The sequence below is a fragment of the Melanaphis sacchari genome, unplaced genomic scaffold, assembly GCF_002803265.2.
Source record: "Melanaphis sacchari strain LSU unplaced genomic scaffold, SCAv2.0 Contig65_pilon_pilon, whole genome shotgun sequence".
Classification (NCBI taxonomy): domain Eukaryota; kingdom Metazoa; phylum Arthropoda; class Insecta; order Hemiptera; family Aphididae; genus Melanaphis; species Melanaphis sacchari.
In genome coordinates, this window is record NW_020271469.1 from 270,954 (window position 1) to 392,849 (window position 121,896).

The 121,896-nt window shown below is 25.3% G+C and overlaps 11 protein-coding genes, 1 non-coding gene and 1 pseudogene across 24 annotated transcripts in view; 7 read left to right on the forward strand and 6 right to left on the reverse strand.

Moving 5' to 3' along the window:
* LOC112600636 (vesicular acetylcholine transporter) overlaps positions 1 to 7,691 on the forward strand; it is a 57,386-nt gene extending 49,695 nt beyond the window's left edge. The window contains exons 4-11 of the mRNA XM_025347920.1: positions 2,066 to 2,241; positions 2,346 to 2,526; positions 2,590 to 3,003; positions 3,072 to 3,295; positions 3,977 to 4,099; positions 4,352 to 4,535; positions 5,978 to 6,172; positions 7,263 to 7,691. Coding sequence (XP_025203705.1) covers positions 2,090 to 2,241; positions 2,346 to 2,526; positions 2,590 to 3,003; positions 3,072 to 3,295; positions 3,977 to 4,099; positions 4,352 to 4,535; positions 5,978 to 6,172; positions 7,263 to 7,469 — 1,680 coding nt within the window. The 5' untranslated portion in view covers positions 2,066 to 2,089 and the 3' untranslated portion in view covers positions 7,470 to 7,691. The remainder of the gene's footprint in view (positions 1 to 2,065; positions 2,242 to 2,345; positions 2,527 to 2,589; positions 3,004 to 3,071; positions 3,296 to 3,976; positions 4,100 to 4,351; positions 4,536 to 5,977; positions 6,173 to 7,262) is intronic.
* A 5,303-nt stretch (positions 7,692 to 12,994) lies between these two features.
* LOC112600557 lies at positions 12,995 to 16,690 on the reverse strand. The gene is made up of 2 exons (XM_025347816.1): positions 16,490 to 16,690; positions 12,995 to 13,816 (listed from the first exon to the last, which is right to left on the reverse strand). The coding sequence occupies exons 1-2, from the start codon at positions 16,490 to 16,492 to the stop codon at positions 13,427 to 13,429; spliced, it is 393 nt and encodes a 130-aa protein (XP_025203601.1). The 5' UTR covers positions 16,493 to 16,690; the 3' UTR covers positions 12,995 to 13,426.
* A 3,934-nt stretch (positions 16,691 to 20,624) lies between these two features.
* On the forward strand, positions 20,625 to 20,734 carry LOC112600668. Its single transcript, XR_003115013.1, has one exon. It is a non-coding gene; the product is annotated as a small nucleolar RNA U3 (small nucleolar RNA).
* A 3,001-nt stretch (positions 20,735 to 23,735) lies between these two features.
* On the reverse strand, positions 23,736 to 29,375 carry LOC112600606 (probable pyruvate dehydrogenase E1 component subunit alpha, mitochondrial). The gene is made up of 6 exons (XM_025347876.1): positions 29,079 to 29,375; positions 26,586 to 26,651; positions 26,332 to 26,505; positions 25,949 to 26,167; positions 25,318 to 25,815; positions 23,736 to 24,111 (listed from the first exon to the last, which is right to left on the reverse strand). Exons 1-6 carry the CDS (start codon positions 29,115 to 29,117, stop codon positions 23,923 to 23,925), a joined length of 1,185 nt encoding a protein of 394 aa, XP_025203661.1. The 5' UTR covers positions 29,118 to 29,375; the 3' UTR covers positions 23,736 to 23,922.
* Positions 29,376 to 29,565: 190 nt separating this feature from the next.
* LOC112600661 (leucine-rich repeat serine/threonine-protein kinase 1) lies at positions 29,566 to 44,206 on the forward strand. Of its 3 annotated transcripts, XM_025347951.1 has the most exons (31): positions 29,566 to 29,583; positions 29,689 to 29,870; positions 29,955 to 30,114; positions 30,184 to 30,224; positions 30,387 to 30,552; positions 33,900 to 34,059; positions 34,117 to 34,261; positions 34,320 to 34,456; positions 34,517 to 34,658; positions 34,733 to 35,032; positions 35,087 to 35,443; positions 35,510 to 35,800; positions 35,866 to 36,140; positions 36,197 to 36,403; positions 36,480 to 36,679; positions 36,764 to 36,948; positions 37,008 to 37,161; positions 37,221 to 37,498; positions 37,552 to 37,842; positions 37,896 to 38,145; positions 39,341 to 39,565; positions 39,648 to 41,032; positions 41,093 to 41,299; positions 41,360 to 41,753; positions 41,869 to 42,101; positions 42,170 to 42,359; positions 42,528 to 42,723; positions 42,783 to 43,025; positions 43,091 to 43,269; positions 43,346 to 43,479; positions 43,540 to 43,824. In XM_025347951.1, the coding sequence occupies exons 2-31, from the start codon at positions 29,829 to 29,831 to the stop codon at positions 43,822 to 43,824; spliced, it is 7,452 nt and encodes a 2,483-aa protein (XP_025203736.1). In that variant the 5' UTR covers positions 29,566 to 29,583; positions 29,689 to 29,828. The 3 variants fall into 3 exon arrangements, with proteins under 3 accessions (XP_025203736.1, XP_025203737.1, XP_025203738.1); XM_025347952.1 differs by lacking the exon at positions 29,566 to 29,583 and having other exon boundaries at positions 29,590 to 29,870; positions 43,540 to 44,206; XM_025347953.1 differs by lacking the exons at positions 29,566 to 29,583; positions 29,689 to 29,870; positions 29,955 to 30,114; positions 30,184 to 30,224; positions 30,387 to 30,552 and adding an exon at positions 33,554 to 33,651 and having other exon boundaries at positions 43,540 to 44,206.
* A 2,953-nt stretch (positions 44,207 to 47,159) lies between these two features.
* On the forward strand, positions 47,160 to 52,629 carry LOC112600639 (death-associated protein kinase 1-like). 2 transcript variants are annotated; one of them, XM_025347924.1, is made up of 17 exons: positions 47,160 to 47,474; positions 47,578 to 47,778; positions 47,852 to 48,052; positions 48,112 to 48,266; positions 48,354 to 48,474; positions 48,547 to 48,733; positions 48,796 to 48,917; positions 48,998 to 49,208; positions 49,271 to 49,500; positions 49,650 to 49,799; positions 50,101 to 50,289; positions 50,354 to 50,572; positions 51,171 to 51,344; positions 51,408 to 51,620; positions 51,723 to 51,935; positions 52,016 to 52,250; positions 52,313 to 52,629. In XM_025347924.1, exons 1-17 carry the CDS (start codon positions 47,379 to 47,381, stop codon positions 52,441 to 52,443), a joined length of 3,048 nt encoding a protein of 1,015 aa, XP_025203709.1. In that variant the 5' UTR covers positions 47,160 to 47,378; the 3' UTR covers positions 52,444 to 52,629. The 2 variants fall into 2 exon arrangements, with proteins under 2 accessions (XP_025203709.1, XP_025203710.1); XM_025347925.1 differs by lacking the exon at positions 49,650 to 49,799 and having other exon boundaries at positions 52,313 to 52,628.
* A 56-nt stretch (positions 52,630 to 52,685) lies between these two features.
* Positions 52,686 to 56,029, reverse strand: LOC112600642 (gamma-glutamylaminecyclotransferase B-like). Of its 4 annotated transcripts, XM_025347931.1 has the most exons (4): positions 55,934 to 56,022; positions 53,243 to 53,431; positions 52,931 to 53,163; positions 52,686 to 52,850 (listed from the first exon to the last, which is right to left on the reverse strand). In XM_025347931.1, exons 2-4 carry the CDS (start codon positions 53,423 to 53,425, stop codon positions 52,826 to 52,828), a joined length of 441 nt encoding a protein of 146 aa, XP_025203716.1. In that variant the 5' UTR covers positions 53,426 to 53,431; positions 55,934 to 56,022; the 3' UTR covers positions 52,686 to 52,825. The 4 variants fall into 4 exon arrangements, with proteins under 4 accessions (XP_025203716.1, XP_025203715.1, XP_025203713.1 ...); XM_025347930.1 differs by having other exon boundaries at positions 52,686 to 53,163; positions 55,941 to 56,029; XM_025347928.1 differs by having other exon boundaries at positions 52,686 to 53,163.
* Positions 54,261 to 56,033, reverse strand: LOC112600640 (splicing factor 3A subunit 3). Of its 2 annotated transcripts, none has more exons than XM_025347927.1 (2): positions 55,941 to 56,033; positions 54,261 to 55,839 (listed from the first exon to the last, which is right to left on the reverse strand). In XM_025347927.1, exon 2 carries the CDS (start codon positions 55,830 to 55,832, stop codon positions 54,330 to 54,332), a length of 1,503 nt encoding a protein of 500 aa, XP_025203712.1. In that variant the 5' UTR covers positions 55,833 to 55,839; positions 55,941 to 56,033; the 3' UTR covers positions 54,261 to 54,329. The 2 variants fall into 2 exon arrangements, with proteins under 2 accessions (XP_025203712.1, XP_025203711.1); XM_025347926.1 differs by having other exon boundaries at positions 55,934 to 56,026.
* A 7,611-nt stretch (positions 56,034 to 63,644) lies between these two features.
* On the forward strand, positions 63,645 to 71,871 carry LOC112600564 (ER degradation-enhancing alpha-mannosidase-like protein 3). Its single transcript, XM_025347827.1, has 14 exons — positions 63,645 to 64,048; positions 64,324 to 64,477; positions 64,557 to 64,685; positions 64,768 to 64,971; positions 65,052 to 65,282; positions 65,350 to 65,537; positions 65,686 to 65,851; positions 65,921 to 66,079; positions 66,134 to 66,232; positions 66,298 to 66,489; positions 66,560 to 66,679; positions 67,304 to 67,523; positions 67,585 to 67,697; positions 71,555 to 71,871. Exons 1-14 carry the CDS (start codon positions 63,645 to 63,647, stop codon positions 71,750 to 71,752), a joined length of 2,577 nt encoding a protein of 858 aa, XP_025203612.1. The 3' UTR covers positions 71,753 to 71,871.
* A 4,988-nt stretch (positions 71,872 to 76,859) lies between these two features.
* LOC112600526 (high affinity copper uptake protein 1) lies at positions 76,860 to 93,363 on the reverse strand. Of its 4 annotated transcripts, XM_025347775.1 has the most exons (7): positions 93,136 to 93,363; positions 91,571 to 91,671; positions 81,868 to 82,017; positions 81,664 to 81,797; positions 81,513 to 81,602; positions 79,771 to 79,803; positions 77,083 to 77,284 (listed from the first exon to the last, which is right to left on the reverse strand). In XM_025347775.1, the coding sequence occupies exons 3-7, from the start codon at positions 82,006 to 82,008 to the stop codon at positions 77,083 to 77,085; spliced, it is 600 nt and encodes a 199-aa protein (XP_025203560.1). In that variant the 5' UTR covers positions 82,009 to 82,017; positions 91,571 to 91,671; positions 93,136 to 93,363. The 4 variants fall into 4 exon arrangements, with proteins under 4 accessions (XP_025203561.1, XP_025203560.1, XP_025203562.1 ...); XM_025347776.1 differs by lacking the exon at positions 91,571 to 91,671 and having other exon boundaries at positions 76,860 to 77,284; positions 93,136 to 93,362; XM_025347777.1 differs by lacking the exons at positions 91,571 to 91,671; positions 93,136 to 93,363 and adding an exon at positions 82,182 to 82,205.
* Positions 93,364 to 93,939: 576 nt separating this feature from the next.
* On the forward strand, positions 93,940 to 95,106 carry LOC112600644 (annotated as a pseudogene).
* Positions 95,107 to 95,592: 486 nt separating this feature from the next.
* Positions 95,593 to 106,604, forward strand: LOC112600558 (PAX-interacting protein 1-like). 3 transcript variants are annotated; one of them, XM_025347818.1, is made up of 15 exons: positions 95,593 to 95,891; positions 98,337 to 98,456; positions 98,546 to 98,674; positions 99,244 to 99,435; positions 99,531 to 99,656; positions 99,746 to 99,851; positions 100,207 to 100,285; positions 102,284 to 102,480; positions 102,556 to 102,665; positions 102,864 to 103,013; positions 103,605 to 103,783; positions 104,311 to 104,552; positions 104,625 to 104,793; positions 105,908 to 106,210; positions 106,271 to 106,604. In XM_025347818.1, exons 2-15 carry the CDS (start codon positions 98,341 to 98,343, stop codon positions 106,360 to 106,362), a joined length of 2,190 nt encoding a protein of 729 aa, XP_025203603.1. In that variant the 5' UTR covers positions 95,593 to 95,891; positions 98,337 to 98,340; the 3' UTR covers positions 106,363 to 106,604. The 3 variants fall into 3 exon arrangements, with proteins under 3 accessions (XP_025203603.1, XP_025203602.1, XP_025203604.1); XM_025347817.1 differs by lacking the exon at positions 95,593 to 95,891 and adding an exon at positions 96,309 to 96,349; XM_025347819.1 differs by lacking the exon at positions 95,593 to 95,891 and adding an exon at positions 97,077 to 97,244.
* An 896-nt stretch (positions 106,605 to 107,500) lies between these two features.
* Positions 107,501 to 121,589, reverse strand: LOC112600573 (protein FAM135A). Its single transcript, XM_025347837.1, has 18 exons — positions 121,351 to 121,589; positions 120,404 to 120,546; positions 118,591 to 118,673; positions 114,816 to 114,970; positions 114,526 to 114,749; positions 114,411 to 114,440; positions 114,247 to 114,343; positions 113,861 to 114,100; positions 113,079 to 113,231; positions 110,832 to 111,084; positions 110,614 to 110,763; positions 109,708 to 110,412; positions 109,245 to 109,635; positions 109,017 to 109,184; positions 108,714 to 108,915; positions 108,396 to 108,651; positions 108,018 to 108,245; positions 107,501 to 107,936 (listed from the first exon to the last, which is right to left on the reverse strand). Exons 2-18 carry the CDS (start codon positions 120,478 to 120,480, stop codon positions 107,731 to 107,733), a joined length of 3,618 nt encoding a protein of 1,205 aa, XP_025203622.1. The 5' UTR covers positions 120,481 to 120,546; positions 121,351 to 121,589; the 3' UTR covers positions 107,501 to 107,730.
* Positions 121,590 to 121,896: the final 307 nt, after the last annotated feature.

Consider the following 121,896-nt stretch of genomic DNA (forward strand, 5'->3'; position numbering starts at 1 on the left):
AATGAACAACCTCGCAAAATTGTACGGCGGCATCGTCGGGGTTTGGTTTTGAATAATTCACGCGGCGTTTGTACGACGACTGGTCGTGAATAAAGATTACCGAGGTTTATCACACAATTTATTATACAAGTATTACCGGAACGATCATAACTGCGTTGTTTTCTTTAAATTATTACTATTATTATTATTTATATTTTAAAGTTAGATAATATTATGTGTATGAAGAACGGATGTGCTGTACCGCCCATGCTAAAGGCACGCAGTCTCGATGCGACTGCCAATGACCGAATAGCGTCAGCCCCGCCGCCGGGTGGGTACCGTACGAATTACACCCCCTTTGCTCATGTCTATATAGCTCCTATGTATTATAACAGCCCCCAGGGCTTCCAAAGAATTATAGCTGCTAAATTACCTTTCTTCTTTTTATCTCGTTAAAATAAATTGTCCTTTTATTAATTTCTATATAACATACGTACTAAGTATACATAACAATATAACGATTACCTACATGAAAACTATTATTATATAATATATAAATATAAATAATTAAGCATACATTATAACTTAATCAAACTTCAGAATTGACGAGATTAATGCAAATTAAAAAATATATTCTCAATATGATGATGATGATGATGATTAAAGTAAACATTAAAAGAAAAACAAAATTTAATTCACTTTGATATGGTTTAATTAGTTTTAACTTTTAAATATTTTTTTTAAACGGTTCAAATACAAAAATTTCAATTATCTACAGATTTTCCACAAAATATCTTAATAGTCTAAAACATTAAGTTGGTAATTTATTTGGCTCTGTTTACTTAGATCCATAACAATTAGTTTACTAATGTAAGCTATATGCTCAACAAGATTCACACATTACATATATTTTAGTTACTTACAACTATTAATATACAATTATTGATTACATTAACCTCAATAAACATATTGAAAAATTGAAAAACATTTTTAAAAATATAGATATTAATAATTAATATCAAAATTTAATAAATGGTTCATAATATACATTATACGTCAAATATTATAAAAATATTTTAATTTCGATGATATATTATACGACAAAAAACGTCGAAGAAAGAGTAAAAATAGTTTAGGATTGTGTTATTTTGTAATATTTTTTGTATACTAGTGTATTAATTATATGAATATCAGATATCCTTTGTGTGTATAGTGTGTGGACAATTATCACCGTGGAAATGTATAATTTATAGTAATATGTTGTCCCATTATTTTTCATATAAATCTCAATAATTATTACCATAACTATTATGATAAATATTCATTTAGCTGTATTTTAAATACCAACTAAAGAATATAATATAATAGTACAATTACTATTGATTTAGTAATATTGAAACATTTTGATATAACTGTTTTATTACTAAATAAATAATAATTATTTATTTATAAACTGTAAATTAATTTAGGTATTGTTATGCGATTAAAAACAAAAATGTTTTGATGATAATTCCATTCCCTGTTATTTGAAACTGTATTCAATCATAATCGACATTGTATTAATTAAATGTTCAATACTTATAATAATATTCACTTAAGTACCAGTTTTAATAAACCATTATAAACTAATATAATTTTGAAAGATGGATTGCACAACAATGATGTACTTAAAAAGCATATCCAAAACGCCGTGTGGTCATAATAATTGTATATTGAAATACATTTTTACTTTATTATTATAGTCCAACTTATTATAAACATAAATAAAACATTTTGTTTTTTTTTTTTGAGTTCATATAGCTTGATTAAATAAGAAATTTGGATGAATTTCCCAACTTTAATGCACATTAAAAAACTCTTTAAAATATATTATCTATATAATAATATATCCAATGGTAAAAACTGACGAGTTTACATGCAACCAACAAGATCTATTTTCATCTTATCAAATAGTTTTACATTTTATTGATTTACTAATTTTATTTTAATAAAATAATTTGTATTCATTTTATTTTAGACTGATAAAAAAATTTGAGATCATTTTTCTATAGTAATTAAAAATTAACCAAGTAAAAGTTACTTTAAGGTTTATGATTGGTGGCTACACGACATGTATCTTTGCAACCAATTATCATTGCCAGTAAATTCTAATCCGGGAATGGTATTTCCACCTCTGCCAAATCTTTCTGCAGAAACACGGATGGCCAAATTTTCAGCTAGATTTGTAGTTGAAATGATGAATTTCAAACGTATATTGGACAAGTAAATTTTTTTTTTCATAATACCTAATATAATTTTGAATAGAGTAATTAAATACTTAATTTATTATACATTTATTAATAAAACATTATGCGTTTTTTATGTAGGCGAGAACTTCCCGTAGAAAAAGCTGCATCTAGAGAAAAGGGGCAACCGTTATGCATGGCACAATATTATAGACTAATGAAATCATATAGAGAACCAGGATTAGTTAAGGATCGACTAGTAGACTTTGAATCAGATTTGACATTATCAAGACCTCACATTATAGTTGCATGCAAATCACAAGTATGTTACCTAAAATAAAACATAGTATTTATTTACTAAGCTAATACTTTTTATTGTCTTAAGTTTTATGTATTACGATTGACTTCGGGCGAAGATGCTACTCCCATAACTGAAGAAGAAATTGTCACAAAACTACTAAACATTATAATGGACGCTAAAAAAACCACTGGCGCTACAAGTACATATCCTGTGGGCATTTTAACATCTCAAAAGAGAGATGACTGGGCACATAGCAGGGAGTTATTGATGAAAAGTGCTTCTAATCGCAATAATTTAGCATTAATCGAGCGTTGCCTATTTCTCATCAATTTTGATTTGGAACCACTAGGCCTGGAATTTAATTCCACCTGCAAAGTAGGTTCAAAAGGTTATAGACTATCAAATGACAGAGATGAAACAAACATGATGCATCAAATGATCCACGGTGGAGGTAGTGAGTACTGTTCTGGTAACCGCTGGTTTGACAAAACTATACAAGTAAGCAATGCATAATAATTTATCAAATTAAAAAATATCTATTTTTGTTAAAATCTTTATGTATACAGTTGATAATTGGGAGAGATGGTGCAAATGGTTTATGTTACGAACATTCGCCATCTGAAGGAATTGCAGTTATTGAATTAATGGAAAAATTGATTAAAAGTACCAAAGATTTGAACGAACAAACAATAGATATAATGACATCAGCAGAAAAACCAGAAAAACTTATATGGAGTGTTAATAATGAACTCATAAAACACATAGCTGATGCTTCTACTGTCTTGGATAAGTAAGATACTATTTTATTAATACATGTATACTTCAACAATAATACTAAATCGTAGAACTAAAAATAGTACTGTATACATTCAGTGTATAGTATATACTACATATACTCATTTTTTATAAATATATAGGAGTAAAAAATTATATAAAAATGTTCAAGGACTAAACAAAAAAGTATTTTGTAAAAAAAATGTATTGTAAAATTAATTTTAGATATGTTTCTGGTTTCTCACATCGATTACTCAAAGTTGCAAATGTACCAGTGCAGTTATAAGCCCGTGACAAGTATTTTTTTTGTTTTCTGGGAATAAATCATTAATTATTAAACAAATCAGTATTTTCAGTAGGATTCAGAAACGATTATATCAAAATATCTTTGAACTATGAGAATTAAATTATTATATTAAATAAAGAAAATGGTACATATTTAAAAAATATACTCAAAATGTTAAATTTATTGTAAAACATTATTTCAAACAACATTCTAACAAAGCTTATATTAAGTGTTTATTTTATGAATTTACTATATTAATAATAATAATATCTACCTTTAATAATAATAATATAATATTTTATAATAAACTTTGTTGTACATATTATAAATAATATTAAAAAAATAACTAAATTATTAAATTAATACTAAAACTGTAATAAAATTTTTAATATTTGTATACTAAATATTTAGGTTAGTCAAAGATTTGAACTTTCATGTATTCCGGTTCACTCAATACGGAAAAGAATTCATAAAATCTTGTAAGATCAGTCCAGATGTTTACATACAACTTGCAATGCAATTAGCTTATCATAAGTAAGCATTTAACGGATTTTCAACCAATTACATAAAAGAATATTGTATATTATGTGCACAGTATAATTAATCACCATTGTCTTAAGTAATATTACCAACTATTTTTTTATAAATGATAAAATTGCTAAACTATTTTTTTCTCAAAATTATAATGAACATGCCATATATTTATTACATAAATTACAAAACTGTAAAACAAATTACTGTAAGCTTTATAAATCATCCTCCTTGCGATCGATTCTATTTTTACAGGCTCCACGGCAAACTGGTGGCTACATATGAGAGCGCCTCCACTAGACGATTCCGATTGGGTAGAGTGGATTGTATACGGGCGGCGACTGTGGAAGCACTGGAATGGGCCAAAGCAATGAATCAGTCTGCCGTCACTGAAACTGGCATATTAGGCACAAAGAAGATATACTATACAGTGACTGATGTAATAATAATCTACTGAAACGCTGCAGTGTCGGATGTCATCTATATAAGTATGTGTGACGATGAGAAGTAGTCTATGAGGAAGAGGTGGGGAGATAGAGAAGAACTTTCATCTGGTGACATCGGCAAACATTAAACTTCACAATATAAGTACAACCGTAATGATAAAACTTATAACATATTAATGAAAGTTTATACGAATTGAGTACCCTATACGTATAACCCACTATCGTGTGCAATAAATTTAAAACTCAAACTTTCTTTGTACTGCAAGCAAACAAATGTAGATATTTATTATTTTAAGACGCGTAAATATAAATTTATATAAGTCAAGGGCAATCGAACTTTTTTTTGGCCATAATCTGCTAAAAATATACTTTACTTTTGAGGATCGACTTCTATAAAAAAGTTTTTTTTTTTATTGAGTATCTATAATTATTAAGAAACATACTTACATACAGTCTATACTAACATACATAAATTATATAAACTAATTACTTAAATCTAATTAACATATTATTTTGTTGATTTGGGCATTTTTGAAGTATGACATGGCATTTCGTTGACCAATTGATCGTAATCTGACGAATAGTTGTGAATAGTTGCTAATCTAACCTATGACCTAACCTATAATATACTGCATAGTATATAAAAACTAAATTAAGTATAATATGTATGCGATAAAAAATAAAATTTTATCGAATATAACTAAAATATTAGATCTTTTGAACAATAATGTACTCAATACTAATCTATAAAAAAATAGCTCCAAGAAATTTTTTTTGCCTATGATAATAGGTACACTTATATAACTTATGTCAAGTCTACAAGCAAAATATCAAGAACTAGAGAGGTTTAACTTTCTATGGGTTTATAAAACCTAGATTTCAAGTTTAGCTTTTCTTCTTTTTTCTCGTCAATCCTTGCCTTTTTTAATACTATTTCAATAATAGGCATATATTGACCAACTTTCTACAGACACTTTTCAGCCATCAATCAACAATTGTACCCAGATAAAAAATTACCATATAGCATACGCATTATCACATTTTTGATTAATCTAAAGCTAAATTGAATACAATAGTATTCTACCAAGTTGTATTTATTGATGAATTGTATTCATACAGATTTAACATAAATAATAATTTAAAATATTATAAATTTTATTCCCAACATTCGATTAAAATAGTTTATGAGTAAAAATATCAAAAAAACTTTTAGTTTAATTTTATGAGAAAGAGTAAATGATTTAAGTAATAATTTTTAGGATTACCGTCATACATATCATGTACTGAGTTATATAACCGACACTGCAGATATTTTAAAAAATACACTTATTTTAAAACTAAATTCTGAATCCCATACAATTAAAAAAAAAAGGGATTTAGAATAATAAATTATTATAAAATTAATAATTGTTTTATTTTACGTGACATATTATAGAACGAAAAACTTCAACTTTTTGAAACTGCTGTAAAAAAACAAACTGACATCATGATAGACAATATTCTCGGTATGGGTATAGACGCTCACTTATTGGGATTAAGACAAGCAGCAAGAGAAAATGGTATTTCATGTGCAGTATTTGAAGACGATACATTTAGAATGGCCAATCATTTTGCGTTATCAACAAGTCAAGTAAATTACATTCCTTTTTTTTAGACCTATTTATTGATTATTATAGTACTTATAACTTTTTACGATTAATTATTGTACATATTATACTTAACGTATAAGCGTGTCGTACAAACGAAAGTTAGGTATAATAATTTATAATTATTAATTAAACACTCATTAAACCGAAAACATTTGTGATATAAATTGGAACTATGGTATAGACACATAATGAACTTATAACTTTTTTTTGTCACCAAAACTAATTCCTTCCATACACTTCTGTCATAGGATGAGTTCCAACCACTTTAGTTTGAGTGGTTAGGACAGTATTAAGTTCTTGAAAAGTTTTTACAATTATAATTGTATAATTGAAATAACATTAGAATGAACTTGAAATCAATTTTCAAACCTATTATATAGGATTAAAATCTTAAATTTTATAAATATTATCAATATAAGTGATTTATAATATATTCAGCTAGAAAATTTTTTAAACTTTTTAAAATAATTTCTCGTCTTTTGAAATAAATAATAGTTCATAAAAAAAAATATTTTATAAATAATTATTACAAAAAACATAATCCAAACTGATTTCATTAAAATTGGATATGATGTACATTTCAATATATTTTAGTATTTCATTAATAGTTTAACATTGCACTTAGAGAACTAAACAAATATAAAATTGAAATACATACCTAATATACTATCTAAATTACCAAATTACATAAAACAGTACAATTATTATTGCATGAGTATAAATCCCAAATTAATTTATCGTTTTACTTCAAAATCCATTTTTGTTTTTTGTATATATAACCATATCCAATCAACATCATAGAATATTTAGTTTTTATCATCTACTTTACTTGTTAATTATCTACTTAGATTAGGTGCGCTTCGCGCCTACGCTACTATAACAAATATCAAATATTTTTCAATAGGTTATTTAACACAATAGTTATTAAATACTTCATAAAAAAATATTTTAAATTTATAAGTTATTTATTGTCTTTTTTTTATGTAGGCGCATATCTTATTTATTTGTTTGAATTTTACGTAGATATCTGCTATAATCTAATGCATTGTTGTGTATTTTTATTTATTATAGCTATTAACTTCCACGGACAGTTTCATGGGCTATGGGCCAGTTGTACCCGACGGCTATGGCGTTTCCTATAATCCCCAAAGCAATGCTTTAGTATTTTGTGTATCTTCGTTCAAATCATCTAAAACCACAAACAACAATGCTTTTACGGTTGCCCTCGAACAAAGTTTGATGACAATGCAGAAAATGATATACATGAAAAGAACTTAAGACAACATTATTCATAATGTTTGTGTACCTTTTTGCGATTAATATCACATCATATCATTCATATCTATAGTACCATAAACATATCTTTTGAGTGATAAAATAAGTTTAATATTATATTTGTACAATCGTACATAACACTTTGAAATTTTTAGTTACCAAACACTTAACTGTTTGTCGAATGCATTACATTGCATTTTTGTTATTATAAAATATTTATTAATAACCTACCACGTCAAAATCTAATTTAAAGTTTAAGCATTTGTTTTCGTTTTATTTATTTAGATATTTATAATGTTATCGTTTTTTTTTTTTTTTTATTTTTTTTAACTTATTAGTAATTACTCTAAGAGTTATAATTATTTGTTACACTACTTATACTGAATTGTTGTTTCAAATAATTTCAAGCGTGATTAAATTATTAAAATATAAAATTCAAGAAATGAATTCGTATATTTAAAGAAAAAAACAAGTTAATAAATTATTTTTTAAATAAATGTATAGTAGTCTGACATTATTTTGTTTTGATATTAAATTCAAAATTATATTATTGTTAACAACTAGGTGTTAAATATTATTATTTACGTTAAATATTTTAAATTATATTCATTAAAATATAGTTAAGACACTAACCAGTCATATCATTGCTATTTATCTTATTTAATTTGTTAATTTTTATATAAAAATATATATTATATAATTACTATTTAGTACCATTAGCTAAAATAGTTAAGCCTTAAGCAAATCTATTCCTAAAAATAGCAAAATGTAATATTTTTAAGAATATTCACACTATATTGATCAACCGTTGCACTTAAAATATTTATTTTGAGTAAGTACTCATAGTTACCTACACTTAAAATTAATCTTAATATACATATCAATTAATTTTTATGTTACGATTGAGACTAATGGTTTTAACCAAACCTACAAAAATAAAAATATCAATTCAATTTAAGCATGATTATCATTATAATATCATTCTTATTTTATACAGTTATTTCATAATTATGTTAACTTAATACATATCAATTGTTTGAAATTTACATATCATGAACTACATTTTATCACAATGAGTTAAATCCTTAAATTAATTTAGGGATAATCCTTAATTAATTTAAGTTGGCATATTTATAAATTGTTTAAAATTTGCATTTCATCTACTATTAATTATATCAGAATAAATTCATTCCTAAATGTAACTTAAAATAATGTTAACTCGATACATATCAATTTTTTGAAATTTACATATCATTAGAATATTATATCATAATTTATACTATTTTAAATAGTTATTGTAAAACGTTATTATTGTTATTATGTAGATCAGTATATTTATTATTCACTATTATGTTAAAATGTTATTAAATTTTTATCAAATTACAGTTTTAAGAATGTTTTATTATAATATAATAATAAGTTTAATATTATTTTGTACATTTACGCTTAAAAAGGTAAATTGTACTAAACAATAAATTATTTATAGAACATTTTTTCACTCTCTTCGTTGTTATATTACCTAGGTATATATTGTTTTTTTTTTTTTTAATATTTACAATATATCTACGTTAGGCACTCTTTACTAGTTAAGTAGGTAGCTATAAATCTGTAGTATAATAATATTATTATATTAAAATAGTGTTATACAGTTTATATATTATTGTGTATCAGTCAGTGGCGTATTTACGGAAGGATAAGGAGATACATTTCCCCCTTAACTCTCTTTTTTAGTTTATATTTATTTAAATAAAGTTATATTTTTTTCAATATCACTTAATTAGTAGGTATTAAAATACTGGAACATTGAGCACCGACAATTTTAGTATTTTAGTCATATCGCAACCCTTAAAGAAGTCCTAAATACGCCACTAGTATCTGCAGTCTGCACTCTATAGTTAAATATTAATTTGTTGAATGTATTCAAATTTTTAAACTACCATTTTAAACTTTACTTATGTAATATTTCTTATAGATATCAATGTTATCATTCGAATATTTCTTTGTTATTTAAACTCTTTGTACACAAAAAAATACGATGTTTATTGTGTATGTTCCTTTCAACAGGACCGGACTGGATTTAAATGACATAATTATACTAGTGCTCCGAGCAGATCGGTCGACAGTTGATATATTAACTATCGGTTTATAATATACATATCAAGAATTATAAGGTTTTCACTCGTTTAACGATTATACTACAAAAATCCCCCAAAATGTCATATCTATGAATAAGTAGCGATTTAAAAGCATAGTGTCTGCCTATATAGTTCTATACATAATAAAATAGACTTAATAAAAAGATGTTTTTTCAACATAGTCATGTATATAGTATATACCTCATACCTATAATCGATAATAATATTATTCAACATAACATATAGTGTACGCGAACATTATATAGGAAGGGTATGTAGACAAATTGGACTCTCTTCGTAATAAAAAAATCACAGTTTTTTGTTATTCATTAAAGTACACAATTTGTTTATAACTTAAAAAAAAAATATTTTTCAGCTAAAGATTTGAAGTTTTTCCGATATTGAGTTTGTTTAATATCTTTCTCCTAGTCCATTTTTTTATAACCATCTATTTATAACTTAAAAATTTCCATTCTCTACGACGTATACACTTAGTACTTAGTACTACATTTATTTAACCAGTAAGTATAAATAATAAGTGTAGTTACCCTATACAGATAGAAAAAAAACTAAAATTAATATAAAACAATAAAATGTAAAACAAATCCGTAGAAAATTTGAATTTATTAACATAAATTCTTTTAAATATTCTTCAAAAAAATAAATTTGAGCTATAGGTATCTAAATCAATGGCATACCCCCACTTTTAAACACAAACTATGTTCACCAGATATTGTTGTTATTCTGTTGTAACTTAAACGCAATCTCTTCAGGCTATTTAATAAATTATACACAATACTATTAATACTTAATTAACACAATATACACAATTAGATATGGCAATATTGAATATACTTGGATGTTTTGATACATTTTTCAATTATATAATACCTCGAACTATATACCTAATTGATGTCCAGTCCGATCCCGTGTATGCTTAGATAAAAATGTATTAATACGCTTTAGAATAATATTGTAACCATACAAAAATAAATTATTATAACTAATTAGATAACAATAAAATAATCAGTCATAAATATTTGGAGTTTTTTTTTATTACTTTACAGGTATTCTACATATCTGAATCAAAACAAACACATACTCGTAAGTCGTAGTATTGTAGTAGTACTATAAATTAGGCAAATTAAGCTTATCCAAATATTCTATTTTTATTCTGGAAGCATCCCTAGTAGTAATTTTTATTGAAATCGGATAAACTGTACACAACTTATTGTTATAATAATACTATACATAACAACTATGGAATATAATTTAATTTTAATTAAAAAAAATACAAATTCATGAATCTTTAATTAACTAAAATCATCTTGATATAAATCAATGAGTAATTAAACATTGTTCAAAACCGCATTTAACGGTTAATTATTGCAATTATTTGTTTGCGAAATAATGACCGGAATATGGTAGGAGCTGATTTTATTCCTATCAAATAGGCTGAGTTCAATAATTTCAAGGGACACTATTTTTTTTTTCATCGTTGAGGTACATCTTTTTTATATTTTCCTGATTTGAGTCCAGAATTTGTACAAAACATAAATATTGAAACAATATTACATGCTTGAAAAATAATCATTGTCTTATTGGTGATAAATACTTACAATGCACATAAGCACCCTAAAATTTAGTATTGTTACTGGTGACCATTGATTACAAGGAAAAATAAAACTTGAGTCAAAAATTTAAAAGTAAATAAATACATAAACATATATAATGTAATGCAATCTAGACTTAAACATATAGGTGAAGACTTAATATAATTAAAGGAAAGTTGTTACTATTTAATTTTTATTGGATTAAGTGAGCCGTAGACATTAAAAGAACAAACAAGCTTAATAGTTTATGTTTAATTTAGTGAATATTAAAACACACACTAACTATTTTAATTAAATTATACAGTTAAAATTGTTACAAAATTGGATATTTAACCTAAAAATAATAATTTTAGTTATTTGGTTGTAATTTCAAAATATATTATTAGTATGGATTTAAAATTATTCACAGCTATAATTTAACATATTATTATTATGTATCCATACGTAGTATTCTATATTTACTATACACTGTGAAATTTTCAAAATATTTAGATTAATCTAAAGCTATTACTAAACTATCCAGATTAGTAAAATATAAAAATAATATGTTTATACTCAGAATAGTGGAAAGATTTCAATAACTTTTAAGACATAATTCAGAATCTCCATTACAGTTCACTCGTGATCTCAAATTTGGTCTATCTTATCTAAAATCAATAAAACTAAAATTACATAGAAAAATATTGATGAATAATACTTAAACGCTGTACGGTATATGAAAAAAAAAATAATGATTCTAAGAAATCTTCAATTCCTGCATAAGTATTTTAAGAATGCAAAACAATTTAATAATTGATAAAAAAATTTCAACATACCGCTTTGATCCTTTTATCGAATATAAAACTTTTGAAAACAAGTATGACCTCATCATTAATTTTACTTTAGATCAATTTTTTTGTTATTGTTTTATTTATTTATTTTAAATTTACACAACTTGTGTCTCAAATTTCTGATATTTTTAATTCTTAAAACCAAATTAGGGGGAAAAAATGAAGTTAATTTTAATAAATAAACTTTATTGGAAGTTCATTATGAAATAAAATTGAAAGAAAACACTAATTAGGTGATATAATTCTAACATAGCTTGTCATTTAAATTAAATGTAAATGCTGAACAAAGAATTAAAATAACGTTTAAATGTATTATAAAATGTAAATGGTGGCTTGGTATGGCGCGTTGGCTGCTGCATTCCGCGACTGGAAGTAAGTAACGGCCACAGCTACTAGTTCCCGGATGGGTGACCACCCGAGCTCATAGTGGTTAAAAATCTTGCCACACATACACGTGTTTGCTATCAACCGTAACAACCATAAAAATCGTAAAAACCAACCTACTTGTACCAACCTTACCTCTACCCACAGTTCATAACCCCTACAACAGCTAATAGCCCTTGTCGCCGGGCTTAAGTTCAATAAAAAAAAAAAAAAAAAAAATGTACCTAAATGTAAAATATTTAAAATATTTTTCACGTTAATTCTTATAGTTAAACGAAACTTGTTTATCTAAGCCCTCATTAGTCGTTTGTATTGCTAAAGCACAAAAATACAATACAAAATAAAATAAAATAATTTATTACTTGATATAAAAATTAAATAATAAATATATTAAGTACAAAATTAAAATAAATTATTAAATAATAGGTATTAAAAATACTTTTACATTGATGTTGTTACAATATTTTTTGAATTTAGTTATACTTGCTTATTGTCAAATAAATAACTAATCTAAATTACAGTTTTTATCTAATATTAATAGTTTTATTTTTTTTTTTCGAATGATAAACACTCATTAGCTTGAAATTGGTGAACAAAAGTGTAATTCAATTTAATTCCATAATATATTTAAAACTGTAAACAACAAATCAACTAAAAATATATATACCTTATTCCATTAGTAACATATTTAGTTAGTCAAAAATGATCTATACGACTATATGAAATATAGAAGGTTACATTGAAAAGCAAACATCTAGCGATTTATTACAAGTATAAATATTTTAAATTGAATCAATAAAACGTAGACATATTTATATGGATAAGTTTGAACCTCTTGGGACAATATTATTATATTTTGCTACTACCTGAATCAATTTCTATTATTCAGAGACGTTAAGATTTGTGATTATAATACAATATATGTTATAATATAGCGCTTTCAGGAGTCAGGACACGTCTCTTGATGGAAAATTTCAATCGCACTGCTGCTGTTGTTATTAAATGTTAGTTTGACGTCTCGACGGTGCAAAGCTGCTGACTTGCTGTGTTTGTGGTTGTACCGCCGGTTGTACCGCCGGTTGCGGTTGGTATCTGATACTATTCAGCATTGCGGCATTCACATACCAAAACGGTTGCTTGTCTCTAGGATACTCATTTGTTATTCTGTCAACCAGTTCTTTTTCCACGTTATATATCGGCTGCTTTTCCGAACCCAGGAATGGGTCAGGAGTAGAATTTTCGCCGATCCTGTTGCCCAAGTCCCCATTGTTTGGTAGATTTTGGGGTAAGACGCTTGGGTACTGATTACTGCTAGATGCATAAAATGGCTTTTGAGCACATATGCAAGTTAATAGCACTGCAAAAACAATTGAAGACCGTAGTAAACTCTGAAAAAATATAAAAAAATAACGTATAAGGTCTTACTAATAGCACTGGTTGAGATCAGGAGTATTTAAATCAAGATAACATTCATTTAAATAAACTATTTTATTGACTTCTGCGACGATCTTTGCCCAAAGTTGCGCAATATTTTTTTTTAATTTAAATAATTAATAAATATGTCCTGAACTAAACATAGTTTTATTTCTATCTCAAATGTATTAATTTAATATAGTACTATAAGATTTTTACTATTTGTTTTCAAAACAAATAAATTAAGTACTTACTAACATATGTCTATTCAATTATAAATATTATTTATAATTGAATAAACATATATGTATTAAAATATATTAAGCACATTTTAATATTGCGTATTTTAATCTTTCAAACAGATTTTTATCTGTTGATACTTTAGACCTGCAACATGGTGATAAATACTTATAATACAGACTACGGAAAATACTATCATAATAGTGTAATTATTCCAATATTCGCGTGGCACCTATAATTATGATATATTAATTTATTATAATATACACAAATAATAACCGGTTCGGTGACAACTAACATAACCGCCAATTGTTTTTGCGGATGGCAGACTTTTATCGTACATTGCACGTGCAGATCCTATAACCACTATACCTACCAATACAAGTACGTCCCAATATTCGTACCACATTATCCCAGGCTCATCAAAAGGAAATAAACTAAATTAAATCCAAATTTCCATTGTTTTATTTTAATCCCTTATTTCTTTTTACTTTATTATAATTTCTACTTCATATATTTTATTTAAGATAGTAAAAAATGATCATTGAGAATCCATCATCGTGTTTACAATTTCACAATATTTTGTTATAATGAATTACAACTTAAAAATATCAAATTAACAATCTCAACATTTAAAAAAAAAATTTAATTTTTATTCATACAAAACTAAACTAAAAGTTAAGATACAATGTATATTATGTTATGTTTATATAATTATATAGTGCATAATGTTATTATCCCATGCAACTACAACCGACAGTTTTTGATAAATGCGATACAAATCAGAAGATTTTTTTTTTCTTCTGAGATTCAAAAACAGTCGCAAAGGTAGACGTAGACACGTAAAAAATAAATTAAAAGAACTGCTCGAATATCCATTGTATAATTCGCAAGCAATGTGCTGCAAATGTGTTATTATGAGATTATGTAGTATTAATTTTTTTGGATAATATTTTCATTAAATTAAATTTCCTAACCCAATATCAATCCGTCATATTGCGTTTTAGACTTTTAGCACAATATAATAAAGCATAATATGCGTCTGCCCTTCATTGATCTACAGGCGCACAACTGACATCTGCAACCTTTTAGTATCATTTAATTATAACTAGAGCGTAGATTTATATACACATTAAAAACCAACCAAATATGCACTAAAAAATCTTGAATATGCATAAATATAGATACTAAAATGTTAAAATATGCACAAAAAATAACAAATATGCAAAAAAAAATTATTTTTTGAACAGTAGTGAAATAATGTCAATATTCAACTATGACCGTATTCGATATTTTCTTATCTTGATATACGTATTCTATTTCCCCGATTATTGATCTAAGGTCATATTTGGAAAAACCATTTTTACTTATTAATTTATTCTGATATTAATCGAAACTATAAAAATTTAATATTTTTTTCTTATATTATAATAGACTGCAATAGTATATATTATTTAAAAAATGTTAAAAAAACATCAAAATATGCACTAAAGTCTAAAAGATGAAAATATATGCTATTAAAATTGTAAAATAAGTCCTTAAAATAGAAAAATGTCGAAATATGCATAAATATGCACTAAAAAAGTTTTTTAAATCATTATGTTATAAAACAAATTTTGTGCTCACTTAGCATATTATACGATCAATCAGAATAAATATGCAAATGCATACAAATTCGTGCTTTAATTATAACTATCAAAGATCCATTCTGACTTCACTTCTACTATAAACACTATTTGCTTTTTATTTAACTCATCGTCACAATCCTAAACAAAATGAACATAATTTATTGTCACGAATCATGAGACAATTTTATTTTAACTTCCTAGATAAAATACATGTATAATATAGGTATCTAAAATGTATATTAAACATTATAGAACCATAATTATTAGTAGTTTGTACCAATGGATTTGTATTTAAAAATAAACACTAACCACAGTCCATAACTGTATTTATTATTGTTCTATAATAGTTATTAAGTACCTACTTATTTGATGAAAAATCATAAATAACAATTTTAAAACAACATTTAATTATAATAACCTTTGAATCTCTTAGATAAATTATAATAATCTTTAAACTTATCAAAATATTTCCACCTAAGAGTACATGACTATATTATTTACTTATTATACTTATTATTTATGCTATTCGTTTAAAATAGCATAAATATTTATTTTATGTAACATATATACCTATATAGTTATATAGATTCTAACAGATATTATGCCTCTATAGACTGCCTACCAAAGTTGATTTTAATACTAAAAGTTAATAGATTCGTTTATCAAAAATTAAATGAAAAATATATTTCTTTCTTAATTCATTTAAATCCAATATGATAATATTGAACGTAATAAAGGTATATTTTACAATCTATATGTTAGTATAAAAATAATATTTACCATTTTTCAGTAGATTGACTCGGCAAATCCTCTAAATAAGTAATAAATAATTGAGTATTATAAATTCAAAATTGTGATTTTTAAAAATATTGAGCACTTATTTTACACTTTCTAAGTACAACCGTTTACTACGACGTAACGCTAAGCAGTTAACACTAAACGTTGACCACTGTCAGGTTAAGATTTATAAACCGATGTTTAGCAGAGAGAATTTATACGTTATTATTTTCTAGAATGGTAGGTGAGTAGGTTATAGGTAGGAAAATACGTCTCAAATCCCCTCCCACGTTTACAGAGTTACAAATCCAGTACCTATAAATCTACTATATAACATAACAGTTTATAGTGATCTACAGTCAACACAAATACGTGGTTCATATAATTTATAGGTGTTATTATTATTTTTATGGACATGGTAAACGTCATCGGAAAAACACGAATAATAATTCCTCTCCTAAACAATTGTTTAAGAATAATAAAAAAAATACTTACAAGATAACTATATTTTATTTACTTTGATATAAGTTTATTTATTACGTCATGTTTAAATTGGTGTATTTACTATTTTGCTAATATAAATTAATCATCTGAAAATTAGGCGATTATCCACTATAAGAACATGTCAAAGCCAAATTGATTTTTACAAAATTGCTGTTATTGATACTCAAACATTAGAATGTATTGCTAATTGCTATCAATCATTATTTTCTGGAAAAATATTACCATTCATATCAAATATAATTTCATAATTAAATTATTATAAAAGTATCATTACAATAAATGTATTATTAATAATACTTGTGTAACAGTTTTACGGACTACCAACTGAGATCCAGGATAAAATAACTATTTGGCTGTTATTACTTTAATTGAATAATCTATGTCAATAATATAATATATTCACTTAACTAGTAAATACCTATACAAAAAGTTTGAAGTTTAAAAACTTCAAAATACAAAATACAAAATCCTTTTAGACAATAACAAACAGTTATTAAAATGTTTGTTTTTATTAATTGAATTTCTAACTGCATTTTAAACTTTGAAATTTCCTCACAAAAAACTCTTAACGGGCAACAAAAAAGTTCTTATTATAGATAAAATTTTTAAATAGAATTACATAAATTGAATTTTAATTGAATATTGTAGTTCCCAAAAATATTTTGTTTAATAAAACAAATTTCAGTGTATCTCCTAATTTGAAAATTAAGCTCAATATAGTATCAAGTTTAAATTGTCTAGAGCTTTTCACATTTTAACTTTCTTTTTTTGTAATAGTGTTAAGTTTTAAATAAATACGAATATAGTAGCGAGAAAGGTATGTGAGGAGAAAGCCCATTTACAAGTGTTTAAACAGATTACGATTCTATACATAATTTGTACACAATTTCTAACTTCGGTTATGTTAAGGTTGTTAATAGTTGAATTAAAAACATTTGTTTTACAAATTTATTCAAGTTTAATAAACGTATTCAGAGTATATTATTAAATATATATTATGTATGTAGGTATATAATTATTATTTATTAAAATCTTTATATGAATAATGAATGTATGATATTATGAATACATATTAATATAATTTTAGAAATATAGAACTTCATAGTTTGGTTAATTTTATTATGTATACATCTGCAATAAGTTTATTCAATACCTATAGAAATTTGAACACGTAACGTATAACGAAAACTAATCACTGACTTACATGAATTATGAAATATATGTTGTGTAGCGATATTATTATGTAAATCAAGTGGAACAATAAATAATCTATAAGTATAAAATCCAAATACCTCACTTACTGATTACTGTATCTCGAAAACTACTCAACCAATTAACTCAAAATTTAGAATAGAGATTCCTCTAATTATTTCACAGAGCAATAAGAAAGGATAATGTTTTATAAATTAAATGTATAATAATAATAATACCTAATTGTAATAATAGGCGGTAAATGGACCTAAATGGCCCGTAAAAGCCTTGACGAGAAAAATATTGCAATAATGATTAATGACTAAATATAATAATAATGTACCATAAATAAAATGTAAATATAAAGTTTATAAAAAAAATCTTCATTTATTTTCTTAATTAATTTCCCCTCTCCCGTAGAAAAATGTCAGGAGACAACCGTGCAATGATCATGTATCTTGATAAAGGTTCAGTTACCATAATATTATTTAAAATGTAAATATTTATTCGTGACAAGCACCCATGCCTATCTGTAATACAACAATACATAGAACTATATGCAATATGCATACAATGAATAATTCATAATTATACATCTCAGCAGTTATAGTATTTAGTTGAGCGTTGGTTGTTTTTCAAAAAACATATACAGAACAGATATAATATATGAGTACTGTATGCCAAAACAATATAATATATAATATCACAACAACTCGCTAACACCAGGACACTGGTAAAACCTAAACTTAGCCTACTACTAATCTTATATAATATGGGAATTCCGCACTTTTACCAAATGTCCTAGAATTTTTAATTGAAGCTCTAAATTATCATATTATAATTAATAATGAGTTTCTTTCAAAAAACAGATTGGCCGATTAATAAAGCTTATAATATACTATACAAAAATGACGGTTATAATAATAAACATCCAAATGTTACGTATATTAAAAAACTCAATGCTGGGAAGTATTAACTGATTTTCATTGGATCAACTTGATAAAAGATAGAGTTGAATAATATTATATTGTAGGTTTATCTTATTTTTTATTGATAAAAAATGATAATCTTAGTATAAGGAAAGCTATTAACTTCGATTTTATTTATTGTACCTAACTGTTAAGGTATTTAAATACTTTAGTGTAAAATAGTTTATAGTGAGTTATTTTGTATACATCTTTTCAATTACTTTTGTATAAGCAAATGTGTACGACGTAAGTAAGTTATGAAAAGTTTTAAGCTGAAAACATCTGAACATAAATACACGGATACGTAATATAGAATTTCAAAGGATATTGATACATTTACCTTTCCATGTAATTAAAATATTTTAATAGACATATTTTGTATACAATTGTTAATATAAAAATTGATGATAAACGATTTAAATTAGAACTTATTTATTAATATTATGTTTTAAACTGCGCACACTTATACATTTTTGTAGCTACTAATGCTACTATACACACTTATAGTTATAGTAATTTAATACTTACATACAAATTACAATCTTTAATATAATGTTTACTGATTTGAGTATATATCAAGGTCAATTGCTAAATGTCTGTAGTACGTACATTCTCTTAGATCGGATGCAAAACATAAAACCTGGGTAATTCACTGAAAGCCAAAATTATAGTATTGGTTTTACCAATATGCTCATACTTTTACCTTATAAATTATAATTTATAATGTACCAAATACTTATACATAGCAATTCATTTTTATGAAGTAGGTATCTACCTACTTGCCCAGTAAACCATTAAAATATATCTTGAATATATTTTTACGAATCCTGTTGTGTACCTACCGTTTAATAATATAATAATAATTATCTACTTATTTAAATATCATATAGTCTTAATTAAACACGTATATAGCGCTTAATTTAATATTACTACCTAACTATAAAACAAAATAGAAACCGCGGTCATTTACCCGTATTATAATTTATAATATAGGATGTAAATTTATACTCAGACTTAGGTTTAGGTTATAACTATTTATTGATTTAATCAAACTCGAATATTAAAATCAAACCATTAATCTAATATATTATTTAAATTTATAAATAATGAAATCAAAAATAAACTATAAAGATTCTGAATATAATTTGCGGTTGTTAGATAAATAGATAAATAGCATTTTTCAAAACTATTTTCAAATCTATTGAAAATCGTTAAGTGGTACCTACTAATTTCGTCATTAAACTTTTAACTTTAATAATAATCAATAAATATAGTATGTTATTTAAACATAATAATGTATTATAGAAATATAGACACAATATAACTGTTGTTTAATAGATAAAGCCGATAAGAGTAACGCATTCGATACATTTTAATCAACGGGTTTTATTTATCTTTGACTGGCGTATCGCGAATAAGTGATTTTGATTTTTATTATACCTAAGTACCTACAAACAAAGCACTGCCTACAATTTTAAATCATACTTCATAGGATCATTTCTTTAGTATACTTTGTCAGATCTCTCCTCTCTGTGCAGATCGACATCAGCAACAATGATGAAACTAGTCCGTCCATATCAAATGTGAGATCACTGATTAACTGATTATCGCTCCCCGAAAAACTGGAAAAGTCGCTATGATGTATAGGTAAATATTGGCCTGTTGGCGAGTGAACCTCGTCGTCGAGTGAGTAAATCTAGGTTAGATCCATTGATTTTAAACATCATGTAGATACGGCATTCCTAACTTTGCTAAACATACGATTTTTGGCCAACATACAAAGAGAGAAATGGGTCACTGTATGGATTTGTTAAATTTGAATTAAATTATAAATCATTGTACCTACACGAAAACGATTCTAAGCGAAAACTGCTAGTCTATATTTTTAAGAACAATATGTATTATGTATAATTTTTCTGCTATTGAACAAATTGGTTTCCAAACACAAATCATATATTATATTATACTATGTAATAATTATTATATTCACTACTGTTTACAATTATAATCTACGATTTCGTTTACAATTATTATTATACTAGCTGTTACTAACAGAGATATAATTTAAAACCAATACTACCGTAGAGCACATGTAAATAGCATCATTAGCATCATAAGTTTAATATAAATGTTTTAAAATTGAAATTGTGTGTACTGTGTAGTAAGTAATAATATGTAAATACCTACGTAGAATAACAAAAATATTTAAGTTCATTTCAATAATAGGTACGTATTACATAAATAACAATAAAATGACTAAAAACATATTATTTTTCAAAAATCCAAAAAATTGAAATATTTAAGTAAATAAAACAAAAATAAATCGAAATATTTTGAAATTTATACCATATCCATAAATAATAATATAAAATGAATATTTGATGAAAATATCTCGGTAGGTATATCTAAAATATGATTAGGTTATTCGTTTTTGAGTTATAAAAAAAAAAAAGTTGCTGTTGTAAATTTTTTCTCGTGATTACAGATCATCAAGAAAAGTACTTCTACTAGGAAATTTACTCCGAATACTAATAGATTCAATTTTCTACCAGAAACAAACCATAAATTCAAAGATTGTAACATTTTTTCTACTACACAAAAAGTGTTTAGGTACAAACACACACAGACGTCATTATTAGTGAAAAAAATCATTCTGCTCAGAATTTAAAATAAACTTTATGAACTATTTTGTTATGTCATGACGAAAAATAGCTAGTTAAACTTACATACATTTTACAATGCTGTAAAAATTATCACGGTTTAGTCGTTAGATATGTAGATTAGTTGATAGATATGTCATAAAAATTTATAGTCATGAAAAAAATAGCTATTAAAACTTTATAACTCATTAATGGCTCATCCTCGTGATTTTTCCCACACGTGAAAAAATAAGTAAATACGTAATTTTGTTGATTTTTATGTTAATGCAAATACTACAATACAGTACATACGTTTTTTTTTTAGTATTAATGCAATATTAATAATTATATGGGTAAAGGGTAGGAATATAAAGAATATTAATATATGTTAATGAACTAAAATAATAAGAAATATTTACTCATAATATTTTCGTGGTAAGCCTTGATGAAAGAACATTCGCCACTTCGCCAGTCATCCATTCTTTGATTAGCTCTTATTTTTTTTTTTAACAGTAGTAAATCTAATCTGATAACTAGTAAATGGAGGTGGAGATTCAAAAAGGTCACGACGCTATTTTCCTTTGAGATATATAAGCAGGTTTGGAAGATACTTCAAGATTGTGTATTATAACTGCTTTTTGAACAAATTTTTAATTTAGATCGGGATCTAAAGTGTATAGTTTGCGGAAATATCATACGTCCAAACTAATTTAATTAGTGATTTATAAATAAGCAATTTAGTAAAACACATGATTAGCATTTTTAGTGTACCAAACTTAAGCTATTTACTTATATGGGCTATATGTGTTACCTAGTTACTTATTAAAAAACCATGTTGATATAGATATTTACTTGTTTCAAAAAATTAAATTTACGTGTTAACCTCATATTTTACATTGGGTACCGAACAAGCTACAATATTTTGATAATCTCAATGTCAATTGCTAGCATAATAGATATTTGCAATATTATTCGTAGAGAAACATCAATTCTGTTTCTATCACTTCAATATTTAACTATCTTAATTTTAAAAAATCAATAGTGAAATTAGATTAAATAACAAAAATAAATAAGTGTTTATTTCTGTTTTGTTGGTCTAAAAACAGCTATTTAACAATGTCAGAAATATTATATCAATTTTTGAATAAAAAAAAGTTAAAAATAATATTTAAAAACATCAAAATATTCATAAATATTAAATTTTAACTTTAAATTGTTTTTGTAATTAGATAAAAACTATAAAACAAAAATATTTTACACAAATCTATAGAAAAAAAAGATTTTATGACACATGAGAGGGCCAAAAAGGTTAAAAATATAAAATTTGAATTTTTGTTCTATCCCCAAAAACCCAATTTTAATACAAGAACAATAAACTAAAATATTTAGAAGTGTTAGTGTACTAACTCCAGAACCGTAACAAGGTCCATCATTGCTACTAGCCATTAATGAACAAACAAAAAAAAATTCTGTTGAATGAAGAATGTCAGTATGATGACTGTTAATAATTCAAATTAGCTGCATTACATATAAAATATTAATGAAATAGAATGTATCTATCATTTAAATAATTTAATACACAACATTAGAAATTTTACTCAAATGACGACTGCAAATTAGTTTTTTAGATTTTATAATTTTTATTAGAAAACTAAAATCCAGTACTAAAGTTAGAACATTTTTAAGTGAATTTAGTTAAAAATAAATTTTAATGTACTTTGGTGGTAGAAAAAATATTATTTAGCAACTATGATAGACTTTAATCGATTATGAAACAAACACATAATTTTAAAATAAATATTATACTATGTACAATAATAAGTAATAACCACATTTATTTATTAACAAATAGATACAACTATTTATTGCTCTAATATACATTTTAATTTCAAATATCATTCGAATGTTTTTAAGGTAAATAAATATTTAACATTTTTATTTTTCAACAAAAATATATTTTTTTCCCTTTGACTAAAAGTGAAATTGTAAAATTTAATAATAAAGCACTTTAGAGCATCTAATCCATACACAAATGTAACTAACAAATAATTATTAATATAATAAATGAAGTTAATGTTTTAGTAAATATGCAGTTTGAACTTTAAGAATTATACATAAATATGTTTTTTGAGTTTTAATTTAAATTTACAGCTGGTCCAATTCTGATGTGTTCCAAATTCTGGAATGGACTTACTCCTCTAACTGTGGTCTCAAGTGGTTTTGAATAGATATCACCCGCCAGTTCAGATAATGGAATTTCTGCGTCTGTTTTTGATTTCTTCACAGCATCATCTATTTGAGCTTTAATTTCTTTGTCAATTTGCTAAACAATAATAAATACATATAAATAAATAGATACTAGTATAACTAAACATAATAAACAACACTATTAGAAAATCTGGTGTAGAGTAATAATTCAATCAAAAATTACTTCTCAACAAACAATTAACCTTATAAAATATTAAATCCAAAATAAATTGCTTAAGCTTTGAGATTAAAAATATTTTTCTTATATACATTTATAGGTTACTTTATGTGTTGGACTAAAGAAGTCAAAACCCCCACATTGAGTGTCACTGTTAGAGACATTCTTTATAATGTTAAAAGTGTAAACGGTTATCATTTATTATCAAAAAAGATCATAGATTAAAACTCTAGAGTATTACTCTAACAGCGTTTCCAAATCTTTTTTTCATTCCGTACTCCTAAGCTTAATATTTTGCTAAATTGTACCCCACATAATTTTTAAACTCTTTCACATAATTACTTTTAAACTATTTAAATAAAAAATAACAAAACATTCAAGTTACATTTTATACTCCATATCTATTAAATAAATTGACGGTTAAGTTTTAATTTGTGACAGAAATTTTCATTTTTAATGACATATATTGAATATTTTCAAAACGAATCGTTTTAAATAAATAAGTTTAACATTTTCTGCCATTAGTCAATTTTTTTTCACGTACTCCAAGTTGGGAACTTCTGCTCTATGATATAGAAAATATTTTATACTACCCGTGATTATTTTTATAAAAATTACTAAAACATACTTTTAAAAATAATTTTAAATTTTAGATTTTTAAATCAATATTCTAAATCAGGGGTCGGCAACCCGCGGCCCGCAAAGCAATTTTTGATGGTCAGCACGCACAAAAGTGGTTAATTTTTGTTCAATAAATAAAATCTAATCTAATCGTTTTATAATAGCAATACAATTATAAGTATTATATCATAATATGTAATTTTTTTTTTAATATGGCCCTTGATGAACAATTACAAAAAAAAAAAAATGGCTCGTGTGGTTAAAAAGGTTGCCGACCCCTGTCTAAATACATTTAGTTATTAGTTAGGCTTTATCAATAAATCATTGTATTAAACTATTAAAGCAATATAATTATCAAGACATAAAAAAATCAATATTACAAAAACAAACTTATAAAAGTTTACAAAATTGCTTTATAGAATAATTTATTATAAGTTTGTTACTATTTAATATAGCTTGTTAAGTTTACATTAATATATTTACCTTTAATTCATCATTACTGACTAAATTAGCTCCTATGATTTTTTCTTTGAAAGATGTTATTGGATCTCTTGTTTGTCGCACTTCTTGAATTTCATCACGAGTTCTATAAGATGTTCCTGGGTCAGACATAGAATGTCCAGAGTATCGGTAAGTTGCTGTTTCCAAAACAAGTGGCCCTTTACCACTAGAACAATAATCTATGGCAAAACGAGCAGCTTCTCTGACAGCCAAAACATCCATACCGTCCACCCAAATACCAGGAATATAATCTCCTCGTGTATAATATTCAGTACTAGCAGATGCACGTTCAGAGCTAGTTCCCATGCCATAGCCATTATTTTCACAAACATACACACAAGGTATATCCCACAATTTTGACATATTGTAAGCTTCAAATACTTGTCCTTGATTAGCAGCTCCATCACCATACAAGGTAAAACATACACCACCAGTCCCTAAATATTTAGCAGCAAATGCTATGCCAGCACCAAGTGGTACCTAAAAATTAAATAATTTGTTAAATTGACAATATAAGATTACAAAGTTCAATTATTTATTTTTTTTATATATATATATTAATATCAATATTGCTTAAATTCTAACGAAATAAAAAACAAAATAATATATTTACTTGTGCTCCAACAATACCGTTGCCGCCATAAAAGTTTTTAGCATACATATGCATAGAACCACCTTTACCACGAGCATTACCACTTTTACGTCCAGTTAATTCTGCTAACACACCAAAAGGTTCAACGCCCATAAGATATGTCCAACCATGAGCACGATATGCAGTAATTATTGAATCTGTATCACGAAACATGGCTTTCATTCCCACAGCACATGCTTCCTGGAAAATAACATTATGTAAATACATACTAATTATTTAAACAATAAATTTTAAAGTATAGTTTCAAACCAGCATATAATCTAAATTAAGTAAATAGCAATATAGCACAAAAACTATAAGTAACATATTGATGCAATTGGATATTTTTAAGTAATTATAATTACCTGTCCAGAATAGAGATGACAAAAACCTCGAACTATTTTTTCCTTGTACAAATTACCTGCAGCTGTTTCAATTCGTCGAATAGTTTGCATTTGCTTATAGTATTTAATAGCATCTTCTGAAGACAAGGTGGCAGTTGTACTTGGACCATTTTCAAGTTTATGCAACTTAAATGGCTATAAAATTATAAAACATCAATAATATTTTTGTAGAAAGTATTAACTTATTTCAATCTAAATATAAATTGTCTTAATACCTTGGTTTCAAAAGTTGCTTCTGATGCATTTGAAAAAAAACGACTTTCTAACATAGATAACACATTCTGTAAACAATAAATTAATGTGAAAATCTTGTAAAAAAAAACCTAATAAATATCTAGGTTAGTTACAACACTCAAACACATTTACTGCTCAAATATTATGATTGAAAAATTCTAAAATAATAACAAATAATGTAACAACAAAATTAAAAGAAAAATAACTGATGCAATAGATTAGCACATAGACAATAGCTATAAAAAAAATTATTATTGTATTATTCTATATTATGTGACTATACAAGTATTGCTTAAAAAATTAAAAATTATATTATATTCTTTGAAATTTAATTTAGATTTAATTTCTAATTACCGTGTTTAAAATTATTCAAATCATTAAAATTACTAGTCAAGATATTTCAAAATGTTATTCATTAGAGGTTATTTATAACAATTTGAAATAACTTAATTTATTAGGTAAAGTATTGAACAATTCCCTAAATTTTTTCCAATAATGATTGGTTCATAAATAAGGTCATACATAGTATCCTAACACTCAAAATAAAATACTCTCTTTAGTTGCATCATTGACCTCTCTACCAAAATATTTTCTTACAATTTACCCTAATCAATGTTATTTAGAACCATTAATGGTTAATAACTATTTTTGGCATGATAGTTAACCAATGTTTTTAAGGATGTTTTTTTTAAATGCAATTTCTAGAATTAATTTAACATTTAATTTTAAACAACTTATCAAAAACTATTCTAAAAAATGTATTTATTTACACAGGATATTATAAATCCAAAACAAGTAATGTTTTAAACTAATAGGTCAATATGAAAATCATTAGTAAAAAAATAATTAACATAATTAATAAAAATAAAAACACAATACATACTTTTTAAGCAATCATAAATTAATGTTATATATCATATTTATTTTATAATAAGTTATACATTTTAAGGGTGGTTTGTGATTTTCCAGGTAACAAATTAATACTAAAATAGACAATTAATGCATCCAAAAAAGAATAATATAGTTTTAGGACAAGGTATACAATACATATTATATAGATTTTAAAATACTTTTTAGTTGATCATAATACACGGACGTTGAATATTTCTAACTTAATAGTTGAACCCAAAAATAGATATCACTATGTTATACTCATTGTCCATTGGAAATTTATACCACTGATAAATGTACACATTTAACAAAGATCTGGATTGATTTTTTCTGCAAGGTAATTTAAATATTGTACTTAGAATTTGTATGCAAAATTATTCATAACAGAATTTTACAAAGTACTTAAATACCACTAATTAATAAAAAGTACTTTATTGAAAAATTAATAATGTTTAATACAATAAATAAAAATTCTTCTCAAAGAATAATTCATAACATTATGTAGATAGATTTTATTAATTATTTAAGTGTAATAGAACACAACTTAATAGTTATTATCTAACCACTATTTCTAATGACTTATTATACGAGTACTAAAAAAGTTGTAGGTAGAAAAGATATTTATTTTATAAATATACTATTATTAAGCTGCTAATAGTTATAACTTAATAAATACTAAAAAAAATACATAAAAAGGACTTATTTGTTTACAAAAAATAAATGCTGGAAATTAAAATACAATAGCTATACTAAACCACCAATAATTATACAACACATTTGGGTAGAGAGAAATATATCATTATTTAAAATTGGAAAATGTATCATAGGAATGTAATAAAAAAATGCTGCTATAATAATATATATATATATCTGTAGTTATCTACATATCAAATCTATTTTTTTTAGAAATAAGAAATCGAAATACATTTGATATTATTTTACCAATTATTATAAATTTATACTTCTATAAACTATTAACTACATAATAAAAATTAAGAAGAAATTATTAATGCCTTTTAAATGCTAATTTATTTATTTCAAAAATTTTTAGATGTGTAATATATAGGTACTTCATTACTACAATACTATTGTTTATTATTTAATACCAGTATATTAACCAACATAATAATTATACCTAATTTCATAATTAGTATCATAATTTTATTTAAATGAATAGAACAAATTATAAAATATTACATTTTAATAATTAAAAGATATAGGTACTAAACAAATATTTATTATTTAGTGAAAATAATAAGTTATTATTAAATCAAAATAATAAATAAATTAAAAGAAAAAATATGACAGTAATATTTATTTTACAATATTGAACGATAACTGTAATTGGTATTGATTTAACATTAATTAAACATTTAAACCTAAGGCTAAGATTAAATACTTTGTCATATTACTAATAAAAAGTATATTTTAAAATTATAATCCAATATAAATTTCAATATTTTATTTTATTTTATTTGGTATATTAGATTTGACCTTCTGTAGGTTAAATAAACCAGTACAATGTGTGTTAGCAATTTTGTTTGCTGTACAAATTATTTATTAACATAAAATGTGTTACCTACCTTGAGACTGTGTTTTCTTAAAACCAATGAACCGTTCATTTTTTCTGATGTTTTAAATTATTTCGATGAAATACTTAGCAACTTACTTATAAAAATTTTAAAACGAAATGTACAAATAACAATTTAACAGTAAATACCAATATTGAAAAAAGGAATGTACCACTACCTAATAAAATGAATATTAAATTATAACAAGTAAATATTAAATGAACGGTATGAACAGAACGATAAGAATTTAAGAGTTCAAGCCCAAGGGCAACAGTCTGATAGGATGGGACGAGTTTTGCTCTAGCTTTTTTATAGGGTTATAAGTCTTATATCATCATAATAATTCATAATATAGTAAATTAAGTGAATTTTTTCAGAATGTAACTCACTAACTTGTAGCTATGTATCACTACAATGAGATCGAATCTAACTTCACTTATGTCGACTTATTGATAATATGATTAACAGTGTATTGATAACAAATAATTTCAATTTTTTCATGATTCCAAAATAATAGGTAAAATAATAAAATAATATTTTAATATTATGAACTCTTGTATCTTGCCATTTAACAGTATTTCGTATTATACGGTGTTTGACTGTTTTTTTTTTATTGGCACAGGTGTGCGTGCTAGTGAACCTGTAATGTAAATGTAAATAATAAAATGCCTCTTTTCCGAGGTGTACTGCTCGATAAAATATGTCGATTCGTGAGATGTTCACTGTGAGGTTTTCCATATTTTTCACTAAAGTCTCAAAATTATGGCCGAAGACGAGGATTTTCCTGGTCGACTTTTACACCAGGTATACTGACATCAACAATTTGCAAGCCCATCTGTCAGTGTCTACCCCCATTTTGATTTTTTAATCATTATCTGAATTATGTAGGTTGCATTATGGGACAATGTAGACTTCTTGACTGACCTCCTCAAAGATGATGAACATAAAAAGTTTATCAACAGCCGTGATTCTTGGGGCCGCACTGCTCTTCATGCAGCGTGTTCTAATGAAGGTTCTGGTTGTCTGGAAATATTACTCAATGCTGGTGGTAATAATTCATAATTTGATCACTGCTGGTTTCTTATTAAAAAATAATTTTATACTTTTTTAATTTTAGCTCTTGTAGATACACCATGTGGTCCTCGTGGTGAATCCAGGGTATGTAATAAATATTTTATTATGTATAATACTTATTAAAGTACAGTTACCCAAAAATATGATTTAATTTATGAATAAAGTCATAACATTTTTTTGTTAAGTCAATATCACAGAATAATATATATATATATTTAAACTAAATTTATTTTTTCATTATTGCAGACAGCATTACATATAAGTGCACAAATTGGATGTCCGAAAAACATCCAAACACTTTTAAATCACAATGCAAATTTAATATTGCAAGACTCTAATGGATTGACAGCACTCGATATAGCTCTTAATGCAGAAAATACTGCTTGCATTAAATTACTGAAAGATGCTAAAGGTGAAATTAATAATAAATTCATATTTATACATTTATATTTCTCATAACTTTCACTGATATCTTAGAGATGACTTACTAAAAGGTATTGTGTCTATTGTCTTATGATACCATTTTCTTAAAGATAATAGTTCACCTAATTTCATTACTATTTCCTTAATTTCATAAACCTCTTTTCATTATAGTTAACATTACCTCATATATTTTTCTTCTAATATAAATCATTAAATTACTTTACTACTAAAACAACAAGATGCTTATACTATGATTAAAGAATTTACTAAGGTACTAATTTAATTATTGATTTTAAAGAAGAATTATTTTAAAATATTTTCTTTTACTTAATTACATTATTACACATTAAGTATATATTATTATTGACACAATAACTCCTTGTTTCTCATCATTTCAGCTTGAATACAAAATAATTACCACTTGTGAATCTGATAAAATAGTTAATTCAAATGTAGACTATGTGTAATTTAAATATGTTATGACTTATAAAGCTACAAGGCTTAAAACCAGTTTTTGAAAATAATTTATTTACACTAAAATAAGTTTTACACTAAATTAATTTTTTTTTTTTTTTTTTTAATAATACAAAAGATTGAATGTTGAACTAGTCTTCCAAAAACATAGCATATTATAGTATATAATAATTATTATACTCTAAAATATAATATTATCATATATTATTTTTATTTAATTATGTATCATAACCAAAATACTGTATGAATAAGTTCAAGGTATAAATACCTTAAAGTTGGTTGAAATATTTTGAGTATTTTTATTTTTGTTATCGATTAAAAATAATAATACATGTTAGAGTGAAAAGTTTCAAGTTCTTATTATTAATATATATTATAAATTTCATAAAAATAACAAACAATTATTTATTATTTAAATGTCTGATACAACTTATGAAATCCAACTTTGAGAAGTATCTTAGACTCAATTATTAAAATTGTACAATCCTTCAAGCCAATATTTTCACTTTCTGAAGGTTCTTAAAAACCATAACCAATACTTTGTTTATTAATAATAATCCATAATAATCTCAACATAATGATTTCCCCTGATTAAATATTTAAATTCAGTAAATAATTTCATAAAAAACTACTTCATCGTTTTACGTTTAAATCTTCTCATATTATCCTCTAAACCCTACCGATATAAACCATAACCTGAGAATAAAATGGTTCTAATACTTTTTAACCTAATTATTTTACATACTCAAATCAAATTTTTATAATGTACTACTTAATATAGATTGTCAATAAACATGAAAATTATTTAAAAACATTATAACAATTTTCAATTCAAATTGAATAGATAGTAGATACTTACAAAAGTTGTGTATTATACTATAATATTATGTATATATCTTTGATATTTTTAATTATCTTTAAAAGCAATTTTCAATGAACTTTGAATTAAATTGTCAAATATTAATTATTAAAACTGCTAAAGTTTGTGGTTTTGATAAATTTTTTATATATTTAAAGAAAAAGCTTGTAAAACAATTATATTTTTTCAATGTTTTTAATTGCTATACCAAATAATTATGAGAATAATATTTCTACAACAACCATCAATCATTTCAAATTACTATAAATAGCTAAAAAAAAAAGTCATCGTCATACTTTTAATCTTATTTTTTTATCTAGAAAATGATTATATGTTTATATATTAATTAAAATTTGAAAATATCTACAGTTATTCATTTTTAAATTACAAAAAAAAAAAAAAAATCAAAATTTATTTTTTTGACAACTAGTGATTCGTTAATATTCCTTAAATTAATAAAGAAATATAATTATCATATAGATTTAGGTGTTGATTGTAATCAGTATTATAATTGTGTAGGTGTATAACAGATTATTTAATATACTTGGAATATTTGTTTTCATATTATTTAAACACTAACCTATACTTTGAAACTCGGAAAATTAATTAATTTCAATGTTTTAAATTAAATTTACAATTGGTGTAGACGTGTAGTAATTTTAGATACAAAATTATGTATTTTTAAAAATTTATTTTTTTAATTGTATTTTTTTTAATTTGTACCATTTCTTGTATACGAGTATACCACTGGAATTAAAGACTCCTATTTATGTACCTATTTTTTGTAAAATCAAATGAAAATAATACAATTACCACAAGGCACAAAAATATTATGTAGATGTACCTATAACATAGGTATTTAATAATTTTATGTAACTCGCATGCAATTTAGTAGCCTTAAAAGTAACAATAACTTTAACAGGTATCTACCTCATTTGATTCTTATTGTTATGTAATTCAATCAATGTCAAGAGTTAAATTTAAAACCGTATCGGAATTATTCCTTAAGCCCATAATTGCATTACGATTTACAATGGTTGTTAGTTGCCCGTGAAGGAAATGTCAAACGCGTGGTTTTCTTATTTAATCAAATCAAATTTTACAAGCCACCTATACAGTCATAATGCTCCATATACATAACATAAAGTTGTATATATATATTTTTTTAATTAGTTTAAATATATTTAGAATTTATAAAATGACGGATACCCGATTTTACGTGATGCTCCTTGTAGACACTCCACCCAAGTACCTACTTGCAACTTGCCCGCCTACTTTTTCACTAAATTGTGTCATTAACGTTTTAAAAAATGTCATAAACATAAATACACTAACTAATTCGTTGTGAGTGAGTGAATGTGTGAATATTTTTCTGCTGAAATATTAATAAGTGTAAAAGGAACTTCATTTTTACCACAATACTAGGTATAATAATCATTGGAATTTTCGCTTTAATTCGTTGTACAAGGTTTCCTCTGTCCACGCTGTGTCAGTCACGGCACGTTTTTACGCCGCTGTGGAAATTTCTATTATGCTATTTCCCTTCTTTGACACAGTTTTAAATATTACAATAAAATATATACCCTATTACCTATATTATTATCGTTTGTCGTTAAACTAGAATATTACGTATTTACAATGATAGGAAAATGTTTAGTTGGTTGATCCCGAATGGACCATTTATTAATAAGTGTTTAAAAACAGAAACTGGTATAGATGCGTGTGCTTATTTTATTAACGAAACTCGTCAATATGGTAAGCTTTTATTGTATTATTATTTATTTAGACACACGTGAGTTTTAAATAAGTTTATATAAAACAATGTTTAAAAATTTACTTATATTACCGCTCCAGTCTCTAAAAATATTATTAATTCTTGTAAATTGACAAGTCGTATCAAAATAAATGTCTCATCCATTAAAAATTTACGTTTTTATGTTAGTTATTTTGTTACGATTCATATAATATGTAAGTTTTTTATTTGCATTTTGTGTTTATTGAAGATTCCTGGGAAGAGTCTCAAAGTACAATTCACATGGCTTTGCGAGATGCGATCTGCAGAGGTGATGTTAGTACTACCAAAACAATTTTGTCAGAACTTGGATCTAAAGAAGAATTCATTGTTAATATGGCACCTAATGGTACCACCACGTTGTTATACTGGTATTAACTTAAAATGTTTAATATTTTTATTATTATAACAATTATTTTAATTATTAGTGCTTGTGAAGTGGGTAAAAAAGATTTGGTGAAAATGTTACTTGACCATAAAGCAGATGGTAGAATACATCCAATTACCCGGTATTCTCCTCTTTATGTTGTTGCTTTCAAAGGAAAAAAAGATGTTTTTGAAATTCTTCTCAAGGTACATTTTATAAACTTCAATATTTAACTTTAAACTAATTAATTCAATGGTATTTTAGAAATTCCCTGATCTCATTCGACAAACTACTGTAGAAAAATGGTTGCCAATCCATGCAGCATGTATAAATGGAAATATTCAAGTATTGGAGCTTCTGCTGAAATATCCTTATCCTCCTAACGTGTTGATTAAATTAAGGTATTTCTTTAATTATAATATTTTAAATGACAAATAATTCCATAAAAAATTTAATCATAGAAAAGATAACTGGGAATTTGACGTCCCATTTGACATAAATGCTAAAGATGTCAATGGTCAAACAGTGTTGTACTTGGCTTGTCTCTTAGGCAACTCAAAAATTGTAGACATACTGTTGAAATATCAAGTGAAAGCTGTAAAGGTATAAATTAAATATATGACATAATTATATATATATAATATATATATATACATATTCAATATATATAATTTCAGATTTGTGGTACTGATGGAATTTCTGTGAAAGATGATAATAATGACATGTCAAAACGTAGTCGTATTTCTGAAGGTATACAGTCAATAGTTTCTCGGCTTAGAGGAAGTATGACAAAAGAAATTGATTTGAATGAGAGAAACTTAAGACCTGTGGAAGTAAATGTGTATTGTAATGAAGAAGCTCCAGAAACAGCTCTTCATGCTGCTGTACGAAACGGATTTAAAGATGTGATAATTGCATTACTTGAAAATGGTGCGGATCCTAATCTACTAACTTTACAACCAACTGCTGATTACAAAGTAAGCTTTTAATTTTTTAAATAGTTCAAATATTTATTAATTTAATTTAAACAGCAAAAAGATGATGATATCCGAGAACCTGGAACTTCTCCATTGACTTTGGCTTGTAGTAAAGGAGATACAGCTATCGTTGAGTTGCTATTAAAATATGGTGCTAGAGATGATGACTGTAAAGCTCTCGCAGCTGCCATGTTAACTAAAAATCAACATTTAATTACAACGTTACTTGGAACTAAAGCTTTTGCTGATCCTGAACATAAAATTAATAAAAAAGCAATGACAGATAATATTGTTTCACAATTTGGTGGTTTATCAAGTTTAACATACAGTAACATATTTCCTAGTACACCAGTAATGATTAATTGGCATAGTCAAAGATGTAAACTTGAATCTATAAAATCACAGTGGCTGGTAAGAATATTATTTTATTTCTATGATGGAAAAATGCAAGAAAACAAATACAATTTTATTTTTTAGATTGACGGTGCTCTTCATATCAATCCAAAACTGAAAATGAATCCCCGAAGTAGAGAAATTGTTTTGTTTGCAATAACTAGATTAGATATATCAAATAATTCACTAACCCAAGTACCAGCAATCATTTTTCAATTACAAAGTCTTAGGTACTTAAATTTAGCTCAAAATAAAATTGAAAAATTACCTGATCCAAAAGACTCTCATCAAGTAACCTCTCCTACAAGTAAAAAAATGTCCAAATTATACAAATCAATCTATACAGCTAATGTCTTAGAAGAACTTTACCTGCAAGTAAGTTATGATAAAGATATACATTTTTATATTGATGAATTACTTAAAAAATTTTCAACCAACAGGATAATCGTCTTGATAAAATTCCTGAAGAACTATTCAGATTACCTTCATTAACTACACTCGACTTATCCAACAATAAACTTCATTCTATACCTTTTCAAATGTGGCGAGCTCCTAAGCTAAAAGATCTTAATATGGCATTTAATTTGATAAAAGAACTTCCATATGCTCAATCAGAAGATGAGGCCAGAAGTTTACGAGAAAAATCTGTTGGACGAATTCCTATATTAGATATAGCTTATGAAGTTAAAGAAATTGATGTCAATGATATTGATGAGTATGTTTGATAAACACTTTTGATTAAATTTTTTTTACTATAAATTATTATTTTAGAAGTATTCCATTAGTTCATCACAATGTTTGGAATCGTACTATTGAAATAATGGATCAAATCGTCAGAGTTGATGATACATCAGAAGTTAAATCTAATAGCTCACAATTATCATCATTGAACTTATCACATAATAGATTTAGCTCAATACCTCCTGTATTATCATGTTTAGCTGTAAACCTAACGCGGCTAAATATGTCATATAATTGGTAATATGTGTTTCAACTTTTAATTTACAACTAAATTTTTGTATTAAATTTACAACTTTCATTATTATTTTTTCAGTTTGAGGACGATGAGTTATATAACATCATATCCCAGTTCGCTCAAACAATTAGACTTAAGCCACAATAAAATATGTGTTTGGCCTAGCTTACCACAAATTAATTTAGAAGAAGCTGCACCTGATCAAGAAAATCTATTGTGTTATCGATTAGAAACTGGACAAGTCCCCAAATCAACTGTACCTTCAAAAATACGAACTAGTAATTTTTAATATAATATAAATAATTTTATTTTGAAATAAAAAAATATGAATGTATTATTACTAATTTCAAAATTATTTACAGGTAGAAGAATGTCATTAAGAGCAAACATTTTAAATCGTGTATGTTCACATAGACGCCATTTAAGGCTTGAAAATTTGAGAACTTTAATGTTAGCCGATAACTGTATGAACAGAATACAATTGACAACTGATGATGATGGATTTTCTACTGCTTCAAACGATTCAGCTGATGAGTTGGATGACTGGGTATTTATATTTACTTTTTTGCTGACATATTAAGTCTTATTATATGTAAATTGTTATAGGATACAGGAGGTACAGTTTTGGGACATTCAAAATCAAAACTAATTTTTCCTAACTTGAGTATGCTAGATTTAAGTAATAATCAGTTGAAAGAAATTCCTACTAATATAAATGAACTCATTAATTTGTCTGTATTAAACATTAGTGGAAATAAAGGTAAGTATTATAATTTTAAAATCAAATATTAATATTTCATATTGATTTTACTTGCCCAGATGTAACAGAACTACCTCCACAAATGGGTCTGTTATCGCGGTTGTGGAATTTAAATACCAGAGGCTGTAGCCTACAGGAACCACTAAAATCCATGATTGACTCAAATAAGTACAAAACAATGGATGTTATTGGTTATTTGAAGTCGGTTCTTGAAGATGCCAAACCTTATGCTCGTATGAAGTTAATGATTGTTGGTGTTCAAGGAATTGGTAAAACATCACTATTAGACCAACTTAGGCAAGAAGGCACTGGAAGTTATAAAAAGAAACCTGTGGATGTAAGACAAATATATTTTTTTATTAATACTTAACTAATAATACTGAATTTTAGCATTGGGCAAAACGTATGGGAAATAAAAATATAAATCAAAAAACAAATAAAGGGACAAATATTTCAACAGTTGGTGTTGATATTGGTGATTGGGTATATGAAAAGAAAATAAGAGGCCACTCTCAATATGGTCCTGTAATGTTTCGTACATGGGACTTTGGTGGTCAAAATGAATACTATGCCACACATCAATACTTTTTATCAAAAAGAAGCTTGTATATTGTGGTTTGGAAAATCACAGATAGTCATCGAGGAATAGCAGAAATCTTACAATGGCTTGTCAACATACAAGTAATTTAAATTAATTATCTTTTAAAATTAAAACTTATTTTATTTTTTGACAGGCTCGTGCACCAAATTCACCAGTTATAATTGTTGGCACACACTATGATATCATGAGCACTTTGTCCCCTGAATATTCGTCAGAACAATTACAACAACTAATTAGAGATCGATTTATCAATATAGTGGATGCTGAAAAATATGGTTTACCTAGAGTATTGGATACAATTGAAATCAGTTGTAAAACAAAGCATAACATTAAACTTTTGTGTAATATTATTTATGATACTGTGTTCAGCCTTAGACCTCCTGGTAAATATGTTTATATGTAATATAAATGTGTAACAGATATAAATTTTAAAATATCAAATTTAACTTATGGTACTTGTTTGTTATCACCCCGCCATAAATAAAATAAAAAATATAATAAATAAATAAATAATATATATAATCAATAGTATAAGAAATGCATAAGTAAGTATATAGGGATAATGTAAGTGTATTTTATCATAATTATAATGGATATAAGCGGACAGAACTCAGATGTATCTTTTAAGATGGTTTCAAATGTGTCTTGTTCTTCCTATAAACTTCTGCTAAATACCATTTCAGAAAATTTTTTTAGTTTATCAATGCTTTTTATTTCCCCACTTAGCAAAACCCTACAACCTCTCGATGTTTTGAGTGTGTGTGCCTGTGTCTAGATCAATAAAAATATAGATATGATTAATCGTACCATGTTAAAATTCTGCTTGCTACATATTATTGTAAACTATGCAAAAATCTGACAAAATTATTGAGTTTGGTCTTACATATTTTTTATTATAGATAAAAATAATAAAGATAATTACTTCAATCGACCACAGCATTTTGTCCCATTTTTAGTAAAATTTGATGATTGTAGGAAAAATAACGATACTCTATATGGTGAGGTGATAACAAACAAGTACCTAACTTATGTTTAAATGTATAGACCTGATTGATTGAAATTGAAATAAACCAAATTAAAATGATTAATTTTATATAAAAATAATAAATATGAATAAACATTTCCCTTAAATAGTTTTTTATACTTAAAAAAGATATATTGCATTTTAAGAATTTTCAAGTATGTACATATTTTTATTTTTTCAATCACTAAAAATTTTTTTCTTTTTAAGTAGAAATTAGGTATTATTTATGTTGCTAATAACTGATTAAAACATCAACTTATTGACTAAACTAATATGAGTTTTGTAAATTATTATCTCTTCAATTTTATTTAAATCTAATTGTATACATAGTTTTTTTGACCTTTGAATAAAATAATTTTATTGGATATTAAAATATTAATATTACTCACTCTTAATAAATATTTAACGAATCTAGATCAAATCATTTAATTATTAAAACCAAAACTATTACTATGTTCAATTTTTTTTTCTTCAATTTATTGAATTAAAATTATTTAAGCTCTAGAATTCTTCTTTATAAATTATTGTTAATTTAATTTTTTTCTTAATTTTAGGAAGCAAAGAACTATTATTAGAACAAAGAGTTCCAGCAACATATTTAGCATTAGAAGACATTGTAAGCCATATTGGATCTGAAAGACGACAAGCTGGTTTAGATCCTGTTTTAAATTTGGATCAATTTAAAACTGCAGTTAATGCTGAAATGTTATCTAGGTACCATAAATCATTTAGAGATATGGCTGAACTTAACCAAGCAATTTTGTTCTTACATGAAAATGGTTTGTTGAATATTATTTGTTTTGAGTCATAAAGTCTTATTTAAAAAATTTATTTATTGTTCAATTTTGTAATTTTTATTAGGTGTATTATTACATTATGATGATGCAACATTAAAAGATCTATATTTTTTAGATCCACAGTGGTTATGTGATATGTTAGCACATGTGGTAACAATTAGGGAAATCAATCCTTTTGCTCGATCAGGTATAATGAAACTAGATGATCTACAAATTGTGTTGAAGTCATCAACATGTACAAGAGAATATATTGTTAATTTGCTCAATAAATTTGAAGTAGCACTAACTTGGGACAGTAGATCTCTATTAATACCATCTCTTTTACCATCAGAAGAAGATATGTGTAGTCAAAAAGCACATCCAGTATCTATCAAAGTTCCTGTAAAATCAAAAATTCATAAATTACGAACTAAAATTTCAAGTCAAGCAATGTTAGATTCAATTGATATAGGAGAACATATAACAAGCCGTTCAGATCCAGAAGTATCAGTTCGCCGTTTGTTACTCATGTCGTATTTTCCATCAGGCTTTTGGTCTCGGCTAATAACTCGCATACTTGGAGACGATTCTATTATCCATGTGATCAGACAATTTTTTATGCCAACAGAGGTTAATGGTGATGATTTTATGTGTTCCGATTTTCAAACTCAATTTGATTGGATATTATGGCAAACTGGAATCGAATTAAAATTTGCTAATAAAATTACATTGTTCCGTATGAAAGAAGTTTTACACCGTAACTCTCCTATAAATTATAGACATCTAAGAATTCAACTTTTCCAAGAAAACTCTTGGTATGATGTACCAATAAAAACTTCTTCAATTCTTGAAACTTACTTACCCCTAGATACAGTAATTGTAAAGAGACCCATAAAAAATAATGACAAAGAAGACATTGGTTTCAGAGCTATTGTATTAGATCCATCTCCTGTACAAGCAGCAAAATTATTGGCTTTAGTAGTGGATCATATTGATGTGTTACTAGAAGATTGGTATCCAACCTTAGGTACTCGATTTGTCCATACATCTGAAGGAAAATGTTTAGTTACTAGACTTGTTCCATGTCCAAGATGCTTAGCTGGAAGTGTTGAAGCTGATAATATTTCAATTGATATGAAGGATGATGATGGTACAAGTAAAATAGATCATATTTCTAAAGAGTTTTTAAAGAGAGATTTGGACAATAAAAATATTTTGCGAAAATCTCAAGAAAGTTACAATGGTTCTGATGGGGGAGACAGTGGTTTTGGACATGATATTAGTCCACAATCAAGTAGAAAAGTATCTGTTGAAGGCCATCCCTTAGCATTGGATAATCAAGTTGAAGGTAGTATACATTATGGATGGATAGTGGAAGATTGTATTCTAGCTGCATCATCTGTGGATAAACTTTGTGTTGTGTGTCCTAAGCATGGAGATTTATCTTTAGCACAGGTTGCTCCTGATACTGTATGTTTCTGTTTCCATTATTATATGTATATATTATATAATATTGTTTAAATTGTCTAGGTATTTTTAGATTTGGGCGAAGAGCTTGTTATTAATGATCAAGATATTATACGAGGCAAATTATTAGGTCGTGGAGCATTTGGTTTTGTTTTTAAAGGTGTATGTAAAGGGAAAAAACCTGGTAATAGTATACAAATTGCTATTAAAATGCTTCAGCCTGTACCTCCTGGACCTAATGCTAGTCAGTCTGCAATTATAGCTTATAAAGTAAGTAAATATCAAAACACTTTAAAAAAAAAGTTATTGTATTTTGACTTTTCTGTTTAGGGGGCTCAAGCAAAATGGGACCGTGACCCACTTCAATATACATGTAAATCGTATTGTAGTGCTAGACAAGAATTAAATATAATGCTAAATTTGAAACATCCAAATATTGTTCCATTAATTGGTGTTTGTACAAAACCACTTGCACTTATTCTTGACCTTGCGCCAATTGGAGCATTGGATCAGGTTTTAAAGAACTATCGAAGATCTGGTTCAAAATTTAACCCTCATATTCTGCAACAAATAGTTTTTCAAATTGCAAAAGCACTAGAATATTTACATCAGCAACGAATTATATATAGAGATTTAAAAAGTGAAAATGTTCTTGTTTGGTCTATCCCAGTGCCACTTCAAGATCCTTATGCAGTTAATACTCATGTTAAAATGGCAGATTACGGTTAGTATATTTTAATTTTTTTTAATGTCTACATAAATCACTTATATATGTATATGAAAATTATGATTAATTTATTAATTTGAACGTAAAGCTGATATCAACAACTGTTTAACAGGAATTAGTCGTTTATCTCTACCATCTGGTACCAAAGGTTTTGGTGGTACAGAAGGATTTATGGCTCCTGAAATAATAAAATACAATGGTGAAGAAGAATATACTGAAAAAGTTGACTGTTTTTCATTTGGTATGTTTGTTTATGAACTTATTACAATGCATCAACCATTTGAAAATCATGAATCTGTAAAAGAAAGTATATTAGAAGGACACCGACCAGCATTGACATATAGAGTAAGAAAAATAATATGTGAAAAATATTATTTTGTTATTTTCTATATTATTTTTCTGTTATTCCTCAGGAAACAGCTTATCCAAGTTATTTGCTTGATTTAATGGCAGTATGCTGGTCTCAAAGTCCAAAGGAACGTCCTTCAGCTAGCCAAATTGTTTCCATAGTGTCAGCTCCCGAATTCACTCATTTATATGATGTAGTTTCATTGAGTCATTCAGCTGATGTAATTTCTTGTACTCGAATACCATTACCGCTTAGTATGTATAATTCATTATGTTTTTCCAACTACTAAAATATTATATAACTTATTAAAACTATTATTTCAAGTAAAAGTAAAAAAAAATGACACATTTAAAAAAAATTTCATAGGTTCTTGGTTCATATCTAATTATGTAAAATTAATGTTTGATATTCGTGGTTTGTAGATGAAGATAACGAGAATAGTGGTGATGAAATATGGTTACCTTGTTCTAATGGAAAACTTGATAGACTAGCATTTAGTATCACAAATTGGTTTCACTACAGAAGTACAAATGTTTCACATAAAATTACAGCCATTTGTACAGTAGATGATCTCAGTGTTTGGTTAGGAGATGCTGAAGGACAAATTCATGCTTACTCGTAGGTATATTTATAATAACTAAAATTTATTATAATTAATAAAAACAAATTATTTTTAGGAGTAATGATAGCAAGTACATGTTTAGCTACAAACTTATTACAGACCAAGAAGTTGGAGTGAAGCGTATAGTAACATTAAAAGATAGACATAGGGTTGCAGTAGGTTTGGAAAATGGAAGAATATTTCTTGTAAGAAGTGATATGTCACCTCTAGCTCCAACCATGGGAGAAGGAAGTTTTGTGATGAGTGAACTTGGTAGTTCTACCATTCTATTTGATTTTATAGCTGTTGATAGTAATAAGTATGTTAATAAAATACAATAATTGTTTATTATTTCGTATGCATAATAATTTTTAATTGAATTAGGACTTGTGAACTATGGTGTGGAGAAAATCAAGGCCGAATATCCGTGTACACTATAAAACAAAATGTGGCAATAAATTATGAAGTTCTCCAACATTTTGACTACACAGGCTTGGACACACAAGTAATGTCTTTAAGCACTTCTCGTGGTCATAATTTAGTATGGTCTTATGTGCATCCAGGTTGGCAATTAACTAATAATATAGTATAATATGATAGTAGAGTTATAAATTTTACAATTAAATAAAAACTGTTCAGGTTGCATTGTTTATCAATGGGATGTAGTAACTAGAAAGATAATGAACAAGTTGGATTGTTCAAAACTAATACCATGTTCAGAAAGTTTAAAATCTATTAGTATAGAAGAGCGATTAAGTCCTGGAAAATGTCAAGTAATACATAAATATTAGTTTAAGGAAAGACTAACCATAATAATATCGTTGTTGTTTCAGATCACCAGTATTTGTGCAGTTGGTGATGAACTGTATTTAGGTACAGCATGGGGCTGCATTGTAGTTGTTGAACAAGGTACTGCTAGACCTATCACTGTGTTTAGGCCGTATGAACAAGAGGTAACTTGTATGACAGCTGCTTGTGAAGGTAATGCAATTATAAGTGTTGGTCATGGATACAGAAGTTTATTGAAAAGGTACTTATCTCACTGTAACGATATGGCTGACGTAACAGGTACAACATTTGCAATACTTTGGTCAACACGCAACTGGAATGCTTATTAATCTATCTTAATCCAATAAATATTTTGGATTTTTCATCATTATTCTCATTATAAAAACACTGAAAAAAAATAACTATGAATACCTACCAAAAATAGTGTAATATTAAATCACAGGACTTCACATTTTTCAATAACATGTATATAAGTTTGATTAAAGTACTCTAACTATTTCCTTAATAACATATTTTAACATATTCATTATCAGTAAAGCTCATTACTTTATTAGAATATTAGTAAAGTTATTTAAAGTTTTATAAGAGAACGCTGCTATGTATTGATTGGTTGTTTCTTTCTGTCACTTCTAGATTAGCATATTATGACATTGTTTTATTAATGAATTTAGAAAGTAACTCTGTTTAAGTTGTTTTAATGGTCTTTTTTTTATTTTCAATTATACATTTTAACTTGTAAGTTCATTAATAAATTTAGGTTATAAACAATGAGTGAGTTAAAGTAAATTAACTAACCATAATTAATAACTTTTAACAGAAAATATTTTTATCTCAAATAAATTATAAAATATATTATCAATTTTTGTTTACCTATAATCAGTTGTAATTAATAAACTAACAACAAACCAATGTAGACGCTCTCTTTAAACATCCTGAAAAATAAATCTAACTGAAAATTTTTCACAAAATATTAATATTTATATACTGACTACTAAAGTATATCAATATAATATGTGACAACTAATAAAATTGAATTATTTAACATAAACACGGAGTAATTATAATATAGTAAATAATTTTACTAGAGTGAAAGGGAAATGGTGACGCTTATTATATATGTATTGATTATATTGTTTGTTTTTTTTTCAACGCCAATGCATCAGTCTAAGTATATGTATTATGATAATTTAAACAATTTAGCATATTTTTTAATTGTTATTTATAAAATATCCTATCCTACACAATATGTTAAAAATATTTTTTTTTACAGTTTTTAATCATATTCATTAAATGTAATGAATTACAGGCTTCTCACCTGTATGACACATGTTTTTTTTTTTTTTTTTTTAATTTGATCCACAACTCAACATTTACATTTGTCCTAAATATAATTAATTTAAAATATAATATACCTATACATAATATTCTGTTCATTAACTTTTAATGAATAATATGAAAGTGCACTTTAAGGGTATTTGAATTTAAAAGTAATTTAAAAAAAATCAATTACTAAATATTAAGTCTGTGATTCTAAATAATTTAACATCATAATTATTACTATAAACGAATGGATATGTGATACTTTTTTTGCATTTATTTTATTTTTATTTATGCGCATAGATCTCGTTCTGTCTTACTATGTTAAAAATACTATTTTATTTGTTTATCTAACTCCTATTAGTATATAATTACATTATTTAAGTTTATTTTTATTATATCATCTTTTTTTGTTAATTATTTTGATTTTGATTAATACCCATCATGTACATTGTATTTAAAATATGTTCAGCTTTTTACACAATTTATTGTATAACACTATAACAAAACTACAATTAAAGACTGGATTGTTATTATTTCAGTATTAATATTCCTCACAACTTTTACATTAATTGTGCATACTTACATTGTTCTTACAATTAGATAATGTTAATTTTTGTTAAATACTGCTACCTGCTTTTTGTTTTATCGAGCAAAGTAATCATACTAAGTTACCTGATAAATATTTTTGTTATTGATTTTATTGAAATTATTATTGTTCACTTATAATAAAATAATTATTTCCAAAATAAATTGTCTTAATTGATTATAAATCTATATTTCTAGCTATGTTATATGACTACTGTGGTGGTTTGATTTTAATAAATTAAAAATATATTATATAATTCTTTAGTTTTGTAAAATATTTGAAATTTGTTTAATTGCAAACAAAAACTAGTTTTTTTATTTAAACAGTTTTAGAAAATATTATATGGCATTCAACGATATTTTTCTTTAAAAAGTTCTGCTTAGTACCATAGTAAAGTTCTCTATGCTTATTGCTTGCAACTAATTTTAGATTCACTGAAACGAATATTGGAATCTGATTCTAATAAGACATACATTACAGTCCAAGATAGAATTATAATATTTATATATAATATATATTATAGCCTTGATTATTCGAATCCCAAAAAAAATAAAAATAAAATCAGTTTTTGGATTTATCGTGATTTGGAAGAATAAAGTATAAATATTAACATTAATTCTTTAATTATTGATTTATTGATAGAAATATAGAATCTATAATAAAAAATGCAGATACTATTAATTAACTACAATTTCTATATTCTAATCTTCATGATTTAATTAAATATAGTACTAAATAATTATTCTCCGACTGATTTTTATTTTTACGGCTGCCGAATTTGAGATACATTTTGAGCACTGCCGACAAAAATTGTTTAGGGAACGTTAAGGATGTAATGTAATTGAAAAAAAGCAGCAAGAATTATTTGTTACATTTTACCATAATTATTAATTTTACGAAGAAAAATATTGTTTAGATAATTTTAACGATTTAATTAATTATAAAATTGTTTGGCCTATAATATATCTATATTATTATCTGATAAACAGACATAAGTAGAGTGTGTTTAACGTTAGGTAACTTAAAAAGATTCGAATGCATGGCCTTGAATTTTTTATTTTACTAGGTAGTAGGTATAAAGAGCTCGCATATTCAGAAAAATAAAATTAATTTGAATTACGCCCGGGGACGGTGAAATTAGGGCTCAAATTTAAATTGCATTTGTTTTTAATGGCTGTCGTATAAAGTTATTTTCCTCATCTTAAAAATGTATTCAAAGCGAATTAAATGAACTAACAAAAATAGAGAATATTTCAATTTTTTCATAATAATCTAAAAAAAATAAATAACGTAGTTTACATTACAACATCCCAAAGTTTTAATCTTGCTCTATTCTCAACAATTCAAGACGGGTTGAAAAAAATTTTATTGCGAGAGAGAAGGGTAAACATTTATACCTTCGAATTACGATTTATAAAGGTCAATGACCACCATACGGATATTTTTTTTCATTTTTCAAGTTTTTTCTGTCCAAAATTTCGACCTCATCTTTTTCCGTGATCCATTTGTGGACGCAGTCGAGACAAAATATGTTAATTGCAAAATATTAATATATTAATATAATTTAAAATTTAATATATTTGAGCAGTTAATAGTTATCTAATCAGTTAACCGTGATCGTAGGTGATAGGGAGACGTGTTGGAGTTGTTTGGGTACGATATCTTTGCTATAGCCATGGTAATCGGTATTGTTTGAATATATTGGATATATATTTATAGTACCATAATAGTGCCTCTTATCTTAAAAAATAATAATAACAATTCATTAACAAAATGTTTTTGAAACGTTTAATTTATAATAGTATACATTTTAATAACGTTATTAATGTAATTTGGAATACCATTTGAGGAAATTCAGTATGTTTCGATGCAGTTATTGTGGTCGAATGGACATCACGTAATGATATCGTTCTTTTCGTGCTCCAAGTTCTTGAGCTACTGAACTAGTGAATAAGTTGTGTTCGATTAAACAAAATCATGTCGTCACTACTACAATCATTGGAAGAAGCCGACGAAGAATTAGCCGAATCATTGATCGAAAACGGTGACCAGGACATTTTCGCCAAAAATAACGTAAACCTTGTTTATTATTTTAAACATACTATGGTGGTGGTAGATTGTCATAAATCATAATAATTAAATATTTAGACTTTATGGACTATAAAAATCTGTTTAGAAAAAAGAAACCGCATTGCACTTGGCGTCCGCCCGCGGTTTTCAGCATATTGTCGACGTTTTGTTGGACAGAGGAACAAGTGTGTGCGCCAAAGACATTAATGGGAACACTCCGCTGCATTTGGCTACTAAGAATAATAACATTTCCGTTATCAAAAGTTTATTGTTTCTACAGCCTAATGTTGCCTACGAACAAAATAATGTAATAACTACGGCATTGATTTACAAATGTTGGTATGATTACTTAATGCTTATACTTTTGTGTATGTTTACAGAATGGAGATATACCAATGCATATAGCATGTCGTTATGGTTACTTAGAATGTGTGATGAAATTAGTGGAACACAATGTTACAATGGATATGGTTAATGAAAATTTGGATACACCTCTACTGGTTGCCATAAAAGAAAAACATGAAAATGTTGCGATATATTTACTTCATAACGCACCCGGAAATTTAGAAATTTTTAATAATGTAAATACATTTTTTGATCATTTTAATAAAAGATGAATTAACATAAGTTTTAACTTTAGGAAGGCAATGCTCCTATTCATGTTGCTGTACAAGAAGGTTTATTAAATGTTGTTGAAACAATAATAAATATGGGCCATAGTTATGAATTTCCTAATGATAGAGGATTGTATCCATTGCATATAGCTACTAGACATGGACATATTGAAATTGTTAGGTAAACATTCTATTTCAACTACTCTTGTAGCAATATCAATAAAATATAATTTGATTCAAAGGTCCCTATATTTAAATTTTGTTTTAGGTATTTATGCATTGCAGGAAGTGATCCTCAGCAACGTAGTGCAGACAATATTAAACCAGAAATTACTGCTATTAAAAATAATCAAAAAGAAATATTATCAATATTTACCAAATTGAATACTGTTAGCTTATATTTTAAAGTTTTATTTTATTTTTGTTGACATTTTTACTGTTATATTATTTTATTTTTACAGAATAGTGCAAGAGAAAATTATATTCAACAACTAGTTGTTAGCCATGATTACATACAAAACACAAATTTGTTGTTTTTTGGACATTCCAACGCTGGCAAGTCATCAATTATACGATTGATGAAACTAGGTCTATTTTCAATACTTCTTGACAAATCACGAAATACATTGAGAACAATTAATACCAACAGTAAGTGCTCATTAAATTAATTATAATTTTATGACTACTCTACTAATAGGCATTTTAAACAGGAATTAATACCCCTCAGGATCAGTGCAATAATGGAAATGAAATAAGTCTTACAGAATATAATACTACAAACACTTCAAATTACTATAATCATGATGGTACTAAGGGTATAGCAGTTCAAAAGGTATAAAACAAAACATATTTGTTTCTTTTTTTTATCAAAGCATCAAGTAATTACGGTTAAACATATTAACTCATTTTTAGGAAAAATTATCGGGTATTAACGAATGTACATTTTGGGACTTCTCTGGAGAAGATACATACTATAATTCTTATCATCATGTAATTCAAAATACACCAAACAAAGTAGTTGTTATTGTTTATAATGAGCAACAGTCTTCGGCAGAAATTTTGAAGACTGTACGTTATTGGCTTAGTTTTATTCAAGCAAGACTTCAGATTACAGAACCAATAAGTTTGTAGTATAAAAAAATAATCTTTCTAATTATACTAAAATTAGTACATTATCATTTTTAGGCAAGAACGGTATTTCAAATCATCTAGTGCCAGTGATAATAGTTGCTACGCACAATGGCCAGAAAATATGTCGTCAACCTGACCAATTGATTAAAACTATGAAAGAAGAGTATGGACATGTGTTTCAAATATATGAAAAATTAGTACTATTTGATATAATGGCAGTCGATTCATTAAGTGTGAAGAATTTTAAAGAAGCAATTAGTATGAGTAAAAAACGACTTCATTTTGTAAGTAATCCTTTTAAGTTAATATTATATTATTAATATATTTATATTAAAAGTAAAAAGATAGAATAATATGTAACTTAACATAATATTTTGCACACCATGATTATTTATTGTTAAAACAAAATGGTTAAATTTAAGTTTTCTATCAGGGATACTATCGAGGTGACATCATTTGCGGTACAAACAGTAATGGCAGGTTAAATAAGCTGTCATTCTTCGCTCGTGGTGGTTATAAGTTACTTGATGACCCACCTAGGGAAAACTATTTTAACACTAAGTCTTCAGTTTCAACAATTGAGGTTTAAATTATGTTTAATAGTGCACAGTTTTTTTATATGATTTGTTGAATATTAATGACGTGCACTTCTTGGAATTTCACTGTGTGGAATTTAATTTCAATAGCACAAACGTGTGTTACAAAACATACATAAGTTATTGTATTTTATTGTATTGTTTTGGGGCTTTCACAATAATTTATTACTTAAAGTTGTTATATAGGTATTATTAACATAATACTTAATTTTTTGAGCATTGCTGTTGGTCATTAAATTATCTGTGTATTCAAAAAGTTTTTAATTTTAATTTTATTAAATATTTCAGAACATTCCTAGAATGAGTGGTTTTTGTGAAGCTGTACAAAACTTTTTACCTAAACTAAGAAAAATTGCAAATCCGTTTCCGGTTTTGTCTTGGAAAACGTTTTGTGATACTATTCATCTTGAAGTAAATCCATTGGCTACTATTCAACATTTAAATATATTGCTTATCCAGCTACAAAACCTCGGTGAAGTATGTTAACTCAATATCAATTAAAATTCATAAATTAAAATGATTGTTTATTATTTGTTTCCAGATTTTATTCTTAAAATCTGGATTACAACCAGATTTGATTGTTATATCTCCAAATTGGTTTGGATCTAGTATAATAGGTACACTGTTTTCAGTAGACTTTTTGATCAGTCAGACACGTATGTCTGGTTCGTATCAAGCAAATGATTTTCAAATCATGTTTCCTCATTACGATGCCATGTCAGTTCTTCAACTTTTAGAAACAATGAAAATTTGTGTTCAAGTATGTCAAATTGTTTTTAATTTTTAACTTAACTCTCCGTTGGTACACATGTTAGAATTCTACGCACACAGATAATATTTTGAACGTTATTCATAGAAATACCATCAAATTAGTCTGATACTTTTATACTTTAAAATAATATGTCAATAAATACTTAAATAAATAAATGATAGCGCTATTTGTATTTCTCGAATAGTTATCATTTGACAAAATTAATCTTACCAATCAAGTGAACATTGCACTTTCACTGTACTATTTTTATAATATTATTTGTAAAAGAATTTTTTTGGCATACATTTCTATTTTTTTAAATTTTATTTGATAAATTATTAAACTACATAAAAAGTATACTATAATTTTTTCTAAAAGATAGAAATATACATATTTTTATGTACTATTCAATTCAAAAGTTGATCCAACAATTATTAATATTATAAAAAAATTAAGTATGAGTGCAGTGTTCAAATTGTAACAACTATGTTCCAAATCCATGATTACCAACTATGGATTAGTATCTTGATAAAATATAACTAAAACTACAAAATAAGTCTAAAATTATTAAGTCTTGTATCTTACAACTTTAAATCTATTATTCTAGTATGATAATGACGGGGACATTGAATATGAATTCCCAGCATATATCATAAGAGAAAAAGATGAAACTTTGTGGAAACCATGGGGTGATAAAGTCGACTGTTGTTACGGTGGAATTCGGCTTATTTCTCAACCGCAATTTCTTGAACTTTTTACATCAATTTTTATTAGAGTACAGGTAATAAAAATTAATTAATTTTTATCCATATTATTAGTACAAATCTACAAATATTGAATTTAGGTTGAATTACGATACTTGCAAAACAATTATTATGAAGATATGGACAGTTACTTGTATCAATGGTATGGCGGTACTGTGTTATGTATAAGCAATATAGAATGCATGGTATCTCTAGAACAAGATGGTTGTATTGAAATAAAAATTCGAGGTTCTAAATCGTCAAGTTACACATGTTTTTATTTTTTAGAAGAAATATTGCATTCCATTAATCTAGTAAAAACATTAAATATTTAATTATTTTTAATATTTATTGTACAGTTTATGTACAATTATTATTATTATTACAAAATAGTAAATTAAAACTTTAAACTATAGGTATTAATTGAAACATGTCCAGGGATGAAAGTAATTAAAGAATTTCTTAGTCCCTCAAATTTATCTGAACATTATGTACAGCCTCATGGTTATGGTGTTGACGATATATTCTATGCAGTACGAAAAACTTCTGATTTTAAATCATTAGTTGTTAATCCATTAACCGGAAATAAGGAATGTGTATTGGATTTAATTGCATTTGGATGTGACCAGGTAAATATTTATTCCATTCATAATACCTGACTATATGCTTATTCTTGCATCATATTCATACATTTTATTATCCAATTAAGGTAGAAAACATGTTATCTTGTACGGATAGTTTACCACTAACAGAATTGAATACCATGTGTCGTCAAGAATTAAGTCGTCTCATTGATCCAGTACACCCATTGGGAAGAGATTGGGCATTATTTGCTCTCAACGTTGGATTAGATTCTAAAGTTCAATTATTTGATAATGGACCAACTAGTCCTTTTCTAGCACTGATAGATACATGGGCAACAGTTCAACCTGCCCCAACAATAGGTAAAACTTAACATAACCCTTAATATTGTATTTAAATTACATTTTATTAATCACCTTTCTAGGCACATTAGTTGATCAATTAAATGAATTAGGGCGTGAAGAAGTAGCTCTAATCGTATTACAAAACATTCAATGTTTCAGAATAAATGTCATGGATATAAACAACTGTTCTGTAACTTTGAATCGGTTATAAAATTATGTTTAAAATAATTTAATGTTATTAAGTTTTGGATGTACTAAGCACCAAGTTTATATTATTATTTCTAGTCAATTAACTTAAAAAGAAAAAGTGTGAATTTATATGAAAGCAATTATTTCTCCTAAATGTAATTTAGCACCTTTGTTTTGTATAGAAAAAATTATTACAATAACACATATTTTTTTTTTTTTTTTTAATGAATTTTATTTGTATTTCAAACAATGTGTGATATGAATTTATTTTTAAAATGCACTAGTGTAGTGCGAATACTAATTTTAGTTTTTTACACCTAATTGATTTAATAATAAACATTGGACTGAGAAGAGGAGCTAATGTATGACCTTATTTTATTGACTAACTTGAATATTTAGAATACTTATTCTAATGATTGTAGTTCTTCACTGTAAAATAATTGAAGAATCATTAATTAGGTGATTTCCAATTGGGAAATGATAATTTGTCATCTGGATCTCTTTGATACCTTGTGACATAAGGAAGTCCATGTTCACCACAAGAATCGTAATTGTCAAAGTATTGTAAATTCAAATAACTATCTGGATATTCCGGTAAAAAATATACCCAACAATCAGTAATATCTCCATTCGGTAATTTAACTTGAGTCTTTTGTCGCTTATAAAAATTTGGATGATTTTCAAAATCGTCCAAGTATTTCAGCATAGTTGCGTCAATGTCATATATTTCACCTTTAATTTCCTAAAACGATATGCCACATGTTTAGTAAAGAATTGAATGTTATTACAATATACATAATATTGTATACAAAATCACTTACATGTCCCATGCCTTCTTTTTGTAACAAAAATGGTATATTAAATTTAGTGGAAATAACTAAAGGATATTTATTGACTGTAACGGCGACTGTTCTAAATACAGCACAGCCGTTTTTAGTGTCATTGAGATGGTAATAATTAGGCTGATTTTGTTTCAATGTTCCATAAACAAAAACTGGTTCCATTTTAAACTGAAATAGATATTATGTTGTGTAGAACAAAACATTCACTTGTAAGTAATAAATAATACTAAGTATACTCTATTTTATAAGAAGTGACCAGGACAGTTAATGACTTATTGGTGACGCACAGATTACACACAACAGTTACCATTACTTTATCTACAACTCATAGCCAACACAGAATATGATACTACATTCAACTGTCCAGGTTGCATCTCATTTTGAATAGAATATAGACAAATAAACAAATTAAAACTTGTTATTCTACATAATTGAATACTACAACATGATTAGAATTAACAATAATTTATTATTATCCATGCATATAAAACAAAAACAGATGATGACAACTTACATAACATCAGATTTGATGATTGAATGCGTTTCAATTTTCAAGTAAATAGCAATGTTTGAAATTTAAGGTAACTTTATTATTATCAGTTCTACTAGCAGTTTATTATAATTATGAAATTTCAATTAAGTTGAAAATATTCTTTTATATTATATTCATATCGCTTAATTATTGATATTATAATAACTCAAATGATAATAGGCATGTTAGCAATTTATCATATATTATTATACTATTACTACTCACCTAACCTAGACACCTAATTAATAATAAAAATATAAATGATAAAAAGCATTATTTAATAAATACTGTTTAACATTTCAGTAATTATACACTAATTAGTTAAACTTGATGCTAACTTCTCAGAATTAACTACTATATATGAACTAAATAATAATTGAAATAAAAAATCCAGTGATTATGAGCAAAAAATAAATGTATGGTTATATTTTATGAAATGCTATTTTTTGTTAAATTAATATTTTAAAATTAAATCATTATCCATATTATAATATTTAATACATTATAAACATTAAAAATTATTGTTTTTAAATACTACAATAAGCCTTGTCGCTTGAGATCTTCATAAGTCTTCTTTGTGACTACATTTCCTTGAGAATCTTCAAATTCTTCTTCATTCTCTGGTTGCCACCGCTCATCATGTTTCATTGTTTTTAATTTTTCCCAAAGTGCAAGTGCATCTTCAATTTGTGTGACATTAGCAAAATGTGCAGTATTTGGTATACCTAAACATCTCATGCCATGTGCATGTCTCCATTCAGCAAAATGTCGTTGAAATGCTTTGGGACCCTTATATGTAAAATTACCACAAATTTCACAGTTATAGCTAATATTTAATCCATGTAACTTATATAACCAATATGGAATTGGCTTTCCATCCCAACCAAGAGGTAAGTTTTTTGGATTATAAGGGATATCTTCTCCTTGCTCATCATCAGACTCTGATGCACTTGCCTCATTTTCTGAATCATCGCGTTCTCCTTCAGTTCGAGCTTGTCTTCTTTGAACATTCTCTTTAGTTGCTAATCTCTGTTCAGCTAAGAGTTCGCAGAACCTATATACTTGTGCCTCAAGCATTGCTAATTCTTTTTGCCTTTCTTGTTCCTTAGTGCGGTTCATTTTTCCTGGCCTACCTTTAGCTAACAAAGATGGATCCAATGAAGTTTTGCCTTTAGTAGAAAATAATCGTTGAGCTCTTTCTTCCAGAGTGCCACCACATTTTAATCCTAAAGCCATTAAAGCTGATTTCAAACGATCAAGTCCAAGAGAAGCTAATTCTTCCCAAGATGAAAATGCATACAAATCTAAATGTGCTCCAACATTGGCCAAAGCACTACTTGTGTCTTTCGGCCAACCTGGAAAAGTACCTTCTTCCCATTGATTTATAAACTCAATTCGAACTGCATCCATTTCATTGTCAATATCGTGTAAAGGTTTTATTCGTAAATAATAACCATGTAAGTATTCTAATAAAATATCTACATATTTTCTATATTCTGAATTTTTACGATCTTTAGGAATATCAAACAAATGATCAAATATGGATAGGTAAGTGATGTAATCAACTTTTTCAACTCCTTTTAAATTCACATACCTTTCATAGCATTCATGTAAATCCAAGTATCTTCCATAGCCTTCTTCATCAGTAAAATCTACCATGTTGGTCATTTCCTCTGAAGGATTCTCACGGAGGTTATTTAAATCTTCAAACTCAACAGATAATGGCACAGATATTTCATTTGGATGTTTCTTATGAAACTCTTTAATGCCTTTTAAACGAAAATAAAATTCAGCAAACTCATTTGGACCAGAAATTGATGTAATTTCCTCTTTGCGTAAACCATCTTTATCTTCATAAAGCTCTTTTAGTTTATTAGTTCCTTCCATGTATTGATCAAGCAATAATTTTTGTCGGTGTTCAGAATTAATTACATCTCTGGTCGTAGATTTCTTCCACAGCATCTCTTTAACCATAGTATCAACTAACCGTTCTCGTTCTTCATGGTAACGACGTTGCTGTTCTATTAAAGTGTCCATTTCACTTCTAATATAATAACAATGGAATAAAATTCGTGATTTACTTAGATCTTTTACTTATGAATACGAATATATAATAACAATAAATAAATAATACTCACTACTCACACTCTTGACACGCAGACGCACAAATGTTTATAAACGCCGGGTCGATTCCGGAACTCGGGAACTCGAATTATCAATAATCAGAAATTACCAAACTGGGAGACAATCTTAAACTGTTGTCTGTCACTAATCACTTAATGTTGTATAAATGTATAATACATTAGTGTGTAGTTAAGTTTAAACTGTTTAAAGTGACGAAATATGAAATGAATAGGTATGATGACAACAAAGTGAATTTCGTTCAGTACCGAACATAACAATTAAAAGGGTGGGAGAATTTTAATCAGCGTATATTTTCATATGACGTAAATATATCAACAACCAATGAAACGCGGCGGAAGAGTATCACCCATTCACCAATTTTGGACGTTTGCGTATCACCAAGTTACGATCATACCTATATTTTTGCCCGTGATAGTGTCAACAATTAAAATAAGTGTAGAACTATAGAAAACTAAATTAATAGCACGTACAACGGGGCAATATTGAATATTTAATTATATTCTCAACTCTTAAGTCAATAATAATTAATAATTAATAAATAAATCCAATTTTACTAGTAAGTAAAATTGTTAAAAATGTTTAAATTGAGGTTATCATCTTATGATACAGTGTGACCAAACAAAATAAACGATACCTACAGTTTTTTATTTACACCAGAACAATATCTGTGGTTCCACAAAATATCAGTTCTAAAGTGAATATATATATCCATCTTGATCAGTTCATTCAGTTCCAACGGTATTTTGTTCCAAAAAAAAAACAAAATAACTTTTTGGCATTAGAGCAAAATATGTCGTATGAGAGTCTGATTGTAATAAATTATAAAATCACGTTTTTTTTTTTTTTTTATCAAAATGTACTTAAATGACTAAATTTAAAAAAAAAATATTTAAGAATAACTTAATGTAATATTTTAGTAACAATTTTAAAAGTAATTCATTATGTAATAAAGCTAGGTGTCTGAATTTGAATTTCTGTTTGGAATAATTTCGTTATTAAATTTTATTTTAAATTTCAAATCTAGATGAAGTCGATCATTTTTTTTTATTTGTCTAACTTAAATTTATTGTAGCATTGTTTATTTTAATAAAAATATATATTATGAATGTATTCATTTTAATGATTTAATTTTAATCCAACAACTTAGCGCTACTTTAATACAATTATAGAATGCATCATATAATTATATTAGGTAGGTACAATAGGTACCCAATAATATACAATATGAGGAATATATTATACAAGCATTACAAGCAGTTTTATACGATTGAGCTCCTTATTATAGTATTATTGGTATTATCGTCACAATTCATTAGAATACATTATAACTTATAACGTTCCCAGCACGTGACACCCATCGGCTCGAGGCTTAGGCGTAATTATATTTACAACGCAATGTGTAAATAACACTTTATATATTTTACAATCCACTCCACTTTAATAACACAGATGCTCGATTTCACTCAAGGAATAGACGAATCAGTTAAAATGTAAGAAAACAGAGAAACAGACGGAGTGAAAGCGAGAAGAGAAGTAGATGCGCGCGTGTTGCACTCACTAGCGTTGTAAGCAAGCGTTACATCAGTTTTCGTATGTTTAGGAATATTGTATTTGTATATATGTATATACATAATACATCTATACCATTATAATCTAAAAATATTGTAAAACTCAAATCAAAAGGAAACTTGTTAACGTATTGATTATTTAAGATTTGAAAACCATAATTATAATTATCTATCCGTCGGTATAAAAAATATGGATGAATATTACTATAACATTTATTTGTTTTAACGTAGTAATGAAGTACTTACATTAGTTGTTAAGTTTGTCACAAACTATTTGTCCAGGGCTGACTAGAATTTATACACGACGTATTTGGTTTTTCGATAGGTACATTTAAAAAAGTCAATAAATAATTACAGCATTGACTTAATATTGGCTATTCAGTATTAATATTTTTGGTTCATCTAGCATAATACTAACAAAATTTATATTTTATTATGTTATATATTATAAATTTTAATGCATCATATGTATAGTTAATTTAGGTTTAATAGTTTGAAGTAACATATTTAATCTATTAAATAATGTAAAGAGTTGCTTGATGAATTTATACTCTCAACCCATATACTTCGAAATTACAATATTAACTATTTATATATTTTGACAAGTAAGTGATTTCCAAAATAAACTGCACTTTCAAAAATAAACTTCAAATTGTAGGTAATTGTATAAAATATAAATCGACACTAAAATTTATCAAATTTATCTATATTTAAAATGTGCATGTGATGCATTTAAATTTTACACTAAGATACTAATAGGTACTCTACTACTCCAGATTTTACGGTTAATATAATATAATATATATATATATAAGTATAATATAATACAAACTGTGACTCTGGGCGGCATCCCAACGCCATTACGGATCTTAGACCATGCTGTCTGTTGTTGTAATACTGTTCGCTGTTAACCACTATATTTTTTCACACATATTATAGAAGTCTTGTCGGAAATCTGTTTTAAATGCCGTTCAGATTGGTGACACTTAACATTAGCTAAACGCTCATAATCTATTGTTTTTACTAAATAAACGGATAAGCTAACGTTTTCATTCGAGGTAAACAAATTTTATTTCGGTTATATTTAAACAGTCGCAGTGGCGAGACAATAACGGCATACTGTGCGTTTACGATATCGAAAAATCCCAAAAATCGTCTAGCCGGTATTAGCGGTGTTTTATTAAAAATATGTAATTCAATGTTTAAGAACTTTCGTGACAAACTCACCGGTCTTGCCGGGTATAAACCGACATCCGCAGATTAAAACTATTAATAAATTCGTCAGACCAAACCGACGTGAAAAGAAAAATGAACCAGGATAATGAACTATATCGATGAAACGGTGAAGATGTTTTTGTTTAGTTGTCAATCAGTTTGGCGACAACTTTGTTGATAACACGCACATGGGGATAACGATCGCGATGTCGGTAATACGACGGTTGGTAAAGTAATATAAAATATTATACTATGGCTTGTGGCTTACTTGTGCAACATCGATTTTCGCCGACAATCTTCGAAGCAACACACGCATCGACCGTATTGATCGTATCTTAAATGCTAAAACATTTAATGTAATGGCACCATTTGCAGGATTACCGAGCGAATACTGATGATGGATACTTATGATATGAGCTATTCATGTAGATGAATACTGAATTGTCTATGAATTAGTATATGTACGTAGAATATGAGCAAGCAGGTGTTTGTGCCTTCTACTCTTATAAATTATTTTAATCTATAACAGATTACAACAATAATACTTTTGAGTTACTGTATAAATTTGTGATAAAAATAAAGAGTAAGTAATTCACAAATTAATATAACATGATTAAAGAGTGCCTTGAAGCATACAAAAATAACAAAACAACCCTTGTCAGTTGCGATAGATAACATACACATTAAAAAATCAACAACATTTTAGTGTTATGTGATCTGTTGTATCGTATAGTATTCAGGTGATACGTAGGTACTCTGCCCACTCACAAAAAAGTCATTGATCAGTCTTCTTACCAGAATGAGCTATTACTTGAATACATTATTCAAAAAATTCAGTCACGAAAGATAAATAATAAATTAATTTACTATACCAACACACACTTATGAACAATATATTTATTAAAAACGATTTACTTAGAAATTTTTACACTACCTAACAGTATTTTATAGTATACATTCGTTTTTAGGACTTAAGCAGAATTAGTTAATTATGTAATAAATTTATAATAGTAGATATACTTAGAGTTTGTGTTTCCATAAAAATTAAATAGGAAATTTAATATATTTATAATAAATAATATTAAAAAATTATTTTTTTTCGAATTTTCAAAGTAAATGGTTTTTCTCGGCGAACGGAGGTAGGTTTGATAAGCTAAAAATATGTTATTATAATTATTAATTATTATTAACAATATTAACAATACAGTAATGTACCTATTTTGCCTATACTATACGCCGGGCATCATTTTATGTTTGAGCTAAATATTCTATTTTTTTATAAACAATATATTATTAATATTTATTTATACTACTATACAAAGCTGTGAGCAATTTTTTTGTGTAAAGTAAACTCGATAATTATTTGTTCAATTTTGATCAGCGGATTTTTTTAATGTGTTCCTAATGATCACCCGAATGGCCGAATGTCGAAGGCATAAATTTAATGTAATAAAGTAAATAATTAGTTATTTCAGGTTTAAATACTCAAAAGAATTTTCTTAGCGAATAATTTTTAATAGATATTTTGTTCCATTCTGCTAGCGTGCTAAATATTATATATTAATAACAACTATACGTATATATATCACGAATAAAATTAAATATAAACTATAATCACTTTTATATGCTTATACTTTCTGAATTCTGGAAAAAATTAATTATCAGTAGACACATTCATCAATTTGATAAAAAAACTAAATAAGTGATTACTTCTGTTATCCTAACCTTATTTACTACGAAACATAGTAAAAATTTAATGATAATGAAAATAAATAAATAAAATATAGATATATAATAATATGCCTATTTAATTTACATACAATCATATAAATATCATTAAATAATATTTTAATAAAATTATTTTTTTAAAGTCATCATAAGACGGATTGACATAAAAACATAAAAGGATTGGATGTGTACGACTGCAAGAGTACATATAAATATATGGGCCTTAACTATTCATGTTTATAAGTTCACAGGTTGAATCATTTTATTGCTATTCACTTATTCAATCCGTTTAACGAAAATAAAATAAGAACTTAATTTCTACCATTTCGTCTTTTTTATAAAAGAGACACTTCTTAACATCCATCTTAATATTTTTTACGTAAAAGATATATTTAAAATATTTGACGTTCAAATTACGAGGTATGATATTGTATTATTCAATTATTCCCAAAATTCTAATCATTTTAAAAATATTGAACCAAAAATAAAGATTTATTATAATATTGAAAAATAGTTTTAATCTAATTTCGTAGGATTAATAAATATTTGAAAAAAAAAGTTACGACAATAGTGTGTAGTTAAAGTATTGTAATAAATAAAAATTATTATTACAGAACAACGATATTAAAAAACATACAATCTCTATCAATCACGATTTTCTATTTTCTATTACTAGGAACTATTATTCTAAAATAGTGATTAAAAATTGATAAAAAAAATTCAATCATTAAGTTTATGATTTAATTTATTGTTATAATTGTAATTTAAAAATCGTAATTCATAATTTAAATAACTAAATTGTATTATGATGCCATATTTTCATCATATAGTGCGTTTTTGGATGATTAATTAGGTATGCGTGTTAACAATTGATTTGTGAATAGTCGCATATAATTTTTACAAGCTTTACATTTCATATTTTGTTGGACAAGGGAACTGACTTAAGTTAAATTTTGTAAAAAAAACTTACAACTTAGTAATATTATGATTAATGATTGTAATAATTATTTACGGGAAGTATGTGTTATAAGTTTGAAAAAAAAATAAAAAGTTGTTCACTAAACGTAAAAATAATTGTGGAAGAGTACTCCCCCAGCAATTGATTTTCGACGGAATATTACGTTAAACAGAGAAGGTATTTTTAGTAGAAGTTCCTGATCGGTCATCTGTTACTTTGATGTCAAAAATACATCAGCACATAGATAAAGGGACGATAATTTACTCTGACTGCTGACGGACATATAACGCGATATAAGATAATGGCTACCAGCATTTTACAGTGAATCATTAATCATTCATATAATTTTGTTGATCTAAGTATACACGCTCATACACAAAATATAAAAAGACTTGGGGGGATCGACGAAATGGAAAAACAAACGTCATAGAGGTACAGCGAGATGCCATTTAAAATCCTACTTATAATAAAAATACTAAAAATACTTATAATAAGAATACTCATAATGAAGACAAGTACAACGTTTTACTTCATTGTATTGCAATACACTGGCCCCCAAAAATCGATTTTTAAATTAACATGATAACTTATTTCATAGTTACCTATTTTTACTATTTTATAAATTGTACTCGTAACTATTGACGTATAAACCATGCGTTCAATATCGAGGTAGTCGTGATAACGCACAAGTACCGATTGTTTTGATGGTGAATAAACGATACGGGATCGGGTAGTAGTATTGTGCAAAACAGTTTCCACCCGTTCACGGTTAAAAAAAAAAAAAAAAAACTATAAAGATATTATTATCCTGGGCCACCGATTTATTGTTTGACTACCAGTCTTTACAAACATGAAAAAAATAATTGTGTTTTAAATTTTAATTAATGCCATACAGCCGTAATGCCCGTAATAACCTGTGAGACGAACATCTGAAAACCTCAAACGACTCAAACTACCCAACTTTAAGCAACTATAACATCTATAACTCGTTAACAGTTAAATGAATACTAATAATTATTACTTTAAAATTCATAAAAAAAAATATCCCTATTATTATATGACTTTTAAAATATAGGTGGCCATTTGATAATCAAAAGTTAATAGTGGTTTTACTATTAAATATATATGTAAAAAAAATAAACATTTTATAAAATTCTAAAAAAGCATAAAACTAAACATTTTGAAAAAAGCCAACACATTTTAAAAAAATGAGTGTGTTCAGTAATAAAAGAATTACCCTGTATAATTTAAATTTAAATCATAATATAAATTTTATCCACAGAGAATTTTAATTAATTTTTTAATAATCATAATCCAGTTGAGAAATAATTTATTCGAATCCCGAGAATTGTGCATAATTTTTCAAGTGATTGGTATATTTGCAGTTACTATACAAATAATACCTATTGGTAAATGTAATAGACAATACTATATACCTACATATTTTGAAATCCGCATCAAGACAAACATTTTGGTACTAAAATCAACTTTATATTATAATTTATTCCAGAAAAATGTGTTTTTTGGTAATCGTACTAGTGTTCAATATTTTGGCCTTTTATAGTTTAATGGTAGAAGGGTACGTTATATACGTCGACGAAGTATCGTTTTTACAACCGATTCCCCAAAATGTCAATAACCAATATAATACAATAATTACTAAAAAATAAATGCAAATCTCTATAATTTTAATAAAATAGTTAATTTTTTAACCCAATTTCTTACTTTCAAAATATTTAAAATTGTCAATAAGTGCTAAAATATAAATTAACCGTGACACACAGATACTAAATTAGGTGCTTATATCTATTATCTTCTACCGCGCTCCAGTATATTGTTATCTATATTCGTGTTTATAACTCTTTAGTCATTAATATGGCCACACTGACTGATAATAGTAACATTCTTATCTATATTCACGTATTACTATTTAGGATTAATTATTACTATTAAAATGGGGCAAAAAAAATGTATCAAATAAATATTATAAATTATAATTATTAATTTGTATGCGTAGTTGTAGTAATTTAGACATGTTATATTTTGTTTCGTGTATCTGTAATTTTTTTATCTAAAACATTGTGAAGTGTCTTATTTTCTGAGTATTCTTATTTCTTCATAGTGCGCTGTAATTTAAAAAAAGTGTTAAGTTTTCTATTTAATATAATAATATAAATTTCAATATGTTTTTAAAATTTCTAATTAAATTAAGTTGACAGATATTAAAATATCGTCATGATGAAGACGCTAAGTTTAATTTCCCTAGTGGTATTTGCCACTGCTCATGACCAACCTTTTTCTGGTTCTTTCATGAGCAAAGAAGAGAAATTAGGTTTGATGGAAAAAGCAAAAGAAATGTTCTACCATGCATATACAAATTATATGGAACATGCATATCCTGCTGATGAACTCATGCCATTAAGTTGCAAAGGGCGATGGAGGACGAAAGAAAATAACCGTGGTGACATGGATGATGTACTTGGCAACTACTCATTGACTTTAATTGATACTTTGGATACACTTGTTGTCCTTGGTGATTTACCAGAGTTTGATCGTGCTGTTTCAAAAGTAGTAACAAGTGTGACGTTTAATAGAGATGTCGTTGTATCAGTATTTGAAATCAATATTAGAGTTTTGGGGTGAGTGTAAAAATGTTTTATTATCTATACTTATTAAATGATTAAATGCTCATTAATCATTAATGTATAAATTAATTATTGATTGACCAATATATGTCTATACTTAACATTTATTTTACAACTAAACAATGATTAAATATATAATACTGTTAAAATAATAATTATAAATATACATTTCTTACTACATTGTAAATAAAATAATATATTATGATATTTTATTGTATTTTATTCCATTTTAACTATTCATATTTAATTATTTTTGCTTTAATCTTCAGAGGCTTATTGTCTGGACATATTTTTGCACAACATTTTAAAGAAAATTCTAATCATTTACAATGGTATAATGGAGAACTATTAGTCATGGCCAAAGATTTAGGGTACAGATTAATGCCAGCTTTTAATACAACAACAGGAATACCATATTCCAGAGTAAGAACTAAAATAATTTAATTGTACAAGACTTACCTATTGTCCAATAATTAAAATAATTTATATTTGTAATATATAGGTTAATTTAAAATATGGTATTAAAAAAGATCAACTCCATTATTTTCAAGAAACATGTACAGCTTGTGCAGGAAGTATGATTTTGGAATTGGCGGCTTTGTCACGTTTAACTGGTATACCTATATTTGAGGTAAAATATATTATGTTTTAATAATTTTAAGGACTTGTATAAGTTTATTATTATGTCACTAACGTTGTTATTCTTTCTCCAGGAAAAAGCACACCGGTCAATGGATAGTTTGTGGAGTTTAAGACATCGGTCTTCCAATCTTATGGGAACTGTTTTAAATGTTGATTCGGGTGATTGGATTCGAAGAGATTCTGGAGTTGGAGCTGGTATTGATTCATACTATGAGTATTGTTTAAAAGCTTATGTTTTACTTGGAGAAAGTCGTTACTTATCCAGATTTAATAAGGTTAATAAAAAAATTAATTTATTAAATTATTATATTTATTAATCTTAAGTTTATAATTATACATGGATTTAATTATTTAGCATTATACTGCTATTATGAAGTATATAAGTCAAGGTCCTATGTTATTGGATGTTCATATGCACCGACCTCAAATAAATTCTAAAAATTTTATGGATGCATTGTTAGCTTTTTGGCCTGGTTTACAAGTGCTTAGCGGGGACCTAAAACCAGCAATAGAAACACACGAAATGTTGTATCAAGTAGTACAAAAACATAACTTTATACCAGAAGCATTTACAACTGATTTTCAAGTATGTTTTAATCTTAATTTTACTTAATCAATTTTCAATTATATTTTGAATGGTGGATTTGTTTTAGGTACATTGGGGACAGCATCCTTTGAGGCCTGAATTTTTAGAATCAACATACTTTTTATACAAAGCTACTGGTGATCCTCATTATTTAAATGTTGGTCGTCAAGTCTTAAATTCTTTGCAAAAATATGCAAGAGTAGAATGTGGATTTGCTGCTGTTAAGGATGTTCGAACTACTGCAAATGAAGACACGTAATAATAATTTATTTCTATGCTAAATATCTGAGAGAGTGATACCATTTTAGGTAAAAAATATTAACTTAAATTATGAAATAGTTTTTTAAAGTATTTTTTTCCTTGTATATTATAAAGAGTTCAAATTTATAAATTTAAATTCTAGAATGGATTCATTTGTACTAGCTGAAACATTTAAGTATTTATACTTATTGTTTGCTGAATCTGAAGATCTCATAATCAATATTGACGAATATTTATTCACCACTGAAGGTCATTTATTACCATTATATTTATCTGTCCAACCACAAAATTATACAGATGCTGATAAAGTAAACTTAAAATTTGTCCAGTAAACCCTATTTTCATGTTCTTAACTCATAAAATTGTATTATTTAAAGATTTTAGATGAAGATACTGATCTGCCTAAAAGATCATGTCCGAGTTTTGACAATTTACTTACTGAATCTATAAGAAAACCATTGAAAAACATGGTTGATGGACTTTGTCCTAATCGTAAATCAAGAATAGAAGCTAGAGAGTTTGCAAAAATTTTCCAGGTAATTTAAAAAAAAAATCTTTATTTGTTCCCATTTTATTATCAATGATTACAGTTTGGCAATGAGAATCATATGCAGAGGATAAAAGCTATGGGAATTGTGATTACTAAGCTTCCAAATGGTCTTCCACTTCTTTTTATGAATTCTTCTCATGTAAATATTTACTATTCTTTTAAATTGATTTGTTTCATAGTAAATAATTGTTTCTACTAATTTAGGAAAGTAGTCCAGACGATCAAATAGATGGACATGAATTTTTAACTGAATTAAACATTATTATGAAAGATGTTAACCAAAAAGAAAAAATTAACTCTGCTAAATCAGTATCATTTGATAACCAAGATGGACAAAAAGTTTCTTTGTATGCCGGGGCTGCCAATTTTGGCCTTCCTTTGAATCTAGGTCTTAAGGTTAGACGAAATATTGATATGAATATTATGCATTATATGTTCATTAATTACCAAATTTAATTTTATGAAGGTTGTAGCTCGAATTGCTATTGCAAATCCTGTTAAAGGCTGTGAAACTTTAATAAATCCAAATGTTGTTAAAGAAAAAATAGTTTTAGTTGAACGTGGTGACTGCATGTTCATTGAAAAGGTAAATTTTAAAACTTATATTTATTTTATTTTTCTGTTTATTTGTTTAAAGATAAATTTTCTTTCAAATTAAATTTATAAACATATTTATTTTAAATTAAAATTGATTGAGGATCATACAAGAAATTAATTGTAAAATAATTTTTAAATTATATAATTAAATATTTACCAAAATATTACATTTTAAAATATGTTAGAAGAAAAAAAGATTGAAATAATATTGTTAGAAAAATATATCTTTAGCTCAAATAAAATTTATTAATTAAAATAATTTTACATGTTTGATTTTATAAATAAAATTAATTAAAAATATTTCAATATATCTACTCAACTATTTAAAAAACCTTGGAAGTTAGTTTTATAGCTAAAATTTATCAAAATATAATATTAAAAAAAAATATGTATTTTAAGAAAGAAATGTCTTGTAAATTCTTTTAAGATTTATCAAATATAATTAGAAATTTTATATAAATATTAAGTATTGTTAATATTTGATATTTCATTAAAATTGTACGAGATGATGTCTAGTGCTTGTTATATTATAAAATTTAAGCTTTGTGGCTTTTATGGTTTTTTTAAAATTAAAATAGTTATATAATATGTTTAAAAATGTATATTTCTGTAGGCACGTAAACTACAAGAAGCTGGTGCTGTAGGTGGTATTGTAATAGATAATGCTACTGATTCATCTGTAATAACATCTCGAGCATTTTCTATGTCAGATGATGGGGTAGATGATGTAAGTATACCACTGGTATTTTTATTTGCTTCAGAAGCTCGACCATTACTGGATATGCTCAATATCAATCCAGATCTTCTAGTTACAATCAGTGAACTTCCCAAAGGTATTTATATCATTTAATATTTTTTATATTATTAGTTACTATTTAAACATACATATTTTAGAAACTGAAGCAGAGATAGATTCTGTTGAAGATACTGGAACAATGATCAATAACTCAATAGATAAACTAAAGAAAATGATAGGAGATATAATGACTTCCACTGATCCTACACAGGTACAACTAAACTTCATGCTATTAGCATTTGTATTAGAATTTTTATTTTCTATTACTATACTCTTGTGTAGGCACAGGTTAGGTCGTTGATTTGTTTTAAATTTAGATTTTATTAAAATTCCAATTTAAATGTGATATTTTTATGAACATTTTTTATTTATTATTGTTTTAATTTATAATACAATTTTATAAGAGTATTAAATGTTAGGTTAGGTATTGTTAAAAAATGAATTTGGGAACATATTGTCAAGGCATATCAATCGTACTACTTATTAATTAATAATTATTTCAAATACATCAAAAAAAAAAAAAAGTAATATTACTTTTTGTTTTTAATTGAATATATGATGCAATGTTGCATTAAACTAAATAAAATATCTTTAATACTAAAGACTTATTTTTATATTATAATTATATATTGGAGCTTTCTAATATACCAAGAAAACTCTAATATGATACATCCTATGTTCATTATTTACATTATAAACTATAGAGTGGTTCTCAATCTTTTCTTAATTGTGAACCACCATATAATTCACAAATTAAGTCTACCGACCATTTTTTTTTAAATTTATATTTTTTCCCAATATTGTAAGACATTATATAATATTAATATAATAATATAACCTATGTGTCTTATACCAATGATTAATACTAGCGAATTAGTGATTGAGAACTACTATTCTAGTTTGTTATTTAGTTGCTAGATTTTGTGATTTTTCCCTTAACTGTGTGATTTCCTGACTGTTTTAAGTACAATTTATCATAACAGGTCAATAGTTTTTGGTAATGGCCATTATATGATTTGATGTATTCATCAATTTACGCTATTTTTTTTCTACATAATTCTGAATGGTAAATTAGTAAATAATAATTAAAAAAAATTAATTTTAAATTTAATCATAATACTTATACTTATTACTTACAATACCATTATAAATAACTGTGAAATATACATTTTTTAATAATGATAATAAATAAATATAATAATTTATTAGAAAATCAATATTATAGAATTATAACTTGATTTAAATTCATATAATATAAATGGTTTATTATACCAAGATGCATAACATATTTGTTTGATAGTTAGCTAGTTAGAGTGAATGAGTATATCATTTCTTTTTTTTACATATACATCTATTAAGTTGATAAAATATTCTGTATTTTCATTAATTTTGATTTCTAATAAATCTCTTATTTTGCCAGTAACAAATACCTGACTATCTTTACCGTTACAACAATAAGACCTAATGTTTTTTTTTGGATCACTTTCCTTTATACTATGTAACAATAATAATAATGATAATTTTCTTTCGATAAATATAATTTAAGATAAAGTCTGAATTATAAGTAAAGCTAGGTTTATTTTATTATTTGCTATGGTTTCTATGTAAACTTAGTAAAAAATTATAAATAATGTTAGTTGGGCTTTCACCAAAAACATTTTGTAGAATTAATATTCAGTAAATCATGACAGTAAAATCCTATTAATTAATCCTTATCACAAAATTAATATGATTTTTAAATAAAAATGAAAAACTAAATTAATTTACTAAACTAGATTATACATTAATTGTTTATTCACATTCATTTCTATTATTTTAAAATTATTAAAACAAATTACTAATAATTATTTAAATTATTTATATAAAGAATAATAATAATTTTAAAAATGTATCTACAGTAAAACCTCATCAAACCGCTTTTAATACGCTATCCCGCTTAATTCTTGGATTTTAACTGGTTCTTTGTATCTGTAGGTCTTATAACTTTGAAAAACACACTTAATATGTAATCCCACATAATCTACTCTCTTTTTTTGAACACTCATACCTATTATATATATGTATATATAAAAAACCCAGTTAATATGTCAATAAAAATTTTGTTAAAACATTTATTTTACCTTTACAAATTAATGTTATGTGTTTGGGCACAGTGCACTCGTAAACCAATCGATTACCTATTTAATATTATCAACTAATAAATATATTAAAAAGTATATTTATATTTATGTTTATTTATATAATAAATAACATGTAATTTCGTGAACTTTTTTCTAATTTATTCTGTCTAGTAACCCACCTATTACCCTATCCCGTACAATAGTACATAGTTTCACAATTTCCTCTTCTAGAGCGTCTTAACGAGGTTTTACTGTATTTAACACTACTCTATGAGCTGTTTTTCTGACTTGTTTCACACATTTATATCTTTTACAATAATTTTGTAGTTATTAGATTTAAATTCTCATGAAATCTTTCAATTTTAACCATGTTAAATTTAAAAAAAAAAATTTGATTAAGAAATTAAAATGATAATACATAAGTTAATCACTATTTTATATGTTCTTTGCTCAAAATACATTAACACTTGTCAATACATTTGGCACGTTTATTCTAGATAGATAAAGGTAATATTATTGTGTTTGAGCAATTATACAACTTAAAAATCATTATTTAATTTTTATAAATAGCTTTTACTAACATAATTTGTAAATATTTGGTTGTACAAAACCTATTTTAATGAAACCATTGCATTAATTAATAAGTTTAGCTGTGTCAAACTTATAGAAAACTTTATAACATATATATTTGAATAGAGGTTCCAATTAATATTAATAAGATTATCATTAATACATTAGAAATTTAGGAAGTTTTTTTAGACAATCAAAATTTAATTTACTTATTTAATTAAAAAAAATAAAGACAAAATTAATAAATCAAATAAAAGCTAATGAAAGAAACCTCATTTGGCAAACCATAAAAATGAGTTTTTTGTCTGTGAGTTAGATAATATTTGAACAGGGACTGCCATTTGTTGAATTTTATAGTTGAAGATATAATATATCTATTACCTATAAAAGTTACAACTATCCAATTTAATGATTTATGTATTTTTTTTTAGTTAATACTTAATTAAATGCTTAAAGTCATAATAACTATCTAAAAATATTTTTTTAAAGATGTTAAGTACATATTTATTATTTTTTATCTGAACATAATAAAACTATGAAATTAACATTTAAATGTATAAATTTAAAGTCATTTTCACATAATAATAATTATGATACCATCATAGGTGTGCTCGCAGTAAGTGCAGGTTGTGCCCTATACACCCTGTAATAATTCATGGGCTGAAGTGCCCAATGTCTCAATTAAATTCCTTATATATCTATTGCAATAAATATACCTTAATTACCAAAATCAATTTTGGTTAGTTTATATTTTTAAAGCAAATTCGAAAAATTCATCATGTACACTCTTTTGTTGAAAGTCTGTATATAAGCTTAACGTATAAACGTGTAGTATACTAAGAAACCAATTGTTCAATGTTTTACTTGTGATTATCTATTATTGTTGATAGAGTTTATTTATTTTTTTATTTTTGGTTAAATTTAAACTTGAATATTAACCTTCCACGACTACTCTCTCAAAAATAATGTGTGGTTGTGTGCAACTTATATTTTTCTTTTATATGTACATTAAAACTCATTAACTTTAATGAAGTCTAGTAATTTGAATGTAGCACTTATTACTTTTTTGTGCATGCCTATTCATACTACCTATTTTTAAATATTACATTAAACCTAATATATTAGAACTAATAAAAAAATAGATTTATTTTGTTGTGGTAAAACACGAGTTAAACTCTGTTTACATCATATACAATACAGTATACACAAGTATCTACAATTTTACAATAAAGATAAATAATTAAAGATAATTCAATTTAAAATTTATAAATATTGGCAAAACTTCTATATTTTGATTAGCTGCCAATATTTGGTATTTTATATAATATAATATACCTATTCTAACATTTCCCCTTGCTATCTGTTTTGTGTGGTGTAGGATCAGGTGTCTGACCTACTAAAATGGAGAGGATATAGTTCGATTGACAAGCAAACATTTTTGAAATTGCTCATGGAGGCCAGAAAAGGAATTATAAACAAAAACGATGATATCATTAAAGTGGATGAACTGCCGCCATCTAAACAGAAAATTTCTGAAAATGATACTCGTAGGAAAGTTGATCCAGATGAAAACTGACCCCAAATGTAATAACTGATTTTTAAAGAACTAAGGTAAAAAGAATTCTACCAAATTTCAAATTAATAACAACTGTACCTATCTATATGTTATTTGATTGTAAATTATTTCTTGTTATTTGTTATGTAAAATTTATTCACATTATAAAATGTGTTATAAATCAAAATTATATAATGAAAAAAAAAAATGCAATATCAATAAAGATTGTTATACCAAGCATAATTAATAAAAAAACTGTGCTATGGATATAAGATATGTACTTTTTTTAAAAAGAAAAAGAAAATTCAGTTTTATAAATATAATATGTAAGTAAGTATTCATTAATTTTACAAAAAAAAAAAATTTTAAAAATTACAAAAAAAAATTTATATTTATGTTTGGTTATTTGTTTTTGAGCTCTTTATAGTTTCTATTATTTTAATTATTTTAATTTATAGTACCTACTTATTATAATATTTTATTTAATTATTGCTGTACATAGTATTAACTTACAGCTTAGTGAGAGATGGTTAATTCTGAAACAGGACATAATTGATAATGAAAAATATTGCAGGATGACAAATGATAATTTTTTAAAACTTACACTTATATCAAAACTTAAAAGTATATGAGTTATTATTGGCTATATACACTATACAGTGATAAAATAATTTAAATACAAATCATTTCAAAAATTATTTACAAATGTAAAGTAAGAATTACTTTAAAACAATCATCAAAAATATAATAATTTCCAAAAAAAACTTTACATATGAATTGTATTGTAATAACTAATAAGAGATAAATTTCTCTTAAAATCCATTCTACAATCAGTCTTCATGAGTGATGTACTTGACAAACTTTGGTCATTGGAAATATATGTAGTAAAATATTAACTTATTATATCATGTATAATATCCAAATATTTGTAGTCCTTTGACTTGAGTAAAATTTACTGATAATCTAACAGTACAAATCAGTGACCAATTATAAAAAATATAATATTCCATTGTCGATAGTAAATGAGTGAATAACAATGTTGTATTTAGTGTGTTATATTAATATCAAATTTTGTTTTTGTTTTTTGTAAACTTGATATAAAACTATTAATTTTAATTAACAATAACAAAATATAATAATTACAGTAAGTACCTAAGTAATAAGTACTAATAATACGCATAAACTTTATGAGCAAAGTGACAATATTAAGAAAAAAATTACATATTGAAATAAGTAAGTATTATAATTTTTATATAATTAAAGTTTGACAAATGACCATATCATAGTAATGTCTAGTGCTGAATAAATAGTCTTACAATAATAATTATCGAGTGGGCATATAATACAGATGACAGATGTAAATAATTTAATTATGGGGTTTAATGATGTTTTTAAATTTGCTTATAAATATGTTAATATTATCCAATGAGATATTAGATGGTCGGTTGTCTGTGATATCGGCATATTATATAGGTACTTTATGAGTGAAATTACTAGGTTCTTAAACTAAAATTAACTGGGCGTCTAGACATGTGTCAGAAAGAAACGTTTTACCATTTTTATCTTTTTGGATGTAACAATTAGCTTTTCATTAGCAGGACAACCTTGGTAGAGTGCTGTTTGTGCAAACTGAATATGAGGTCGGAAACTTATGCGTTTTTGGACTCTGGCACAACGTGTGATATTCTCGCATTTGATGAAGTGATGTTAATGGGAACAATATGATTTTGTATGACTGTAAATACTAATCTTTATTAAAATATACATCTGACAAAATAAATAACTTGTCTTGTTGTTTCAATAGTCATTAGGATATATCAATATCACTACTTACGTCAAAGAGATATATCTATGACAATAATTTTCTTTGGTTTTTGAACGCTTCTCAACTTTTGAGAAAATGCGACTATGTTTTCTAAATTTAAATCCTGAGCGATGAATGTATTGATATTACAATGATTTGTATTTTTTTTTCATCACCATTAAGCATATTATGCGTAGTTAGGGGAGGCTAAGCCCCCCCTCCACCAAAAAAAAAAATATTTGACCACTATACGTCTATGCCTTTAAGACGGTAAAAAATGCATAGTTTTTCAAAAATAGAGATAGTTCATGTAGGCACAAAAACAAAAAAAAAAAATGGTTAATTTGATACAAATTCATTTTTTGACAAATTTGGTTTTGTTCTTTTGATGAAACTTGAGAACAAATAACTGTAGATACACTTGAATTTTTTTTAATTTTTGATGTGAAACAAATTAAAATCGACGCTTGACGCTCCCTCCCCGCAGTTTTCGTTGCCAAATTCCGTGTTGTTTGACAGCGGCACGTCACCGGCGTTTGGACCGGTGAATGTTGACCCAATTGCCGTTGATCAGTTTGATCGGTGTACTGACAAGCGCGACTTCAACGCCCTCGGGCCCACCAAACGTCCCAAAACCACAGTAAAATTCTGTTCGATTACCGGACCAGTCGTTGTGATAGTCACTTTTGACGCGGAAGTTTAATAGGTACCTACATTTCCGTATTGAGCAAACGTTTGCGATGCGTGCTCAGATGTTGTGGACATCATAAGTGGCATATTTTCAAATTTTTTGTGTGTGGGGGGGGGGGGTCTAAATATTAAGTACTTATGAGTTTTTAATATGAAAAAACACATACGAGTTATGATGTAGTTGAACCCAAGTTATTTATGACTTTTTAAATTTTTTTCTGGGGGTCGAGATCCTGGACCCCCCCTCCCCCGTAAATACGCCACTGGACATCATCGAGTGGCCGACAAACAGCTGGTGGCCGTTCGGCGGGACAAACGCGTGCTGTACGACGGACGCGACCACCGAGAACGCTCCGCCGGGTGCATCGAAGTTGACCACGAATGATAGTACGCGCCTTTCGGTGGTGGCCGTTACCAAGCACTGGTCGGACGGTGCAAATCAATTCGATGTGACCGCTCGTCCCCGCTGCTCCGAACAGCTCACACAACTGTGGCCTGTCCGTGACCACGGTGGTTATTCGCGAACCGTCCGCGTCCACTTGCGAATACTGCGCGCCCTCCGCGCACGACCGCCATCACACGTCTCCCGGTACGGCGGTACAGCGTTGTATAACAGGTACCCAGGTACCGTCCGACCACACCGTGGCCGACAATCGCGTCGTGGTCGTCGCTGCACACCTCGGGCCCGCCACCACCGCCGCTGCAGCTGTTCAGATCTCCAGTCTCGGGCCCTCCGTCACCGCTGACGTACCTATAGCCTGCTGCCACTGCTGTAAAAATATTCTGTCCGACATAATTTTTCTTCATACTCTCCTCCGCGCCCGAACGGATTTCATCGGTCCTTTCTCCCGCTCAGCCGATTTGTGTTCTTTTCTTTTTGCAGCTTTGGCCTGTTGACCCGTCCAACATCCCACAAAAGCTTTAAAGAATTTGCTCAAATTCTCCATACCTAGTTTTTTATGTTGGCGTAGCTAAACTTTTGGCTACTGTGACTGTAATACAACTTAACAACTATAACTGTTCTGCCAACTGAAATAAATATTTCATGTAGTAACCGTACGTTCGTGCAAAAAGTCGAGGTTATCCTTATTGCATACTGTATAGTCTCACGAAAAAAAGATAGGTATCACGTTTTGACGAAAACCGCATATTTTTGTGTATTCCTATACCGCTCAAAGCTTAATACCGTCTTTACACTCGATCCGCCACTAGTTCGTAGATCAGTTTATACGCACAAAACAGCACTTCCTTTCGTGTGACAGAACCATAGATTCAGGTTCGAGGTCTATAAAAAATATGGGAAGAGGATATTATCTGGTTTTATTAGTATTAGCGACATGTCAAACAAATATTTAAAGCATAAGTAATTAGTGTAAGGAACTAAGAAAACTTTAAAGATAGATATAAAACTAAATTTATTAATTTAACAAAAATATTGTATAGAATAAACTAGGTTATTTAGGTTAAAAGATAAAAAATTTAAGGGGACATATTATTTATATTTTCAGCGAATTAATTATAAATATAAAATATATAGGTACCTAAATAAAAATGCATGTCAATATTTAAATATTACAAATCTATGTAATGTATATTATGTTAAATGTTATCAACGATTTTTGCTTTTTTTTTTAAATAAGACAAATAATTGTTTTGTTTTCTCTTCTTATTTATCTAATCGACTTTTGACGATTAAAATCAAAATCTACAAAAAATAATTAAAATCAATAAGTATTATTATTTAATATTTATTTGTATTATTTCAGGTCGTCTGTAGTTATATAAATAAATAAAAGTCAATAAAAATAATGGTGTTAAATAAATAGTATTATTTATAGGTATTTAAATAATAGGTATATTTATACATAGATTCACTATTGAAATAAAATAAATACTTATAAAAAAAAAATACCTAATAAAATTTTAATTATATAGTCATATAGATATTTCCTAGGTCCATGAACAAATAATAGGAGTATTTTGTGGAAATGATGTCGAAAAATACGAAAATACGATTACCAATTTATTAGATTATTGATTATTGTTTTTAATACGCGTAAAAACCGTCGATAATGGCCTTGGATGTTCAACAACATCTACTTTCCTAAGTATTTATTTAATTTTTAAAATCATATCTATACATAAAAATTTAAAAAATAATCGTTTTAAAATTGTTTGGTAGTCCATTAACAGGGAGGTACGTGCCCCCCTGTTAATGGAGTGCCTCCTTGATCCGATACTGGGGATGTGATACTATTTTTATTAGATAAGTTTGGGTATAAAATATTATGTACATATTAATCATAATTCATGTTCTTTAATTAAAAATGATAACATTGATTTAGGAATTCAAAACTAAGATAAAAAAAGGAAGAGTGGAAAAAAGTTTAATTTATTAAAATTATACATTTTTAAATTTAAATAATGCATGTTGATTAATTAGATTATAATGCAGTGGATGGCTAGAGAAATAAAGTTACACAATTTATTAAACATCAAGATTTAATCAAAACATAAAATACAAAAATTTATTTATAGTATGTGGTAAAAGTATACATTTGTTTTCAATAAATTTAAATAAGGCATCTTGGAATTTTCGATAATATATTGTTATAAGGCCATACATCATCAAGAAAATTATCAAATGACAAAGTAAAATTTATAAAATTAACCCAAAAATCAGGGTATCTACTTAATATATTGCTTAGTTAAACCAGTGAATAAAATGATCAATGAAAGCATTCCTAAGCTAGTATGCTGTATAAAATATATTTGTGTATTATAATATTGTATACACTTTATAGTAAATAAGAACATAATTAATTATTATATTCATATTTTGTATGAAACAATTATTTCAATGACAATGTTCTGTGACATCAACAACAACTGATTTTTTCCATCCAAATAAGAAGTAACCCAAAGTAGCACCAAACAAAACAGCTAAGCATAACCAAACATTATATGTCATAAAAATTAACATCAATAAATAACTGATAGATATTTGAAGTATGTGCAGGAATGTTTGAAGTAAATGTGTTACACTGAACATTGTAGGTCTGTAAAAAAAAAAAATATATATAATCAATGAATAACTTTAGTATATTACTTTAAAAATTGATGACATAATATAATTTTAAAATTAAAAATATTCTTAATTCTACTAGCATGCAGCTTAAAAATAAAAACTGAATAATTCAACATATTTTTCAACAGCAAACAAAAAATAAATAAAACTAAGTAATAAGTAATTTGACTTATAGCCTAAAATTATGGGAAAATTCAATACTCTCAAAGCATAAATAAAATTCAAAGGTTCCAAAACATTACACAGAGAAAAGTTATCAATTCCTCGCCATATGTAATATGTATCTAATCACACTTTACATGGAGATCTATATATGAAAACAATGCATGAAGAGGCAAACAATCCCTATAAATAGTTCCATCTATACTTTAAAACTCACCCAAATCAACTTATTAAAAAATTAGCTATATTAACCATCCTTGAAAACCCTCTTCGTCAACTTAAATGGAAATGGTGCAGAAACTTTCTAGGTTGTAATACGTAATCAAAAAAATAAAATAAATTAATAAAAGGTGAAAGTGGCATCAATAGGTGGCTTCTCCAGTCAAGATGTTTAAGTTGTTATTATTTCTTTTTTTTAGTTATAGTTATAGTTCATACACTTATTGTGTCTGAAAGTATAGATTGTGTATTAATAAAGAAAAAAAGATAATAGCTATCTAGTATGATATACTGAGCATGCTTGATACTATCTTCCAATTAATAAAGGTGAATTTATTTGAAAAAAATTATTTTGGGAATTTTTAATTTTTAATTGTTTGTTATTTATTTAATAATTTTTTCTAACAATTTTAACAAATTATTACATGTTAATTGTTGATAAATTAATAACAGTAACTGAAATTTTCAAATCATTGTGCCTCCCATTAACTTGAAGCCTATTATATTAAGCTCAAACTCAAAGTTAGAGTTGGGTTTATGCCTCTACCCATGAGGCCCGGGCCTAGGGCGGCAAAATCTGTGAAAAATGGAAAAAAATTATATAAATATTTTATGAATTTATGTAACTGCGTAAATTAATATTATATATGTATATTTAAAAAATATAGAAGTAAATCCATGAATTTGAGAAATAAATACTACATTTTTTTCTTGAGGTAGGAATGGGCACCTATTCTAAATCCAGCACTGCTCAAAGTTAAATAATACAAAAGATAGGTACTCATCAAAACTAAGATTTAAATAGATTAACATTTTCAAAATAGCCATCTGCCTTAACAATTTAGGGGAATTATGTTAGTTTTCTCATTTGAAAAACAACTTATGAGGAAATTTCTTAAATAGTAAAATTATCAATGTATTCTTTAATAAATTCAAATTCTTCAAAAACTTCAAAAATCAGAATTTATATAAATTCATTATCAAAGACAAAAATTGGAGAACATACTCAGTTAACCATTCTGTTTAATGATATATGATACATTTAAAATAAATGAAAAATGAATAATCAACAAAACTATATAAAACTATTATAACAAATTAAACTAATATATAACATTAAAAAAAAAAAGATTATTATAAACATTACAACAACTCTACAAAATAGATTTAATTTAATTTAATTTATTCTGTGACAACACCTTGTAAAATCTGTGTTCAAATCTATAAACTAAACTTAAGTTAAATTCATATAAATATGTAAACTTAAAATAATATTTAAAAGCATTTTTATTTTATGCATTGTTGATAATAACTGGTTTGAGAAATTCTTAAAAAAAAATTGAACTATCTTAAGCAACATATCATCCCAGAAATTTATGCTGTAAAAACATGCTTTCATACTTCCCAAAAATGGGGTTATAACCCTTCAGTAAGCTGTATTTTTGAAAAGTACGAAACTATATTTTGTAGTAAAAAAACAAAGTTTAATAACCTGATATATGCTGAGTTTGTTATCTTATTGCGACCATGCACGGTTTATAAGTACCCAAATAATTAATAATTTTGTATTAATGAAAAACAGTGAAAACATTCATATATGTGTGTCAAAAATTAATTGCATTACTACAATAACAAAATAGTTCCATAGATTAAATCAAAAAGTTTTTTCTATAAACATTGTAAACCCCTTATTCTTAAAGAATGTCAGAAAGGATATATATACTGATATATATTTTTGAAACCTATTGAGGTTATTTTGAATTTAGTTTTAATATAACTAACATATAAATATAGTAACAAAAACTATCAAATAAAAATATTATATTTTAAGTTATTTAATACTAAATATAATTATATTTAGGTACATGCAAGGAATTTCAAAACATTTTTCTATAATACAAAGTATGCATGCAAATTATTTATTAATTATTAAATCTAACTTTACTATAAAACAAAAAGTTAATAAAAGCAATATACTCATTTTTAATGGTTAATTATACACAAATTTACTTAAAGGTTTAAAAATAAACAATTTTAACATGCAGTTAAAGGTTAATCCACTCTTGTTACACTTACAGGGGCTGTTTAAAAAACACCTTCCCAACCATTCTGAAATAAAATTAGTATTTAAATAATTTAATTCTGACCATAAATAATGTCCAGATAACTATATTGGAACAAATTCAATAGTTTTTTTTTTTCAGTTATATATAACATATTAAAAATGTTTTTGTAACAAAAATAATTTTTTGTTTATTGTGTAGAGTTTAAAAATATAAAAATGTATAATAGTTTTAAAATAAAAAATATATTCTTATCTTTGCCATTTTAATATTCATGCAACAACTTAATTGGATAAATTTAAAATTATTATATATACATATAATGAACTTTTAGATTATTTTATATATCGTAAAATTGTAATTGAATAATCTTAATCAACTTTAAAATGGGAAATTATCAAAAATGTTTTATTTTTTTTTGAAACCCTTTAAAAAATTAATAATCAATCCAATTGTGTGGCTTTTATTAAATAAAAAAAAAGTTAAGTTTTTTCAAAATCCTATTTCTATTGATATTGACAACTCTAAATCCAACTTGTAATATAAATTATCAAATTGCAAAATAACAATTTTCTTAAAACTGACATCAAAGAAAGTAATACATTTAAAACCTGTAAATATTTTATTCAAATCTTTCTAAAATATATTAGAAGTTTTGCTAAAAAAAATGTTTGATACTTTTGTCTGAACTATTAATATTTTGTGAGCAGATAATTCAACTGGTAAAATCCAAAAATATAAATACTGTCTACAATTAAATTATGAACACTTAAATATAATTTTACGAATATAAACATTCAGCATCAAATATGAAAACAGATAAAGCTGAAAAAAAATAAATTCATGTAGAAAGATTGCCGACCCTTGATTAAAATAACAAACAAATATTTTTAACTTAAATATATAATTTTTACTTATTTAATCTGGAATTGAATTCTGGTTATATTGCTATTAAGATATTCAATAACTGTACTTAAAGCAATTATTATCATTATTATTTTTTAAAGTTGTAATTTAAAATTATTTTTAACTGTATATTTCTTAAATAAACATTAGAAATTAAATTTATATCACACAATTTGTTTTTGTTTAGCTAGTTAATGATTATAAAGTAGGTTAACTTATAAGCTATTAGTTTTATGTAAGTATACTGTTATATCAAATTATTAAATAATTTTAAATGCCCTTACGCATTATGTACTTTTGATTTAGGAAACAAAAGTACATAATAGTCAATAGTATAATTTAATACATATACCTTAATATTTTTCAAAAATACATCATTAGAATATATGTTGTTTTATTAAATAATTAAAAAATGATAATTAATTTGATGTACAAAAACCAAGAACAGTTTTCATTTTATTTAGTTTTAAAATGTTATATACCAATATCATAGGGATACCACATTTAAATAGCTAATATAAATAATAAATAACAAAATGTATTAAATAAATATTAATTCAATTTTTCAATAATGGTTTTGTTTTTAAATAATAATAATAATTATTATTATGTTTTAATTATTTTTGAAAATTGAAATATTTTAATTAAAACTTAAAATAAAATACTAAAAATATGACTGAATATTATAAAAATATATAAAACCCTAAAAAACACACATACTATTTTGTGTAAATATTTAATATGTATACATCAAATACTTTTAAACTAACCACTTTAAATATGACTTATTTATAAATATATATAAGTAATGACTAATAACTATTTAAAAAAAATATAAAAAATACTTACTGTGAAACAGGATCATTAGGTCCTTTTTCTAATGGAATTTGTACTGATCTATACTGTATAGCATTATACGATTTCCAGAATAAATATTCTCTAAAATGTAAAAAGGTACAATAAGTTACATAATATTTTAGATTGATAAGTAATTAATTACCTGAAATATTTTAATCCTTCATATAATGTTGCCATTAAGAAAATTCCAATCATTGAATACACTAAACCACTAGTTGTAGAAAATGTCCACCAATCAAACAGTACAGTTTCACTAGTACCAAAATGGAATGACATCTAAAAAAAAAATACTACATAAATTGCCTAAAATGGATATTTATTACTAAGATAATCTCATGTAACATACAGACATCATATGATGCATCATTTGTTGACCACTGCTTGCTGGTGTATCAGTGCCAGGACAGCAGGAATCATTACTCTCGGTAATATGATCATTATAATCGTGATTTTCCATCGCATGGTGATTGTGATGTTCGTGACTCATATTGTAAAACTGAAATGAAAAATAAATTTTTCAAATTAATTATATTACTTTATAATATGTATTATGTATAGCAAAAATTAAAAAAAATTAAATAAGTATTAACAAGTTTATTGTTGTCTTATAAGCTACGCAAATATTATTTGAAACTTGAATAGATACATATAAGTAGTTACCTACTAACCAAACAATTACAAGTCTTAATTGATTAGATAAAACACAATTTTTAATTATTTCAGAACTTATAAAATATAACAAAATTCAAATAAATTGGTTATTGTAATTTTAAAATATTATTACATTTTTTATAAATTTATTTTATTACATTTTTTATAATAAACTAAAAAAATATAAATAACTATGAAAACTATAATAGATAAAATAATAAATATTAAAACAATTTCATAATTCATAAAACTACTTATGTTTTTATTTTTTATCTAAATTGCATAACAGGAAACCACACTTTACCATTAACCACAAACTTCAATTTAATATTATAGAGTATCATTGATACAAATTGATGTATAAATAATGAAGTGTTAATATACCTACTTATTTTTTTTTTTTTTTACAAAAAATATGGTATGATTTCTTTAGTGTAATAAAGAATTATAATGATGAGAAAAAGTTTTTACTGTATCTAAAAGTACAATTAATTTATAAGTAGTTTATAAGATTTACATATTCAGTTATTCAAATTTAAATATTTCAAAAACACTAATAATGCGCTCAAAGCTTAAAAGTTATATGAAAAATTTATATTTTTTAATTACATGTTCTACAATTTTAAGAATATAGATTTATAATCATATTGATATAAATAGGCACCTCAGGCAAATTATAATTATATGGTAATAATAATAAATTAAAATTCTTCATTTCAATTTTTAAAATTAGATTAAAATTCTTATTTTAATAAAATAATTTTATTAAAAAATAATAAAATACAATCTGTTATAATTAAAAAAGAGGAAAAGTAGGTACTCATTCTGCTGTAAAGTAGGAGACAAGTAAACATTTTTATCAAGTATATCATTGTAATGGTTATGAATGATTTGAATTAAATGATAAATAATTATTACGTGTTACATAAAAACGACTCTGAATGGAGATAATATACATATTAAGAAATATAATATAACTATTAATTATTATAGTAATTTAAACTTCATATGAAGAGCCCTATATTAAAATCTTAAGTCTTGACTATAAAAATTGAGAATTTAATAGTTTACACAACAAAATAATTTGAAAATTTACATGGTTTTGATATTTCTATACTTTAAATTTCTTTTTAAAATACATAAAACTGGTTTCACATAAAAATTCTAGATTAATTTAAATTGTTTTTTGTTATTGGTTTCTAATTATTTGAAAAATACTAGGAATTTTCAATTTTTACCTCTTTAGAGTACTCATTACTGACTAGATCACACTTACTATCAGAAGGAAAAAGATCAAAGCATTTTTATAAATTTATAATTTAGATTTTAGAGCATTTAATTTTAGAATGTAAAATTAATTGTTACGTGATACTTGGTATTACCTTCACTTTACAAGAAAACAATGAATCATAATGTATGTTTTTAAATTTATGATTATAAAAATAATTATCAACGAAATAGCTTTTGTAACGTATAATTAAATTATTAATCTTTGTTTAATACGCAACATTTCAAAAAATCATTTTTTAGATTTATTTTTGTTTTTAATGGTAGTTATTAGTTACTAGTTAATAGTTGTATTATTTATTGTTTGTTTAATGCAATCTAGGCTCAAGGATCTGTATTCTGTAAAGTTAAATACGTAATCTGATAGGTCGTGTTTAAAAATTGAATTTGGCCAACTCTGGAGTTTCCTGGTAAGTGGCAGATCAATATCAAATGATAGATCATGGTGAATAATACCATGATTACAACGTATAGGTATAGCTACCATGAACCCGAATTAATACTAAATTATTACATTAATTTAATTTTTGTAATTTTCTGGTTGCCACGGAAACAGTAACAATCAGCAAACATTTATCTAGCCTAAAAACATGTACATGTTAAAATAATTTCAAAGCTTCGATAAAATTGTTCTAACATTTTTTAAAGTTAAAATTTTCTTTACATTTATATAGAAAAATTATTAAGAAAATAACAAGACTTCCAGTATTAAATATATATTCCATGAAATTTTTTTTTAGCACACCTACTCTAAAAATTGTTTAAGGAATAAAGTATTAAATAACTTGATGCTTGGGGTCAACTACAATTTTCGTCACTACTAAAAATTATAATTATAATTGGCTAACAAAAAATTAGTTAATAGGTAGTTAGTTAATGTATTATAATTTAATAATTTAATAAATAAAACATACAAAAACTTTTTGGGGTTTTCAGTATAAGTGAATACTGAATAACATCAATAAATATATAGATAGGTACATGCGTTATTTTTTTAAATTTAAATAAAAGTAACACGTGTAATAAGCAAATTATGTTTAACAAAATAAAATATACCTAAGCTAAGTGTTCATTACTTAACATAAGTTATAAATAATATGGTACTTAAATCGGCAGATTATTAGAAATGTGTTTTAATACAATGTTTACATTAAAGCTATTTATCTAGGATCATATTCACTTGAGATGTCTCGATGTATTTAAGGCGATATGAAATTATACAAACAGGTACTTTAAGTTTATTTATTTATAGGTTAAAATTAATTAATACTCAAAAGATTCTACCAATTTATTATAAAAATTTTGAAATAATTGTCCTTCGAAATTTCATTTAAAGACATTAAATTAATCATTCTTAACATAAACAACAAAATATATCAATTTATTGTTTTTAAAATAATATTGTAACAACTAACAAATAATGAAAATGAAAAAATAAGTTAAAACAATTTGAATTTGGAGACTTGCTATGTAACTTTGGTGTAACGTATAAAGGTAATAAACTTATAACTTTTGAATATGTCTTGTCTTTAAGTAAGTGTAATGAATATATTCAATTTGAATCTAAGGATAATTCATTTATTATTGTATATATGAAAAAATAATTTTAGTTAAATAAGATGTGGTAGATCAGCATTTAAATAGTTTGTTTTATTACTATATTGTTATTATTACATAATTACTTTTTTAATTCAGTAGGTTATTCTATGTTTTTTTACCGCATAAAATATATTATTGTAATAAGTTATCTTTTATCGTTTAACTTATAAGTCAATACCGATGTACTGTAGAATGGTATAAATTGCTCAATGTTCTTGATAAAAATAACTTTAAATATCCTAAACATTTTATTGTGTATAGAAAATTAGTGACGTAATTCCATAGATTATAGAAGGATATGACTACATGAGTTTCATATGAATGCTCCCCTCCCCTAACGAGCATTTTTTATATAACCGGCACATACCCCATAGTATGTATTATTAAAATATTTATATTAGTATCATAATTTAGTGAGATCATTATGAAAAAAAAACTATTCTTATATCGGCTGCTGGTTATTAATAAATAATAAGTTACCAAGATATCTACGTAATAATATTTCATAAGTCTCAATATAAGCTATTTTCGATACAAAAATAATAAAGCTAACATAATAGATACCATTGGTTACAGAATAAAACTATTCTATAATGAATGATAATATATTTATAAATATTACACAGGTATATCTTTTTATAGATTACAATAGTAAATTACAAAATAATTACTCATTGACAACTATAATATTTAAATTGTAAGTATTTAATCACGCTTTCGCAGTCTAGGTTATTGTATAATTTTAAAAATGTAATGGTATGTTTAAATATGTGTGTAAAGGTGCATTGAGAGTAGATCAGACAAATGTATGCAAAAGTTGTATTGAGAAGTGTTTAGAATACGCTATACAAAACATAATTGAGGGTTAATATTCGTGTACAAAAATGATAAATGTCATCCTCCTTAACAATGATAGTAGCGGATTTCTACTTTTGACCCTAAGTACCAATTAAATCAAATTTTATAAATACTAGTAGCCCAATGACTATAACAATCAATGCTAATTATTTAAATATATTTTCTGCTCCATAAAGTTTTTTCAGATACAAGAAAAAACTCACATCATTGTACAATCATTCATCACAAACCGTTCAAAATTTAAAAATAATAATATACATATTACATAGTCTATTCGGTTACCACAGTCTATACTCTATAAAACATACTCCTCATGATACACAGAAACTGCGAAAATATTTGAAGTGAATAATTCTGTTATTACATAATAATAAATAATTATAAAATTTAATTTGTACTATGTATTTTCCAATACCTATATGTTTAACCCACTTATAAAAACATGCATTGAATGTTGCTTTAGAAAAAAAACAAGATATTTTAGAACAAGGTTACTTAAACTTATTATCGTGTTAAATAAATAATTCGAAATATTTAAATATATCATAAATCTATCATTATAATTTCTACATACACTCTAACAAACCGTAATTTGTTCACAATTTCAATTATAGGAGCACATAACAGAAGAATACCATACACACACTACCAACTTAATATTATAAATATTATTTTTGATGCTTGATTTATGTATAGCTTTACTTTATGTATGGTAAAAATGATAAAAGTATCAGAAATTTAATTTAACAATTATTTTTTAAATACTAAAAATGTTAAAAGATATTTTCGTTTAATGCGTACTTATAATTACTTCGGCACGATATGAAAATTACAAAATACTATACAAAAATTTGAAAATATAATTTAAAGACATACCTAAGTAACTTATTGTATAAAGAAAGCAACTATACACATAAAAGATAGGCAATTCCCCAAAAATCATTGAATAATATGTAAATAGAAAACTAAAAAAGTTAAGCTAAGAAGAATTAAACATTCTTTTACATTAAAAAAAAAAAAAATAATATTTATTTTGTGTTTTGTACTCTAGTAGTCTATTAAGGAAATATAGTTAATTAAATTTATGAGTCATCAATACTAGAAAAATAATCATAAACAGGGCTCGTGACTTTATGTATTTGCATAATTGTTTGAGAAATAGATAAGAGAAGTCGGATTCTATGCATATTTGTTTTTTGATAGCAGGATTTCAAAATCAAAAATTTTTATTGCATATTTTAGTTTATTTTCTTCACATGCATATTTCAAAGATTATTTATTCGTTTTTATTGCGTATTCAATATATTTATATATTTTTTAATTTGAGTTACAAGGAAAATGAAAAAAAAATATTAACATAATATTTTCTTTTTTGATGCGTTATAATAATATTATTTAGAAAACAAATGTGTAGATAATAGATGCATTATATATTTTTTTATTCTAAATTCATTTTTATCTTATGATTTCGTCTATAATAATGCTGATAAGGCAATAATCAATGCTGAATATTAAACAAATCCAAAAACATCCCATTTAAAATTTTAGCCCTTTTTTAATATAGTAAATGTATATTATAAATATTTTTTTTTTAATTTAATTTGTACAAATACATCTTTTTTAATAAAAAATAAACACATATTTGGATATTTTGTTATGCATATGTATGCGCATATTTTTATGATCTTAAGAGCATCAAGTCCCATGCCCTGGTCATAAATATAAAAGTATGCTAGATATTTCAATAATAACACAATGAAAAAATATTATGTTATTATGTCAAATTACCTGTAGTGAAAGCAACATAAATAACGTTGATTAAATTGTAGCAAAGAGTGTATGAAAATAGAGCACTTGGGAAATCGACATAAACTAGTATATAATTAATAATATCTAGCATTTTACATTTTAAATAATCAAAGTATTTTTTAATCATTAAAACTATAATTTTGTATACCTCATAAATAGCTCAAATTAATTTAAATATGATGAAAATGTAATTGTGTAATATAAAATGATAATTTAAATAAAAATGGAACGCCTTAAGTTTTTAAGATTAATATTTTTGAAATTAAACAAAATAATAAAAATCGTTTAAAGTTTAAATATTCAACATCATCAAAAATCAAAATATAAATTTTAAGCTTTCGTGAAAATGTTATCTGGCTTCACAAAAGTTTTTTATTTTTATTCTAATTGAATAGAAAAAATTATGAAGCAGTAAGTTTGAATTGCGTTTTTAAGTTTTATTATTAAAATTAAAAAGAGGGGAAGTACGTAGGTAACCGCTATTTACAGTAGGAATTGAGTGTACTTTATCACTGAGTAGGTCACTGTAATAGATTCAATGTGTTAAATTTGAAATCAATGATAAATAACCGCAAAATACACAAAAAATGATTCTGAACGAAGACGATTTATCAGCATATTATCATATAAAAAAATAATTTAGAATTGCAGCAAAAAATTAAAATCCTTATTCTTATAAATAATGGATTATGAAAAATATATCTTTTACTGAATTTTCAAGATTTTTGACCAAGCAAGAATTTTTTTATCGATGTAAAAAAGTATGTAAAATATCTATATATAGCTTTTTTTAAATAAGATATTTTTAAAAATGTATAACAAATAAAAATGCTAATATAAATATTTGATAAAAATTTCAAGTATTTGGAGTTATTTTTAGAATTTATTGAAAATTGGATTCATTAATGAATGCATCATGTATACTAAATACCAATACAAATATAATATCACGGTTTATAAAACAAAAATTAATAAATTTATTCTATAATTTCCTTTTATCCTTGCATATACTTCATATTTTTTAACATTAATTTCAGTTCATGTGGTATATAAATATAACACGTCAAGATAGTAAAATTAAAATTAGTTTTATTTTAATTTCAGAGCATAAAACATAATAAGTTTATTGTATATCTATCATTAATAAATAGAAACAAGGTAATCAAATCAATTTTAATTTTAAGCCAAAATTATTGTTAAACACTTAAAAAGCATTTACTTTTTGTAATATTTTTAAGTACTTTATGTGGTTGTGGTTTAATAAAGTTATCTAATATTAAGTACGTACTTATACGTTATTATGACATAATCATATTCATAAATAATAATATACAAGAAATATATTTTAATAAAAACCATTTGATTTAATGATTGAATATTAAATAAAAATTGCTACAATTATAAACTTAGGTAATAAAACAGTTAAATTTTATATTTAATATTAGTATTTATTTTTTCATTACTAAACGTTTTAAAAAAAAAAAAACAGTCATTATTGATTTTTTGAAAATATTTACTTAATTTTTATAATTTTAGAACAATTTGCGAGTTATATCGTAATTGGTTAATGTTAGGGTCCGGATTTAAATGCCTTAGTATGTATAAAAAAAAAAACTAAACAAAACATGAGTTTTCAACTTTATTCTTTGCCTTTCAAAAATATCTTAAAACATTGAAGATTAATCTTCCTTCACCGTTTAGCGATCATTCATTTCATCCTAAAAATAATGCTGAATTGCATAATGCAGTTAGTAAATATACTAATTATTATATTATTTAGGCATTAGAAAAAAAATTGTAGAACCAAATTGAGGTATAAATATATATGTATGTTTGAAAAAGTATCAAACATGTTATTTACATTTTCTAATCAATATATAATTAATTTCAATTATTAGAAGCGTAATCTGTAATACCAATAATCTAATAGTTAAAATAATTTAATATTATACATAAATACTTAACGATTCTAAATAAATAAAATTGTTAAATACAGATTTTATAATTTATAAAGGATAATAACATCTAAAATGGGTAAAAATTTACAAGGAAAGAAAATATTAATATATTTTATTAAATATAACAATTTAATAATTATATCTCATAGTTAAAACTAATAACTTTATAATTAGTATTTAAATTATTATAGAAAATAACTATTAACTTAAAAATATAAAAATACGCCTAACTAGGAACATCAATGAAGGTAACTATTAAAGTTATTGTAACTAAAGACATAGAAAACATTATAAATGGATTTTACACTTTAAATGTTGTCAAATTCATTTTTGATCAATTTAGTTTAAATTATGTTATTATTATTCAGCATTCAATATTTTAGATTGAGAGCGAAACAATGAATGTATTAGCTTAACTAACTATAAGTGCGATTTATTGTATCTGTACATTTTTAAATTGTAGAAAAATAAAACATCAATATTTAACAGCTCCTAAAACCAACTGGATCTATTTTTTTTTTATAGTTGATACTGTGGGTGATAAAGCCATAAAGGTAAAGGGTAAAAAGTAAAATATATCCAGTATTTTTCAAAATAATCTGAAATGACTAAAATAAAATTAGGAAAAAACAAGAATTTTTACGATAAACTAGTTTTTGACGAAATCAAAATTGCTCATTTTTTTTTGATATAAAACTGAAGATCTCCATATTATAGCCTACGACTTACGAGAGAATGCATCTGAGCGGCAACCAAAATGCGTCCTAACATTCCAAACTCAATATTCGTACATACCCCACCAATTTCATATACCTATATTGGCATTCATCGACATAGGTCGCTGCTGCGAGTCTACATGCGCGAAACGGGCGAGTTCCCTCGTGGGTCGGAATATCGACTTCTCTCTCTCTGGGTTCAAAAGCCATTACACACGAGCGATATTTCATTGAAGAATATTTTTATCGTCAACTATTGTTAAATTAGAAAATTCAATACAAAATTCTTTTTACGTTTATAGGTATCAATAAAATTTAAAAAATAAAGTTTAGCGAATACTAGTTATAGTCACATTATCTAATTGTTTGAGTGTGATTAAAGCTCAAATGTTAACAAACTTGAAACATTTCACAATAATTTAATAATAATTTTCTATACAGAATAAAATGTAAAAAAAATACTTGAACCTAACCTAAGTTTTAAATAATTACATTATTGTATCATAATATATTTGTTTTGGGGAAATATTAGTTTCACTTAATATTACTAATATCAATATAAATCATAAATGTATAATGTAATATTTTTAGAAATATAGACTAACAGATATATTATTATCTCCAATAAAAATTGTTATCCATATCCAATGATTTACCATGGAATTTGATATATCCATACAATGACCTACTCAACAACGAGGTACATTCAATACCTAATATACAGCAGAGTCAGTTACTAGATATTTTTTTCATTTATACTAATAACAATTTGTTTAAAATTAATTCTTCGAGTACTCTTACTATCAAACATTCATTATTCATTTAATTTCAATAAATAAACCATAATTAACATACATTAAATAAAGAAGAGTTAAATTGATGAACAATTAAACCAATGAAATATGAACTAATAAGGCAACTAAAGATTACGCTAGAACCATTATTAAATTTATTTATTATTTTTAATTTATTATACAATTACTCATTATAGTGCAAAACAATTTTAAATAAAATTTAATAACTTTAAAGAATCATTTTATATTTAATTAGCAAATTCTACTAATCCTATGCAACAAACAAAAAAAATATTTGTCTTTTGTAAGCTAACAAATCTCTACATGAGTTTCTCTTTAGAGTGCAAAATTTAAAAAATATTTTAAGATGCACATACTTGAGTATAAAATTACTTATTATGTACCAAATTTCAGAATCCTGAAGGCAATAGACTTGGCAGGCTGAGCTGTAGACCGCTTATACACTCACAAACATTGCCTTACATTAAATAATAGATTATTATTAATTTAATTGAATAAACAATTTTAAATACTTATAAATAACACAAAAAAAGCAGTCATATTTTGATAAATATTTCATTTCAAGTAGTAGGCAATAGCTAAAATGAATAATTGTTAAAAACAGTCTCTATTCTCTTCAGATATTTATTTTTAAGTTTGATACAAATAAAATCAATTTTGTAAAAAACTTGGTTTTCATAGAAATTCTAGGTTTTTAAAAATTATTTCATTGTTCTTTTCTGATTACATTTAAAAATGCTGGAAAGTGGAAACATTTTGTTTTTAACTCCCAGAATACAAACTACAGATATAATTTTCTACAAGTAATTATTCTAGAAAGAAAACATTCTTTTTTTTATAGTGTCAAACAAATGTCTTTTAAATTATTAAACAAATCATAATTTAACATTTCTCAAAAATGTATGAAAAACTAATATATGTTACCCTCTGATTGAATATTGGTGATATATTGATGTATTTTGTGATACCTAATAGATAAGGTCAAGATGAGTTTATCCAGTTTTTTATATTTTCAAATACATTCAGTCATTCTTTATAAGTAAGTAAATCCTCAGAAATATCCTCAGCATCACATATTATTTTAAAAATAGGCATCATTGATAGGCAAAAAAAATAACCAATTACATTCTACTCTTCACAGGATTTAATATTACTTACCATTGATATCAATATTGTTTTTATACATTTATAAATTAATTGGGTATAAAAAATTAACAACTCGTAATAATAATATGGGTAATAAAATTCTATGGAAAATAATATTATATAGCAAATTTAACATATGATCATTGGTTGTAATATAAATAAATAAAAATTTAGGCCAAGACCTATTGATCAATTACAAAAAAATTACTTTATGGTTAGATAATCAATTAGACACACCCTTGAGTGCTTTATTTTTAACACACTATTCTAAGACATGTATATTTAATAAATATATACAAAACTAACAAAAATACTATCATATATAATCTTTAGCACCATTTTATAAAGATAACCAATTCTCTTTTACTATCAAAAATGAATATGACACAGTAAAGACAACACTTTCGTACATAATTTATATTTCACAAGATCCTGCATCTCTATGTTTTAAAATTATTTCATCACACATATTTACCAATAGTATTATTTTCTTTCTTCCAACATTTATGTTATTTATACAAGTATAGTTAGTATAAATAATTCTCTTAGACTAAAATTCACATTTAATACAAAATACAATTAATAATTCTAAAAATACAGTCTATAGATTTTAACCAATTATTTTACTTATTTAACTATTATTTAGTTTTATCATTAAATTATAATCTATGTGAGATAATCTTAAGTTTAACCATTAATAAAATCCATATAAGCCAATACAGATAAGATAATATATTTAATGTTATTAATAAATATTAAAAAAAATATTTCTTACCTAACTAGTAAAATCTGTTGATCAGTGTTAATTGATAAACGATACTTTTACCAGTTTAAATAATGAAGTGTAGACAAATGAAAGTCAATAGGTAACTATGAAAATAACCTTCAATGAGAAGATATATTATTCCTACCCCTCATTCTTCGACACAGCAGCTGCAAAACGAATTGCTAAATCGAAATTAGATAGGATACTTGTCTACTTTCTAATATTTTTCCTTCGATAACTACAGATAACCCCTATCAGTTTCCATGAATAAAATGGAATCAAAAATTTGATAACAATATTGGAACAAATATTTAGTGGAATAAAAGGTAGTGGTACAATTAATGACAGAAGTACAGTGGTAAAAACAAAACATTTCACAAACAATTGAAAATAGATAAAATATACGAATTACTTTTATTTCTTTTATAGTTATTACTTATTACTATTTTAGAACAATTTTTTTTTTTGCTAAAGCAGTTCCCTCGGAGTTGTCAGTTGAGAACTGAAAAATAAATTATTTTATATAAGCTGAACATTTTTTTCAATAAGTTGGTGTCACAACAAGATTAATGGGATTTTTACTTTTCCAAGTTGTTAGTAATGTTTTTTAAATTTCTGAATTTTTTTTAGCGCTCCGGAGAATTGGTGTATCTGATATCAATGTATCACCATCATATTATATATATGTTGAATGTTGATATTGTAAATTTGTTATCATTGTTGACTATATTGCGAGCTGTACTACTTAAACTATTATAGTACAATCATTGTATTTGTCCATTTTTGAAAAATGTGTCTAAACTTTAAACTTTAAAAGAAATATTATCAGAAAATAAAGTCAACGTGAATCGTGATTAATATTGTTTCATTATTTATTATAGTCAGTTAAAATTTTAATAGGTACCTATTTACTAGTAGATAAAATAAACATGTATTAAAAGCTTAAAAAATATGTTAATTGAAAAACTTAATACAAAATAAAATGTTTGTAACTTATAACATTCAAAATGTCTTTAGAATAATTTGTATTTTCTAATATTAATAAAATTAATTATCAATAAATATTATAATCTTATAATATACCTACCTAATTTATAAATTATATTTTATAATTCTTTTAAATAGGTAGGTATATAATACGGTATTTCATAGATATTTAATACAATATAGGTAATGAATTAAAAGTTTCGAACATATATTTTATGATTTAATCACTGTAATGGTTGTATAATATATTAAATTTGAAAATGAAAATAAATGATCGCATCCGAAAAATGATTCCAAAGGAAAATTTTTATTTTTATTACAGTAGTTCACTTAAATTCATGTAGATAGGTATGAGAAATAATTTATTACAAATATGCAAAATTAATAGTTTTGAATCTTAGTTGTAAACACAGAATATAACAATATTATAACATAATGTACATAATTTATGAAAGTCATGCTATTAATAACTAATATGAATTTATATATAAATTAGGAAAGTTAGACTGGACCAGAATTATCTAAATTAATTTAAAAGAAACCTAACGGATTACTAAGACTAAAAAAGTTAAAAGAATTAAAAAAAAAAAAAAAAAAAAATACAGCAACTTAGAAAAGCTAGTGATGATCTAAAGTAAGTCACATTTGAAAACACTTGGTAACCAAATTCAACAGTATTTCATTTCGATAATAAAATTATAATCAAAAAACACAGGACCTAACTGCTGAATTTAACACGAATTTGCTTATTATTATTCAATCCTTTCTAAACCTCATGTAGTCATGTGTACCTACATAACATACAACTATACAAGGAAAAGCCTCTAAGAAAGGTTAGATAAACTGGTAACATTTTAAATGAAATTATACCTAATTCTGTTAAGAATTTTTTGTCATGAGTTCATAACACTTTTGTTGAAGAAACAATTCAAGTTGTGATTAATAAAGGATAGGTATACAGATTTAATAATAATAATAAATGAGAATCAGTAATAATGGACCTATAAAAAAGTAAATACGGCCACAAAATAAATACCACTATTTCGATAGGCTGATTTTTTTTTTTTTTGCTACCTAGCCTTTAACTTATTTTTTAGCGGCTAGATTTTTGATGCGAATTTTATTTTAATTTGTCAAGTTCATATTAATTGGTAATACATAGTTCACAATTCATGAGTTGATTAGAAAATAAACTAACGAGTTAAGTTAAAAAATTTAAAAATTAAACTTTTTAACAAGTTATTGTCCATCTTTGGGCAAATACATGACTATAATCAAATACTATATCTATAGTATTTGCTATAATGTAAAAGATTTTTTTATAGCTACACATTATTTTCCATCATTTTATTATATTATATTATATTATAATAATAAATATTTTAATTTCATGAAGTGGCACCACTGTAGGCTTCGGTTGCAGGTGGCAGCAGTAATAAATAATAATTCATATTTCATATTATTTCTTAATAACTATAGAATACTAGATAGCTGATAGTATTAGAAAATTTCAAAATTTGTTTATTTTTTATATTTGAGATATTGAGATTGTATTAACTATTTAGTAGTAACTAGTAAGTAGTACAATAACTACAAAAGTAGTAAATACTTAAATCGCACTAAATACTACCAGTTAAAATCGTGGTTGCTGTCCAGTATCTGGAAATCAAATTGCATATTTTTCTGTTGGCATTCGACCGTTTTTCATGATCTGTATTTACTATTTTTCATTTATTATTAGTTGGCAATTAGTATTAAAGTCTACGATTTGATGTTAAGTGCGTAAAACAGTTAATAATTACTCTATAACTATTATATATATATGTGTGTGTGTGGTGTTTTTTAATCACATTGTTTAGTATTTGATGGTACAATAGGCACTGATAGCTGGATATGCCCAATTTGGCTTGGTTACAGCTTACAGAACGTTTTCAAAATTCTAGTTAAAATGTGTTTTTCTATTTTCTAAAAAAAAAAATTAAAGAATAAATAATAATAAAATTAGTTATTATTTAATTAAATGATTTTGAATTTTTGTTTTCATTTTTTAAATTGTATTATTGAAAATATCTAAATACTTCTGTAAATTATGCTTTTAATTAAATTAAAATATAAATTTACTATTAATAAATTATAATTCATAAGGTTAATTAAAATATTAATCAATAATATGTACATATTAATTATGTATTGATAAGACACAATCATCATCAAGAAAAAAATACACTTTTATAAGGTAGGTACCTTAGTAGTTTTATATACTTTAAACATTACTAAATATACTTAAAATTACTTTTATGTTTTAGTATTGCCTGCTTATGATTTATTAAAATGCTGAGTTTTTTAATATTCATCACTTAATGATCTCATTTTATTTAATTCATGATTTAAATTAATTTTTTAATTCATTATTGGACAAATTAATCACTAGTATTATTTATAATTTACAAGTTACTTTGCACATGTGCCTAGGTACCTAATATAAAATACTATTTTAAAATCATTAATAAAATATTAATTTGATTCATTTAAAATGTTTTAATTTGAATTAAAATTAAATTAGGTCATAGTTTTTGCAGTTTATTAACTTGACAGATATTTCAATTGGTTCTACTTTTGTTTATTAATAATTTTTTCCAAATTAAGTTTTCTATTTAGAAGTTGCATCTATCAGCCAATATTTTATTAATTACAAATTAAAAAAATATATATGCATTGAACTATCTGCAAGATTGGGATAGTTTTAACATTTACTATGACATAAAATGTATTAATCGAAAAATATGAATGTACGATGTTCCTAATTTTTACTTATTAAATACAAGCATAATATACCTATCTATACTTTATGTACGTAAATTTCTTACTTATTTTTTAATTTTAAATGCATTTTAATGTGGGTATTGACAAATAGATTGTAAAAGAATAAATTATATTACTATAGACCAATAATACCTACTTTAATTAGTTATTTGGTTATTATTTGATTAGGGCTAACAACCAAGGTATAGTAGTCTACAAATATATATATAACATTTTATATTGGGAAGCTAAGCTCACAGAAACTTACACCAATATCTATTTATGGTATTGGAAGTTTCTTCAAGTATTTGATATTAAAATAATTTATAGTAAGTATTTAATTTAAATAGAATATAGCACAGAATATTTTATTCCTATTTACTAAGTATTTCAGCATGTCATCTTTAATTTTTATAAATTATATTTTACTCATTTAAATTTAACTATTGAAGAATAACATTTTTAATCTTTTTGCTAATTCAAGAATTGGTTAAGTTAGGTAAAATTGTTACTTTGTCGTTAAATGAAAAAAAAAACTTGAAATGATACTTAATTTGTGTTGGTATTGCTTAGTGAAGAAATTTGGTGTTAGGGTATATGATGAGAAATTTTGAATTACATTATCTACAAAAACATTTTATGCTTGTAAATATATCCATCTATGTATCACTTCCAAATATCAATTTTATCATAAAAAAGTTAGATTCCATTTGATTTTCATATTAATTATTTACTATTATTATGTGTTATTTGACTTGCTGCCACTGCTGGATTTAAGGCACTGCGAACTATGCAGTTGCATAGGGCAGCAAATTTTTGGATGGCAACTTTTTATAAGCAGCAAAATTGTATTTAATATTTATTTTGTTGTTGTATAGAAAATACACAATTTTTTTCTTGAATTTTTCAATTTCAAAATAAATAATTAACATCAAAACTATTTATATAACTAGATAATTATTTAATACATATATTATTATTTTTTCTTGTACAATAAAAATAAAGAAAAAATATTATATTTAAATTATAATGTTTTAATTGAACTTAAGTTAAATGAAAAAATAATTACATAAATAGAAATTGTTATTATGTAAGGAAATTTTGTTGTACAGTGGTGATTTTTTTTAAATAAGGGTTGCAAATTTTTTTGGACATAGGGGCGGCAGTTGTTTAATCTGCCCTCGCTTACTAGTGCTTTTGCTATCTGTCAGATTTGAAAAAAAAAGTTGGTTAAAATATTATATTGAAAGTAATATCATAATCCCTTTAATTAAAATAAAGAGTGAGATTATAATTTTTTTTCAATATAATATAGTTTTTGGCTTTTTGGACTACTTTATTTTTAAATCTTAAAGGCTGTCGAGTGTCAAGATAAACTGGAAGGATTATATTTTATGTTATTTCAATCCTTTTTTTTTCAGAAAAATGTTTACTTGTTCAATTTGTAATGAGACATTTATTGGAATTCACCAAGGCTCTACTTTTACAACACAATGTGGCCATGTTTTTCATCATCAATGTGTTATGACATGGTTAGAAAGGTAAAATATATCATTTTAATTTTACATATTATATTATACATAAATTTCTTAAAGTAAACAAATATTTTTATGTTATTTTGTATTTTAAGATCACAGACTTGTCCACATTGTCGTTCACCGGTATCAGAAAATAAATTAGTTAAATTATTTTTACAATTTGACCCTAACGCTCAAGTATCATGGGATAGAAAAACTGATGAAGAAATAAATAAACTAAAGTAAATATTTATACTTTGTTTAAAATATATTAAATATTGAATGATAAATGAAGTGTATTTTATCATATTTTTAATTAATTAATAATTATGTTCATTAAAACCTTTTTATCTAATATCTAAACTAGCATATAAAATAAAATTAAAAATTAATTGAAGTCAAAATATCTTTATATTACTAATTTAATTTTTTTTTTTTTTTAATTTGGGTATACTATACATAATACTAATCTAAATTATAATAAGTTTATAAAAAATAATTTATTTAAAAATCTAATAGTTAACAAAATATATTGAATGGAGGAGTGGCTAAGCAAAATAAGGTGGCATTGCCAACACACACTATAGTTGGTTCGAACCTCAGTCATGATTAAGCCTCTCTCCTTAGGCAGGCAAATGCCTTAACAGTGTGGTAATGCCACCTTTCTGTACAGAAGGCAACAGGAATACTGTTAAGTTAAAACTTCTTTAGTACACAACATTCAAAAAATTTGAAACGATATTGTCAAACTAACCTTACGGTAGTTACAACAATAAAAACAATTGTATAAGACAGGTTTTTTGATTTTTAGGGAACAATTAAAAGCTTTAAAGGAGAAAGAATCCCATCATGCTAGTTCTATCTATGATCTGCAACTTCAACTAAATCTTGCAAGTACTGCTTCAAAAAAAAGCAAAGAATTTATTGATAAACTTCAAAATGAATTCGAAAATCAAATTAAAAAAAATTGTGAAATTGCTGCTAATCTAAAAGTAATAAATGAGTAAGTATTTTTTTAAGATTTTAATATTATACAATTTTTCTCCTGACATATTTGATATTTTATTATTTTTAAAATTGTTAAAAAAAATTTTTTAGAGAATATAATGCATTGGAAACTGAAAAAAAGCAGTTAAAATTAAAATATTTAGAACAAAAAACAGAAGTTCAATCGCTTCAAAAAAATCTTTATAATTTACAGTCAGCAAATTCAGTTATTATTGAGTATGTATTTTTATTTAGTTAAAATGAGTTATGTATTGTTTTAATTAAGAACGGGTATTTTAATTAATTTAATTTTTTTCATTGAATAGTAAATTAAAAAGTGAAATAGCTGATTTAAAATCAGAAAAAGTAAATTTTCAAAGCAGATGTGATAATGTAGAAAATACAGATATTGATCAACCGTGTACATCAAAGGTAATTAGTATTTCTTTTGTTAATATATAAAATGACATTTTTTATTTATTTTAACTTAATATCTATTAAGACTAAAAATCTATTTTTACTGGCTTACGGTATTCACAGAAAGACGTTATAAAATTTTGAATTATTGAAGTTGTTATTGTATGGTATAAATTCATATTCTTATAATAATTAAATACTAATAATATAACAATAGAAATATTTTCTGAAAAAATTATATCAATCTACTATAATAATAAAAGTTAAATAAATTATTATAAGAGCTATATTAAAAAAATTTATGAAATGATATGTCAAAACGCAATAGGATATTTAATTAAAATATTTGAAGTTATGTCTATATTTTCAGATGTCAATTGAAACTGAAAATGCAATATTACTCCAAAAAACTAAAACTGAATATTATGGACATGATCCTTGCTTAATAAGTAAGATATTTTTTTTTTTTTTATTTAATGAAAAGAGGCTTCAACAACTAAGGTTATTAGCCTTATAAGTATTTCATAGTGAGTGTTACATTAATTATGAATTATAAGATACAAGTTGTAACATATAAATATTTTTGAGACATATAAAATTTTTCATAATGTGCATGTTGAAAATAATGATTTATAAGTTATTTATAATATTAATTTTTGTGAGGAAATTTAATGTTTTTGTGCTGTAGTCTTCATTTAGTGCTTCTTCTAGGTTGCCTGGTATCGATAGTGTGTTTCGTATGTTCTGGAATGCTGGGCAGTCTTGGATAATATGTTGTATGGATAGGTTTTCATGGCATTCTTTGCAGATGGGTGGTGGATCTTTACTTATTAGGAAAGCATGTGTCAGAAAAGAATGTCCAATTCTTAGTCTGGTTAGAGCAACTTCGTGTCGTCTGCTTAGGTTTTACGGGATGTGCCACTTTTTTGTGCATTTTTTTATCTTTTTAAGTTTGTTAGAAGGTGGAACGGAATCCCAGTGGTTTTGCCATGCCGTGTTTGTTTATAGTCTAATTGATATTTATTAATCATTTTCCGGTTAAAAATTTTCTATAGTAAAATTATAATTTAATTTGAAATTATCACAAACCATATATTATCTTACTAAAATATACTTTATAATCAATAATAAATCACAGTACTCAAATTATAAATAAAAAACAAAAACAAAAACTTAACACCTTTTTTTCAAAAATGTCATTATATTAATATAAAATATATTATTTAAATAGCAAAATAAATAAAAAAATAGTTTAAAAATTATCTTATTGTCTTCGTGTTGCTTTAGCTTTGTGACACTGTTTGGTAAGCATAGTTTTTATAGTTGAACATATAATGTGATGTTTTTTTAAGTTTTTACATTATACATTTTTATAATATATTCCATGGCTAGTAATTTGTTATCTTAAGTTTTACTTACAAAATTTAAAAAAATAATATTTTTTATCAACCACAATGAATTACATTAGCAACATAAATCTGAAACTTCTACGGTATGCAAGTTACAAAATATATGTTATTGATTTTTGATTTGCTTGCCATATTAAAGGATAAAAATATTAATTAGTATCACTAAAATGAAGTTAAATATTGAACATTTGTATTACTTATAAAGTGAATTAAAAAATATAAATTGCAGGCTAATTTATTTTAAGTATTGCATGCATTTTTAATCTGAAAACATTTATTTTATTAAAATGACTGAACATAGCATAGTTATAATTTTGTGTTAATAATAAAATAAAATATGTTCGCTTTAAATGAAATACAGTGAAACCTCTGAATAACAGACACTCTCGGTTGCCGAAATTTTGTCTGCTATTTAGAAGAAAACATTTTTTTCAATAAATAAATAAATTCAATAATTTTATTTTATATTATTTTTACATTAATTAAATACATCTTAAAAAAATGCCCAGATTGAAAAGCCCAAGAATACCCATATTTATATTTGATAATCGAAATTCCAGAATGTCTATTTTTTTCTTTTAGAGTTAATCGTTTTCTTTTGCTGGCCATAGCACACTACAATAAACGTTTGTATATTGACATCACAAACACAACTAAACGCACATAGGACAATGCATTAGTTACGATATTTTGTTGACGCGATAATATTTCAATCACTGAATGGATAAGATAAGATTTTCATATACAGTTTAATAATGTACACATAAGATAACTTAATAATTGAGGTTTTTATTCAGGTATTCCAAAATAATTCTTAATTTAAGATAAAAATTATTAATATCAGTGTCATAAAAGTGTCCGTTATTTAGAGTGTCCTGTATTTAGAGGTTTTCCTATACATAAATAGTAAAAATGTTCTCGTCCCCGAAAAAACATCTGCTATTTAGAGGTGTTCATTAAGGGAGGTTTCACTGTACTATCTATTTTTATTATAAATATTTAATATGTAATTAATAAAATGTACTTTTTAATTCATAGTATCTGCCAAACAATTTTTATCAGGATGTGTATTTTTAATTATCGAACTCCATGTTGAACATGAAAGTAAAATGTGCAATGATATAACTAAATCGAAGCTTGATATTATTGCACATGGTGGATTAGTTGAACAATTATATTCAGATCGCATTACACATATAATTTGTTTGACCCAAAAACATCATATAGTTGAACAAGTAAAAAAATATTGATTTTTTAATATTAATTTATAATTATTGATAATTTAATTATTCTCTTATACTTTTTTTTAGGGTATAAAAGATGGTAAAAGATGTGTTACTGATTTTTGGCTCAGAGATATCATTACTAGAAAAAAAATGATTCCACCTTGGTTAGCTCATCATTTTCCTCTACCATACAGGTAAAAGATAATGTTGATATTTTATGTGCTAATACAAATGTTACAGTAAAATATTTAAAGTTAAGACAAGTTAAATCTTAAATTTTCTTACTAATATTATTTGTGTCATTTTTTTTAACTTTTAATTAATAATTTATTTTATTTTTTTAGAATTTAGAACTACATATAATTAAATTGTTATTATTATTTTTTTTTTAGTATAAATAACCATTTGCCATGTAAAAATTTCAAAATTGCAATTGTTAATTTTGATCTAAATGAATATTATAGAATTAAAACAATGATTGAACTAGTTAGTGGTGTTATTACTGAAGAAATTACCAATGCTGATATTATAGTTAGCATGAAGTAAGATATTATTATTAAATATTAATACATATAATAATTATAATAATGTGATGAAAAGTAAAATTGTTGTCTTGTCTCCGTATAAAAGTTACTTTTTTTTGTCCCATAAAATTTTAAATGAAAAATAAATTAATACATTTATATAGTGAGTGCTCAAAATAACTAAGATATATACTATGGTAGTTTCTTTTAGCTGACCGATATAGTTTTTACTATAAAATAAAAGTGAACTTATTAAAAATACTCATAAACAAAAGAACAATCAGGTAATTTACTGTACAATTTCTGTCATTTGCCAAAAATTATTTTCATTTTACCTATCTTAAGTCATTGAATTAAGTCTAGAGTTGTGAGAGTACACGAATTTCTAAAAATTCTGGAGTTTAAGTATTGGACTTGGTTAATTTTTTTTTATATAATTAAAAACATGAGTACTCAATTGTTTTAGCAGGAAGTCATTGTTAGGTTTGATCATGTGAATGATTAGGTTTTTTTTTTTTTTACTGTTTCACTCATTTTTATTATTTAATATATTAATAAAACATTATTTAATAAACAAATAATTAAATTTGTTTATATTTTTAACTGTAGATTAGAAGGTGAATTAGTAGAAAAATCTATTATAGACCGAGTGGTTAATGTTCAATGGATAAATGATGTATTTTTCGGGAAAAAAATTGATTTAAATAAACCTGGATGTCTAAAATACAAACAATTTGATTTATGTAATCCATTTATAGTGAATTATGACATGGTATCACATTTAATGGGTATGGTATTAGTTAATTACACTTTTTTGTATCTTATACATTAAATTGCTAATAAAATTTTAATTATAAAATTGTTTACTCAATGTTCATAGTTAATGAACTTGTTGGTTTAGAGAATTTACACCAAAATTTTTCTGTCTCCCTCTTATGTACAACATAGTAACTTAGTAATAAGTCAAACCAATTTTATATTATTAGTTTTAATTTTAAAGGTTTTATCAATTTGTCCTAATTTATTTTTTATTCTTCGATTTTTAAGTATTTTATAAATTAAAACATTAATATTTCATTAACTAAAGTTATTAAAATTTTGTAAAAACTGACATAGAAACACATGTTCTTATCTTTAAAGTTTATAATAGGTCAATTCATTCTAAAATTTCAGCTAACAAAGCAAATTTTATATGTAGATGACTTTAATTGTATTAAAGTAAAATAAGATGGAGAAAATATATTTATATGATAATCTCCTATTAATAAAAAATTATTTATAAATTTTAAATATTTAAATTTATTTTTTTTTTTAGAAGCTTGGAAAACTCCTTTATTTTTTTATAAACGAGTGTATGATTTGACTTCAAGTCCAGATCATTCTACACAATTTAAAAAACAAAAATCAATATCTGAAAACTCAAAATCGATAAATTTAATTGATGATGAAGTTAATGACAATGATGTAGTCATAACATATATAAAAACCACACCAAAATCAAAACCAAGTGTTATGTTTTCTGGTTTTTCAACGGGTGATAAAGAAATACTTAAAATGGTATTTAGCAATTCTGGGTTATTTTTTTTTTTTTTTAATTATGTATAATATTATATTTATTTTTATATTTAGATGTTACATTTGGTTGGTGGTACAGTTGCAAGTAATCTTTTTCAACCAACTCATTTAGTCATGAATAAACCTAAAACTTCATTAGAGTTTTTTATTTGTCTTCCAACTGTTAGATATGTCGTCAACGAAAATTGGTTAAGAGATTCACATACTGATTTAAGATTTCTAGGTAAAAGCATATTTTTAGTATTTTAAATTATTGCATTAATAAAAAGGTTTTAAAATTTCTTGAGTAGATAGTTAACTTTATAAATAACTTTGATATTGTTAAAGTATTCATTATATCTAAGATATAATACATATATATTATATATATAAAGCTATCAAAACTGGATTTTGTATGTATAGCTATTGTATTTTAACATAGTGAGTGCTCAATAAAATGTTTACATAATTTTATGGTATATTTTCTTCTTGGTATGTAAACTTAAAACTATTTATTTATATCATGTATAGATTATAACCTTAACCAAGTTAAATAACATTATAAAATCTCTTATTAAACTCTTTTCTTATATTTTAAGTGAATGAATATATTAAAATTATTTTTAAAAAAACCTGTCCAATTCAATAAATTATAATTATTCCTAAAAAAAATTTTAATCTGACACATTTAAGTACTTTGTATGACAAATATAAAGTTAAAAATTAAAACTCTTTATGAAAAGTTAATGGTAATCTTAAAATATTAAAACATCTTTTATGTTACATCCTTGATTATAATAAACTTATTAATTGAAGGTAATTTAAAAGAATATTAGTGATATTAATTTTGTTACTTATTTAGAACTATAAAATGCTATTCTGAAACTCACTAATTATTAGGACTGCCGAATGATATACTTAATGAATTAAGCCCGGGATTATATGCAATTAAAAACTGTCAAATATGATGCAATAACATTAGTTGAATTCGAAAGATCATTTAGTCGTACAAAGTAGTTTTACTACCAAATCGATAATACTTTGGATTTGAAAAATAATTTTCTTTTTTTTAGCTTTTGTTACTTTTAGTAATTATTTACTAATATATTTTTTTGTTAGTAATTTCATTATTTAAATGTTAATTTGTTTCATTAGGAACTCAGAAAACCATATAATATATTAATATTGATAATATTAGTAAAATAAATATTTTGAGATTTTTAGCACATATTTTGATAGCATAAATGCATATAAATCCAAACCCTAGTTATGACTAATGAATATAATACATGTAACTCGCGTTGAAATTTCAAATATTTATAATTGTGTTGATGTTGAAAATAAAATTTAATTTTTAGATGAAAGAGCATATTTAATACAAAATTTGCAAGATAAACATATGGGGTTATGTAATGTACCGGCTATTCTTGATAACTATAAGCGTCATCAACTATTTAGACGTTTATCATTCTTTATTACTCCTGGAATTACTTATCCACCTGTTCATCGCTTGGAGGAAATCATATCTTCTGCTGGTGGTATAGTTGAAAAAACAAGAAGATCTTTGAAGTCAATCCAAGAAACGCCAGCCTTTTCTTATTTTATAATCTCATGCCTAGAAGATCATTATTTATGCAATGACTTATCAGATATTCATAATGGTATACTTTAAACATAATTTATGTTTTTTTTTAATTAATGAATTATTATATTGTTTTTAGTTGTTTATTTACCTGAATTTATAACATGTTCACTCCTGGCGCAAAAAATTCTAACACACAAGTTTACTATGGATATGACTGCTCAAAACTAAATATTTCAACATTTTTACTGTGTATAATATTTAAGTGTTAAATGTTTTATTTAACATCAATTGGAGTTGATGATATTTGAGAATAAAACATATGTATTGATCTTCATTCTTTTATTTAAATACTATACAAATATGAGCTATGTATACAATATAATTAGTCTTGCTACTATTGTTATAAGTTTTGATATTGTAACAGGCATTGAAAAATTATAAATATTATTCAATTGGCTCATGACTTGTATAGTTGTATGTGTTACATAAGTTTATAATAATTAATTTTTGTAATAAATTTTAAGGTATTTAATGTTTTTTAATATTGATATCAACAATTTAGACTGATATAACATTATTTTATTGTATTTAACTGAAATATACATAATATACAGTACATAGAAATTTGTGTTTCTATTTTTTATTTTTATAAAATTACTTAACAATTCTCAAATTATAATAATAAAATAAAATGATTTACAATATAATTTTAAAGTTAATATTTAATTAAAATATTTATAATTTAATTTAAGTTGAGTTTAATTGACCCTTGTGTTTTTATACTTCTTAAACATTATCATATTAATGTATATTTTATTTATTTTTATAATAGTGATGTAAATTTGAGCATTATCATGTTATGATATTTAATGTAATAAAGATGGAATATTACAGTTTTCTCCCATAGGTTACCAATAATTTAAGTATTAATTCTAGATATAATTTAAAAACTGTTGTGTATTCAATGACAATTTAAATTGTATCAAATTATTTTTATCAATGGATAAATGTTTTAGATGCATATTTTAACCAAATGTAGATATTATATGAATACTTAAAAACATGAATTTAATAAATTATAGCATACATGAATTAAAACATTTATATTTTAAATTTTAAATTGTTCTATATTATTGTGTTGGTAAATACTACTACTTGACTAAGAAATAGTTCATCAAAGATCTTTTTTTGCTAGAAAACATGTTAATTTTAAATTTGATATATTAAGTTGGAAATCAAAATTTTTATTAATTATATTAAATAATAAAATTTATATTAAATTTATAAAATGAAAATACACCTTATAATGTATCCTATTGACCTATTACTTAAAAAAAAATATATCAAATTAGTTTTTCAATTTAAATTAAGTTTTGCTTGATTCTTTGATTATTATTATTTTATTCTAATAAATATATAGTTGAATTCTTTAATCTTGGTCAATTCATAGAAGTATTAAAACTTAAAAATTATTACTTAACTATCACGAATGATTTGATAGTTATAAGTTAATTAAAATAATAACACTGCTAGTGCCGGCCGCGTTACAATTCAGTTTGCAAGACTATGAGAAATTTAACGAAATATTCCTTACATCTACCTAAAATATTTAAGTCCAGTAACCACTAAAAATTTTTCAATGAATAAATCTGAATCTAAAACTGCTATATGAGCTGCTCTTCCTATTAATGAGTTTGCGGTGTTCGGCAATGCGTGATGTACATCGTAACGGATAAACGTAACGTCCAGTTTGTTGATTATTGGACATAAAATATTGTTCACCATTTCTCGATACGCCAATCCTATAATGTTAAATACACGCAAATTATCGTACAACATTTAATTATCGGTTTGTTATACTAATATATAAGAAATATATTTACCGATAGGTGTTGTATCTTTAATAGCGGCTTTGCACAGTTCGATTCTTGCCGAATGAGGTGGAACATATCTGTCTTGGGATGAACCGAACAATAGAACATTCTTAAAATAACTTAAATGACAATTTTGAGCTAATTGATAAAGGAACGTTTGTCGAATATCTGCAGCGTCTTTCAAAGATAGCTGAAGTAAAGTGCCACTTTTTTTAACTTTTTGCATAAACCATAATCCTATAAAAAAAAATAAAATAATTTTGATAACATAATATATATTATGGTTACTCTTTTAAATATTATCAGTATATTCTTAAATATAATATGCTAATTATATACATATATTTATATAAATATTTATCTAAATAACTAATCTTAGTTACCTACCCATGTTTACTAATCCACTAGTGTTGTATAAAGTTCCTAAATGAGGGCCCGAAAGTGACAAAAATGTATGCATTTTCGGTAGTAAATGTTTCATTTGTGGCCGAGCAATTGCTGCTCTAATAATGATCGTTCCAAGGGAATGACCAACAAAACTTATTCTAGATGGATAATGTGGTAGTTGAAACGAGGATATATGACTAAGAATCTCGTTCACTAAACGATCAGTCATTCGTTCAAAGTCTGAGAATGTATCACCCTAAAATTCATAACCACGTTAGAATTTAAATAATTACAATTGATATGTTCAAAATAAATTACTTGATTTCTTTCAGACATGAGAAACTCCAAATGAGCACCGGGCAAGCCCAATTTAATGTATGTCTTGACTAAACGTAAATCAGCTGAATTACCGTCCAGTCCATGAACACATACTATGAGATGAACACCTTCGGGTGAAAACATACGTAAATCTTCGCTGATATGAAAGTATGGTAATGTTGAAGCTAATATATGAGCATCACTAACAACAGGTACATATATTATTAACATACAAAAAATAACCATAGGTCCGTAGCGGCATAGCCTATAGGCTATAGGTGTGTATTAAATTTATTTACCAACCTATAAATAATACCAGTAAAACTCATTTGTTTTTTAAATTGTTCCTTATATTTCTGAAACATTGAATTTTCTTCAACGCTGTTATAAGAATGAATCCTGCCATCAGCTTTTACATCTTTCTGTGTTTCGTCTTCATAATATTCCGGTTCTATATTATTTTTCTTAGTTCTGTTAAATTTAAATTTAAATTATTAAATTAGAAATAAAATATTGACTTGAATTTGATACCTGGTTATAGGCTTCTTAGAACTTTCTGAAAACTTTTTCTGTCTCATAGCTAATCGATGTTGATCATTCCACCTAGCTTCTTTAACGGTTTCATACATATGATATAATAAATTGTCAACTGAATCCGATGGAGGAATCGTATCTCTAAAAGGTTCAGGGGGAAGAGGAATATCTCTAAATTGTCTGGGTGGTGGTAAGCGAACTTCTTCATATAACTGATCATTGGTCGTTAACCTATTAGCCCCAGATGGTTTAATACACTTGGAAGATTTTATTTTTTTTTCAGTTACAGTCATTTTTCTGTTAGGTGACTCTTCTAGTAATTTTAACAACCTCCTTTGTAATTCTCTCCCTATGTATAAATCGTGTTTTGTATTATACGGATCGTCCACTGAAAACAAAATAAATATTTTAACTATTTAAACCATTTACTGAATAAATTTAGAAGCCAATTTTAACTTACCTTTTGGAGTAATTTGTCCAGAAAATGAAGATATTGAAGACTGACGACTGGAAACCCATCCACTTTGTTCTGAAGTGATTTCACTATCAGAAACTGATGAAAATCGTGTCACCGCTGTTGACGGTAAGTCTGGCATTGATTCACTACTATTCGCTACGGCCGAAATTACTCTATCATTTACTAAATCTGGTATAGAAGTTGTACTATTTGAATATTTAACCATTATTGGTGACGTGTTCAGTGCCTCTAACTGAAGTGGAACACTAACACTAGTTCCTAATTTTGAAATTGGAGTTTCCTCACCTGACGATGGAGATCTAGACTTATTTACAGCTTTTGGATTAATTTTTTCTGTCATACGCTTCGATCGATAAGATCGCCTATCATTTCTCCGTATTGGTAAAGAGGCATAACCATTTGGCTGTATTCGAAACTCAGGAGGTTTGACATTATCTTTTAGACGGCGAGGTAGTGTCATAACTTTAGTATTCTGAATGAGATCTAATTTTTTATATTTTGTATGCTTAGGTATTGTTGATCTTTCAGTAAAATTACCGTTATTATTTGTTTCAAAAGTTCTTGAAAAACTTAGCGGTAATGATAACATTGGTGTATCCATCACAGTTGATCTTAACAATTGGTCTAATGATTTGCTGTGCCTAGTTTTGATACGTTGATTCTCTGGTTTTTGATTAATATCCGTACCTTAAAAGTATATAAGTAAAATTATAATTGATAATTTATAGCAAAAATATATTTGATAAACATAAAAATTAAAGTTTCATCTATATTACTTTGGTTTAACTCATTAGTCATTAAGTTATCTAAACTTGATTGGTTTTTGCATATCCATAGTCGAAATTTTATAGCGATTTAGAAACCCTAATTATATAAGCACCAAGTTACCTTTAACTTTAAGTAATTTTCCAGTGGATGCCATTTGACTACATCTTCTAGATTCTAATATAGCAGCGATACCACAACTACAATCTTGATTAAGTAAGAGCGTTTGTCGTAATGTATTTAATGGGATGTCACACGAATTAATAGGAGGTTCTAAAATTAAAAACGGAATAATTGGTATATTCTTAATTACTAAAAATTATGTGAAGCTAACTAATTACCACCATCTGATCTTCTATTATTACTTCCAGGCTTTGTATATTGATCTTCAAAAATAACAGGTAAAGTGATAGGATCGCCATCTGTTGCTGAGCAATGAACAGGTAAAGGTGGCAATGAAGCCAAGTATCTAGATCTTCTAGCTGCTTCTGATACTGACCTATAGTGTTGATAATTATTATGGTCATCATAACAGCCCGCTGCACTTTGCCTTGGATTTTCTAGTACAAAAAATGCTTCGGAAAATCTCCTTACCTATTGGAAATCAAATAAATTCATATTAAAACAAAATTATAAGTACTTGTACTTTATGGCTGCATAAATAATTAATTAATCTATTTATTTTTCATTAACTTCTCGTAGTTAAAAATATTTAAAATAATAAGCATAATTAATATTTTAAATAATTTTAAATTTCAGCTAGATAGTTGGTGGATAATGGATAGGTACCTATTTATTAGGACCATAATATACTTTTGTTTGCATTTAAATTCATGGTTCATTGGTGATCAACGGTTTTTTAAAAAAATTTTAAATTTTAATAATTAATTAAATAATGAAATAGTTTTTACATTTTTTAATAATTATTATAGAACACAAGAGAAATGTTTAAAATTTGAAAAAACGCGTTTTCAGTTTGTTTATAAAGTACAAAAATAAAACTCGTGTAAATAAAATTTATTTTGAGAGATACTTAATCGCACAAATTTAAATTATCTATAGAAGCTAATTATGTATATGTCTCGCAGTTACATTGATTACTGAATTATGTGGTGGGGTACATGTTTTCGAATGACAAGTGTTAGACAAGTTTTTTGTTCGAAAATTCGTATGAACAAAATAATATATTAAATATCATGAGTTATATTATGAAAGAACATGAGTTGGAACTAGCCTGTTTGCGTTACCCAGGAAACACTACGTGGATGTTGGCTAGAATATTTCCCAAAAATTGTGTTTTTTGTTACGTTAAGGTATATATTAGATTAATTTAAAAAAATAAAAATATTATTGGTGTACCAGCTAAGGTCACACGGGTAATTGTTCAACGTCTAATCTGGTGACTCCGATATAGCCGAATATCGCACCGTCGTGGCCATTGACCCTTACTAGACGAAGAAGGGTAATTGAACTTGGCTAATCTTTCGACTTTTGATAAAGACGATATAGATTAATATCATTGTACCGTGGAGAGCCGTTGACAATTTTTTTTTTTTTTTATTTTATTTTTATTAATTTTTAAAATATTAGACAGCTATTTTTAATTAAAATAAATAATTTTCATAAATACAACTTTTTGAAAATATATCTATTCGAACAAATAACTTTTCTAACATTTGTCATTCGAAAACATGACCTATTCTGTGAATTATGATAACAAATAATAAAACATATACATATATATTTAATACAATGTAAATAAGTTGAGAAATTTTGATTTGTTAAATATGAAAAATTAATTTTCATCAAACCTTTGTTTTTCAACTATTTAATACAACACAACAATTATCAAACTACTTGATTGTTAAGTATCTAAGTCTTTTGCATATTTTATATCTAAACTTAATTTATTAATTATTGTTTATAAATCATATTATATTGTATTAGGTAATAATGATTTTATATTGTATTAATGTTATGATAGGAGATATTACTTAACTGTACTTGAGCCCACACGGGCGTTTATGCAAATAAATAAATACATGTTATTTAAAAATTTATAAAAATATTATGTATAGTTATAAATGATAAAATTATTTATTATTTTTTCAGTCAGTCCGTTTATTATACTTCGTTAGAATTTATAGGAATATTTCTATACACTGTCATTAAAACAAGATAATTACGAATAAAAAGTAAAAATAAATACATAATATCATATAAAATATACCTTCATATAATAATCAAATAATAAAGTCAGCATCCGTACAAAATAATCAAATTATGATATTTTAAGAATTTGTATTGAAAATATTAAAAAGAAAATTTTGGTAATATTTTATGACTTCCAGGCTGTATTTATTTATTCTACATAAAAAAAAAAATCATTAAAAGAATCAATAAATATTGGCCAAAGAAAATAATACAGAATTACCTAAAATTAAAAAATATTTTATTTCAACACATGTAGCTTCACTTATTTTACTTATATGAAATTATAAATTTAATATAATCAAATATATTTGTTGAATTTACTAGAATTCAGACACTTGGCAAAACAAACTAAAAATTAGTACATATATACTTACGCGAAGTTGATGGTGTTTTTTAGAAAGGTGCTGATTTATGGCTTGTTTTTTGGTAAAATTATCTAAAAAATGATGCCATAGCAATATGTTTTGAGCACACAACTGAGCTATACTACTGTTTGCTAAGGCTAGAAATTCATCTTCATCTAGGATCTAAACAAAAAATTTGTTTTTTATATAATTCAATTAAACAATAATACATTTTAAAATTTTAGATCATTATTATCATGATAAATCAGATATAGCCAGGGAGCCAAGGTATACCACTTATATCCATTGAATATTAATCATTTTAGAATTATTAAAATATTCTATTACTTTATATAAATTATATATAAATACTCTTAAGCAGTAATATATTTTTTTTTATATATAAATAATTTATTGTATCATTTATAAAAACGTGATTTTATAAAAAGTTTTAATAAAATAAATGTTTAAAAGAATGTCGTACCTACTATGTGCTTTCCGTCTAACTTACGTATAATAAATAACACCATAATATTCGTTCAGTAATTCCAATTTTGTGAGTTAGCTTAAATATTAAATTGAATTTACCTACTATAAAAATTAAATGTAAAAACATTAACTGTATATTTTTGTTGGATTTTACGATATTTAAATTTTTAATTGAGCTAAAAAATAAATTATTTATATAGTTTAAAATTATTTAAAATGGCTTGTAATTGATTTGTATTTTTTTTTTTTTTTTTGAGTGACGTTTAACCGCTTCTTATAAAAATTCAAATTCTGGCTACGCTGATATAATAAACAATAAGTACTTTGTTTGTTTGAGGAATTGTAACAGCAGTTTTAAGACCGACAGGTGTTTCAACTTGTTGCCATACTGGCATTATTCTATTATATTGAGCAATTGTGGAATGAAGATTGTCGAAAGCTTCCGATAACAATGAACAAACTTCGCGATGAATAAGTCGAGCATTGAGCATACGACTGACATGATTATTATTGTTACTGTTCCCTGAGCTTCCAACACATTTAGTAGTCCCGTTTTGACCATTCTAAAAACATATATGAAAATAAACTGCTAATAAACTAAACAAAATTACTATCAAGACTTAATTAACTATTAATAAACTACATTAAAAGTCTAAATTTTTATATTTTATTATTAAGTGAAAATAATTTATGTTGTATTTTTAATTACCACGTTGCCAAAAAATACAGATTCTATGGAGTGTGATGGCCGAAAATTAAATCGATTTGTATTATTTGTTAACCATGTTTTACCAGTTCTAGGAGCACTATAAAATTTAAAAATAATAAAATAATTTTATCGAATAACAAAACTAATAAATAATAAATACTTACCAACTTTGCATATAATTCAGGATACTTTTCCTAAAAGTAACAAATATGTGTGTTTTAATTTTTTTTAAACATAAATATACCTATACTTTATATTAAAAATAATAATAAACTTTACTTAATGTAGGGTTGATGTAAAGCGACTAGATTCGCGTGTATAGTCAAAGTTACAGCCGATAAATGAAAGTAGTCAAATAATACTGGTAAGTGATAATGTAATCCTCTCGCTGGACAGACATGTAGTTGAAGAGTTCTACTAGAAACGCAACACATAGAACCATTTTCTCCAAACCATAATTCAACATTTAAAATAAATCCGGCTCTTTCAAGACTTTCCTGTAGCTATGTAAATGTTAAAAATTAATAAATTGAAGAGTATTAAAAAAGAATTGTTGAAAATTGATTTACTTTTTGACTGTCCACAAGAACATGTGCTTTAAACAATATTATATCATCGAGCATAATTTCCTCATGTCGATACAGTATCCGAAACGTTTTACTGACCCCAAGGTCCTCTCCATTTTCAACATAGTATAATTGGGGGGATTTTTGATTATCTTGTCCTGTAAAATTATAGATTATCAATGTTTTACACTCTTTATTAATGTATCTATAATGTATAAGTATTAATGTATTATTATACTCGGAATTCGACAATTAGCAAATATAATTATATGTATATTAAATGTTAGTTTTTACTTGTGAATATATGACCTATGTTTACTACTAAATATTGTAAATAGTAATAATATAAGAAATACGTATAATGAATAATTCATGTCTAAAATTTAACTTACCTATATTAAACATATTTATTATTTAATGTCTATCATATTATGGTTAAATAAATAAAATACATTTAGTCTTGATGAAAGTAGAATAGCTATTATAATTTTATAATTAATAACTAAGATTCCACTTATTATTAAGTACCTATATAATTTAAACTCCGCAGATTAATAGCTCTATGAAAATAATATAATTTTTTGTTATGAGTAAAAAGAAATTATAAATGTTAATATTGTTTCCACATAATTGACTACCTATTTTATTTTTATGTCATTATATCTGAACAATTTTTAAGGCAAATAATAAAATATTTGGAATTTTAACAACGTTTCATATCCTACCTTCGGAGTCACCATACAAGCAGTAATTTAAAATAAAGTATAAGGATATCTAAAAAAACTAAGAGAAATAATTTCAGAAATTTTTTTATTTTTAATGTTTTTAATATTTTCAATTAACGCAACAATCAAATATATTTGTTTTAATTACCATTTTTAGATTCTGAGTGGATTAATGAATATATTGATTAATAATGTGTTTTTTTATATATACGTCAGTGTACAATGTTTTACAACAGAACAAATACTTCTATCTACATTTTGAGAGTGATTTTTAGTAGCTAATTGAATATACTCGTAGATGATACTTTTGTCAAAATTTGCAGTAATTTTCAACAAAATTGATTTTTTTTTTGTTATTTAAAAACTATATTAATAACCTAACCTTAGAAAACTAAAAACTTTAAATTCATTAATTATTCATATTTTACCATTTTACTAAACATGATAATAAAACTAATAAAATATTTTGGCTATTTTTGTTCTATTTATAAATATTTGAAAATTGATAACAACTTAAAAAATTCCTCTTAAGTTTGTTTTGTAAGGATTTAAAAATAATTAAGCGTTAAGCCACACATATTTTTACGACATTTGATATTCATACATAAATTTACGATCTCTTAACCAATTTTTGATATATTTTTGTAATTTATAAAAAATTAATCACAGAATCTTTAAACATTTCACTACCTATTTATTAAATTAAAAATTTCTATTAATAATTTAAAAATATCATGACTGTTTTTAAGTTATTTATACTCCAAAAATATTCAAACCGTTCGATGTCAATAGGTACGTTAGTATTGGCAGCTACCAAATAATATTGAAAGTGTAAAAAAATGCGTGATCATTTGAATTTTAGATTTTTTTAATATTGATAAACATTTTGAAGTTTGGGTAAAATATTTGACGATTGACAATATAACATTTCAACATATATAATAAAATTTTCAAAATATTTAAATTAATTTTAAGCTATTTATAGGTACCACTAAAATATTCAAACTGTTTTACGGAAGTATACGGCTATATATTATATTATACACGTCTATAATATTATGTAAACAAATACAAATAAATAATTGAGATTTTTTAGCATGAATTAATTCAACCAACCATATTATACTAGTCCTACTAATAAAAAAATACATTATTATAATTGTACCCATTATAAATAAATTTAAAATATTTTTAGAAATATAAGCCAACATATCGACTCTACTTAGAATTGTTTTACATATATTATCTACAATATATCATTGAATTCAATTTTAAATACTTACTTACTACATCCATTAAAGTGACTTAATAACGAGCTAAACCTCACAACAGAGTGGTTCTTAAGTTTTTTTTAAATTTATTTTTTATAATATTAAGAATACTGAGTACTATAATGTGACTTATTATAACTGCAGGCACTTTATTAACCATTTATATTCAACCCTTTCCCTTTGTGAAAATTTAATAAAATGTTCAAATGTTTTCAATGTAGGTACCTATCTAAATATTGATATTACATAATTCATTAAAGAAAAAATAAATTAAAAAGTAAAAACTATTAAAAAGCTGTATAAATCTATCAGTTGTCGTCAATATAAATTTTAATCCTATAACAATTACAGCAGAAACTTGATTAACCGTCACTATTGGTACTGGGACTGTGAAGGTTAGCAGAAATTTTGCAACAAACGTACCTATATATTTTAAAATATGTGTATTTCCAAAAAAAATAATACACCTGCATATTACATATAACATACCATACTAAGCAACATTAAAATAAAACAAAATAATCTGTCATTTTCTTTCATTTATTTGACTTTAAGCTTTTCTAACTGCAATATTTCATTTTTGACGTAGAAGTAAGACCTGTATTGCATTTGCTTCCCTTTTTGGATTTCCAATCACCAGAAAAGGTAGTCTGTGGTTGCCTATTGCATTTGCATAGATCATTACAGTAACCCATTCTTTTTTTAATTTAAAATCTGGGGCTTTTTTCTTCCGAAATAATACCAGTGTTTTTTGTGGTAAAACTTTTCAATTAAGTCCAGTTTCATCACAGTTATAATAGCTTGTTCTCTAATGAGTTTAAGATCAAATTGCATTTTCAATTTGAATTGTTTCTTGATTTCAGAAACGACTACGTTATTCGCTTTAAGTATCTTTACTTATGTCTAGTTGTCAAATGTTGTGACCAACTTTGAAGTTTGAATTGCAATATAGTTTTTTATTCATTTAATTTGCTTTGGTTATTATAATAGGACCTGAAAGTGGAATTCCTTGACTTTGGGCTTGAATAAACCACTGATATCTACATAACATTGTCAAGTTGTTAATATTTTTCCAGTTTCACGATTTTACGACTTCTTACATCTCCATCGTTACTTTACATTTGTGACACATGTTCAAAATTTTTTAAGTATCACGCTATATGTCATTCATTATTTTTCTCCTAACACCATAAATCTGAGCATTATTGGCAGCAGTTTCATCTTTCTTCAAATATTTTATAGTTTCGAGTTTTTTATTGAATTCTAATACAACACGTTTACGCTTTTTAGCCAACTTCGAAATACGTCACATGAACTACAAAAACACTAATCCACATATGTTACTCACCAGTCACTGATGAAATTAAATTTAAAATGATTCAATATTTTTGTTTACATCGCATTTATCTCATATGTTGGATGTTATTATAAATTATTTTTTAAACGTTGGATAATCGTCGTGTTAGGCACCTCGACGTGTTTATCGCGATCATCTCATTAAGTACTTCTATTTTTCATCGGTGACTTATGACGGATAACAGAGAGTAACGGATTATCTAGTTTCTACTGTATCTAGATAGACAACTGAGCAGTACACAGAATTCATATTCCTATGCAATAATTTATCATTGCTTTCCAATTTATACTTAATGTCTAATAATAATAATGTATAGTATTTTGCGTCATAGTGGCGAGTTAAGTGAAGAAAAACGAGTATCTAATACATGTATATAATACATACACCGTAACTGTATCCTATCCTTTTTTTAACTTAGTACTTACTTTGTTGATGTTTTTTCAAACTGACTTCCACTTGAACTGAGAGTTTAGGAGAAACTTTGAGTTCAGTTCGAATACGATATAATCTATAAAATACAAAAAAACGTTGACTATAAGATAATTTTTAAAATAAAATGTTACACGTGTGCGATGATAGTATGTATATATTCGTTAACTGTCATTGACCTTACAAGACTAATTTTAAGTTTGGCACGACGTAAGAAAAGGGGAAATAATAAAAGAGTTGCTGGCATACCAAATCTGTATGTTAAGTTTATTATATTCTTCAACATCGTGTATTATATATTACATATTTACATTCTAATATTATTTATTATAATTATTACTAATATATTAAGCTGTAACCAATTTTATAAGCAATAGGTAGGTAATAATAAATATTAATTTGTGTAATAGGTAATTGATGTTAACCTTTAAGGTCATTTTTTAAATTATTTTATTTTATATATTTATAACTGAGTATTTCAATTTTTTTTTTTTTTATCTCTATAATATGTAAACTTTTTAAATATTATTTTTGTAATAACAACCTAAAATCATTAAAAATATTTTATAATTTTCAGCCAAGTTCACACAATGATACTAAAACACAATTAACATAATTATGATTACAATTACCATGACCACAGTATTCAATTTCTTTTTTTGTGCAGCAGCTTTATTTTATAGCTATCATCGAAGTTAAATTGTGTGAACAGGCTAATTTTAACCATAAAACTATTGCGAAAGTGCTAAGTGACTATTATTGTATTATCTTAAACGCATGATATAGTTAGAGAATAGCTATAATGAAAATTATCTTCATCTTGTGAACATGGCTTAAAAGTTAAAACATATAATATTTTTATTCATATACAACGAATTATACTATTCTATACATACGTTTGTTTTCCAAATTTCATAGAAAAGGTAAAATTGATATTTTCCAATGAATTGAAGATATATTCATCTTGACGAGTATAATAAATTTTGAAGGTATATAAAATAGAACAAAATAATAAAATACTATGAGAAACGTTACATTGTAATTCTAGAGGCAAATTAAATGCAGTCAAAATGTAAAGTTAAAAAATTAAAAGATTCAATATAAAAATAATTTTAGGGGTCGGATAAGAATAAAGGGTGAGTAAAACGAGCAAATGTAGAATCTTCTAATCTTAAAAAATGTATTAGTTTCAATTTTTATTAGTTATAAAAACTTAATTTAAAATAAAATATTGAAGTACTACATCTTCTTAGCAGCATAAAATCTTCAAAATGCTACATGATTAAAGTTGTCCACCGTAAGCCTTAAGCTATAAGCTACATCATAAGTTCGTTTCAATTTATATACTATAGGTATATCTAGCTAGTATATTTGAGTAATAAATATTTAAACTACCAACTCTTTAGTTTGCTTACAGTATCTTTTGAGTTTTGAGTCAAACGAAATGTATAGTATATTTATTTATATGTTTCTAAGTATACTATGTAATACATTAATACACATTTAATAATTTATTCCTTAGAGATAACTATAGAGTGTAGGTATAAATTATTATATATAAGCTTTTGATATTGATTTCAATATTACTTTTTTCATATGCGCTACAAACTATATTCTTGAATATCATATAGACTTATTTTTCACTGTACCTACAACGGCTACAACTATTTTATTACACGAAAATTATTCTCCATTAATACTTCGAACTACAAAAATTTTTTCAAGTAAAGCCAGATTGTTTAAACAATAACTAAAAATCCTTAAAGCATATATCCTTTATTTCATACTTAAATATGTGGTGCAACTTACCCTCTTTGAAATAGATCTATATTATAAAACTTGCAGTACTCGACAGCAAATTCTACAGTTGCTTGAAGTTCACTCATAATAACAACATTAGTTTTATCTTTGGACTCATTGCATAGTCATAAAATATGTTAATTCTCCATGTTCTAGTAAAAAAACACATAAATAATTATGTTGTGTTTTTAATTATAATCTGCTTATTATTTTCCTCATGAAAATTATTTTTACAACATATCTAAGATTTTGATAGTTATTTAACTGAAAAATTACGATTTTATTTCAAAATTAATTTAAGTTATAGTTTAAAAATATTGATAGATAAAAAATTTAAAAAAAAAATATTAATAAATAATAATTGTTAATTTTTTTTAATTAGATTATTACTTTTTTAGAATTTTTATTTATATTAATATGTTTTTTTATTTATAAAATTAATATAGGTATTGGACAACGCAATACGTATCTCTCATGAAATTTAAATTTAAAAATCAATCACAAATATGCTTACTTGTGCACACGACGTATCGATTTTAGATGCATTTTTAATAAAATAAAATCTTAATTTTGAAAAAAAAAATCAAACTTATTATTGAAATCAAATTACACAAATTATTAAAGTGTAAATAAATAAGAAAAATGTAAGTTAAATTTAATTAATATATAAAAATAACAGCAGTATTTTAATCTAACGTTAAATTATGTAGAAGGTACAAAGATACATATAATTTATTGAGAATAAATAATAACTACATTATATTTAAATTTTTATAATTTTATTAATCTATAATTAAAAAATTATTTTAATTCAACAAATTTGCAATTTTTAAAACAACCATATTATAAATATGGTCTAAATATTTAGAGTCAAAGGAAAGGAATAAGCAGACTTGCAGTTATCCTCAGGATAGATATTACGCGTAATACGTTAATACATTGAATTTTAGTACTACCTTTGATAATGTTTTGTTCATGTATTTTATAATCACTGCAGTTGAATACAAAAGCAAATGAAATAAAAATTACTAATACTATAATTCACAAATGACGCACTATAATAATGATAATAATCGATAAATTAATGTATATTTTTAATTATTATATAAATATTTAATATACGTTTAATGATTATACAAGTCATTCACTTTTTATCCGGAAATTTCTGTAGACGTACATTTGACCCATATTTATCCCGGCCAGACCACCGATTGGACTCTAATGCAAAGCTTGTTGGTATTCAGGGACGGCCGCTAGGCAGCGCTTTGACCACTAAAAGCGACTTTACGGGTGTTACCCTGACAACACGCACACGGGCGATTCATAGTGTCTGCTGGTTTATAAAGAGCAAACCTATAAAAAAAAAGGTCAGTTCGGTACACACCCTATATACTCGTACCTTTTTAACTCTGCATAAGTCGTTATTTTTTCGTATATTTAATATCTATTATTACATAATAATATTATTACGATCTGGTTAGTAAAGAATATAGATGATAATA

What these genes read in the sequence shown, in the direction of transcription:
- LOC112600640 (XM_025347927.1), bottom strand. Translation starts at nt 55,832, where the DNA reads ATGGACACTTTAATAGAACAGCAACGTCGTTACCATGAAGAACGAGAA.
- LOC112600661 (XM_025347951.1), top strand. Translation starts at nt 29,829, where the DNA reads ATGGCCGAAGACGAGGATTTTCCTGGTCGACTTTTACACCAG. An exon ending in AATATTACTCAATGCTGGTG is followed by an intron (nt 30,115 to 30,183) that starts GTAATAATTCAT and finishes TTTTAATTTTAG; the next exon opens with CTCTTGTAGATACACCATGT. An exon ending in TAGAAGAACTTTACCTGCAA is followed by an intron (nt 35,801 to 35,865) that starts GTAAGTTATGAT and finishes TTCAACCAACAG; the next exon opens with GATAATCGTCTTGATAAAAT.
- LOC112600606 (XM_025347876.1), bottom strand. Translation starts at nt 29,117, where the DNA reads ATGAACGGTTCATTGGTTTTAAGAAAACACAGTCTCAAG. An exon ending in AAGCAACTTTTGAAACCAAG is followed by an intron (nt 26,506 to 26,585) that starts GTATTAAGACAA and finishes ATAATTTTATAG; the next exon opens with CCATTTAAGTTGCATAAACT. An exon ending in TCAGTAATGATGAATTAAAG is followed by an intron (nt 24,112 to 25,317) that starts GTAAATATATTA and finishes ATTATTGTTTAG; the next exon opens with CAAATTGACAAAGAAATTAA.
- LOC112600564 (XM_025347827.1), top strand. Translation starts at nt 63,645, where the DNA reads ATGATGAAGACGCTAAGTTTAATTTCCCTAGTGGTATTTGCCACTGCT. An exon ending in CATTTACAACTGATTTTCAA is followed by an intron (nt 65,283 to 65,349) that starts GTATGTTTTAAT and finishes GATTTGTTTTAG; the next exon opens with GTACATTGGGGACAGCATCC. An exon ending in TTTTTATGAATTCTTCTCAT is followed by an intron (nt 66,233 to 66,297) that starts GTAAATATTTAC and finishes CTACTAATTTAG; the next exon opens with GAAAGTAGTCCAGACGATCA.
- LOC112600642 (XM_025347930.1), bottom strand. Translation starts at nt 53,425, where the DNA reads ATGGAACCAGTTTTTGTTTATGGAACATTGAAACAAAATCAGCCTAAT. An exon ending in AAAAAGAAGGCATGGGACAT is followed by an intron (nt 53,164 to 53,242) that starts GTAAGTGATTTT and finishes ATATCGTTTTAG; the next exon opens with GAAATTAAAGGTGAAATATA.
- LOC112600639 (XM_025347924.1), top strand. Translation starts at nt 47,379, where the DNA reads ATGTCGTCACTACTACAATCATTGGAAGAAGCCGACGAAGAATTAGCC. An exon ending in GAGAACAATTAATACCAACA is followed by an intron (nt 48,734 to 48,795) that starts GTAAGTGCTCAT and finishes CATTTTAAACAG; the next exon opens with GAATTAATACCCCTCAGGAT. An exon ending in CAATGAAAATTTGTGTTCAA is followed by an intron (nt 50,573 to 51,170) that starts GTATGTCAAATT and finishes CTATTATTCTAG; the next exon opens with TATGATAATGACGGGGACAT.
- LOC112600573 (XM_025347837.1), bottom strand. Translation starts at nt 120,480, where the DNA reads ATGAGTGAACTTCAAGCAACTGTAGAATTTGCTGTCGAGTACTGCAAG. An exon ending in AAAATTACTTAAAGTTAAAG is followed by an intron (nt 110,413 to 110,613) that starts GTAACTTGGTGC and finishes TATACTTTTAAG; the next exon opens with GTACGGATATTAATCAAAAA. An exon ending in TAAAGATACAACACCTATCG is followed by an intron (nt 107,937 to 108,017) that starts GTAAATATATTT and finishes TTAACATTATAG; the next exon opens with GATTGGCGTATCGAGAAATG.
- LOC112600558 (XM_025347818.1), top strand. Translation starts at nt 98,341, where the DNA reads ATGTTTACTTGTTCAATTTGTAATGAGACATTTATTGGAATTCACCAA. An exon ending in CATGGTATCACATTTAATGG is followed by an intron (nt 103,784 to 104,310) that starts GTATGGTATTAG and finishes TTTTTTTTTTAG; the next exon opens with AAGCTTGGAAAACTCCTTTA. An exon ending in ATAAAGAAATACTTAAAATG is followed by an intron (nt 104,553 to 104,624) that starts GTATTTAGCAAT and finishes TTTTATATTTAG; the next exon opens with ATGTTACATTTGGTTGGTGG.
- LOC112600526 (XM_025347776.1), bottom strand. Translation starts at nt 82,008, where the DNA reads ATGAGTCACGAACATCACAATCACCATGCGATGGAAAATCACGATTAT. An exon ending in CCTAATGATCCTGTTTCACA is followed by an intron (nt 79,804 to 81,512) that starts GTAAGTATTTTT and finishes ATTTTATTTCAG; the next exon opens with AATGGTTGGGAAGGTGTTTT. An exon ending in GTGTTTTTTAAACAGCCCCT is followed by an intron (nt 77,285 to 79,770) that starts GTAAGTGTAACA and finishes TTTTTTTTACAG; the next exon opens with ACCTACAATGTTCAGTGTAA.